This window comes from Somniosus microcephalus, chromosome 9, assembly GCF_052327205.1.
Source record: "Somniosus microcephalus isolate GS21.2 chromosome 9, FLI_Smic_1.0, whole genome shotgun sequence".
Taxonomy (NCBI): Eukaryota; Metazoa; Chordata; class Chondrichthyes; order Squaliformes; family Somniosidae; genus Somniosus; species Somniosus microcephalus.
Genome location: NC_140995.1, coordinates 206618300 through 206723865, shown reverse-complemented (window position 1 = coordinate 206723865; position 105566 = coordinate 206618300). Strand labels below are relative to the sequence as shown.

The following is a 105566-nucleotide window of genomic DNA, read 5'->3' as shown; positions in this document are numbered from 1 at the left end:
TCTCCACACCACTGGGGTTTTTCTCATGACATGTCTGGGTCTGTTGTAGACCGATTGATAGATATTAATTTGCCCTGAGGCAGCCACGACCATCGCGGGCTGCACTCAGGGAAGCCAACCATACAGAATGCCTGCAACTAAGAAGTTAAGTAACTTCTCTAAATGTGGAGCCGAGAGGGCCAAGAGTGCTCTTCCCAATCCCGTATTAAAGGACCCCCCTGATCGCTGCTGCTTCCACCCCACCCCACCCCACGGCCCCACATTCTATCGGCCCTCCATCCCCGAACGGATCCCCGGACCCACTTACTTGAGGGCTGCTGCGGCGCTAGCAGTGGCCTGATTTTCCTTCACTCCTTTCTTCGCTGACAGGCTGCAACGCCCCTCCAGCTCTATAACAATGAAGCCCCAGGCCCAATATCAGGGATGCTCTGGACCTCACCATTCTGCCACAGGGCTTGTAACCATTCCCCCCCCCCCCCCCACCCAAATGCCCGTGAATTTCTAGGCCAGTGACTATAAAAGCACAGCCCGCCACATAAACAATAGGGATAGATGTCACATTCCAATCAAACACAAAGGCTAGCATTGGATTTTCTTTTAAAATTGTGTTTATTAATATAAGGCAGAACAAAATGCAAACACTTCAGTACAATAGATGTAATTTTCCCCTTGATGGTCTTTCATGACTAACCTACCATTGGCACCAGTGGAAAATCCAGCAGCTGTGGAGGCACATTGATTGGCTCTGGCAATTTTGTGGTTTGCATTCAATTGTTTTCAAAATTCCAATTTATACCATTAATCTGCAACATGGCTGGAGTACGATTCCATTGGGTGCTGGATCTCAGCGAATAGTGCAATCAAAACAAAACTACCGCATCAGTACCAACGGTAGATTCCCACTTCTACAAGGGGAAATAGTAGAATCAGAAGTGTAGTAATAAGACCACAGCCAGCTGGAAAACTGAAGGGCAGGTGCTTCCTACTCTAGTGTAATTTCTTCAATTGCATCTGCAAGTTTCTGATACTGCTTCAGTTCATTATAGATGTGTATGGAGATCCGAACATACAGCTTTCCTCCCAATGCCTTGACTGGCACCTGATTAGAAACAAGAAGATCAAAGTGTGTAAAACAAATGTTGTCAGTCAACAAAACAAAAGTAGTTCCAATACAGTGTGGGAAGCAATGATTTTTGAAACATTGCTTGTAAATACCAGATAGATGCAAAATTAATGTATAATATTCTCTATCTCAATTTGTATGAATAAATAGAAAATATACAATGGAATAGCAGCATAAACATTTTTTTTAAATTGAATTCTTTTTCATGTATTTTTCACTCTTTGTGCTACAAATCTAAATCTTGGCTAATGAACTGACTGCTAGAAAGTGCAAAATAAAGGACTAATTTTCCCAACCCGTGCCCCTGGGGAAATTCCATTTTCAAGATACAAAGGTCAGGAAGAAGTGATGCAGAGGGAGGGCTAAAGCTGGGTTTATACCTGCAGAAGGCATAGGCCTGACAGTCCCATTCGAATGAGGCATAAGGTGCTGTTCCTAGCTTTCTATCTCATTTTCTTGCTGCAACACTGGCTGGGCATCCCAGAAGAAGGAATGGTTAGTGAAACATGGCACACTGGCCTTTCCCCAGACTCCTGCCAACCAGAGGGCCCACAGGGATCGGGGGCAGACGAAAACAAGAGGTAAGTGGCCTTTGAACATTTTTAAACCCTTCCGTAGAACTTTCACAAGTAACCAGGACCTTCCTGCTGCCAATGAAGATCAGCAGCCAGAAAGTCCCGATTTCTAAGGCCCAACACGTGGCTGTGCTTCAATTTCCCTTCCTCGCTATAAGGACTTAAACCAATGCTAATACAAAAGCAAAATAATGCAGATGCTGGAAATGTGAAATAAAAACTGAAAATGCTGGAAATACTCAGCAGGTCAGGCAGCATCTGTGGAGAGAGAAACAGAGTTAACGTTTCAGGTCGATGACAAAAGGTCAGGCAGCATATCTCCACAGAAGCTGCATGACCTGCTGAGTATTTCCAGCATTTTCTGTTTTTATTTCTTAAACCAATGCTGCCCCCTAGTGGGAAGGCTGAGACCATATCATTATAGGGAGAACTTCTCTTATCTGGAAGGAGGAAAGCATGCCGGGGATCTCAGAGATGCCGTAATTGTGATCATCTTCAAGAAAGGTGACAAGTCCGATTGCGGTAATTACAGAGGAGTTTCCCTGCTGTCTACCACAGGGAAAGTCATCGCAAGAATCCTCCTCAATCGCCTTCTCCCAGTGGTTGAAGAGCTCCTCCCAGAGTTGCAATGCGGATTCCACCCACTAAGGGGCACAATGGACATGATCTTCACCGCACGTCAATTACAAGAGAAATGCAGGAAACAGCACCAACCACTACATGGCCAACCGTGAGGGATTATGGAGTGTCCTCTTTAAATTCGGCTGCCCTCAAAAGTTTGTCACCATCCTTCGCCTGCTTCACAACGACATGCAAGCCGTGATCCTGACCAACGGTTCCACCACAGACCCAATTCACGTACGAACCGGGGTCAAGCAAGGCTGTGTCATCGCACCAATGCTCTTCTCGATCTTCCTTGCTGCAATGCTCCATCTCACCCTCAGTAAGCTCCCCGCTGGAGTGGAGCTAATTTACAGAAGAAACGGGAAACTGTTCAAACTCCGTCGCCTCCAGGCCAGATCTAAGGTCGTCCCATCCTCTGTCGTCGAATTACAGTATGCAGATGACGCTTGCGTCTGCGCTCACTTGGAGGTCGAACTCCAAACCATCGTCAACACCTTCACCGAAGCGTACGAGAGCATGGGCCTTACACTAAACATCCGTAAGACAAAGGTCCTCTACCAACCTGCCCCCGCCACACAGTACTGCCCCCCAATTATCAAAATCCACGACAAGGCCTTGGACAACGTGGACCACTTTCCGAAACCTCGGGAGCCTACTGTCAACAAGGACAGACGTCGATGACGAAGTCCAACACTGCCTTCAGTGTGCCAGTGCAGCCTTCGGTCGCCTGAGGAAGAGAGTGTTTGAAGACCAGAACCTCAATCCCGGCACTAAGCTCATCGTCTACAGAGCAGCAGTGATACCCGCCCTGCTGTATACCTCAGAGACATGGGCCATGTACAGCAGGCACCTCAAAGCACTGGAGAGGTACCACCAACGCTGCCTCTGCAAGTCACCTGAGAACTCATTTTTAATGTGGAAGCAAGTCATCCGAGGGACTGCCTAAGAAGAAGATAGGGAGAACTTCTGGGTCAAGCCTGTGTCCTTTACTTCAGGTTGGAGGCACTAAAAGAATAAGGGAAGAATTTAGACCGAGATAACTATTGACAAGGTTTAGGCTGGCTTCAGCACAACAGCCGGGATGTTGTCTGGACCCACAGCCTTTGCTGTATCCAGTGCGCTCAGCCGTTTCTTGATATCACATGGAGTGAATCGAATTGGCTGAAGACTGGCTTCTGTGATGGTGGGGATGTCAGGAGGAGGCCGATATGGATTATCCATTCGGCACTTCTGGCTGAAGATTGTTGCAAATGCTTCAGCCTTGCCTTTTGCACTCGCGTACTGGGCTCCGCCGTCATTGAGGATGGGGATATTCATGGAGCCTCCTCCTCCCGTTAGTTGTTTAATGGTCCACCACCATTCACAACTGGATGTAGCAGGACTGCAGAGCTTTGATCTGATCCGTTGATTGTGGGATCGCTTAGCTCTGTCTATAGCGTACTGCTTTTGCTGTTTAGCATCCATGTAGTCCTGTGTTGCAGCTTCCCCAGGTTGGCACCTCATGGTTAGGTACGCCTGGTGCTGCTCCTGGCATGCTCTCCTGCATGCCTCATTGAACCAGGTTTGGTCCCCTGGCTTGACCTCCATCTGGGCGAGGGCCTGGTTGCAGGCTGGCCATTCCCGTTTCTTTTCCTCTCCCGATTATTGTAAGCCAGCTTCTCCTACAGAAAAAGGGGAGAGTTAGTGAGTGGATGTTGAAAAGGGTTGTGCAGATGTGTGGGACAGTTTCCTATAGCATGCATGATAACAGGAAGAAGCAAGAGTGTTACAAGCAGGATGGGGAGGTGGTCATGTGCAAGAAAGTGGTTCCACTGCAAAATGAGAAAGCAGTCAGCAGAGGAGTGAAATGCTTAGCAGTTGCCACCAGTAAAAGCAGAATGCTGTTAGTACCTGTTATGAGAGCAGCAGTAAGAGGTGAGTGTGTGATTGGAATGAGGGGGAGTTGGCACAGTGCCTACTTGTGATTGGTGGAGAAGTATGTGATGCGGTGGGGAAGGTCTGTGCCTATGTGTAATGCAGAGAAAGAGATAGGAAGACATGATGCTCACCCTTGCTGTCTGGGTTAGGACTCCGAAATATCCTGCGGGTGATAGAGTGGGGCGCTAACATTGTCTTCGACCTTCCTCGAGGCCTGCTACAGTATGTGTTTAGGCAGCTTCCTGCCATCTGAGAGGAACAGGACCTATCTGTGTGCCTTCATCTACTCCAGCATTACCTTCACTGCTGAGACATGTTGAATTGCAGAATCCTCCGAATGATACCACTGAATTAAACTGAGTAGAATGATACCTTGTTTTAAGAGATGCAGGCACTTTTTAAATAGGTGGTGGGCCCGCCGGAAAGCCTGTGTGGGATGCCCGCCACCGCTGGAAACGTGGGCAGTTCACCAAAGAAATTTAAATGAGGCGCAACTATTAAAATGGGTGTAGGCCTCAGACTAATAACATCGGGTGGGTGGCCCGATTGATGTGCACACTACTTGCCTGCAGTTAAAAACGGACCTGTTATGTCTGCACACTGTGTTGGTCAACATCTTTCCATTATAAATTCCTATGTTCACATTTATAATGGATTCTGCCAATGTAGACTTGCCATGCTGCAATTACATCTTTCTTCCAGTGGAGGCTCTATTGGGCCACCACTGGCAGGATGGTGTGATTACTGTGTGACATGTTTAGACAGTCAGTTTCCATTAAAAATGTAGACATAGGAATTTATAAAGGAAATATAGAAATAAAGACAGAATGTAAGACTTTAAATTGGGGAATGAAATACATCGGTACAACCTGAAGTAATTATCTTGCGACCTGTGGCCCCACTTCATCTGAAGACTGTGCTTGGTCTTGACTCGCCATGTACAACGCCACAGGAGATCGACTAGTATGTATGTGCTATATGTGTGTGGTAGGAATAAAATTAGAGGACAGCATCTTGGCTGTACTTCTAACCCCTTCCCATCTCAACCAGCCTTTTCCATAGCCTTGACGGTACGCTTTCTGGCGCTCAAGGATAGGGAGGTACATCATATACTCACATCATGGATGTACAATGATTAGCCAGGAATAAATGAAAGGCATCACTCCCACAAATTTCACACCAGATACTGTGATCAGAGTTATGAATTGTTTTTTTCTTACGTGATCAGTATAAGAAAGTCATGTAAGGATCATATTCTGACTCAAAAACAGCCTTCATATTTCAGAAAAAAACCAAAAGTACATGAATGCTTGAAGAAGAGTGTGAGGGTTAAAGGCACAGCACTTATTTCATGGTCAGGAAAGTGTGAGCCACATGCTGTATGTTTTGGACCTGCCGATCTGCCACCCTCAGGCCAAGGATTCATTCCCACATAACTGGAAAGATGCATGTATTCCCACTCCCTACTCACTTGCCCACATAGGTCGTGGTACAGCACACACATTAAACAACTGCTCAACTTCAATTTCCAGATTTTGCATTGCTCCTTTCCCATCTTCCACATTCCCACCCCAGGTATCTGAACTGTCTTGATCAGACTGCATGATCAGCATTTCCCGTAATAGCCTGCTCCACGTTGATATATTGTCTCAGTACTCACAAAGAGCACGTTTATATTCTGCCATTTTGAATCTATCCACGTTAGACTTATCTAATTTACTCATTCACTGTTAACATTTAATAGCTAGTAAAAATTAATAATTTATTCATTACATTTAAATTTCTCAGTACTGTAAATGCCATTATTTATTTATTCACTACACACATAAACAATTTTCCAGCAATCACTTCCACACTAAAAATAAAATTCTATTAATTTATAGCTTCACCATATCTTTTGGTGCAAATCCACCCATTTTATTTGCGGACAACGTCACAGAAGATTAACTGCTAATATATTAAAAATGTTGTCAACACTCCAGATGCTACACATTGTTATAGAGGTAAAACAATATTAAGATACTGTGTGCCTCTCAGTTGCAAACCGAGATTGATGAGCACATTCCAGTCTCTACTGTGCCCTGACCTTTCAAGCTGTGTGTGTCCTTCGTAAAGAGTGGAATAATCCCAGCCTGACCTGTAACCAACTCTAGCATCCATTGCAAGAATGCAGAGCAATTACAGTTTATGATGAGGACACACCTACATTTCAACTACTGAATAGTAAATAGTACATTAAATCATTTAAGGCTTCTGTACTTGGAAAATTTATACTCCAATTTTTGTCATAAATATTAAACATTAAATTAAATGTATTCATTAAATTCTTTTTGCAGTAATGAAAACTGATTAGATTGTAACTTTTAGTGCTCATAAATATCACAAGATAACAAATGCCCCCAATAATTGCTTAAATTGGAATTTTTAGTTCACTTGTGATAAGCATTTACCACTCTGTTAACGCTATAAAGTTCATAATAGCAGTAATACTGTTAAGTGTTCCCTTGCCACCTAAACTGCTATCTTCTGTTATGGAAAATTTATGCAGTATAATCATCAAGTTGGAATATAGGGCTTGATATTGCTGGCCATTTTCACTGTAAATTAATATTTATGTTATTCACAAATGACGCAGACTATGCAAAATGCTTATTAGCACATAAATTTCTGGCCAGCAAATATCCAATTTCAATAAAAATAACAGCACCCTATGCCATTCTAACTATATATGAAATAACATTAGCCTGATGGGTCACCATCACAGCATGTGGAAAAGGACATTACTTTATAGCCTCAATTTTGTGAGGCAGGCGAAAATGATGCTGCACTGGCTCAGTATGCAGACACACCTGTGGTGGTAGTCAAAAGGCCAGGCTGTGCTGAATTATGCGATATAAGACCACCACCTATTTTGAATAGGCTATAGATGCAGGAAAAGCTTGCCCAGAGACCTTAGTTGTGGAACACACTTGGCTGGGGAGCACAGAATCTGGCAAAACAGCAGCTTTTAAAGGACTGTAGCTGGCCATAAAAGAGAAAGTCGTGTGGTGGAAGTAAAGTGGTCTAATTGTTTGCAATAGCACAGCAACATTTATCCCTTTGATGCTGAGGAGTTGGAGGTCCTGCTGCAGGAGGTGCACCAAAAGGTGATGACCCTTTTAGGGGCTGAAGGCCACCCTCCACTAACAGCACAGGTGCCAGCTGTATGGAGGGTGGTTACTGACTCGGTCGATGCAATTATCCAGATCCCTTGTACCTGCCCCGAGAGTCATCGGTCGAAATTTCCAACCTGCACCTAATGCATGTGAGGCTTTGGACCACCAGCAGGACCTTGCAAAATTTACCCCTAGTAAAACTGACCAACAGGTCAATACCATGAAGAATTGCAGGAGCAGGTGGTGATTCTTAAGGTATACCGGCCCTAATTTTCCACAGGACTCTCCCAATCTCCTGATGTAACTTTGGTGGGAGATATGCATAACTCCCCCTCACCTCCCCCCACAAGAAATTATATAAATGGCCTTATTTAGCTGTTTATATAGTTTCTCCAGCAATTCTTCTACTCTACTGCCGGAGAACACCTGTGGAAATTCCAGATGACTGTTTCTACTCTATCATCAAAATGACTGCCCCTCCATCTCCATAAACTAGAGTGTGCATGCCTTGCAGCCACAAATGAGTTAGGTGTCCTGCATTGAGAAATAAGCCACATGGATGGGTGAACAGTGTGTGCAAGGGAGGGAAACTATGTTGTACAGCGTATATGTATATTAAACTTCCCAACAGAGCTTGTAAATTTCAATTCTATCACTAATCTGTACTGTATGTACATGTTGTACAACTGGCAGATATATAACAAAAAAAACTTGTTTAATCAATGAAAAAAATTGGATGTGTACAATAACAGTTTATGGGCTGATTTTCCTCCAACTTGCTTCCAAATAGAGCCTGAAAAAAGGGTGCAATGCAGAGGGAAAATGGGTACTAATCCTTTGATCCCATTCAGCATCTGAATAATATTGCACCTGAACTTCCTCTATGGCTTTTCTGGTGCAGCGACATAAATTACATGCAAATGGTTGTTGCAGGGCTTTGCACACAGAATTCCTCTGACACACTGGGTGAAGATCAGGAATAGACTACCCCTATAAAAAACTTGACCCCACTACAGCCTGAGCTGCTGTTTAGGTGCTCTCTGTCTTAAAGAGACAGGCCGCTATTGGCAAGAAAGATCTTCATTTTTGCTGTTTGGCATTCAAAATGGTATTGTAGCTTCAGAACATGTTCCAGAGTGCTGTTAATCTTTTATATGTAGTGATGGAGGCTGTTTTCAGTTCTGTGCCACCCATTCTTTTGCGATACAGAGTATTTGGAGACAGACATGGAGAAACAACCTTAAGATTTCTTAACAGCTGCTGAAGAAATTTGCGTGGCACTCTCTGAGCCAGTAACACCATTTTCCCAACCACGGAATCCCTCCTCCCCCGACTATACAACTGCTCCATCCCACCTGGAATATAGGGAATTCAGGAGAAACTTCTTTACCTAAAGAGTGGTAAGAACGTGGAATGTATCAGTGGAGTGTTGAGGCAAATAGCATAGATGCATTTAAGGGGAAGCTAGATAAACACATGAGGGAGAATGGAATAGAAGGATATGCTGATTCAGTTAGATGAAGTAGGGTGGGGGGAGGCTCGTGTGGAGCATAATTGCCGGCATAGACCAGTTGGGCCAAATGGCCTGTTTCTGTGCTGTACACTTGATGTAATTCCCGCTATTCTAAGATTGCCAACTCATGTTGGGGGCTTTGCTGGAGGTTTGATCATGTGACATTCTGACCACATGACATCTGACCATGTGATGCCTGATCACATGACTTCAACAAATGTTATTGCATTTACCTTATAAAGGTTGGGTCCCCTGTAGTTGAGTATTCTTGTGGTACATCGCTAGCAGCTGTTGTGCGACAAGTTCCGAGTATCAGGAGGCAACCCTTGAGCAGGCAAAGAGGGGGAAGTGAAGACGGGGAAGGGGAGGAAGGCGAGGGCGGGGAAGGGAGGAAGGCGAGGGCGGGGAAGGGAGGAAGGCGAGGGCGGGGAAGGGAGGAAGGCGAGGGCGGGGAAGGGAGGAAGGCGAGGGCGGGGAAGGGAGGAAGGCGAGGGCGGGGAAGGGAGGAAGGCGAGGGCGGGGAAGGGAGGAAGGCGAGGGCGGGGAAGGGAGGAAGGCGAGGGCGGGGAAGGGAGGAAGGCGAGGGCGGGGAAGGGAGGAAGGCGAGGGCGGGGAAGGGAGGAAGGCGAGGGCGGGGAAGGGAGGAAGGCGAGGGCGGGGAAGGGAGGAAGGCGAGGGCGGGGAAGGGAGGAAGGCGAGGGCGGGGAAGGGAGGAAGGCGAGGGCGGGGAAGGGAGAAAGGCGGGGAAGGGGAAGGGAGGAAGGCGAGGGCGGGGAAGGGAGGAAGGCGAGGGCGGGGAAGGGAGGAAGGCGAGGGCGGGGAAGGGAGGAAGGCGAGGGCGGGGAAGGGAGGAGGGTGGGGTGGGCGGGGAAGGGAGGAGGGCGGGGAAGGGAGGAGGGCGGGGAAGTGAAGAGGGCGGGGAAGGCGAGGGCGGGGAAGGCGAGGGCGGGGAAGGCGAGGGCAGGGAAGGCGAGGGCGGGGAAGGGAGGAAGGCGAGGGCGGGGAAGGCGAGGGCGGGGAAGGGAGGAAGGCGAGGGCGGGGAAGGCGAGGGCGGGGAAGGGAGGAAGGCGAGGGCGGGGAAGGGAGGAAGGCGAGGGCGGGGAAGGGAGGGAGGCGGGGAAGGGAGGGAGGCGAGGGCGGGGAAGGGAGGAAGGCGAGGGCGGGGAAGGGAGGAAGGCGGGGAAGGGAGGAGGGCGGGGAAGGGAGGAAGGCGAGGGCGGGGAAGGGAGGAAGGCGAGGGCGGGGAAGGGAGGGAGGCGAGGGCGGGGAAGGGAGGGAGGCGAGGGCGGGGAAGGGAGGGAGGCGAGGGCGGGGAAGGCGAGGGCGGGGAAGGGAGGGAGGCGAGGGCGGGGAAGGGAGGGAGGCGAGGGCGGGGAAGGGAGGGAGGCGAGGGCGGGGAAGGCGAGGGCGGGGAAGGGAGGAAGGCGAGGGCGGGGAAGGGAGGGAGGCGAGGGCGGGGAAGGCGAGGGCGGGGAAGGCGAGGGCGGGGAAGGGAGGGAGGCGAGGGCGGGGAAGGGAGGAAGGCGAGGGCGGGGAAGGGAGGGAGGCGAGGGCGGGGAAGGCGAGGGCGGGGAAGGGAGGGAGGCGAGGGCGGGGAAGGGAGGGAGGCGAGGGCGGGGGAGGGAGGGAGGCGAGAGCGGGGAAGGGAGGGGGGCGGGGAAGGGAGGGAGGCGAGGGCGGGGAAGGGAGGAAGGCGGGGAAGGGAGGAAGGCGAGGGCGGGGAAGGGAGGAAGCCTTCTTTGGATCTCCTTTCTTAAAGACTTGCTGCTTTGTGTCTGTTCTTTTGCTAGCTTATTTTCTTCTGCTTTTCTTTCACTCTGTGTTGACCTGACCCTCTTGCCTTTTGTAGCAGCAGAAGAATGAACAGCAAAGAAATAGGCAAAGGAAAGTGAGAGAGAGATTGAGCGCAGGAGGGGGCAGCAAAAAGATTGTTGCTTGGTTAACGGCAGTGTGAATGTTGCGAGCAGCCTGTGGTGGCAGCAAAAGCCTACGGCACCTGGTATTCCCAGGCAGTCTGCCATCCAAGTACTAACCAGGCCTGACTCTGCTTAGCTTCCAAGAGCAGGTGTTTTCAGACTAGTGTGGTCATAAGCATTTACTACCTGGCTTTCTCTTTACTTAAAGGCCCACAGTCCAGTCGCTTATTCTTTTTAGGTAGCTTATAGATGTATAGAATCATACCGCACAGATGGATTTATATATTTTTTTGCTTTCCCCCCTTCCCCACCTTACTCTCTGTCTCTCTTGGCGCATTGTCTCCCACAGACACAAACTACAAGCGCTACCCTTCATTGCTTTAAGCTTAAAAATACCTTTGTTTCACCATTCACTCGCTCACTCCCCCAAATCACTCACTCACTCACTTGTGCAAAAACGCTGCTCCTTGATGCCTCAAAGTACAGACAATCGGGGAGCAGCCTTTTCACCCAGGTAGGGTTGCCAACTCTGGTTTGGCGTATTCCTGGAGATTTGATCACATGACATTTGATCACATGGCATTCTATTACGTGACACCACTCGTAATGCGTAATCACGACATAAAAAAATTTAATCTTTTGTTTTAGTTAGATGAATAACAATTTATAAATCGATGAAAGAACACTGAAGTATTTTAAGATTTAAGGATAAGTAAAGTTTAAATAAAAACTACTTCCGTGATGTTTCTACCATATCAATGAGAAGCCCCAAGTAAATACCACTGATTCGACAAAAACATCATCAATATAAGTAACTTCTAACTGAAGATTTTGTACAATATTATGACTTTTTACAATACACAGCAAGTTATAAAAATAATAAATAAAACCAAAACCAACCTAATTCAATGAGAGTCAGTGAATTACTGTGTCCTCTGTAATTCACTGACTCACACACCCCACCACTGAAACCCAGCTTCAGGGAGATGAGGCTCAGTCCTCAGGGAGAAGAACCAAAGTTATCTGACTCCCATAATAAAACATATTATACAATAACACACATCACAGGCCGACATGAACTCTCCCTCCCTACAGTTTGTGTTGCTCTCTCCCTTCCCTCTCCTAGTTTGTATTTCCCTCCCTCCCCAGTTTGTGGTGTTCTCTCCCTCCCCAGTTTGTGTTGTTCTCTCACCCTCCCTCCCCAGTTTGTTTCTCTCAGGCTTAGCAGGCCAATTAAGGGGAAGCCGGTTACAGAGAATGTCAGCGTATGACGTTTCATCCGTCAAAAACTTTTGACAGATGAATTGTCATCGTTTGACAGCTCTGTGAAGCTGTCAAACACTGACATTCTCTGTTGTTTGATGAGTCCTTGTATTCAAGACTCATCAAACCTCTTTCTTTAGCAGAAATTAGATGGTTGTTGCATCGGAGAACGCAGCAGCCATCTGTCATCTCTGCTGGAGAGATGCGAGAGTCTCCGCATTCCCAACTGTTGAAGCCTGCAGGAAGAAACAAAGGTAAGTAAACATTTTCTATCACTTTCCACTCACCTCACATACTTACCTCTCCACACTTGCACCCATCACTTACCTCCGCACTTTTGCACCCCTCCGACCCCCTCCGACCCACTGCTCGCCTCGGTGACCCTGGCGGGATTTCCCGATGTTGGGAAGCCCGCACCTCTCCTGGAAAAATGGGGATAATCCTCTTAACTGCCTGTTAACTATCTGTTAAGTGGCTGTAATCCCCTTCCCGCCTCCAGGAGACGGGAACCGGCGCGGGTCAGGTACTCACCTCCTGGGAAGATGGCATAGAGGCGGGATGGACACCCGCCCCCAGATTCTGCCATTTTCCCGGCAGTCCTGCCTCCATACCCGCCTCCCCAGAGCTGGCAAGATTGCGCCCGTGAGTTCAAATCACACCACGGCAGATGCGGTATTTAAATTCCGTTAATTAAAATAACCTGGAATAAAAAGCTAGTATCATTAATGGTGACCATCACACTACTGGATTGTCGTAAAAACCCATCTGGTTCACTAATGACCTTTAGGGAAGGGAAACCTGCCGTCCTTACCTGGTCTGACCTATATGTGACTCCAGACCCACAGCAATGTGGTTGACTCTTAACTGCCCTCTGAAATGGCCTAGCAAGCCACTCAGTTATAACAAACTGCTACAAGAAACAATACTAAGAATAAAACCAGACGGACCACCTGGCATTGGCCTTGGCACCAGCTTTGGACAGGACAAAGGCACACTCAGCCCAGTCGACCCTGCAAAGTCCTCCTCACTAACATCTGGGGACTTGTGCCAAAATTGGGAGAGCTGTCCCACAGACTAGTAAAGCAACAGCCTGACATAGTCATACTCACAGAATCATACCTTTCAGCTAATGTCCCAGACTCCTCCAGCACCATCCCTGGGTATGTCCTGTCCCACCAGCAGGACAGACCCACCAGAGGTGGCAGAACAGTGGTATACAGTTGGGAGGGAATGGCCCTGAGAGTCCTTAACATTGGCTCCGGACCCCATGAAGTCTCATGGCATCAGGTCAAGCATGCTAAATAGCAGAAGTAGCATGCTATAGACAGAGCTAAACGATCCCACAACCAACGGATCAGATCAAAGCTCTGCAGTCCTGCCACATACAGTTGTGAATGGTGGTGGACCATTAAACAACTAACAGGATGAGGAGGTTCCATGAACATCCCCATCCTCAATGATGGCGGAGCCCAGCATGCGAGTGCAAAAGACAAGGCTGAAGCATTTGCAACCATCTTCAGCCAAAAGTGCCAAGTGGATGATCCATCTCGGCCTCCTCCTGAGATCCCCACCATCACAGAAGCCAGTCTTCAGCTAATTTGATTCACTCCATGTGATATCAAGAAACGGCTGAGTGCACTGGATACAGCAAAGGCTATGGGCCCGACAATATCCCAGCTGTCGTGCAGAAGACTTGTGCTCCAGAACTAGCCGCACCTCTAGCCAAGCTGTTCCAGTGTAGCTACAACACTGGCATCTACCCAACAATGTGGAAAACTGCCCAGGTATGTCCTGTCCACAAAAAGCAGGACAAATCCAATCCGGCCAATTACTGCCCCATCAGTCTACTCTCAATCATCAGCAAAGTGATGGAAGGTGTTGTCGTCAGTGCTATCAAGCGGCACTTACCAATAACCTGCTCACCGATGCTCAGTTTGGGTTCCGCCAGGGCCACTCGGCTCCAGACCTCAATACAACCTTGGTCCAAATAGGGACAAAAGAGCGGAATTCCAGAGGTGAGGTGAGAGTGACTGCTCTTGACATCAAGGCAACATTTGACTGAGTGTGGCATCAAGGAGCCCAAGTAAAATTGAAGTCAATGGGAATCAAGGGAAAACTCTCTTCTGGCTTGTGTCATACCTAGCACAAAAGAAGATGGTTGTGGTTGTTTGAGGCCAATCATCTTAGCCCCAGGACATTGGTGTTCCTCAGGGCAGTGTCCTAGGCCCAACCATCTTATGCTGTTTCATCAATGACCTTTCCTCCGTCAGAAGTGGGGATGTTCACTATGATTGCACAGTGTTCAGTTCCATTTGCAACTCCTCAGGTAATGAAGCAGTCTATGCCCGCATGCAGCAAGACCTGGACAGCATTGAGGCTTGGGCTGATAAGCCCGCTTGATTGGCACCCCATCCACCACTGATGCACCGTGGCTGCAGTGTGTACCATCTGCAAGATACACTGCAGCAACTCGCCAAGGTTTCTTCGACAGCACCTCCCAAACCCGCGACCTCTACCACCTAGAAGGACAAAGGCAGCAGGTGCATGGGAACATCATCACCTCCAGGTTCCCCTCCAAGTCACACACCATCCTGACTTGAAAATATATCGCTGTTCCTTCATTGTCACTGGGTCAAAATCCTGGAACTCCCTCCCTAACAGCACTGTGGGAGCACCTTCATCACACGGACTGCAGCGGTTCAAGGCGGCGGCTCACCACCACCTTCTCAAGGACAATTAGGGATGGGCAATAAATGCTGGCCTTGCCAGCGATGTCCACATCCCAGGAACAAATTTTAAAAAAAAATGATGACCATTGACATCTAAATTACACTTCTGGCAGGCAAAATTAATTTAAACATGATCACTGTTCATCAGAAGCTGTACAGATAAAAATCCTGCACCTGTAAAAGTCAAAGTCCTTCTGGCTCTCCCATGTGGCTTCTATTTTACCTGCCCCTTTACCATTACTGTTGCCTTTAAGACCCAGGCAGTGTCTGTATTTCCTTTTCTCTCTGGCCCTGCACCCAATAATGTGCCTCTATGTGGGCTAAGTGTGTAGCAGTTATATGTAAATTAGGCCCCACAGGAAGTTTGGGTGCTAAGATTGTGCTCCTGGCGCAGTGCGATTCTGTTGTATTTTGCCAAATTGCTCCTGGACAGTGCCAGGTGAGGAATAATGGACCTTATATGTTTTGTTACATGAAAATGGGAGAGCAAAAATATTTTATGCTGGCAATGTGGAAAACACAAACAGTAATTATGTGATAAATATAATCATCTACCATACCTCAATGTTATACTGGCTGTAAAGGACATTCTGGATGATCTCTGCTTGCTCATAATTTGCATATCCATCTTTCAGTAGACATTTTGGGAGTTGAACACATGCCATAGAGCCAAACATTTCTCTTGGGGCCAGCAGTCCAGTTTTCCAGCGGTTTACTAGTAAATCCACTGAGCAAAGACAAAGAGATTACTTGGATATTTTAATATTAAATGCAAATCAGTTCTATTTCTATGTACACAAAAAGAGATAGAAATATAAACAAGCACTTATGCACAATAAACAAAGGGAAAACATACTACAGTATAATATAAATATACACATACACTAGAAGAAAAATCATTACAGATTCCTTGTCATCATTTCCATCCTGAACCTTCCACTACAAAAGAAGGGAAGATTGAACTAAATATGGAGTTTAATTTTACACAATCTGAACATCTGAGCTGCAGGTTTTAATTAGGCTCCACAGGAAGTTTGGGCACCATTGTGCTCAAATTGCTCCTGGACAATGCCAGGGAGGGAATAATGGGGGAGAAATTCGGTATAGTCCTGTCTGGGGCGCTAAAACTTTAAAAGTTGAAAAATTAGCGCCAGGCGCTAATCATTCTCGCCTTCCGCGAAATTCAGTTTTAGCGCTCCAAGAGGGAAGTGGAGCGCTAAATCAAGCGCTAAACACTTCTCTTAGGGCGCTAAAGTCTGAGAGCGGGGCGGTAGCGGCAGAGCGCTAAACAATTTTGAGCGCATTGTGAACGGCACTCTTTCATCACAGAGGCTGCTTCCCTCGCTTAAAGGGAAGGGCCAATGATGCTGCACAAGCTAGTTGTCGTCAGTTCTGTTTTGCAAGGCGACCTGGGCGACTGCCATTGCAGCCCCAAACACACTCACAAAGTGGAGGGCTTGGACATCTTGCACCAATGAAAAATTAAAAACTTTGCACAGGCACCAGACTGGTGCAAATAATAAAGGCTGCATTAGCTGACAAGCATTCCCTTTAATTACCGCTCCCGAAGTGGCCAGCCGAGTTCACAACGCCTCCTCTTGTTGGCGTTGTCGGCGTGAGGCGATAAAGCAAGGGGTACGAGTGAATTTTTCATCCGGGGCGATAACGAGGCGCTGCGCACTTTATGACATCATGATCTGCAAGGCACTAGAGGCCCAGGCGCTAAGAATTAGCGCCAGCGCTAAACCGGCACTGAAGTTTGTGGGCGTCGCTGCATTTGCTGTGCCCCCGCCAGGTGCTAACATACCAAATTTCTAGCCCAATATGTTTTGTTACATGAAAGTGGGAGAGCAGAAACATTTTATGCTGGCAATGTGGAAAACACAAACAGGAATTGTGTGACAAATTATCATCTACCATACCTCAATGTTATAGTGGCTCAATTTATTCACATCTTTAGTAGCTGGTTCAGTATTTCTGTATCAATAATTCAGTGACTGTCAGAAGCTCAGTTGATACAGCAGTGAGCCAACTGCTTAACAAGGTTGCTCACTAATTGACATAGCCATTTTTACTGATGCAAATAATTGTTCTATTGCACAACTTTCACCAGTGATGCAGGTCACCAAATTCCTATCGTGATTAGCCCCATTTTGTAACACAATGACTTGCTACCCAGTTTTCAGTCATAGATGGGTTTCTGAAAAAAAGTGGCGGGCGGTTAAGTACACATGCATTTATTTGTCTATGACTCACTCTTACCAGATGTCAACAGGTGATAAAAAGTTCCAAATAATGCAAGAGCACATGGGCCTGCATTTCATCTGGTTACAAAACAGAAGGAATATTTACAGCAGCGCAAAAAGTGAGTGCTCCTGGCTCAAGGACAAAAGGCAGCATTACCCAGTTTGAATTCATCTGCCATCTGCCCCCCGCAAGAAGTTACAATTCTAGAAAGATGGCATGCAAGACCTTGTCCGGCTGTGCCAAACCCATCAGTTTTCCCTTCTTCAAAGTAAAGCTACAGATTAGCAACACAATAGAGTTTTCTTATTTCAATTGTTTCAGAATTTAAAACATTGTTTCTGACACTGACAAAGCAGTGGCACAATTCTCTGATATGTTAACATGCTGTGCGACAGACTCAAGCTCATGCCTGGAGCTCCCTACATGGTGATTTCTGATTTCAGTCATACTGCTGGGGACACTATCTGAATACTAGCTACCTAGGGCTGCTCTTGTGTACAATCTTCTCATGACAGGGACAAAAGTGGCATTGGCAGCTATTTTGAGCCTATCACTTTTGCAGTCAGCTACTGCTGAAGTGGGTCTCTGGGGTCTGACATGCACCAGGACTGAAGAGGTTAGAAATGCCAGAGGACCGTTAGAAGCCATTTTATTTGTCAAGACAAACCACTATTGTGTGCTAGCATGGCATGTTCTTTATTTTGCATTATTACACAAAAATAAGTTGTACAGTTTGAATTAAGTGAACATGGTCGTAACGGCTATTCTGCATTTTCACCTTACTGTGAAATAAAGCAACTTAATGATTTATATCTCGCTTTTTCATCAAGTGTTTGCTTGGTCCACCTTTAGAGAGAATGTTGCAAAATAAATTAATACTAGGTCAGGCAACAAGATGTACTATTGTATTTTTAATGAATTCTTGGGACATAGATGTCGCTAGCAAGGCCAGCATTTATTGCCCAACCTTAGCTGCTCTTGAGAAGGTGGTAGTGAGCCACCTTCTTGAACTGCAGCAGCTCATGTGGTGAAGGTATTTCTACAGCGCTATTAGGTAAGGAGTTCCATGATTTAGATCCAACTATGATGAAGGAACGATGATATATGTCCAAGAAAGGATGGTGTGTATGACTTGGAGGGGAATTTGGAGGTGACGATGTTTCCATGCGCCTGCTTCCCTTGTCCATCTAGGTGGTAGAAGTCGCCGGTTTGGGAGGTGCTGTCAAAGAAGCCTTGGGGAGTTGCTGCAATTCATCCTGTAGACAGTACACACTGCAGCCACGGTGCGCTGGTGGTGGAGGGAGTGGATGTTTAAGGTGGTGGATGGGCTGCCTATCAATCGGACTGCTTTGTCCTGGATGGTATTGAGGTTCTTAGGTGTTGTTGCAGCTCCTCCCATCCAGGTAAGTGGATGGTATTCCATCACACTCTTGACTTGTGCCTTGTAGGTGGTGGAAAAGCTTTTGGGGAGTCAAGAGAATACACAGCCTCTGACTGCTCTAGGACCCACGGCACTTATATGGCTGGTCCAGTTGAATTTCCGGTCTATTATGACCCCCAGGATGTTGATGGTGGTGGATTCGGCAATGGTAATGCCACTGAATGACTCTTGCTGACACTTGTGTGCCGCGAATGTTACTAGCCACTTATCAGCTTAAGCCTGGATGTTGTCAAGGTCTTGCTGCATGCGGGCATGGACTGCTTCGTTATCCGAGAAATTGTGAATGGAATTGAACACTGTGCAATCATCAGCAAACAGCCCCACTTCTAACTTTATGATGGAGGGAAGGTTATTGATGAAGCAGCTGGTCTATGCTAGGTTGTAAGGTCAGGCTATTATATAAGCAGATTTATGGTAGTGCAGTTACTCCCACAAAAATAAAACGCTCAGACCACTTACAGAAGCGACTGGTGTCACGGTTTTTATGGCAAACCCAGGGCATATTGAAATCACAAAAATGAAGATATATTGCACCTAACACCATTGGGGAGTATGTTACAAAAAACACAAAACAAATAATTTTGTTAGGGAGTTGCGCTAGTATCCATTCTAACTCAGCTGGCCATGCTTCCCTTGAGATAAACTGAAGAGACAGATATGATAGTGAGCTTACCACTTCTCCCTGTTGGGTTCCCATGAACTGGTAGGTGGCAAACACAATTGCATATACACCAAAAAGGTTGTTTCTTTCTGCCATTTTCCCTTTCTGTAACTGCAGCCTTACCTCTCATCGTAGTTTTGTTTCTTTCTCTTGGCTATCTCTTTTCTCCTCTATTGGCAATTCTTTTTCTTTCCTTTTGCCGTCCACCATCCTTTTTCTCTCTTTTTGTTATCTTCTTTTCTCTATCTTTGTCTCTCTCTTTCTCTTTGCTATCTTTCTCTTCTTCCCTCCCCTGTGCCTTGCTGCCCATTAGACGGCAAGCATGCTACTCCCAAGAACCAGCAAGATAGAGAAAAAAATGAAAAAATATCTTTCTATAAAATAAAATCATACCAAGACAAATGGCCAATTATAAAGACATTTAAAAAGGGAAGGTGATATGAGAGCTTAGCAATCTAAAAAGTCATGAATTTTATAATGCTCTTTGAATGATCATCACAAGTTTTTGTGCTCTAGCGGCTGATAATACTGCAGTTTCAGATTGTATTTCTCATGGTTAAACGAGTAATCTCTGGTTGACTCCCTGAAGGACTAAGGAATGCCTAGATACAACCAGCCTAATGTTGCAATGATATCAGTATTTCACAAGGCAGTTACAACTGAGCTTTTCCCCCTGAAGTCCTTTAGTAACTTACAAAATACCTCCCATTGTTAATTTCTTTCCTGATGCTGCACAAATTGTCAAGTATGTGTTTTAAAAGAAAAAAACTTGCATTTATAAAGTGCCTTTCATGACTTCAGAACATCGCAAAGTGCTTCACGGCTAATGAAGTCGTTCTGAAGTGTAGTCACTGTTGTATCTAGGAGAACACAGCAGCCAATTTGTGCAGGGCAGTGTCACGGACAGTAATGATAAAAATAACTAGATAAACTGTTTTAGTAGTGTGGATTAAGGGATAAATGTTGGCCAGGAGACCAAGAGAACACTCTTGTTCTTCTTCAAATACTTCTGTGGGATGTTTCACGTTCACCTTCTTCTTCTTCTTTCGTATGGTATTAGCAAAGCAAATCAAATGTCAATATCTAAGTCAGATATCCAGACCTAAGCTCCCAGTGTAACAGCGTGGATATCATGTAGGCTGTCTGCGAATTTCCTCTGAGGGCAGTGCTCAATGATGTACTCCAGGGTCTGATTAGGAGCTCCACAGTCGCATGATGGGGATGCTATAATCTTCCTGAAAGGTTGGTTTAACATCTCATCTGAAAGACGGCACGTCCAACAGTACTGTACTCCCTCAGTACTCCACTGAAGTATCAGGCTCTATTATTGTGGTAAACCACTGTTATTGTTGTTCACCGTTGTTGTTGTTGTTGCACACTGTTGTATCTAGGCATGCCTCAGCATGCCTCTGCTGGCTCCGCCCCTGGCTCCACCCACAGGCCCGGGTATAAAGGTGACTGCTCTGCAGCCCCCTGCCTTCTTGGAAACCAGTCAACCACAAGAGGCATGCTCTGTTCTTTGTTAATAAAAGCCTTTTAGTTACTCTCCTAACTCTCCGTCTTTTATGAGTAATTGATAGTGCATCAATTTTATTAACAAAAACAAAATGTCGGCACCAAACGCTGAGCAGCAGGAAACGACAGCACCAAACGCTGAGCAGCAGGCGCTGCAGCAAACGATGGCACCAAACGCTGAGCAGCAGGCGCTGCTGCATGCCCTCAGACCAACATGCCTGGACCTAGACCCTCAAGAGGCGGGTTCGTCTACCAAGTTCGCACAATGGCTGCGTTGCTTCGAAGCTTACCTGGAAGCCTCAGCCGTGACACTAGATGGAAACAAACTAAAAATCCTGGCCTCCAAGGTGGGCCACCAAGTCTACACGCTCATCCAGGACGCGACTACCTACACGGCGGCTATCGATCTGCTAAAAGGACAATACACACGCCCGGTAAATACGGTTTATGCCAGACACCTCCTGAGATCCCGCAAACAGCAGTCCGGGGAATCGTTGGAGGCATTCCTACGGGCACTACAGATACTCGGCCGAGCCTGTGATTGTAAAGAGGTATCGGCCGTGACACATGCGGAGGGACTTATCCGAGACGCTTTCGTTGCGGGCCTCAAATCCGACTACTCCCGGCAGAGACTGCTGGAGAAGGGCGAAATCGACCTGAAGAAGGCAGTGTCCCTCGCGCTCTCGCTAGACGCGGCCCACCGGAATATGGACGCATTCTCCCCTAACCGCTCCGCACCGTGGACGCCGCAACCTTGGGTCATGGGACCCCCGGCACCAACTGCTGCAGCGATGTCCAAGGGCCCGAAATGTTACTTTTGTGGCCAGGCAAAACACCCCAGAGCACGCTGCCCGGCGAAAAACGCTACCTGCTCTGGCTGCGGGAAGAAAGGACACTACGTCAGCGCCTGCAAAGGTAAAACCGCTAACGCAAGCAGCGCCGCGTGTGAACCGCGGGGGCAGCCATATTGTCCGCCATCTTGGACACCTCCAGCCGCGTGGGGATCAGGATCATGGGCGCAGCCATTTTGTCCGCCATCTTGGATGCCTCCAACTCCAATCGCGGGTGACCCGGACTCAACCACCGCCTCGTCTGACGACCACAGCGACTCGCTCGACCATACGCTGGCCTCCGTGACGCTGGACCAATCTCTCCCTCACCAACTGTCCAGGTCCATGATGGACATTACGGTAAACGGCCGCGCCACTACCTGCCTTTTCGACAGCGGGAGCACGGAGAGCTTTATCCACCCCGACACGGTGCGCGGTTACTCTCTCCTGGTCCTGCCAACGCGCCATCGGATCTCTATGGCTTCCAAATCCCATTCAGCAGACGTCGGTGGCTACTGTGTAGTGACCCTTTCAGTAAGGGGCACAGAATACAAAAATTTTAAACTTCTTGTCCTGCCCCATCTCTGCGCTGCCGTTCTACTGGGGTTGGATTTTCAGTGCCACCTTAAAAGTGTCACATTAGTGTACGGCGGACCCCTCCCCCCACTCACAGTCTGCAGCCAGCAGCTTTTAAATCACCCGCCGCGCACCATTTGCAGCCTCTCCACGCTTAAAGTCTTCCCCCCCACCTTGTTCGCTGACCTCACCCGCGACTGTAAGCCCATCGCTACCAAAAGCAGGCGGTACAGTGCCGGGGATAGGAGCTTCATTAAATCCGAAGTAGCAAGACTCCTGAAGGAAGGGATTATTGAGGGTAGCACTAGCCCATGGCGAGCACAAGTGGTGGTAGTGAAGACTGGCGAAAAACAGCGCCTAGTTATTGACTACAGCCAGACGATCAATCGCTACACCCAGTTAGATGCATACCCACTCCCCCGCATATCTGACATGGTCAATTAGATAGCACAATACCGGGTGTTCTCGACGATTGATCTGAAGTCGGCATACCACCAGCTCCCCATCAGGGCTGAGGACCGCCAGTACACAGCTTTTGAAGCTGACGGTCGTCTCTACCACTTCCTCCGAGTCCCCTTCGGCGTCACCAACGGGGTTTCGGTCTTCCAAAGGGAGATGGACCGAATGGTTGACCAGAACGCGCTGCAGGCCACCTTCCCCTATCTAGACGTCACCATCTGCGGCCACGACCAGCAGGACCATGACGTTAACCTAGAGAAATTCCTCCGTACGGCCCAGCGGCTGAATCTAACATACAACAAGGACAAATGTATGTTTTGCACCACGCGCCTCGCCATTCTTGGCTGCGTAGTGGAGAACGGAGTCATCGGCCCCGACCCCGACAGAATGCGCCCCCTTATGGAGCTCCCCCTCCCCCACTGCCAAAAAGCACTGAAGAGATGCCCAGGGTTTTTCTCTTACTATGCTCAGTGGGTGCCCAACTATGCGGACAAAGCCAGACCCCTCATCAAGTCCACCTCCTTCCCCCTGACAGCAGAGGCATGTGCAGCCTTCACTCTCATAAAAAAAGATATTGCGAAGGCCACAATGCACGCAGTGGATGAGTCCATCCCTTTCCAAGTGGAGAGCGACGCATCCGACTTCACCCTAGCTGCAACCCTTAACCAGGCGGGGAGACCCGTGGCCTTTTTCTCAAGGACCCTCCAGGGCCCCGAGATTCGACACTCCTCTGTCGAAAAGGAGGCCCAGGCCATTGTGGAAGCGGTGCGACATTGAGTCATAGAGTTTTACAGCACAGAAAGAGGCCCTTCGGCCCATCGTGTCTGCGCCGCCCATCCATCCCTGTCCAGTCTAATCCCATTTTCCAGCATTTGGTCCATAGCCTTGTATGCAATGGCATTTCAAGTGCTCATCCAAATGCTTCTTGAATGTTGTGAGGGTTCCTGCCTCTACCACCCTTTCAGGCATTGAATTCCACATTCCAACCACCCTCTGGGTGAAAAAGTTCCTCCTCAAATCCCCTCTAAATCTCCTGCCCCTTACCCTGAATCTATGCCCCCTTGTTATTGACCCCCCCACTAAGGGGAAAAGTTCCTCTTTATCTACCCTATCTATGCCCCTCATCATTTTGTACACCTCAATCAGGTCCCCCCTCAGCCTTCTCTGCTCCAAGGAAAACAACCCCAGCCTGTCCAGCCTCTCTTCATAGCTGAGGCGCTCCATCCCAGGTAACATCCTGGTGAATCTTCTCTGCACCCTCTCCAAAGCAATCACATCCTTCCTATAGTGAGGCGACCAGAACTGCACACAGTACTCCAGCTGTGGCCTCACCAGCGTTTTGTACAGCTCCATCATAACCTCCCTGCTCTTATATTCTATGCCTCGGCTAATGAAGGCAAGTATCCCATATGCCATTGGAGGCATTACCTGGCCGGAAAACGATTTACCCTACTCACTGACCAGCGTTCAGTAGCTTTTATGTTTAATAATAATCAGAGGGGCAAAATCAAGAACGACAAGATCTTGAGGTGGAGAATTGAACTCTCCACCTACAATTACGATATCTTGTACCGGCCCGGGAAACTCAATGAGCCCCCAGGTGCCCTATCACGTGGTACATGCGCCAACGCGCAGGTTGATAGACTGCAGACCCTCCACAATGACCTCTGCCACCCGGGGGTCACCAGGTTCTTCCACTTCATCAAATCCCGTAACCTGCCCTACTCCATCGAGGTGGTCAGGACCATGACCAGGAACTGCCAAATCTGCGCCGAGTGCAAACCGCATTTTTATAGGCCAGGCAGAGCAAGCCTGATCAAGGCCACTCGCCCCTTCGAGCGCCTGAGCGTCGATTTTAAAGGGCCCCTCCCCTCCTCTGACCGCAACGTGTACTTCCTCAACATAATTGATGAGTACTCCCGTTTCCCGTTTGCCATCCCGTGCCCAGACATGACCAGTACCACGGTCATTAAATGTCTGAATGGCCTTTTCGCCTTGTTCGGCTTCCCTAGCTATATCCATAGCGACCGGGGCTCATCCTTTATGAGCGACGAACTCCGTCAGTACCTGCTCACGAGAGGTATTGCTACAAGCAGAACCACCAGCTACAACCCCCGGGGGAACGGCCAGGTGGAAAGAGAGAACGCGACGGTTTGGAAGGCCGTCCTCTTAAACTTAAAATCTAAGGGCCTTCCGACATCTCGCTGGCAGGAGGTCCTCCCTGCGGTGCTCCACTCCATTCGGTCACTGCTTTGTACGGCCACCAATGCCACCCCCCATGAAAAAATTTTCACTTTCCCCAGGAAGTCCACATCGGGGACCTCGCTACCGACATGGCTGACGTCTCCAGGACCCGTCCTACTGCGGAAGCACGTGAGGTCCCATAAAACGGACCCCCTGGTCGAGAGGGTGAGCCTCCTCCACGCCAACCCCCAGTATGCGTACGTGGCGTACCCGGACGGGCGGGAGGACACAGTCTCCATACGAGACCTCGCACCTTCGGGTGCCCCTGAAACACTACCATTGCGGGAGGACACAGTCTCCATACGAGACCTCGCACCTTCGGGTGCCCCTGAAACACTACCATTGCCATCCACCACTACCCACAACCCAACCCCGGTAGACGGCATGCCGCAGCCCCAGGACCCGTCATTGACCACCCAACCACTCAATGAGACGCCAGATTCAACGTTGGATGCTGCACCATCACCGCCGCCACCACGACGATCAGGACGGCATACAAGGCCACCTGATAGACTTACTTACACGAACCTTTAGTACACTTCACCCCGCCGGACTCAATTTTAAACAAGGGGTGAATGTGGTAAACCACTGTTATTGTTCTTCACCGTTGTTGTTGTTGTTGCACACTGTTGTATCTAGGCATGCCTCAGCATGCCTCTGCTGGCTCCGCCCCTGGCTCCACCCACAGGCCCAGGTATAAAGGTGACTGCTCTGCAGCCCCCTGCCTTCTTGGAAACCAGTCAATCACAAGAGGCATGCTCTGTTCTTTGTTAATAAAAGCCTTTTAGTTACTCTCCTAACTCTCCGTCTTTTATGAGTAATTGATAGCGCATCAATTATGTGCTCAAATTTCTGGAGTGGGGCTTGCCAAATATCATTAGCAATGAACTATTGGATCTTCAGTCTGGAATTTATTGAGATAAGCGGCAGCTTTTCCTCTGATTGAATTCAAACTATTTGAGAAATATTAAGGGGAAAAAAACATTAGTGGGAGTGGTATATAGACCTCCCAACAGTAAGGCGGAGGTTGGGGATGGCATTAAAAGGGAAATTAAAGAAGCGTGCAATAAGGGCACAGCAGTCATCATGGGTGACTTTAATCTACATATAGATTGGGCCAACCAAATTAGTAACAATACTGTGGAGGAGGAATTCCTGGAGTGTTTACGGGATGGTTTCCTGGACCAATATGTCGAGGAACCAACCAGAGCTCAGGCCATCTTAGACTGGGTATTATGTAACGAGAAAGGATTAATTATCAATCTTGTTGTACGAGGCCGCTTGGGTCGGAGCGATCATAATATGATTGAATTCTTCATTAAGATGGAGAATGAAGTAGTTGACTCAGAGACTAGGGTCCTCAATTTAAATAAAGGAAACTACGATGGTCTGAGGAGCGAGTTGGGTAGGATTGACTGGGAAATGGCACTCAAAGGGTTGACGGTGGATAGGCAATGGCAAACATTCAAAGACTGAATGGATGAGCTACAGAATTTGTTCATCCCAGTTTGGCATAAAAATAAAACAAAAAAGGTGACTCAACCGTGGCTAACAAGAGAAATTAGGGATAGCATAAGATCCAAGGAGAGGACATATAAATTGGCCAGAAAAAGCAATAATCCTGAGGATTGGGAGCAGTTTAGGATTCAACAAAGGAGGACAAAGGGATTAATTAAGAAAGGGAAAATAGAATATGAGAGTAAGCTAGCAGGGAACATAAAAACTGACTGTAAAAGCTTTTATAGATATGTGAAGAGAAAAAGATTGGTGAAGTCAAGTGTAGGTCCCTTGCAGTCAGAATCAGGGGAATTTATAATGGGAAACAAAGAAATGGCAGACCAACTAAATTCATACTTTGGTTCTGTCTTCACAAAGGAGGACACAAATAACCTCCCAGAGATGCCGGGGAACATAGGGTCTGATGAAAGGGTGGAACTGAAAGAAATCAGTATTTGTAGGGAAATGGTGTTAGGAAAATTGATGGGACTGAAGGCCGATAAATCCCCAGGGCCTGATAATCTACATCCCAGGGTACTTAAGGAAGTGGCCCTAGAAATAGTAGATGCATTGCTGGTCATCTTCCAGAATTCGATAGACTCTGGAACAGTACCCATGGATTGGAGGGTAGCTAATGTTACCCCACTATTCAAAAAAGGTGGTAGAGAAAAAGCGGGGAATTATAGACCGGTAAGCCTGACATCGGTAGTGGGGAAAATGCTAGAGTCTATTATAAAAGATGTAATAGCAGAGCACTTGGAAAGCAGCGACAGGATCGGACAAAGTCAACATGGATTTACAAAAGGTAAATCATGCTTGACTAATCTACTGGAATTTTTTGAGGATGTAACTGGTAAAATAGATAAGGGAGAACCAGTGGATGTGTATTTGGACTTTCAGAAGGCTTTCGATAAGGTCCCACATAAGAGATTAGCGTGAAAAATTAAGGCACATGGGATTGGGGGCAAGGTATTGACTTGGATAGAGAACTGGATGGCGGACAGAAAGCAAAGAGTTGGAATAAACGGGTCCTTTTCCGAGTGGCAGGCAGTGACTAGTGGGGTACTGCAAGGATCGGTCCTAGGACCCCAGCTGTTCACAAAATATATTAATGATCTGGACGAGGGAATTGGATGTAATATCTCCAAATTTGCAGACGACACAAAGCTGGGTGGGAGGGTAAGCTGTGAGGAGGATGTCGTGAAACTCCAGTACGATTTGGACAGGTTGGGTGATTGGGCAGAAACATGGCAAATGCACTATAATGTGGATAAATGTGAGGTTATCCACTTTGGTGGCAAAAACAGGAAGGCAGATTATTATTTGAATGGCAATAGATTGGGAGAAGGGGAAGTGCAAAGAGACCTGGGTGTTCTTGTGCACCAGTCGCTGAAGGTAAGCATGCAGGAGCAGCAGGCAGTTAAGAAGGCAAATGGTATGTTGGCCTTCGTAGCAAGAGGGTTCGAGTACAGGAACAAGGATGTCTTGCTACAGTTGTACAGGGCCTTGGTGAGACCGCACCTTGAGTATTGTGTGCAGTTTTGGTTGCCTTACCTGAGGAAGGACGTTCTTGCCATGGAAGGAGTGCAGCGAAGATTCACCAGGCTGATACCTGGGATGGCAGGAATGACGTATGAGGAGAGATTGTGTCGATTGGGCTTATACTCACTGGAGTTTAGAAGATTGAGAGGGGATCTCATCGGAACCTATAAAATTCTGTCAGGCCTGGACAGACTAGATGCAGGAAGGATGTTTCTGATGGCCGGGGAGTCCAGAACCAGGGGTCATAGTCTAAGGACAAGTGGTAAGCCATTTAGGACTGAAATGAGGAGGAATTTCTTCACCCAGAGAGTGGTGAACCTGTGGAATTCTCTGCCACAGAGGGCAGTGGAGGCCAGTTCATTAAATATATTCAAGAAAGAGTTGGATATATTTCTTAAGGCTAAAGGGATCAAGGGATATGGGGAGAAGGCAGGGACAGGGTACTGAATTTGGATGATCAGCCATGATCTCATTGAATGGCGGAGCAGGCTCGAAGGGCCGAATGGCCTACTCCTGCTCCTATCTTCTATGTTTCTATGTTTAGTAACAGAACCTGCTGGTTTATTCCTGGAACCTAAACTTTTTATATATTGGCACCAAATTCCTGGAGGTCCATCATTGGCGCAAATGCAGCAGAATTAAACCCTGTCGACCACAACCCCAAGCCAGAGAGTCCATCCCAAATTTGCATGGCCAGGGAGTATGCATCATCAGCGCCCACCTCGATTTGCCAGCTGGATTGTCTGAACGGTGGCATGTCATTCTGGTGGCAGAGAGGAGGCTGCTGAGGCCCTGAAGAAAATTCTTCTATTCAGATCCTCTGCTCCCAATGGAGCAAGCGGCCCTCTTTGGGAAGGTAAGTGATTCCTTCTGGCATTAATTACCCTTCCCTAGTAAAGGTCTGATGACTCCTAAGGTCCTTTATGAGACTGACATCAGCTGTCAGTTGATAGTGTAATAGGTGGAATTCCCGGGATAGCCCAGGAACTCTCCCTGATGCATCATTTTGGTAAGTAGAACACCCACCCACAGCCTACTTGGAATTTAAAAGGTCCAGTGCTAAGGAGTGGAATCGCGGTGTAACCTGGGTTCTGTCCTACATTCCTAGCCACCTCCACCCCCGGAATGGAAATTGGACTTTCTCCCCTATCCAGCTCCCTCACCCCTTAGGACTGCAGAACGTTGCTGGGAAATGTTCAACAACCTCACTAGGGCTGACAATGGGAATTTTCTCTTTTTCTTCCTTACTCACCATGGGAATCAGCAAACTCTTCAACCTCCTAAAAAAAACACTTCCACAACCAACCATTCATACTACATTATGGTTAAGGGCAGCTCTAACTCTGAATTTTGCTCTTTGGCTACTCTCTTAGCACCAAAACAAGCATGCGCAACCTGAAAACCCCCTTTCTCCACTTTAACAACCTCAAACGCCACATCTCTTCCATCACCTCTCCCATGCTGCTTGGTACACAATACTCATCTGCTAGCCTTACTCTCATTTATTTTATCTTTTTACAGGACAAATAGCACACAATAACCTCCAAAGGCAGGCCACCAGAGGGGGCATCCCATATTCTAACTCCTCATCCCCTTCGAGGACAAGCCATAGAGCTTGTGGGCATTCACTCGGCTTTTGAAATGGGAAGGTCAGCGGAACTGGAGGAAGAGTTTAGAATTACAGAATGAATTGGACAAAATATTTAAGTGGGCAGAACAATGGCAGATGAAATGTGATGCAGAAAAGTGTAAAATGTTGTACATGGGAAGGAAAAATAAACATGTACTTCATGAATGGCATTGAAATAGCTATGGATAAAGCTGAAAGCGACATCGGAGTCTTGATGGATTCCGTTTTAAACATGTTCAACCAATGCAGAGCATCAATCAACAAAGCCAATAGGGTAGTGAATGCTATAGCAAAAGCAGTAGAATATTAATCAGAGGAGGTAATGGTCAAACTTTATAGCGCTATGGTCAGATCATACCTTGAATATTGTGACCTGTTCTGGAAGGAAGCAGGAAACTATAGACCAGTTAGCCTAACATCTGTCGTTGGGAAAATGCTGGAGTCCTTCATTAAGGAAGCAGTAGCAGGGCATTTGGAAAATCATAATGCAGTCAAGCAGAGTCAGCATGGTTTTATGAAAGGGAAATCATGTTTAACAAATTTGCTGGAGTTTTTTGAAGATGTAACGAGCAGGGTGGATAAAGGGGAACCAGTGGATGTGGTGTATTTGGATTTCCAGAAGGCATTCAATAAGGTGCCACATAAAAGGTCACTGCATAAGATAAGAGTGCACGGAGTTGGGGGTAATATATTAGCATGGATAGAGAATTGGCTAACTAACAGAAAGTCGGGATAAATGGGTAATTTTCCGGTTGGAAAACGGTAACTAGTGGGGTGCCACAGGGATCAGTGCTGGGGCCTCAACTATTTACAATCTACATTAATGACTTGGATGAAGGGACCGAGTGTGATGTAGCCAAGTTTGCGGATGATACAAAGATGGGTTGGAAAGCAAGTTGTGCAGAGGACTCAAAGAATCTGCAAAGGGATATAGACAGGCTAAGTGAGTGGGCAAACATTTGGCAGATGGAGTATAATGTGGGAAAGTGCGAGGTTACCCACTTTGGCAGGAAAAATAAAAAAGCAAATGATTATTTAAATGGAGAATACAAAATGCTACAGTTCAGAGGGACCTGGGGGCCCTTGTGCACAAAACAGAAAAAGTTAGCATGCAGGTACAACAAGTAATCAAAAAGGCAAATGGAATGTTGGCCTTTATTGCAAGGGGGTTGGAGTATAAAAGCAGGGAAGTCCTGCTACAATTGTACAGGGTATTGGTGAGACCACACCTTGAGTACTGCGTACAGTTTTGGTCTCCTTATTTAAGGAAGGATATACTTGCATTGGAGGCAGTTCAGAGACGATTCACACAGTTGAATCCTAAGATGAGGGGGTTGACTTATGAAGAAAGGTTGAGCAGGTTGGGCTCTGGAATTTAGAAGAATGAGAGGGGATCTTATTGAAACATATAAGATACTGAGGGGGCTCGACAAGGTAGATGCAGAGAGGATGTTTCCCCTCGTGGGGAAATCTAGAACTCGTAAGCATAGTTTCAGAATAAAGGGTCGCCCTTTTAGAACTGAGATGAGGAGGAATTTCTTCTCTCAGAGGGTCGTAAATTTGTGGAATTCTCTGCCCCAGAGAGCTGTGGAGGCTGGGTCATTAAATACATTTAAGGTGGAGATAGACAGATTTTTTCAAGATAAGGGAGTGAAGGGTTATGGGGAGCGGGCAGGGAAGTTGCTTTGAGCCCAAGATCAGCCATGATCTTATTGAATGGTGGAGCAGGCTTGAGGGGCCAAGTGGCCTATTCCTGCTCCTATTTCTTATGTTCTGGTTGCCATGAAATGAAAGATATATTAAATGGCTGGAGTCAGAGGAGAGCACAGCTACCAGCCTTATCTGTAGTATCAGGGTTGTGTTATCAGGAAAGACTAGAGAATCTTGGGCTTCACAGCTTAGATGTGATTTAAGATGTGATCTTAGAGAGATATATAAGATTGTTAAGATTATAGAAGATGCTGACCTGAAGTAGAACTAGGGGACACATGCTCAAACTAGTAAAAGGTAATTTTAGGATCGTTATCGGGAAATTCTTCTTCACACAAAGTGATCAATGTGTGGAATAAATTTCCAGAAAGAACAGTGAAGATAAAGACCCTGGAATCATTCAAGAAACAATTGGATGTTACAATTCGGGATGGGGGGGTTGCTTTGGGTCTCTCTGGATGGAAGAACTAAGATGAGCCACATGGCCTTCCTGTAATTATCATGTGAGCTTTTGAAATGACCAGTTAATCCTTTTGGTGGTATTTGTTGAGGGATAAATGTTGGCCAGGATGTTGGAAGAACTCATCTGTTCTTCTTCACAAAGTTCCACGGGATCTTTTAAACCTCTGGAATCTGGTTTCCACATTAACCACTATTGCTTTTAGAGAACTGAAATGGTTACATTTTCAATAACTGCACAGCCTAATATTGCTTCACGGTATCAAACTTGGCAGTTAATACAGTAAATGCTCATAAGCAAAAAAAACCATCCTGGTCTTGCAAATGCACAGGCCACAATCCTGGCAGTTAGGCTGGGATCATGACCACCGGTACCCTCCCTTGCTGACCCCATTTGGGTTAGTGTGGTCAGTGGGAGGATATCCCATTTGCATGGAGCTAGTGGGTGCCAATGCCCAATTCTGCGCCACCATGGGTGCCTGCCTGCCACATGCTGCTCCCAGGCCCCTCACCAGAGACCCTATACAGCCCCCTCCTTGGCCCCTGCGTAAGGGGCCCAGGAGTAAAACAATTTGGAAAAAAATGACATCTTTGAGTCTCCAAGTCCCTTCTCTGTGGGGCCTACCTTCACCCAATTTCCTCCAGCTAATAATTGGCCCCCATCACAAACTCCGTACCCTTGCTTCTGATTCCACCCCCTCCACGGCTACTGCCTCAGCGCTGTTTGCAATCTTGGCATCCCATTCTACCCCAAGCTGAGCTTCTAATCTAATAGCCTCTCCAACAGAAAGACAGTCTATCTCCGCCACTGTAACATCAGCTGCCTCTGCTCTACCACAGACAATTTGCCACTGAAACCCTCATCCACACATTTGTTACCTCCACACTCGACTACACATAATTTTCCATTTCCATAATTTGCTACAATTTACAGAGGCACAAAGAGGATGTCTTCCAGATTGCAGACAGAAGGGCACTTTTGACAGATTATGACTTTGAGAAATAAAATTTCACCCACCAATCAATGATATTACAGTAACAGTAAATTTTAACAGGTGGAAATAAAAACATTGAATCAGAGTTCACTGACAATCACAATGCTTACAACTGGATGATGCTAAACCAACAAAGGAAAAGAGTTCCACAGGTGAAAGAGTTCTACACCTGCTGGTATAACAATTTACAACCTTACAACATGTATTCCTAGGCAAAAAGATAAAGGCCCTGCAATTCCATGGATGTTCTCCCAGTGACCTGTCATAACTCTGGCAGGAGACAGGAACAGCCCTCCAGGGAAACGACGTAAACAATCATTCTCAGGGGCAAAATGTCCAATTATTGAGGACTGTAAACATGCTTGGAACTTTATTGAGGCAAAGATTTCCTCAAGCAGCTCTGCAAGAACTGTTGAAAGTTGTCAATTTGAGGGTACAGTAGTGTAGTAGTTCTGTTACTGGACCAGTAATCCAGAGGTCTCGACTAATAATCCAGAGAATATAAATTCAAATCCTACCATAGCAGTTTGTGAATTTGAACTCAATTTTAAAAATCTGGAAATAAAAAGCTGGCATCAGTAAAAATAACCATGAAGCTGTCAGACTGTCACAAAAATCCAACTGGTTCACTAATGTCCTTCAGTGAAGGAAACCTGCCATTCTTATCTGGTCTGGCCTATATGTGCCCCCAGTCCTACAGCAACGTGGTTGACTCTTAACTGCCCTCTGAAGTGGCCTAGCAAGACACTCAGTTGTGTCAAACTGCTACAACGAATAACAAGAATAAAACAAATCACTCAGCTGCGACCTAGGCATTGAATCAGGATACGATGAAGGCACACCCAGCCCATTTGGTCCTGCAAAGTCCTTCTCACTAACAACTGGGGAGATACATCCCACAGACTAGTCAAGCAACAGGCAGGCATAGTCATACTCACAGAATCATATCCATCAGACAACATTGCATACTCCTCCATTTCCCAGGCCTCACACTGCCAATGTCTGATTGTTTGCTGTCCACCTTGTCCTACGCCCACATAATCCTTCCCAGGGAGGAGTGCCAGCAGCCCACATTATTCTTGTGGAACCTGGAGCCAGAAAAACAATTTTAAACTTACCTTTTTGGTGCCTCTTCTGCTGTACCACCCAATGCATGGCACACTCTGTGCCCAATTGTCTGTCAAAATTGCAATCGGGGTCCTTTAAACATCATTGGACACAAATTTGTAGATTAGAAGGGCCTACCAACTGAAATTAGTGAGCGCTCTGGACACCCAGAGAAAGCCCCCTTTTGCAGGTGGCAGTGGTCGGAGTGCTGGCATAAACTGGGCGGGCTACCCCCGCCTCATTTATGCCAGGTTGCCCAAGTTAAAATCTACCCCAGGATTTTCAGTAGTGGCGTTCATCCCCCAGTTTAATTTTTCTGGCACTGGTTATGCAGTCTTTTCCTTTGCAGAGAGAGTATGTTAAAGGAATATGAGTGGTATGGCTACTTCTATGAGTGCATGTATCCCACGATGATGAGAGCTGCAGGTGCATTATCCCTTTAAATCAAATGTCCTTCAAGACTTGTAGAAGCCCTTATGTGTGTACATAGAACAATAGTAAGTTAAGATTGTGCTTCACTGTTTCCAGAGGTTTCCCCTTGCATAAATCAGCTTCCCTGGTTCCCATGTTATGACATAGAAAGAACATGAGAAGTAAGGTGAGTGAAGCCTCCATCATTGATATAGAATGTACATTAGGAACAGTGCCTTGACTTACGTTGACTACCCTTGTGAGGTCATTGAACCTCTTCCTTCACTGTGTGGCAGTTTTTGAGGTGATGGAGGTTGCCTGACTGTTTCAGCAACCTCCTTCCATATGACCTGAAACGCCCTCTTACGTATCTGAGAATCTGAGAGCACTTCCTGATGCTGATCCCCTTGAGGCTGCTGCTTTCTCTGTTAGTATCTCCTGCTCTGGAAAAGGTCATGTACCCCTTTAATTAGCTGCTGCATTTTAAACACTTCAGCACCATTCTATTTCCCTCCATCTCAGGAGTGATAACCCAATGAGATGCGATATTATTGCTCATAACCCACTCCGTATAACAGATTAAGAACACCAGAGGAAAATGCAATGGGTTAGCGACGGAGTCATGTTGGTGAGCGGAAGTTCTGTCTCGCTGCTAACCTGTCAATGGAAAGAGAATTCTGGTCCTAATCTCTCCTTTCTTGGCTCAGTGTCCGATTTCCATATGCTTATTTTGTGAAGCACCTTGGGATGTTAAAGGCACAACATGTCCTCGTCTGAGCTCTCGGGAAACGTAAAAGATCTCATCCTATGGCACTATTTCGAAGAAGAGCAGAGGTGTTCTTCCCAGTGTCCTGAGCAATATTTATCCCTCAATCAACACCTAAAAACATATTATCTGGTCATTATCAAATTGCTGTTAGTGGAACCTTGCTGTGCGCAAATTGGCTGCTACATTTCATATATTACAATAGTGACTACACTTCAAAAAAGTACTTCATTGGCTATGAAGTGCTTTAGGATATCCTGAGGTTGTGAAAGGTACTTTATAAATGCAAGTCTTTCTTCTTTCTTTAACATAAATGGAATTTGCTGTTGTTGTACGGAGGTGACCAGATTTAATTTTGGCTCACAATTAGTACAATGTGTCAAAATGCCCAATAGCCTGACTGACAATTATGCTGGTAGATTCTTCAGAAGCACCCCAATAACAACATATCATGGTTTATTTGATTTTGAATGAAAAAAGGCATACCAGGGTGATCATCAGCCAACAAAGCCTAATTGGCTGCACCCACGATGTTACTAACCATTTTTGTAGGCATTGTTGCACTTACTTGGCCATAGTTGTGGGGAAATTTCCTCACAGGATCCAGACCAGCAAAGCCAGATGCACAGAAGTGCCATCTGCTGAAAGGACACCTGCTAGGAACATGCACCATAGGGACTGGCACAAGTGACAGAGCCAGTCACTTGCAGCCTCAAGCCTGCACATGAGGCTTCCGTTCCCTTTACAGTGTCAGCTGTGGCTCAGTGGGTAGCACACTCAGCTCTGAGTCAGAAGGTTGTGGATTCAAGTCCCACTCCAGGGACTTGAGCACATAAAGCTAGGCTGACACTCCAGTGCAGTGCTGAGGGAGCACTGTTGGAGGTGCCGTCTTTCAGATGAGACATTAAACCGAGGCCCCGTCTGCTCTCTCAGGTGAACGTAAAAGATCCCATGGCACTATTTCAAAGAAGAGCAGGGGAGTTATCCCCGGTGTCCTGGCCACTATTTATCCCTCAACCAACATAATAAAAACAGATTATCTGGTCATTATCACATTGCTATTTGTGGGATCTTGCAGTGTGCAAATTGGCTGCCGCATTTCCCACATTACAACAGTGACTCCACTTCAAAAAGTACTTCATTGGCTGTAAAGCACTTTGAAACGTCCGGTGGTCGTGAAAGGTGCTATATAAATGCAAGTCTTTCTTTTTTTCTTACTTTTGCCTGTCACATCTTAATGCCTTGATCCTTCAGCCTTGGCAAAGGCTACTAATGAGTTGAGACATCTTTTGAGCTTTTCTAGAATTACATAGATTTACATAGAATTTACAGCACAAAAGCAGGCCATATGGCTCAAATGTTTATGCTTCACACGAGCCTCCTCCCACCCTACTTCATCTAACCCTTTCTGCATTTCCTTCTATTTCTTTCTCCCTCGTGTACTTATCTAGCTTCCCCTTAAAGGCATCTCTGCCTAGTTTATGACTAGTTTAGCAATTATCGTCCCCCCTGTCAATCTTAAATGTCTCGATATCTTTTCTGATCTCTTCTTCTAATGTCATGTCCACCCTATTAATCTCCCTGGTGAATTCTGAGGCAAAGTAATTATTTAATATTTCTGCCATTTCGCTGTATTACTGTACCTGTGAGCTTATCTAGTGCATCCCTTAGTGGTCCTATCCCTATCCTGATTTTTATTTCCTTACTAGTCTGTAGAATCCTGTAATATTTCTTTTTATATTCCTTGATAATTTAATTTCATAGTTCTTCTTTGTCTTCCTAATTGTTTTTTTTACTTCTTTCCTAACCTCTTTGTATTCACTATTGTCATCCTCTCTTTTATCTTAGGGGGAAAAATTTGGCTGCTTTGCGCCTCCCGTTGGTGCCCTAAGAGGACGCTAACGGGGGGCGCAAAGCAACTAGCGCCGGGGGGCGGCACCGCCAAAACCTCCTGCGAAATTCAGCGGGAGGTTAGCGGCGGTGCTGCGCCACCGGTGATGACATCATCACCGTGCACAGCACCCCGCTCGCGCCCTGGCCGCGATCTTCGGTAGCGCCCCCTGACTTACTGCCAGACGCTATGTCCGACAGGGTCAGGGGGGCCTACCTGCGGGCGGGGCGGCGCTACTTAAAGGCGAGGTGCTAGGTGGCCATTTTTGTTGCTGGCCACCTGCCAGCACCTGCCTCCGCTGCCGTCCCCGGTCTCCTGACCCGCCCATCCGCGGAGTGCCGGCTGCGCTCCATGAGCCCAGCACTTCTCTTCAGTGCCGGGCTCTTTTGCCAGCGCTCCGATCCCCGGTGGCCCAACTGGGCCCCGGGTCACACTGCGCAAGGCCCCTCCCTTTTAAGAAGGGGAGGAAGGCCTGCAATACCACGGTGCGACGTGCTGCGATATTCCCTCGCAGCGTCCCAAGAGGAAGGCAGGGTGCTTTCAGTAGCGCCCTGCTTCCCTCTTGGGGCACTACCACTCAATTTCGGCCGCAGGGGTGCTAATTTCTCCGGGGCACTAAAAGTAGCGCCCCGGTGAAAAGAGCGCCCCCAACTTTTCCCCCTTAATGTATGCCTTTTTCTTTAATTTTGCCCTTATCTCTTTATTAATCCATGGTGTTTCATTATCGGCTAGCTTGTTCTTGTTGTTTAGCGATATAAATTTCTCCTGAACTCTAATGATCACCGTTTTAAAATATTTCCCACTGCTGTTCTATCTCTTTGTCAATATTTTTTTCCAGTTTATCTTTCCTAGTTCCATTCTCATTCCCTCAAAATTTGTTTTTTTTTCAATCTATTACTTTAGTCTTTGTCTTACTTATGTCTTTCTCATATCCTACAATCTGGAGGGCCTCCTGGCTCCTGTGGGTAGAGGGCCTATCTTGCAGTGTTGACTCCCCTGCACAAAGCTGGAGTGCTGCATGCAAGACCCTGGGTGCCCCTTCCCTGGCTTGCTGAGCCATTTGTGTTAGTGCTGGGGCAGTTTTCCCATTTGTTAAAGAAAGGGAAAATGGAATATGAGCACAAACTAGCGAAAAATATAAAAATGGATTGTAAAAGCTTCTATAGGTATGTGAAAAGGAAAAGACTGGCAAAGGTAAATGTAGGTCCTTTACAGTCAGAGATGGGAGAATTTATCATGGGGAATGAGGAAATGGCAGAGAAATTAAATAAATACTTTGTTTCTGTCTTCACGGAGGAAGACACAAAAACTTCCCAGAAATACGAGAAAACCAAGAATGTGGCGAGAATGAGGAACTTAAAGAAATTATTATTAGTAAAAAAAACAGTACTAGCAAAATTAATGGGACTAAAAGTCGATAAATCCCAAGGACCGGATGACCTACATCCTAGGGTTTTGAAAGAGGTGGCCATTGGGATAGTGGACGCATTGGTTGTCATCTTCCAAAATGCTATAGATTCTGGAACGGTGCCTGCAGATTGGAGGATAGCAAATGTAACCCTGCTATTTAAGAAAGGAGGGAGAGAGAAAACGGGGAACTACAGACCTGTTAGCCTCACATCAGTAGTTGGGAAACTGCTGGAATCTATTATAAAGGATGCAACAACTGGGCACTTAGAAACTAATAGTAAGATTGGGCAGAGTCAACATGAATTTATGAAAGGGAAATCCTGTTTAACAAACCTATTGGAGTTCTTTGAGAATGTAACTAGTGGAGTAGACAAAGACAAAGATGTGGTGTATTTGGATGTTCAGAAGGCCTTCGATAAGGTCCCACACAAGAGGTTGGTGAACAAAATTAGGACACATGGAATTGGGGGTAATATACTAGCATGGATTGAGAATTGGTTAACAGACAGAAAACAAAGAGTAGGGATAAACAGGTCTTTTTCAGGATGGCAGGCTCTGACTAGTGGGGTACCACAAGGATCGGTGCTTGGGCCCCAGCTATTCACAATCTATATCAATGATTTGGATGAGGGGACTAAATGTAACATTTCCAAATTTGCTGGTGATACAAAGCTAGGTGGCAGTGTTAGTTGCGAAGAGGATGTAAAGAGGCTTCAAGGGGATCTCGACAGGCTCAGCGAGTGGGCGAGAACATGGCAGATGGAATATAACGTGGATAAATGTGAAGTTATCCACTTTGGTAGAAAAAACAGATAGGCAGAGTATTTCCTAAATGGTGAAAGATTGGGGAATGCAGATGCTCAAAGCGACCTGGGTGTCCTTGTACATGAGTCACTGAAAGTGAATGTGCAGGTGCAGCAAGCCATTAGGAAGGCAAATGGTATGCTTGCCTTCATTACAAGAGGATTTGAGTACAGGAGTAAAGAAGTCTTACTCCAATTATATAGGGCCTTGGTGAGACCACACCTGGAGTACTGTGTACAATTTTGGTCTCCTTACCTAAGGAAGGATATACTTGCCATGGAGGGAGTGCAACGAAGGTTCACAAGATTGATTCCTGGGATGGCGAGACTGTCGTATGAGAAGAGACTGAGTAAACTAGGCCTGTATTCTCTTGAATTCAGAAGAATGAGAGGGGTTCTCATGGAAGCATACAAAATTATTACAGGGCTTGATAGGGTGGATGCTGGGAGAATGTTTCCCTTGGCTGGGGAGTCTAGAACCAGGGGCCACAGCCTCAGGATAAAGGGTAGGCTATTCAGGACTGACATGAGAAGAAATTTCTTCACACAGATGGTGGTGAATCTTTGGAATTCTCTACCCCAGAGGGCTGTGGAGGCTCAGTCATTGGGTATATTCAAAACAGAAGTCGACAGATTTCTGACTAGTAAGGGCATCAAGGGATATGGCGATAGGGCCGGTGAATGGAGTTGAGGCAGATCAGCCATGATCTCGTTGAATGGCGGAGCAGGCTCGAAAGGCCGAATGGCCTACTCCTGCTCCTATTTCTTATGTTCTTATGTTGAGGTTAGTAAGGCAATTCAGCTTTAAAAGCTGAATATTCACATTTGGGACTTCTTCTTAATGTTAAATATTTTTTAAAAGACAGAAAGGGCTGAAAACTGCATTGTTTCACTTCATTTTAATTTGTGTTGCTTCAGTGTGCATGGCCCTTTGTCTTTTATTAATTTCATAGATTTGCTTACATATTTCTTCCTCCATTTCCTTTCCAATATTAGGTGGTCTGTAGACTACCCCTATTAACGTGACTGATCCTTTCTTATCTCAATCCATATGGATTCTGTTTCTATCTTAATGTTAGTCATGTTAGCTAGCCTTTTTTCTACTGCCACTATGTTATCTCTAATTAGTAAAGCTACCCCATCCCCTTCTTCCTTTCATATCCTTTCTAAGTATGTTATAACCTGCAATATTTAATTGCCAGTCCTGTTCTTTATGTGGTCATGTTTCAGTTATCCCTACTACATCTGGTTCCTCGCCACAAATTATTGCCTATGATTCTCCTGTTTTGTTTCAGATACTGTGCACATTATTGTACAGGCAATTTTATTTGTTTTTATTAATCGTTGCTCTCACTTTATTTTTAACAGTCATTTTATACTTATGTGTTCTACAACTGTATCTGTTCCCTGACAGTTTATATTACCCTTATTCCATACCTTTACTCTCATCTCCTATTATGTTATTTCCACCAGCTCCCTCCCCCCTCCATCTTACTAGTTTAAAGTATTGTCCACTGTCCTATTTATCCTTTCCGCTAGGAATTATAAAGGCATTCAGAATTTTTGTCCCACCATTCTGAGACTCCCCTTTGATTATTCCCATCTTTTACATACAAATTTCTTCTCTAGTGTGCTCTCTACACCTGCTCCAGTTTGCATCTGCCGCTTTGAATAAAGATGCAAATCAGCTGACCCAGGAAATGTGAGTACTAGTAACACATTACAGTACCACTGAGACAGAATTAGCAGCATCTTTAAATGTTCACATAAAACTTACCGTACAAGAGCAAAATTGGCCCCTATAAATTTAAGTTTTCACATCAAAAGCAGATAGTCTAATTTTAGCAAATAAATGTTACACTATTATAATACCAGAACCGTTATAGCTCATACTGAAATTTGTTGATTGCTATACCAGATGTATATAAACAGCTCTACTCCTGATTTTCCAGCCTTACACGAGCTAACTAGTTGTACTTTGAATTTAAGGACCACTAAAGTTCACCATTTTTAAATTAGTAGTCTCAATTAGGTGGTTAGAAAGCAGTAATCCTAATCTTGGATTGGGTCGTGATATGGGCACTACAATATGCCTCGGTGCTCCCTTGTTAGCGAACAGAAAATTGACCAAGGTTCCTGCTCCTAACCACTATCCAGTAACCCATTAAAATAAAGAGAAAAATACTGAAAATACTGGAAATCTGAAATTAAAAAAATACTCAAAATACACAGCAGATCTGCCAGCATGTGAAAAAATAAAATGCAGGTTATGCCATTTCAAGTGTATACCCTTCACGGCTACCCTTCATAACCTGTCTTTTCTGCTTTATAAATGCTGGCCTGCTGTGTATTTCCAGTATTTTTAATTTTCATTGCAGTAACCTATATGGGAAGTGCACATGAATGGACATTGCACGAGGTCAGGATCAACGTTCAGCTCTCACATGAATAATGGTGACATGGACAAGATACCTTCAGGAGAGGAGCAGAGAAAACTAGTGAGGACATCTTTTAAAAAGGAGTAGTCAGCAGTGACCTAGCAAAGCCCTGTACATTTAAGCAGATTAATGTTACAGCGTGGGAACCTAAATCTGTATAATTGGATGTCAACAGAGGAGTAACCGGACAACCAGATTTTGATGCTGACAGGGAAACGTAATTATATTTATCACTCTCACCAGCTTGGGACACAAGGTCTTTGATATATCCTCGAATTCTCTGTAAACCCACAGATTCCCAGAAGTCCAACACAGTGTGCAGAGCCAGGAAAGCACTGTAGTCTTTTAAGCCTGAAATAACAGTCAACTGATTTAAAATAGGCTGTGTTAAAGACTGCAAAAATACTGTACAATAACACATTCAGCTCATTAATTTTTGAACCTCAGTTTACGCATTTGTATTGAAATTAAATCTTGTTTGTTGTAAATGAGCTATTTGTCCTTTGAAGCCGGGCACAATATAGTAACAATTGGTCAATTATGAATTAAATAGTTGCCAATTAGACAATACTGAGTAAAATGTGAAGAGAATATATAATAATCTGTATACACTAACATGAGAGACTTATGTACCCATGAGTTAGCAAAATCCTCCACAAAGCAGTCTTAGTTTGCACACAGCCAAGATGTGCTGTCTGCCAAAATGAAAAGGTCAAATGCTAAACGGATTCAAATTCAAAAAGTAATATTATCTCATTGTTCCATGCAGTAAAAGTAGAAACTGAGTCCAGAGCGTGGGATATGGTACTTATCCTACTCATGACCCTGAGTGCAAATTCTGTATCACTCATGGGTTTATCAGAGCTGATCCCTTTTAATAAATCCAGTACCCGAAACACACAAACACATTGGGCTGGATTTTCATTCAGAAGTCGGGAAGCCAATCCACGCGATTCTTGACAGATGAAATATCAGTGTTTCACAGCTGTTTGAAGCTGTCAAACACTGACAGTCTGACTTCTAACCTGAGTCCTTCTACACAGACTCAGTTAGAAGTCTCACCGGCAATGAAAGCTGAAGGCTGTCACTTTTGACAGATCACAGCCATTTTGCTTTCAGTGCCGACTGAATGATGGCCTCCCGAAGCCTAGAGGAAGAAAGGCTGTTAAGGTAAGTACAGGTAATTTAAACTTCTTTACACACTTTAGACACACCAAACACACTTACCTTTGCACTCGTGCACCCATCACTCACCTGAACACCTACATCGCGACCCCTCCAAGTCCTTCAACCCGACGGCCCGACTGCTCTAACCTGGCATGGTTTGGAGCCATCGGGAATCCCACACGACACCCCTCAAAATAGGGATTAGGCTAAAAACTGCCTGTTAACTACCTGTTAACAGGCAGTTAATTGGCACTAATCCCTTCCCGTCTCGGGTCGGCGGGTCCCAGTGCGGGGCGGGTACCCGCCTCCTGTGAAACTGACATGGAGGTGGGTTTTGGGCGGGATGGTGTCGGGACCCCCAAATTCGGGATTTCCCCCCACACGCTTGAAACCCCGCCTGATGGCTCCAGGAAAATCTACCCCACTGAGTCTGTAATATGGGTTAAAATGACCAAGATCAGCCATGATCCAATTGAATGGTGGACAGGCCCAAGAGGCTGAATGGCCTACTCCTGTTCCTAAAAACATGCGTTAATCAGGGCCAATCAGCATGGGTTAATAAAAGAGGAGGTTGACCAACTTATAGAATTTGTTGAAGAAATAACAGAGAGGGTAGATAAAGGAAATGGATTTTCAATGGTAATGGTATTTCTCATGGTAAATTGGATGATGCACTGTTTTTTAAGTGGAGAAGTATTATATAACACAATGGACAATATACTAGTCTGCTGCTAACGTATAGCTGCGTTTCACTTTTCCTATTGTTTTAAGGATAATCATTGCTATTTATACAGAATATCCTGAGGTCAATGAGAGGTTAATGGCAGGTGCTTCTGAATTTTCAGCTCCTGGTCAGACGAAGCCAGCACAAAATACCTCTAATTTTTCTCTTTTTTATACTGCTGACACTTTGAAGTGTGATTACCTGTCCTATTCTGAAGCTAGTGGTTTATTGGAGCATATATGTGCAGGCAATGTCAGCCTTCTGGTGGCTCATTCTAGATGACCATGGGAATGGGCGGGAGAGGAAAAGCAGCACAGCCAAGACCAATCCTATCCTCCTCAAACATCTGACATGCACACTGAAGTGGACTGAACTTTATTTTTTTCTGTGCTGAGCTTGGGGATGCTGAGGTCAACTGTAGCAACCTCTCAGTCATCTGAGATCAGCTAATTCAGCACCAACCAGTGTTCAAACATGGCTGCATGATTCAGTACTACATCATATGATGCATATTTACAAATATAATGACTTCCTGGGCTAATTGGTTGAGAGACTGTTCATATTTATTTGTAAACAACATTTGTAAAAGCATCTTATTGGATATATCTGTTCACAGTAAACATGTTGTTGAATGCCTGCTTTACCTGTCCAGATGTATTCAGAATTAAAGCCATAGCCGAATCCATGTGAAATCACAAGTGGCTGTAAGCAGTTTTGGAGTTCTGGCTTTACATACAAGAAAGCACAACCTTTTGGACTACAGAACCATTTATGGCAATTGGATGTATAGTAATCAGCACCTAGAGAGCTGAGATACAGAATTATTATAGTTAAACATACTTTTAATCATTCAATGGCAATGAAAAGCAGAGTATTTTTTAAATAGTGAGAGATTGGGAAATGTTGGTGTTCAGAGGGACCTGGGTGTCCTTGTACACGAATCACTGAAAGTTAACATGCAGGTACAGCAAGCAATTAGGAAAGCAAATTACAAGAGGATTTGAGTATAAGAGTAAAGATGTCTTACTGCAATTATATAGGGCCTTGGTGAGACCACACCTGGAGTATTGTGTACAGTTTTGGTCTCCTTACCGAAGGAAGGATATACTTGCCATAGAGAGAGTGCAATGAAGGTTCACCAGACTGGTTCCTGAGATTGGGGGGGGGTTGTCCTATGAGGAGAAATTGAGTAGACTAGGCCTATATGCTCTAGAGTTTAGAAGAATGAGAGGTGATCTCATTGAAACATACAACATTTTTACAGGGCTTGACAGGGTAGATGTAGGGCGGATGTTTCCCCTGGCTGGGTAGTCTAGAACCAGGGGTCACAGTCTCAGAATAAGGGGTTGGCCATTTAAGACTGAGATGAGGAGAAAATTCTTCACTCAGAGGGTGGTGAATCTTTGGAATTCTCTACCCCAGAGGGCATTGGAGGCTCAGTCGTTGAGTATATTCAAGACAGAGATCGATAGATTTTTGAATATTAAGGGAATCAGGGGATATGGGGATAGTGCAGGAAAATGGAGATGAGGTAGAAGATCAGCCATGATCTTATTGAATGGTGGAGCAGGCTCGAAGGGCCAAATGGCCTACTCCTGCTCCTATTTCTTATGTTCTTATGTACAATTTTGGTAAGGGTACAGTAGTGTAGCAGGTATGCTAATGCTCTAGCAACCCAGAGGTCATGAGTTCAAATAGCTGCCAGACTGGGCCTGCCTGAGGAGGTCAGGGAACCAACAAGAGTAAATAACCTTGAAGCACAACAACATTCTAATCACTATCAGTTAAAATTAGCAGTGTGGGCTTACTTGCCTGAGTTTCAGATCCATTACACCAAGTGCGTGTGCTCCATCAATTAGTACTTTTGTACCCCTATCAGGTATATAATGGATTTCATTAATTTTAAAAAAGTTGCTAATTATGTCCGAATCATAGATAAATTCACATCTAATTTGCTCAGAAATGTTATATTTTAACAAGGAAACTGTAGAAGAATGGTGCAGTAAAATTGCATACACAGATCACAATTATGGTTGAATTACACAGAATAAGACTTCTTTACAACCTTTGATATAAACACACCATTTATTTTTCTCCTCAAATATAATAATAAAATAATTAAATGATCTATAAAGAACATTCAATTTACAAATTCTCCCATTAACACTTTAACATTTGGTTCTCAGACGCATCATTAAAAGGACTGACATTTCACTAGAGTCAGACAAAACAATTTCTCTGAAGCACATCAGGTATAAATTTCAAAGTAAAAGTATCCGACGTGGTATTTCCTGTCATGTGTCTGTTGGTTTGCTCAAATTTCCTCCCACTGATTTGCTTTAAATAGTAATTAAACTTGTATTATTAATGACATTGTCTAAAATATAATTTAGCATCCTGTCATTGTTTTACTTCCTTCCCCTCTATTATTACTCTGCCTACAGCTTGTAATGCAGTTTGTACCAGGACCATTGCATTTTTTTTTGGAGAGGGGAAGTTGTAACAGACAACTGAAATTCCTGTTCAATCACTTTCTATGTCAGAAAGTCTTGTATTAACTGAAAAAGAACTGACCCAAGACAGACCAATTTAGTATCTTCCTCCAGGTACCCACTGGCCAATGATTAATGCTTCACCCAGCACTTTGTCGCCCTAACTGACCGCTCGTACTCCAATTATGCTATGTGCCCTTTGTATCGTTCTCTTTTCCCTAGATGCCTATCCGAATTGGTAATCAGTATTTTTTTAAAATATCTATTTCTGTGGTTATCCAATAGAGCAGCTGATGAATTTTGAAATAGTGAAGCTAACATTTTTATACATTGTCGGTATTTTTGAACAAAATATTTAGCACACACATTTCCATGAACTGAATTTACACAGTTATGTATTTTCTTTTTTTTTTTGCTGAGGTTATCTTCCCTCAATGTAAGGTCAAATTTCTCTCCAATTTGTCAAGGCCTTGTACCCCTGCTGCCAGGGAGAGGGCAGTCAGCTAATCCCGTTCCACCAATGCTCACTTTTACTATTTACCAGAAGGCATGTGATTACAGGGACTGGTAACCTAATTGTCTCTCCTCCCTATATCGAAATTACACAAATTCTACCCCAATGTGCATATGACTCAAATCAAAAACTGTACAGAGTAGGGGGTGAGAAATGGAATCTTCTACTTTGTAACACTTTGCTTTAATGCTCCAAAGCTCAGTGTTCCACAATCTGGATAGCCATTCTGAGCCTGTGCTTGAAACAAGAGTTTACTTCTACCCAGGTAGAAAGTCAGAATGGGGATTGTGTTGGATCAGCCAAGATACTCAATGGTTGAGCATCAAGTAGCTTGCTGTGAGTTCTATCTGTTGGCTATTGCTCAAACTCAGTTGCCTTGTTGGTGAGGATTTTTTTAAAGCGCTCAGGCACCTAAATGGAGCCACATGCAAAAGTGTTCTGTGTTAGAAGGAATGGAGATAGTAACATTGCCCATCAAGCTCGATTTCAAGTGAGTCTCCTGCTGCTCAATCACTAACTGACATGGATGTATGTCAAGGAGCAGTCTGTGGCCTAGTCATTCCACTCTCTCCTAATGGAGGAGGATATGTGAAGGTGAGAGTCTTGTCAAAGGTAAAAATGGTGGTGGTGGTGGGGTGGGGGTGGTAGGGGAAATAGGGATTTATAAACAAGTTTAAATAAACAACTGGGTAACCAAATTTCAGTTTCAATATATTATTCAGCTGAAGAAAACTAATTTCTAAAAAAAAACCTCAAAATTAAGGGTAAGTCTAAAGATAAGGGGTAAGCTATTCAGGACAGAGATGAGGAGGAATTTCTTCACCCAGAGTGGTGAGCCTGTGGAATTCTCTACCACAGAAGGCAGTTGAGGCCAATTCATTAAATATATTCAAGAAGGAGTTAGATATATTTCTTAAGGCTAAAGGGATCAAGGGATATGGGGAGAAGGCAGGAACAGGGTACTGAATTTGGATGATCAGCCATGATCTCATTGAATGGCGGAGCAGGCTCGAGGGGCCGAATGGCCTACTCCTGCTCCTATCTTCTATGTTTCTATGTTTCTATGTTACTGACTTTTTGGCTGCTGAAAGTTGTAATTTAATTTTAGCTCCTTTAAATAATAGCATAATTTTCCATCATTACTTTAAGTGGAAAGCAAACATTCTTCTAGTTAAATCTGTAAACAAGTCATTAAAGAAACCACAAATTACCATATCTGCAATGCAACACATAAAGCATAATAGGGCATTGTTTATGTTGGTTTAGTTTTCAATTAACATCTCTATCTCTGAACACTACAATGCATTGTTTTATTCACCTTGTGGTAAATTATCTCTGTCAAAACAAAACAATGCAATAAATGTTTGCAAACATTCATGATTTTGCCTCATAATTCTTCCTCCCTAGGGTTGCCAACCGTTCAGGATTGTCAACCCTTCAGGATTGTCTTGGGAGTGTCCAGGAATAGAAGATTAATACCCAGGACACTGCTGCAAATGACTCAGGAGAAGAATCACAGGGACATTTAAAAAAAGTGGGGTTTTTTTTTCATTTTCTTTGAACATTTTAATTTATTTTGTAAAAATATTGGAGATGGGCAATAAAGGGCTGTTTGACAGTCAAGATTAATCCAATTGGGTAACAAAAGAACAAAAGCAAAATACTGCGGATGCTGCAAATCTGAAATAAAATCAGAAAATGTTGGAAACACTCTGCTGGTCAGGCAACATCTGTGGAGAGAGAAACAGTTAATGTTTCAGGTCGATGACCTTTCGGCAGAACTGAAAGGTCATCGACCTGAAACGTTAACTCTGTTGCTCTCTCCACATATGCTGCCTGACCTGCTGAGTATTTCCAGCATTTTCTGTTTTTATTTTGGATAACAGAAGAGTCTGTTTGCTATCTAATTGGCGTGGGAAGGCAATGTCGCCCAGAGGACGGACTAATGGTGGGAGTGTGGGGGTGAGACGGTTCGAGGCAAGAGGTCATGTGATGAAACCTCCAATAATACACCCGACTAGAGTTGGCAACCCTATTCCCCCTCAAAACGAATTATAAAAGTTATTGCATGACTCAATTGGATTTTCTTGTACATTACCTTTGGTGACAGATGTCGATGATTTCTGGCAATGGATTTATAAATGATGCATTGCTGGGAATGTGATCAAACACAGCCAATTTTGTCCCTGGCTGTAAAGACTCTTTCACTTTTGTCATAATCTAAAAACCGAAAAAAAACTGATCAAATCTATTGTACTCTGCAATGTTTCTCTAATTTTCATACCGAATGTTATACAAAATCTTATGCAGAAATCTCTTAGCCAGTCAAGTTCAATTAACAGGAACTTTTACCATAGCTAACAGACAGACACAGGCATAGAAATTGGTCTGCGAACTGCCCGTTTTTTGGGCGCTACTTGGACCACTAAGGCCCCAATATGGTGGGCATTTCCAGTCAGAAATGCACTGTCCGCCATATTGGGTAAGGACAAACAAGAGGTATATCCTTTACTAAAGCAAAATACTGCGGATGCTGGAAATTTGAAATAAAAACAGAAAACGAAGGGTCATCGACCTGAAACGTTAATTCTGTTTCTCTCTCCACAGATGCTGCCTGACCTGCTGAGTATTTCCAGCATTTTCTGTTTTTATTTCAGGCATCCTTTAACTATGCCTGAAGCAGGCTAGACACTTTGCATATGCAAATAAGGGCCCTGTCACCTGTTTGAGGTCCCCTCTCTAAGACTGGTTTGTCCTGAGGCAGCCAGCTCCAACATGGCCTGCACTCAGGAAAATCAGCCCCAGAGATTGCCTGCAGGAGTGCTCCTCCCGACTGACTTCACATTAAAAGAACCGATCTCCGCCGCTCACCTCCCCCATTTCTGTTTCCCGACCCCCAATGGCCCATCAGTCTCAAACCCCTCCTATCGCTGCCACTCACCCCCCCCCCCCCGACCCTCCCAACCCCCCCATCGCCGCAGATCCTGGACTCGACCCCCGCAATCCCCGACCCAGGTCTTGACCCCCAGCCCTGCGATCCCTCATTCCCATGATACTCAGACCCCTGATCCCCAGCTCCAATATCTGGGATGCCTCAGATCTCACCATTCTGGTGCATTAAAAGTACCCTGTGCACCCAAAAGTAATCTAAATTTCTGGGCCAGAATATTTCAGCAGTTGCTTAATCTGGACCAATTTTAACATATACACTGTTAATTTTAGGAATAAGTCAGTACTGTTCTGATAATTACAATAGTGTTTCATTTTGTTGAAAATTACTATTAATATACATTGGCCTAGAAATTCAGTGGGCCTTGCGCCCACTTAGCGCGTAAAGAGGTCTTTTGCGGCGGCGGGGTGGTAGCGCGGAAATTGAGTGCAGCGGTATTGGCGGCGGTAGCCGTTAGCGCGGCGCCGGGACCGATGACGTCATCGGTGTGCGCGGTGGCCCGTAACGCCCCGAAACCGCACCGATCCCCATATTTATTTGCGGCCGCCTCCTCCGAAGCGGGCGCAAACAGCGACCAGAAAACGGGGCCGTCCTGCTGCCATAGTGGGGCGCTTTAAAGCGGAAGGTGCGGCCGGCCGCTTTATCGGCGGCCGCCTGCCCGCACCTCCTTCCCCCGCCTCCTCCACCCCCCCCCCCCCGCGGCATTGCCGGCTGGTTTCCGTGGAGCCCGGCACTTCTCTGTTGTGCCGGGCTCTTTTGCCGGCACTCGCGATCGGGGCTCCGGCCGTTGCAGGCACCTCCCCCTTAAGAGAAGGAGGAGGCCTGCAGTACCGCAGCCTGCCGCACCGCATCGGGTGGCGCTGCGGCAACTAGCGCGCCGCTATTCAGTTGCAGCGCTCCAAACAGAGGCGGGCACACCCTGGTATAGCGCCCGCTTCCGAATTGGGGCGCAGAAGACGAATATACGGCGTGCGCTAATGCCTCCCCGCCCAGCGCTAACTTTTGGGCGCGAGCAAGCTGCCCGCGCCCAAGTGAATTTCTAGGCCATTGTATTTAGCATCCATATTTCCACAAAATATTTATGTTTCTATAGAATCCAATCACTTGGGATCTATTTTCATAGTTTTGTTAATCTTATGCCAATTTACACTCATGTAGAAAATAGCAGACATGACAATATGCTTAATCATAGGATCCTGCAGCACAGAGGAGGTCATTCGGCCTATCGTGCCTATGCCAGCTCTTTGAAAGATCTGTCCAATTTAGTCCCACACCTCAGCTTTTTGCCCATAACCCTGCAAATTGGTCCTCTTCAAGTACATGTCCAATTGCCTTTTGAAAGTTGCTATGGCATCTGATTTCACCACCTTTTCAGCTAGAGCGTTCCAGATCTTAACATGCTCTGTGTGAAGTTTCTCCCTACTTGCTCTAACAAAAGCCCTCATAATTTTGAATAACTCGATTAGGTTTCCCCTTAACCATCTCTGCTCTAACAGAACAATCCCTGCTTCTCCAATTTCTCCACATAACTGCAGTCCCTCATCCTTGGTATCAGCCTGGTAAACCTCCTCTGTATCCTCGCCAAGGCTTTAACATCCTTCTTAAAGTGTGGTGCCCAGAATTTTTTTTTAAATTCATTCATGGAATGTGGGCGTCGCTGGCAAGGCCAGCATTTATTGCCTATCCCTAGTTGCCCTCCAGAGGGTGGTGGTGAGCTGCCTTCTTGAACTGCTGCAGTCCGTGTGGTGAGGGTACTCCCGCAGTGCTGTTAGGGAGGGTGTTCCAGGAATTTGACCCAGCGACAATGAAGGAACGGTGATATACTTCCAAGTGAGGATGGTGTGTGACTTGGAGGGGAACTTGGAGGTACACAATACTCCAGCTGAGGCGTAAGCAATGATTTGTAAAGGTTTAGCATGATTTCCTTGCTTTTGTATTCTATGCCCCTAATTACAAAGCCAAGTATTCCATACGCTTTCTTAATTTCCTTATCAACTTGTCCTGCCACCTTCAAAGATTTGTGAATATGCACCCCCAGGTCCCTCTGCTCTTGCACCCCCACCCCCCCAAAAATAGTACCATCTGCCTCTCCATGTTGTTCCTCCCAAAGTGCATCACTTCACACTTAAATTGCATCTGCCATGTGTCTACAAATTTCATGTCTATGTCCTCCTGAAGTCTGCTACTATCCTCCTCACTATTTACTACATTGCCAAGTTTTGTATCATCCGCAATTTTTGAAATTGTACTCTGTATACCCAACTCCAGGTCATTTATATATAACAAGAAAAACAATGGTCCTAATACTGACCCCTGGGGGACCCCACTGCATACTTCTCTCCAGTCAGAAAAGCATCCATTCACCACTACTCTCTACCTCCTCTCCCTTACATAAGAACATAAGAAATAGAAGCAGGAGTAGGCCAATCGGCCCCTCGAGCCTGCTCCGCCATTTAATAAGATCATGGCTGATCTGATCCTAACCGCCAATCTATTATCACAGAACCATCTCCTGAATCTAACAGAATTAGACACACGAAATAGGAGCAGGATCAGGCTACACGGCCCCTGGGCCCGCTCCGCTACCCACAGGGCCATGTCCGATCCGAACCTAGACTCATGTCCAAATTCCTGCCCGCTCCCCGTAACCCTTAATTCCCTTTACTTCTAGGAAACTGTCTATTTCTGTTTTAAATTTATGTAATGATGTAGCTTCTACAGCTTTTTGGGACAGCATATTCCATGGACCTACCACCCTCTGAGTGAAATAGTTCCTCCTCATCTCAGTTTTGAAAGAGCAGCCCCTTATTCTAAGACTATGCCCCCTAGTTCTAGTTTCACCCATCATCGGGAACATCCTCCCCTTCACAATCTTAGCCAATTAGATGTCTAAGTTACCACCGTATATTTAATCCCATGTGTTTCTATTTTCCAAATAAGTCTCTTATGTGGTACTTTATCAAATGCCTTTTTCAAAGTCCACATATACAACATCTACTGCACTACTTTCATCAACCCTCTCTGTTACTTCATCAAAGAACTCAATCAGGTTAGTTAACACCAAATCATATTTTGTCATGTTGGTTACCTTAGTGTTAAACAATTTCTGCCAGCAGACTAAAAACACCAAGCTAATTGGAAATGGATCAAATCTACTTAAGTGTTAAGGAGGTAGAAATTGGACCTCATTGCGGCCGTAGCAACGTGGGCCAATTTCGGAGAGCAACACCCCACGCCCGATCAGTGCCGGGGTATGGATGCTGCTATTATGGCATAGGTAAATGTGGGGCCGAATATCTGTTTCAGGAACCCTGCACTAAATCGGTGTGCAATGAACAGAGCAGGCTCTGGGTATAGTATTGTTTGTAGCAGAATCAGAAGAGAAACAGAAAAGAATAATGCACGAATGGAGGAAGATTACCCTGCATTACCCCTGAAAAGCATTACAGGTTCTGAATAAATTACATCCTATTGGTTGTTGAAGTTACAACATCGTAAATGTCTTTAATACAGGGTTGTTCTTTATTTTTTGGGAATGATTTTGCTGGTAATAATCAGAGCACCGTCCATCTTTGTGCAGCAGGTGACTGTTCTAGAAGAATAGTGAGTTAATCTATTATCTATGAATCCTGAGGGACAGTTGGCAGACAGCAAAAGTTTAATGCTATTTCTGACTTGCCAGCAACAGAGTGTGGTACGGGTGCACTCATATGGAGGCATGAGTGCTGTCAATCAGACTGATGAAGTATATCAACCATAAGGGTTTCTATTCCTTCAATACTGGAGGTATGAGTCACATTTAAGAGGGGTGGGGGTGAAGGATGCAATTTAGAGTGTGGAGTTTGGGGAGGTATCAATAGCAGCAGGGCATTACAACATGGAATGTGTTGAATCATCTCAAGGGAGGGCTCAATATCTTAAGAGGCCCTGAAACAAGATTTTGCCTGGGCTCTGTGACACCGTATACAGGCTGTGGATTTGGTAATTGTTGACTACATGCACTAAAATTCTGCTGACACTGAATGCTGCCATTAATCTGGTTGAGACCAGATTGAATGTCATCGCTCATTTGTGTAAAACCTTCTCCTATTTCTGTAAACTTTCCATTCAGAGTAAATTGGAGAGTTAAATTTAAAGTTGGTTGCAGTCACAGTGAAAGTGGTTTGTGATACTGTTCTTATTTTGCTGTATTCATTAGTCACTGAGAATTCACTATCCTAGTCACAATGTTGAATGATGGACTCCAGTACAGAAATTTTATTCACTGCATCTCAACAACACTTTACATGTATATAGCACCTTTAATGTAGAAAATGTCCCACAGTTTTTCGGAGGTGTAAGCCTAAAATGGATGCTGAGCCAAAGAAAGAGATTACGAGGGGTGAGCTTGGCCAAAGAGATGGGGTCTAAGGAGGAGAAAGTGCTGGAGAGGCAGATTGGTATAGGAATACAAATTCCAGTGCATGGGGCCTAGGCAGCTGAAGGCATGCTGCCAATGAGTGTTAGTGGCAAATAGGCTGAGGTAGTGGCACAGATGAGCAATACTACAGAGGTGGAAGTAGGCAGTCTTTCTGAGGGAGAGGATATGGGGTCAGACACTCAATTTGGGTTGAACAGGGCACTAAGAATGTGGACAGTCTGGTTCAGCATGAGACTGTGGCCAAGGAATGGGATGCAGTTGGTAATAAGGATACGAATTCTGTGATGTGGCTCAAGACGATGACTTTGGTCTTCCCAATATTTAGCTGGAGGCAACTGTGGCTCATTTAAGACTGAATGTTGGACAAGCAGTCTGACAGCACAAAGGTAGGGGAGAGATCAAGAAAGGCAGAGCTAGGTGTCAGCAGTGTCCGTATGGAAGCCTACCCAATATCTGCAGATGTTGTTGTCAAGGGGCAGATTGTAGACGAGGAAGAGAAGGGGGCCAAAGCTAGGTCTTTGCAGGACTCCCAATATTACAGTGCATGGGGTGGGAAAAGAAGCCATTACGAGAGATGTTCTCGCTATGAATGGAAAGGTAAGAGTGAAAAGAACCAAGTGAGGGCACACCCACAAGGCTGGACAATGAGGAGAGGTATTGGAAGAGGATGGTGTGGTCAGTTGTGCCGAAGGCTGCAAAACGGTCATTAAGGATGAGGAGGAATAATGCACCATGGTCACAGTCACAAAGAATGTCATTCGGAACTTTGGTTAGGGCTGTTTCAGTACAGTGGAAGGAATAGATTGGAGGGATATGCACAGATTGGAGGCGACAACACGTTCAAGGGCCTTGGAAAGGAAAGGGAGGTCGGGGATAGGACACTAGTTTGCAAAGACATTGGGGCTTTTTGGTATTTTGTTAAGGAGGAAAGTGAGGATGGCAGTTTTAAAAAGAGGGACAGTGCCTGAATAGAGGGAACCATTTACTGTCAGCTAGCATAGGGACCATGAATAAGATGAGCTCAGAACTTGGTCTTTGGCACTCAACAACAACAACTTGCATTTATATAGCACCTTTAACGTAGGACAACTTCCCAAGGTGTTCCACAGGAGTGTGATCAAACAAAATTCAATAGGAAAAAAAATCAGGTTGCCGATTCATTATTGCCCACTTTGCACTACCCATTAAAACCCATCTGGTTCACTAATGCTCTTTAGGGAAGGAAATCTGCCGTCCTTACCTGGTCTGGCCTATATGTGACTCCAGACCTACAGCAATGTGGTTGACTCTTAACTGCCCTCTGAAATGGCCCAGCAAGCCACTCAGTGTGACAAAGGTAAACTATCCCTCCTCGTCCTTCTTGACTTGGCTGCAGCCTTTGACACGGTTGACCACTCCATCCTTCTCCAACGCCTCTCCACCGTCGTCCAGCTGGGTGGAACAGCACTCGCCTGGTTCCATTCTTATCTATCTAATCGTAGCCAGGGAATAACCTGCAATGGCTTCTCTTCCCACTCCTGCATTGATCTAAAACTCGGTTGCCCATGTCCTAACTCGCACCAAGTCCCATTCACCCATCACCCCCGTGCTCGCTGACCCACATTGGCTCCCGGTTAAGCAATGCCTTGATTTCAAAATTCTCATCCTTGTTTTTAAATCCTTCCATGGCCTCACCCCTCCCTATCTCTGTGATCTCTTTCAGCCCCACAACACCACCACCCCCCCGACCCGCCCCGAGATATCTGCGCTCCTCTAATTCTGCCCTCTTGAGCATCCCTGATTATAATCGCTCCACCATTGGTGGCCATGCCTTCTGTTGCCTAGGCCCTAAGCTCTGGAATTCCCTGCCTAAACATCTCTGCCTCTCTTTTCTCCTTTATTACACTCCTTAAAACCTACCTCTTTGAGCAAGCTTTTGGTCACCTGCCCTAATTTCTCCTTATGTGGCTCGGTGTCAAACTTTTTGTCTTAGAATACTCCTGTGAAGCGACTTGGGGCTTTTTACTATGTCAAAGGTGCTATATAAATATATAAGTTGTTGTTGTTGTTGTCAGTTGTACTAAAACCACTACAAAGAAGTATAACAGCACTGTTGGAGTACCTTCAAGTGGTTCAAGAATGCGGCTCACCACCACCATCTCGATGGCAATTAATGCTTGCCTTGCCAGCGATGCCCACAGCCCACGAACGAATGTTTAAAAAAACTATCGCTTAAGACCAATTTCACCCCCATATGGAGGGAGAGTTTTAGGGAGACAAGAGGGCAGTGAATTTGGACGAGAGAGTGCAAGGGGAGCCGAGATGAAAATGATGAGTCACTTGATGCAAAAGCTGAGGGAGGAAATAAGAAAGGATGGCCTAGAAATTCTCATATCCCCCACCATGTGAGTGGACCAAACCAATTTCCTGGATGGAGCTGTACCAGTGTCTTAATAAAGTACTGTATTTCTGATTTTGTATTTCACTATCCTAGCTATACATCCCAACACCCTATTCACATTCTCTGTAGCCTCACGACATAGATCATGTGAAGAGCAACCCTCAAGGTCGCTCTCCAATTCCACTGTTAGAAGGTAACACTGCATGGTATTCATATGCCTGGAATTACAGGACTCCAGATGGGTGTTGCCCAATGGTATCTCACAATCTATTTACCCAAGTTATCTCTGGTTCTCACAAATTTAGCTCCCACGAAATCTGGCACTAATATTAACTTTGTAGAATTTGTCTAATCAGCTTAAATCTGTTAACATTATTATCACTATTGAGCAGGTGTTCTCCCACATGGAGGTCCAGGATCACAGCTAAAAATTATTTCTTTACATGATTTACCCTTGTTTTGTGAGGGAGAAGATACAGAAACACCATGTACCATCTTTATCACAATAAGGTCATGCACAGACCTGTTTTGATACAACTAACATTATCGTATTCTGTGTTCGCAAACAAAACACAAATTTGACATAAAGATGTCACTTTAATAAGCTGTAGAATGAAAATTGTCCATTCAGTGCATTAAAGAAACAACTTGCAGTTATATAGCATGTTTCACACCCTCAGGACATTCCAAACTGCTTCACAATGAATTGCTTTTGAAGTGTAGTCACTATTGTTTTTGCAGGTACACATGGCAGCCAATTTGCACATAGCAAGGTCCCACAAAGACTATTAAGATAAATGAGCAGTTAATTTGTTTTTGGTAGTGTTGAGTGAAGGAAAAATGTTGGCCAGAATACTGGGAGAGTCCCATGCTTTTCTTCAAATAGTGTCATGAGATTTTTTGATATCCACCTGAATAGGCAGGCGAGGTCACAGTTTAATATTCAATTCATGTAATAATTTGGGTGTAAAGTGCTTTGGGATGGACTGCTGTCGTGAAAGGTGCCATATAAATGCAAGTTCCTTTTTCTTCCATTAACATCTCATCAAAAGGTTGGTTCAATCTGAATTTTATAAAATGTCAGCACCGAGTTAATATTATTAATATTAAAATAGATGAACATACTGTTTTAAATAGAATTAAGAACCTTAATATAATAGGGCAGCCTGTCCAAATGATATCCACCCAAGAGTTCTCAAGGAAATGGGACAGGTGCTGTGCAAACCCCTTGCCCGTATCTTTAATAGCTCGCTGGTCAGGGGCTGTTCCCTTTGATTGGAAGGAGGTTAATGTACTTCCGATCTTTAAAAAAGGAGTTAAGATGGATCTGGATAACTTTAGGCCCATTAAGCAATAGGGAAGATACTTGAGGGAATCATTAGGGATGCACTATATGACTACTTAGACAGAGAGGACATATCAGGGACACCCAACATGGCTTCAGAAAAAGGAGGCCCTGTCTTACTAATTTGATTGTATTTTTTGAAGAAGTCACCAAGATAGTGGATTAGGGAAACCTGGTAGACATTGGTACCTAGACTTTCAAAAAACTTTTGATAAAGGTATTGCATCAGAGGCTTCTCTGCAAGATTGGAGCCTCAGTATTAGTGGCAAGTGCTGGATTAAGAACTGGCCGAAAGCCTGTAGGCAGAAAATGGTTGTAGATGGATTTAGATCGGATTGGAGAGCAGCCGGCACTCTGCGGGGGAAGGCCTTTATGAGGCTGGGGACAGGAGCGCAGGCAGGTGCTGGCAGGCGACCAGCAACAAAAATGGCTGCCCCGCACCTCGCCTTTAAATAGATCCTCCCCGGCCACAGGTAGGCCCCCCTGACCCCGTCAGTTATAGCGTCCGGTGATAAGTCAGGGGGCGCTCCCGAAGATCACGGCTGGGGCGGAAGCGGGGCACTGTGCACAGCGATGACATCATCGCTGGCGGTGCAGCACCATGGGGCGCTACCGGTTAGCGCCACCGCTAACCTCCCGTTTAATTTCGCGGGAGGTGTGGGCGGCGCCACACCCAGGCACTAGTTGCTTTGCGCCCCGTTAGCGCAAAGCAACCCAATTTTTCCCCCTATATGGCTTCTGGGTGAAGTGGAGAATGTAGGTACTGGGATGCACAAGATATCACAACTGTGCGAGACAGGCTGGATAGACCAGTAGATCTTTTCCTGTCCATTTTTCATACGTTTCGTAGTTAAATATCTCTAAGTAGCATTCAGAATTTTAATAAAATTGTGCTCTCTCAACAACAGCCCCGAATTTCCTCGCGGTTTCCACCAGACTCCTGCCATAAATCAGGTGGGCGTTCGGCAGAACTTACCAGAAAAAGGCAGGAACCCAGGTCCCCACCAATGCCAAGAATTCCCTGTTGCCCTTGTACGGGGCGGAAGCTCCGTGATGTTAAGGGAGCGGAGCCAGCAGTGGGGCATTGGCGGTCAGGATTCGCCGTGTGTGGTCACATACCAACTGTACATTAAGTGAGTGGAATCCTTTGCGGTTACAGAAGATCTCAGGGTGGTCATGAGGTGCCTGCAAAGCGACATGGGTGCAGTCAGTGGCACCCTGCACTTTGGGAAGCTCGTTATCCTGGCAAAGCCACATGCGTGCTCCAGCTGTTTCTCTCTGCTCATGGGAAACGATATGTACTCCCTTCTCCATCTGTACAGAGCATCTGTTACCTGGCAGATGGAGCAATGGACAGCAAACTGCAAGATGTTGTAGATGTCGCCTGTGGAAAACTGGAATGATCCGCCAGCATAGAAGTTTAGCGCGATGGTGACCTTGACAGCCACTGAGAGAGCTATGCTGACACTGCTGTGAGGCTGGAGGTCTGGCTACAGGAGGTTGCAGCTCTCTGTGACCACGTCCTTACTGAAGTGCAGCCTTCTAAGACACTGCTCCTCATTGAGGTTCAAGTATGAGAACTGCTGCCGGTACACTCTGGGTGGGAAAGGGCACCTGATGACAGCCCTGTTGGCCCTCCTACCTCTGGCCACATTTTGTACTCTCTCTCTGTGCCTCAGATGCCTCCTACGGTGACGCAGGAGGGCAAGGTCCAGAGCCAATACAGCCCCATCAAACAATTGAAATATATAAATCTCAAATCACACCCTAATGCAAATGAAGATTTCTTATTCAGCAGCAAACACTGAAATCTCAAAAACGCTTCCAATAAACAAAAGGGCTCTTTGCTTTTGAGCAGCAAAAAGTTTGATGTCCTGGCCGACACAAACAACCGGAGGTGGACGCCTTTAAATAGCGCTCCTCCACAGGCCTCCCAACTGGAAAACGCCTGCTGAACCTGTCGCTAAGAAACAGAGGCGCACAGGCAGGCGAGAAAGGGGAATTTTGCATCAGAAACACTAATGGGGCCATGCGCCCGGAGATGACGTCATGATCTCTGAGCGCAGAAGTTCGGGACGAAAACCAGTAGCGCCCGCCGAATTTCACAGGAGGCGCGATTATCACCTCAAGGGGCGCAAAGCCATTTGCGCCCCGTTAGCGCCTCCCATCGGAGGCGCAAATGATGGGAATTTCGCACCCCTCGAGTTTAAGAGTAGATTCATGGACTGTTATCTTCAGTTGCAAAGGGCCAAAGCTGCCTCAGGATAACTGTGACAGCTGATACAGCAGAAAGTTATGACCTAGGAGGGAAAGCACAGGAGCTACACAATGTACATGCTACTGCTACAATGTTCACTTTTGTGGAGTCTTGTACTTCATTTGTGAATACTAAATAAGATAATTATTCATTTAAAGTTGACAACATGACCAACTATATATATGTGTATTTTTAATCAGACTTGTGGCATTTTTTATAAAGGCAGCATAAATAGCAATCAAAAACGTTATTTTTAAGCACAAGTCAGGAGTATGATGGAATACTCTCCACTTGCCTGGATGAGTGCAGCTCCAACAACACTCAAGAAGCTTGACGCTATCCAGGACAAAGCAGCCCACTTGAATGGTACCCCATCCACCACCTTAAACAGTAAACCTCCACCACCGGCGTACCGTGGCTGCAGTGTGTACCATTTACAAGATGTACTGCAGCAACTTGCCAAGGCTTCTTCAACAGCACCACCCAAGCCCACGACCTCTACCACCTAGAAGGACAAGGGCAGCAGGCGCATGCGAACACCACCACCTCCAAGTTCCCCTCTAAGTCACACATCATCCTGACTTGGAAATATATCGCCAATCCTTCATCGTTGCTGGGTCAAAATCCTGGAACTCCCTCCCTAACAGCACTGTGGAAGTGCCCTTTACCACATGGACTGCAGGTGTTCAAGAAGGTGGCTCACCACCACCTTCTCAAGGGCAATTATGGATGGGCAATAAATGCTGGCCTAGCCGAGCAAGCGAAGGACCTAATCTTGTTGCTGTTTGAAAACTGGGGGTATCGAGACGGCACTGAAGTCGAACTTCAACCATCAAGAACTCGATCACGAACGGGCTCTGGGACAGGAGGTAGACTATTTTCACCATCGACAAACCAAGGCAACGCAGCAGGACTCAGGATAAAAGAACACATACACGTGTGAGCAGTATTTAATTTGATAGGGGGGTATAGCAGATAAAAAGTTATATGGGGGGAAAAATTGGGTGAGTAGCGCCACCTGTTAGCGCCTAAAGAGGCAGTCAGTGGCTGTAGCGCCACTGGCTGCGCCTCTTGCGATATTCAGCAGGGGCGCTAATGGTGGCGCTAGCCTTTTGCGCTGCGCCGCCACCGATGACGTCATCGGTGTGTGCAGCGCCCCATTCGCGCCCCGATCGCGATATTTGGTAGCGAACGCCCCGCGCCCGGTTCACAGGGCCTTGCTGCGCCGGCAGAGGTGCAAGTTAAGGTGGAGGTGCGGGGCGGCCGCTTTTTCGGCGGCGGCCTGCCAGCACCTCCGTCCCCGGCCTCCTGGTCCCCCCCCCCCCCCCCCCGCGCCATTGCCGGCTGTTTCCCGAGAGTCCAGCACTTCTCCTTGGTGCCGGGCTCTTTTGCCGGCACTCGCGATCGGGGCTTGCGCTGTTGCAGGCCCCTCCCCCTTAACAGTGGGAGGAAGGCCTGCAGTACCGCAGCGTGCTGTGCCGCAGCGTGTGGCGCTGCGGCACGTAGCACTGCGAAATTCAGTTTCAGCACCCTAAGAGGGACGCGGAGCGCCTCGAGCCGCGCCCCGTCTCCCTCTAGGGGCACTTCAACTGAATTTGCGGCGACCGCGGCGCAAATTCCAGCGCCCAGGCGAACTTTGCACCGCTTGGACGCCTCAGGCCAATTTCTAGGCCCTGGTGTTTTAACGTGCAAGTAGTATTCAATTTGATAGGGGGGTATAGCAGATAAAAAGTTAAATGGTGTTTTAATGTGACAGTGGCTGAAGGACCTCCGTACTAATCATATAGTCCTCAATCTCTTATAGGCATCATAGAAAGGGGGAGGTTGTTGTAAGTGGGGAAATTGGAGGCTGATCACCTCCAATAAAGGTCGAGTCCAAGGAGAGGGCCGAACAGGGAACAGCTGTAAAAATAAACGATAATAAAGGAATATTATCGTGGATGTTGTGGGCAGAAGGTTATGACCAAAAGCACAATCGGGAAGGACCTTTTGAGGAGGGCAACAGTGACCTTACGATGAAGTGTGATAAAGGCCGAGTCCAAGAAGGAGAGGGCCAAACAGAGAACAGCTGTAAAAATAAAATGTTAAAGAATACTAACGAAGTACCCTCATGGAGGGTGCGGGCAGACGATTATAAAGGCAGGCAGTTGTTATATTGTGCAGCTCACATTTGAACACAACGTGGCGACATAACAACTATCAGAGAGATGAAAGACAGAGGGAAAAAGGACACCAGCAGCTAGAAACCAGGAATGGTAATCTAAGCTGTATGCTAATCTAACTCCAGACAGGGGCTGTGGTAGAAGCAGCACAAGTTCTAGGAACTCAGCAAATGAAAAGAACACTGGCCCGTATTTTCCGATCCCTACGGGTATGTACGAGGTGTGTACACACCCGTAGGGGCCTCACAAATGCCGGTTTCAGGCATGCGAAGCGCATGCGCTGAAAACTGGCATTCCCGATCTGTCAAGAATCCTCTTGACAGATCGGATGCCTGCACTGGAGAAGGGCCTCTGCGGGTGGAGAGTTCTGCTTTCTGCAGAACCTCCGCCTGTTGAAATACCTTAAAAATCTTACGCCTGGTAAAAGCAGCATCAAAACGAGCTGCTGAGTCGACAGTTTAAAAGACGGAAAAAAACCATAAAGTTGAAGCCGTCACTGAAGCTGATGGTACATGCTACCAGCTTCAGTGCCAAGAAAAATAAAACACAAGATTACTGAGTGAAAGGACCCTTAAAGGATGCTGGAATTTCAGTTGTGTGAAAGTGTGTGTTAAAGTGTGCAAGTTTTAAAAGGTACAAAGACTGAGGGGAAAAAATATTAAAAAGATGGCGTTTGGTTTTTTGGGAAAGTTTTCTTAAATTAATGTGAAGTGATGCAATGGCGTCTGACAATGTTTTGCCCCACCTTCTTATAAACCTACAAAGAAGTTAACCCTTTCCGTTGACAGCTGTTTTCTTAATTCAGCAAGGAACCATTTTTGTATTGCTGGATGTAAATTTATATGGGGCATTATTAAATTTATAAGTTTCTTAATTTAAATGGATATTTCCCCAGTGACAGAAGGAAATTATGAATTGTCAAATTAACTTATTGGGCTCTTAAGCAGAGCCACAATGGATTCTCTGTATCTTTTTTTCCTATAAACAGGGGCCACGGTTTCCCGGACCGTATGGAGGTTGATGCATAGCAAGACATCCAGCAGTTTTAAGAATTTATCAGCAGACATCGGCAGACATCGAATGTCGCAGCCTGGTGACAAAATTGGACTTAAAACTTTAACCTATTGGGATCGCTTGATATTTTCCAAGACACATTGCTCGAAGTGGAAGATAAACGACTTGCATCCAAATGCAATTGTTATTTTTGTCTTCTTTGTAAAATCACAAAGTCTGGGCATAATTGGTTTGTAAAATTAAAATTGATTAGATAAATTGATAAGAGTTGCTGTTCAAGCACTCGGGAAAGGAAATTTATCTGAAATTTAAGGGCATAATCAAATTTTATTTTTTAAAAGGACCAGTCTACGTGGTTCCGTCCAAACGATGTATTGAGAAAGAAGTTTTTGGGGGGAGACTGTTGTGTTAAAGGTAACTAACATCCCTCATCTTGCAGACTGAATTGCTCTCTGGTATATTTTGGGGAATAAAAGGTCCAAGAGGAGGTTTGGTTAAGTAAAATTAAACAAACAAAATGTGTTAAAACTTGGACCAAGTGGGAATGTTTGATCTATGTTTTAAAGATATTATGATAATATTGTATTAGACAGTAAAGTTCCTCCGGGGCTCATGAATGAAATGGTGAACACTGTATAAAATTGAATGAGAGGAAGTGAGTGAGGATATAAGATGAAAACAGGAAAATTACCCAACCAAATGGGAATTTTTCTAAAATCATTGTTCTGAGGTGAATTGGCATAAATCACCTGGGTGCAATCTGGTATTAATGTACATTCTTGCAAAAGTCAGGGAAGTGTAGTAAATTGCTAAGCTTTCTCTTGGCGATGTTTGTGTTATTGCCTATACTGAACAATAAGAAAACTGCATTTGATAGCCTGGCCACTACCCGAGACATCAGGACCACGCTGAGGGAGATGAGCAAACATCTCCAGACACCGCATGATCTTTTGATAAGATCACCTGAAAGCCCGAGAAAGGCTTGGATCAGACGTCACGTGCGGCATGATATTGGGATACCGATGTGTGTGTGTGCAAATGTGAACGTGTTACGTATGAAGTAACTAGCTGCGGGAATGCATGATGAATTTGCACTGAAGAACGGGTCTCAGACATGCTCAGTTACCGACAACAGCACAACATGAAATGGCTAATGTGGCTCAGGAAAGTGAGACAACTTTTTAATCCATGAAAGCACTGACACATATTCCATAGAGAAACCAACTCTGAAATAATCAGGATAGAGTTAAACACACTGCTATCTGCCAGATGGGATTGGTGAAAATATCAGGAAAGGTAAGGAGATAGCAAGGGCACTAAGAGGAAGCCAGGATCTTTAAAGACAAAGGAGGATATAAAGCACTTTGCCAAGAGGTAATGTAATCCATAACATTTTTTTCTAAGTAGGACATGTTGGCATATGAAACTCAGTTAATTCAGCTTCTGAAAGGCGTTCATGTTTAGTTCATTCAATATAGGGAAAAAATGTGGTTGGTATCATTAGAGAGAGAGAGAGAGAGCGAGAGATAGGTTTCACTTAGCAACAGCCGGCATTCGCAATCAACCGGCCTTGATTATGTTTATAATAGAATGTTTGGATTAGAAATGTTATGATAACAATGTCTAGGCACTAGAAGGTTTATGCTTGCCACAGCAAGGCCACGGTGTTTTTACGTGCAGCTAATGTTGTTGATGTACTGTATGTTGAAGAAAATGTAGAAATATTTAAATAGGAAGGCCCAGAAATTCGGGTCTCCACGGGTGAGTACGCACGGGGTACTCACCTGTAAGCCCAATGGAAGTGCCGGTTTCTTGCATGCACTGCGCATGCACGGGAAACCGGCACTTCCGTTCCCCTGAAAGAAGGGGTTCAGAGTTCGAACGCGTGTGCAGGAGAGGCTGCGCGTGCGCATCGAACTTATGTTTTTTTTTCAGGTTTTCCCAGGAGGGTAAGTCTCCAGAAGTTACACATTTAAAAAGCAGTCGTAAAGAAAGGTAAGTTTATTTTTTAGCCCCGTTAGAAAATAAAATTCTTTTTTTCAAAAATTTAAATTATTGTTTAAAATAATTATTTCATGTAATTTATAGTTTATTTTAAAAATGTGATTTAAAAAAAAAATTATTTGAAGATTTAGTGATGTTTTGGGGCTTGTAGTATTTATAAGTTTGACAGCCCTTCCTGTCAAACTTATGAATGAAGCATTCCCTGCTACCATTGGCTCTCCATGGCCCACATGATCCCAGGGGACGCTTCGAACTAACTGCGCCCCTGGGATACGCAAGCACTGCGCGCCGGCAGTTGGAGGAGGCCCAGGATCGGAATTCTATGGGGGCCCACAGCTCAACGGCCGGCGCGCAAGGTAAGTGCAGGTCGGGGGCTTACACCCGCGGGAAGCTCTCGACCCGAATTTCTGGGCCATAATATATTTAAAACAGTGTTCAACAGAGTCTGGGTAAAATATATTCTGTCAAAAAGCAAGAACAAGCTAAACACTAATGAGACACCATGGATGAATAAAAACATAAGAGAAAAATTGAGGGTAAACATAGAAGATAGGAGCAGGAGTAGGCCATTTGGCCCTTCGAGCCTGCTCCGCCATTCAATGAGATCATGGCTGATCATCCAAATTCAGTACCCTGTCCCTGCCTTCTCCCCATATCCCTTGATCCCTTTAGCCTCAAGAAATATATCCAACTCTTTCTTGAATATATTTAATGAACTGGCCTCCACTGCCCTCTGTGGCAGAGAATGCCACAGGTTCACCACTCTCTGGGTGAAGAAATTCCTCCTCATTTCAGTCCTAAATGGCTTACCCCTTATCCTTAGACTATGACCCCTGGTTCTGGACTCCCCAGCCATCCGAAACATCCTTCCTGCATCTAGTCTGTCCAGACCTGACAGAATTTTATAGGTTTCGATGAGATCCCCTCTCAATCTTCTAAACTCCAGTGAGTATAAGCCCAATCGACACAATCTCTCCTCATACGTCATTCCTGCCATCCCAGGTATCAGCCTGGTGAATCTTCGCTGCACTCCCTCCATGGCAGGTACATGGACAGCAGGGGAGAGCGTGACAAGAGAGAATACGAAGAGATTAGGAGATAAGTCAAAAAAAACAATTAGAAAGGCAAAAAGGAACTACAAAATTAAATTATCAAGGAACATAAAACAAAATAGTAAAATATTTTACAGGCAGATAAATAATAGTTGGGATGGGAATAGGACCACTAAGGAATGGACAGGATAATATCACAGGCAGCGATAAAGAGATGGCATAAATATTAAATAATTACTTTGCTTCAGTATTTACTAGGGAGACAGAACAGATGGACTTGACATCAGATGATGAGATTAGAAATCAGAAACTGCATTTAAAATAAAAAGAGGAGAACTTTTAAATAAACAAATCAAACTCAGAGGATAAACCCCTGGTCCGGATGGATTACATTGTGCATTTTAAAAGATTCGAGGGAAGAGATAGCAGAGGCATTACTACACATATTTAATAATTCGTTAGAACAAGGTGTAGTGCCAGAGGACTGTTGGATAGCTAACGTAATACCTATATTTAAGAAGGGAGATAGAACATGTCCAGGGAAATATAGACCAGTCAGCTTAACATCGGTGGTAGAAAAAATAATGGAATCCCTACTAAAGGAGAAAATAAAAGAAATCTAGAAACCAAAAATATAATAATGAATAGTCAGCATGGATTACAAAAGGGAAGCTCTTGCTTGACCAACCTTTTTGAATTTTTTGAAAAGGTAACAGAGAGAGTAAACAAGGCTAATGCAGTAGATGTAACTTATCTAGATTTTCAAAAGGCCTTCAATAAGGTAACACATAATAGACTAATGAATAAGGTGACAGCATGCGGAGTCAGGGGACAAGTAGCTAGCTGGCTTCAAGACAGAAAGCAGAGAGTAGTGGTAAAGGGTAGCTATTCAGAGGCTGAAGGTGGGAAGTGGTGTTCCACAAGGATCAGTGCTTGGACCACTGTTGTTGACAATTTATATTAACGATTTAGACTTTGGAATCAAAAACACAATTTCTAAATTTGCAGATGATACCAAATTGGGGGGGAAAGTCAAAACTGAGGAAGACTGCAACAAATTACAAGAAGACATTAATAAACTTGCAGAATGGGCATATAATTGGCAAATGAAATTCAACACAGATAAATGTGAGGTATTACAATTTGGTAAGAAAAATAGGGAGGTCACATCTTACTTGGAAAATACAAATCTAAATGGGGTAGAAGAGCAAAGGGATCTCAGCGTACAAACACACAAGTCACTAAAAGTAGAGACACAGGTTAACAAGGCTATAAAAAAAGCAAACCAGGACCAGGCATTAGGGTTTATTTCTAGAGGGATAGAATTGAAAAGTAGCGAAGTTATGCTAAACTTGTATCGAACCTTGGTTAGACTGCTCTTGGAGTACTGTCTACAATTATGGTCGCCATATTATAAAAAGAATATAGAGGCACTGGAGAGGGTGCAGAGAAGATTTACAAGGATAATACCAGAAATGCTAGGGTATACCTATAAGGAAAGGATGAACAGGCTGGGTCTCTTTTCTCCTGAAAAAAGAGAAGGCTGAGAGGTGACCTAATAGAAATCTTTAAAATTATGAAAGGTTTTGATAGATTAGATATAGGGAGAGTGTTTCCACTTGTGGGGGAAGAACAAAACTAGAAGCCATCAATAAAGACAGTCTCCAAGAAATCAAATAGGGAATTCAGAGGAAACGTCTTTACCCAGAGAGTGGTGAGAATGTGGAACTCGCTACCACAGGGAGTGGTTGAAACGAATAGTATAAATGCATTTAAGGGGAGGCTAGATAAGTATATGAAGAAGAAGGGAACAGAGGGTTATGCTGAGTTAACTGAGGAAAGATGGGAGGAGGCTCGCGTGGAGCCTAAACGCCGGCATGAACTGGTTGGGCCGAATGGCCTGTTTCTGTGCTGTATACCCTATGTAATCCTGTGTAGACTTGTGTCTCTGGACTATGCAGTAGCCTGAGACTACCATATTCAGCAATGCCAGTTCCAGTTTGAGAAGAAAACAGTGTATAAATATAAGCTTTTTCCTTTGTTCAAGCAGCACGAGACAGGACCCATGCCTAGGTTCACGTGCCGTAGCTGTGACTATACGCCGCTTATATATTGCTTTCTATGCAGAAGTTAAAGAATAAATGATTATAACCAGAAGACTGCATTCGTTACTACTCAAATGAACAACAGAAGTCTGTTTAAAACAACAGCCAGCGCCACCCACATCCCACGTACGAATTTTAAAAAATGAATTAAAAAATATTTTGCAGTATTCAAAAATATCATTGTATTATTAGTTAAAACTTTACCAGAGATCAGCATCAATTTGAAACAAATGGCCAGATTGTCACACTTAAAATAAGGGATAAGAAAAGGAACCAATTCTTTGAACTTATTTTTCCCCTCTTGTGTTCTATACCATGTCTGGTAACTCTTGGAAACTGGATGCCAGGGGCTGGATTTTTCCAGCCCCGAGGAGGCGGGTCTGGAGGCGGGACTGCTGGGAAAATCAAAAAAAATGGGAGCAGGTCCCAAACCCGCTCCCAACTCGCCTCCAACCAATCTTCCCGGGAGTCGGGTACCCGATTTGTGCAGGGACCAGACTCCTAGCGGCGGGAAGAGGATTACAGCCACTTAACTGCCTGTTAACAGGTAGTTAACAGGCAGTTAAGAGGCTTTTTCCCATTTTGAGACTTCTGCTGTGGGCTTCCCGACATCGGGGAACCCCGCCAGGGTAAGTGAGGTGGCTGTGGGTCTGTTGTTATGTTTGTGTATAGATGACAGCTGCAGAAGTGGTGTGATGGATGAAATGGGACACTGGTAAGTATCAGAGGTAAGCAAATGTTGGGAAAGTCATTTTTAATGTGTTTAGGTTTTTCTGTAGGTGACAAGCTTTGAAGTGTTTGTTGGGAGAAGTGACAGATCGCTTCTGTAACCTCACCTGCAGCTGCCATCTGTTTTATCCTAAGGAGAGAGTCATTGGAGAGCCTGGGTGCAAGGGCTCACCTTTGTACAGTGATTGTCAGTGTTTGACAGCACCTCAATGCTGTTAAACACTGACAGATCATCTGTCAAAAACAAAAGATTCATGTCACTTTACACTTTAAGAAAGCTGGCAGGTGAAGCGTCATCAACTGACGTCCTCTGACAGCGGCTTTCCCTTAATTCGCCGGCAAGCCCACAGGGCAGGCCAATCAGGGGAAAATAGCATCTGTGCGTCGGACGTCGCTGGGGGCGGGATTAGAACCTGGAAGGCAACAGTCCCACCCCCAACTCGTCTCGGCAGGTAAAATCCAGCCCCAGGTCTCTGACAATGCCACTTTATAACCAGAAACTAAACACACAAGAGTAATATGGAGTTCACTTGCCTGCAATCCTCAGCCCCTTTCTGAAATCTAATATGCTGTTACTAGATTTCTAGGAATTTTGACTCATAGACTACCATGAATGAGAAACATGCATAAGGGTAGGCCATTTTTCCCCCTCAAAACTTTAACCTTTATTACTCTGGATCTGGCCCATAACTGCCATTATGGTGGTACTGTTAGATATAACATTCTCTGTGACATAACATTCTCTGTGACTATGGTGCCTCTTTGCAGCCTTTGACACTGTCAACCACACCATCCTCCCTCAATGCCTCTCCTTACTGTCCAGCTTGGTGGGACTGAACTTATTTGTTTCCATGCTTACCTCTCCAATTGTAGCCAGAGCATCTCTACCAATGGCTTCTCATCCTATCCCGTACCATCACCTTAGGAGTTCCACAAGGATGTATCCTTGGGTGCCTCCTCTTCATTTGCATGTTGCCCTTGATGACATTATCTGCAAACTTGGGGTCAGCTGCCACATGTACGTTGACAACACCCAACTCTACCTCTTGACCCCTCCACTGCCTGTGTGCTGTCAGACTGCTTGTCAGACGATGAGCTCCAGCTAAACACTGGGAAGACCAAAGCCATCATCTTTGGCCCCTGCTACAATACCATCATCAATTATGCCATCCTCCTCCCCGTCCACTGTCCTGGGCTGAACCAGACTGCTTGCAACTTCAGCTTTTTACTGGTCTCCAAGCTGCGCTTCCAACCGCTCTCCATCATAGTGACTGCTTATTTCAGCCTTCCGTAACATGGCCCTAAATCCTCATCTGCTAAAACCTTCAGCAATGCCTTTGTTACCTCCAGATTTGATTACTCCAATATTGTCTTCATCACTCCCACCGCCCCCCCCCCATCATCCTCTATCCCCTTAAATTTAGATGCCTCCATGGCCTAGCGCTGCAACCCTCCTTCAACTCTCTGATCCTTTGACTCCAGCTTCTTGTCATCTCACCTCCCATTGCCCCACCATTGGTGGCCATGCCTTCAGCTACCCCATGGTCTGGAATGTCCTCCCTAAACCCCTCTACATCCCTCTCTTTTTCAAAGACTCTCCTTGAAACCCACCCTCTCTTAATATCTCCATCTATGGCTCAGCATCTATTTTTTTCTTTATTCTTCTATGAAGTGCCTTTGGGATGTTTTGCTACATTAAAGGCGCTTTCTAAATACAAGTTGTTCTTGTTGAACTAAAATGATACACACATAGTGATAAGTTTTTTTTAAAGAAGGAAAAGCATATCAGAACCAAAAAACAATTGAACTGTACCAAAGCTTGGTATCTGGCAAATTAACCCAAATAGATCCAATATCTATCTCTGAGTTTAGCACACATCCAAGAATGCAGGAAGAACAGGACTTGAAATATTGCTTGTGTAAAGTTGTTCTGACAACAGCACCTGACTAGGTCCTAGAAGTGGAAATTCCAGACATTCCTCCTGCAGTGTAGCCCCTCGTTCTTCACAAACTTGTTTAAGAAGCTTCTTCACAGCACCTAAGGAGCCCAAAAAAGATTAGCTAAGTACTCAAAAGAATGAAAATGAGCCACAATTTGCTGTAGCAGAGCAAAAAATGGCGCCCGCCGTAAGTTAGACTTGCGCTTGCCCATTTAATCGTGGTGATATTTTGCGCTGAAAGTTGCTGAAATCAGAGCTAATAATGTCACAGTGAGGGAAACCGGGCATTTGGGACCTGAGTGAACAGGACAAGCAACTGTGTATCTTTTTAACCAATGGAAGGATTGTGAAATTAACAAGTAAATTAGAGTGGGTGAATTCAATGCCAAATCAGAAAAAAGAAATAAAGTGTGAGAAAGAAAGACTGGATTAAGAGAGAGAGGAAAAAAGAGACAGAAAAGAAAAGTTTAAAAAAAAATTATTTTAAATTTTACATTTTTAACATCTCCAACAACAAATAAAACCTGAAGGAATGAGGCTCCAAACTTGTAATAGTTAATTTTCAGTGCCAGAGAGTTTGTTTGGCCGTAGTTAACACTTATTACGTCGTTAAAAGGGTACTTAGACTGAAATGGACAAGACTTAACTTTCTGTAGCGAGTTTAGTTCACAACTTCATGCCAGTCAATGGTGAGGCAGACAGCGAGATGCCGTTTTCGCAAAACTAATGGTGAGCAGCGCATCTCGGACAGCAACGTTTGGATTTCCACGTTTAACTGTGCATTTGCCCTCGCCTGAAGTTGCTGCAGCATTTGTGCATAAATAACGGCGAGTGCCATTAGCCTCAACATTATTTTGAAGTGTTATTTTGGTCCATTGTTTGGAAGACAAATACAAATAGAATTTGCAGTTGATTGAAGCATCCATTTTCCACTCAGAATGCAACTTTAGATTTGCTAGGCAAGTTTGTTTTTACCTGGGCTGCTAGATGGAGCACTTTATGGCTGCAAAGTGATCTTAACATTATAACAATCATAGTAACATAATAATGTATTTTGAACAGGAGAAAACTGTCAGCTTGTTTAGCTTGGCCATATAAATATCCTCTTTTCATTGCAATATACCTCTATGTACATAATTTATAAAATGTAATAATCCTGAATCTTTTTAGATACCAGAAACTTGTCTAATCCTTTTTTAACATCCTTCCACCACTCACTGGTAGTTTGTTCCATATTTGAGCACATTTTTCTGAACAAATTCTGTCTGAATGCCTATTTACGTTAGTTTTCCTCATCTTTATATTTCTCACATTCTGGAATTCTGAATATCACACAAAAACATCTGATTCCAACTTAATGTGCTCCTTCATAATCTGGCCTCAGTCTTCTCTCAAGTAGGCACACAATCACTTTTCATAACTCAGTCCTCAAGATTTTGCTATTAATCTGGTAGCTTCTTGAATCCTCTCCAATCTTGTCATATCCCTTCTGAAAGAGAAACCCCAAAACTGGATTCTGTAGGGAAGAAATTGGTCCCTGTAATGCATGTTTTTTCAGGGTGAAATGCACTTTGGGGTTGGGGAGGTGGACCAATTTCTCGGTGCTATCTCCCGTGTTCGATCCTCCCGGATGTGCACCCATCCAGGGAAATGGAGAGTGTTCCATCACACTCCTGAGAGGCTTTGAAGAGTCAGGAGGTGAATACTCACACAGAATACCCAGCCTCTGACCTGTGGCTGGTCCAGTTGACCCTCTCTCTGGGAGTCTGGACTGCTTGCTTTACCTGGACCCCAACAGTGAGGCTCACAAAAGCACTTCCAAATTCAACCAGAAAATTCCCGGAAATCGGCATAGACCCAGCACAACCAGGTCTCTGCCGTTTTCCTGGGGGTTCTAACGGTCTCCCACCAAATTTACAGCAGGAGATTCATGGAACTCCCAAGGAATTTTGGGATCAATAATTGATTAAAAAAAAGTGTTTTGTTTTTGATGAAATAATGTCAGTTAGAAATTCACCAAAACAGAGTGTACGTACCATAGGTCACATTTAGCATGAATACTGTGTCTCCCTGCTTCAGATCCTGACTTCTTACGACACAGTTCATTGCCATGGTAACATTTGGTACCAGGACTAAATCTGTGGGAGAGCATCCTGAAATGCAGCAAAAACCTCAAATATTTGTAGACAGTTATAGTAAATTGTGTCAAAAATATCAAAATGGTTGTGAGACAGAAACAGAGATACTATGTAATACATGAGAGTGAGAAAAAGAAAAATACAACAGTTCATACCTACAAACTCAGCTAATCGCTTAGTAACAAACACCAGATGTGGAAGCAGCTCTCTGTCATAAAACCGCAGTGGCTGTCGTTCAATATACACTTGCCATTTCTGTAACAGAGTTTAAAATAGTGAAGTGACTTTTGTTCTTCTGAATGCTGTGATCATTTAAAACAAAGATAAATGAAAACCTGTTACGTAGTCAATTGGAAGGCAAGCATACCAATGCACTGTTCTCTGGAGAGGCTGGATTTCCAGTAAACTCACTGCTTTCATAGGCATAGGCATAGGCATGAGTATTGCCACTGCTGCTATGGAGTCCCAAAGCACGTTACAGCCAATTAAGTACTAATGTAGCCCTGTATAAATGACATGATGATACAATTCACAATTCACAATTCACAATTCAAATCGCTTTATTGGCATGATAAGTTACATCTTATGTTGCCAAAGCATCAAAATACATTTATGGTTTAGCACATAAACGCAGTTCTATTCATACAGTGTATAAACAGGTATATCCCTGAGTGTATAAATATACATTCGCATTGTTTATATATATTCTTTTCTTAGTTTACTGGTTGTCCCTCTGTTCATGGCAAGCTGTAACATAGTGTGCCGCCAGTGTTATACAGTTTTATACAGAGCTGCTGGTTACATGAGTGTGAACTAACTGCTCTTGTGCTATTTTGCACATAACATTGGTGGAAGGTGTCTTCTCTTGATAGTCGCTGATATGTAGAATAATCTCAGAATCCCTCCTTCATTTCCATTACAACAGTGATTACACTTCAAAAAAAGGTACTTAATTGGCTGTAAAGTGCTTTGAGATGTCCTGAGGTCGTGAAAGGTGCGAGATAAATGCAAGTTCTTTCTTTCATGGTTGTCTGCAACCATTATCCAAGCCAGTTGAAAGTAGGCAGGACGGCATCTTAGAACTTGGGACTCCAAAGCCTCCATAGCAGCAGTGGCAATACTCATGATTAATGATTCTAGTATGCCTATGGCCTGTCACTATAAAGCACAGGTATTGCCATGTTATCAATGGCAGTCTGCACTCCAGCCAACTGTTGTCTAGCCAAACAATATCAATTTCCAAGGCTGTATTTATGGAAGCAAATAACTGATTAGCATGGGCACAGTATTGTAAGATTATCTGTCGGAAAACAAGTGCTGTAAGATCCTCATACAATTCAGGATGTTGGACCTCTGTCTTAGACCAGATGGTCCGTCATCAGTTCCCATCACTGCAGTGTTTTTTGCCTCACTCTGTACTTCCTTCTCAACTTCACTTTGATTTTCTCCTATAGGGTGCGTATCTGTACTAGTGCCTGCTTCAAGTGGTATTGGTGACATTTGGTGCTCAGATGAGTAGTGCTCTTTAAGCTCTCCTTCCTTTTGGAGAGAGAAATTGAGACATTGTGGGAATGATTTTAACTATGGTCACCCGGCATAAATGGGGTGGTAGTGCCTTTAAAATGGTGTTAAGTCACTCGCTGCCCTGCTTACACTGGCGCTCTTTAGATGGATGGCCAGAATGCCCAACTTTTCAGGTAGGACTCTACGTTTAATATCGGGGTCCAATAATGTGCATTGCAGTTTTGAGGTACAACAGTGACTACACTCCAAAAGTACTTCGTTGGCTGTAAAGCGCTTTGAGACGTCTGGTGGTTGTGAAAGGCGCTTTATAAATGCAAGTCTTTCTTTCTTTTACAAATGGGCAGTGTGTGCACCAGGCACACTCCGCCAATTTGTACCAGTTAAAGGCATCTCAAAAAATGGTCCAAAAAATATTTTCAGCTTTTATTTTGTGGGGCAGGAGGAGTAGGAACACTCCTCCTGGCCCCACAAAAATACTTCGGCCCTCCCTGGGATTGTCTCTCGCCCTCCTCCAGGCATGGACTGTTAGCCATGTAGATGCTGGCTAATTTCCTGCCATCCCCAATTGGCAACTTCCATCAGAGCACCAGTTTGGTATGTGCAGCAAACATGTCTCAGGTCTCAAAATACCTCAGGCGGAAAACGGGCAGAACAGAGCTAAAATGAAAGCATTACACTTACTGCTCCATTCCCGCCCGTCGGCTTTTTTACTTTGCTACTTTCTTGGCCAGTTGAGGTGTCTATCTGGTTCAGGTGGTCGCCTCATAAATATATGCAACTCGGGGTCCTATCACTTAGATAAACCCCCAAAATTATTTTAGTGGCCTTAGGTGTCAATGGTAGCATTCCTGCTTCTGAGTCAGAAGGTCACAACCTGGCTCAAGTCTCACTCCAGAGACGAGAGCACCACATCTAGGCTGACACTCCAGTGCAGAACTGAGGGAGTGTTGCATTGTCAGAGGTGCCGTCTTTCGGATGAGATGTTAAACTCAGGCCTCGTATGCCCTCTCAGATGAACGTAAAAGTTCCCATGGCACTATTTCGAAGAAGAGCAGGAGAGTTCTCCCTGGTGTCCTGGCCAATATTTATCCCTCAACCAACATCACTAAATCAGATTATCTGGTCATTATCACATTACTGTTTGTGGGACCTTGCTGTGTGCAAAATTAGCTGCCGTGTTTCCTACATTACAACAGTAACTAGATTATACTTCACCAAAAAAAAGTACTTAATTGGCTGTAAAGCACTTAGGGACGTCCTGAAGTCATGAAAGGGGCTATATAAGAGCAAGTCTTTCTTTTTATTGAACTTTGTAGCAATTGTTAACAATTGGGTGGTTTACTAGGCCACTTAAGAGAGCATTAAGATTCAAGCTGGTAGTATGACAGCACAGAGGCAGTGAAGTGATCAAGAGAGATGATGGAGTTAAGAGCTGTGTGTACTTGGTGCATTGTGAAAGCTGACCTCATGTTTGCGGATGATGTCGCCAAGAGTCTCGGGACGAAAGTTAGATTGGAGGGATTCAAACAAGATGTTGCAGACAGATCAGCATGGAACTGTGAGGCAACAACCTGCTCAAGGACCTTGGACAGAAAATGGAGTTTGGAGATGGAGCGGTAGTTTTGAAATGGGGGACTAACAGGCTAAAAGTCACATGCCATACCATTAATTGAATTAATAAGACGGTGACTGGCAGTGCCGTACAGGTTGCTGATCGTGTATGGAGGTCTTCATGAAAGAAATGGGTCAGTTGTTTCACAGTTTCAATGCTTAGTCCTAGCTAAAGCTGTGTTCTTCTGTCATTCCAGGTAGCTAGGTCCGAGAAGATAGACCACATGTGATGTGTACCAGCCGGACTTGACATCACAGGCATCCCTTTCTTGTTCTTACGCTCCTCCTTAGCCAATTGGAATGCTAGTGGCGCACTGAATCCAATACTCATAGTAGGCAAAAAGTGTAGGTTTCAACTCATCTATGCAGCAGCTTACCCAAATTGTAGAAATAGCAATTTATAGTACAAGAGTTAGCAACACGGCACACGTGATGTAGTAGCTGTGAAATGCTGTATGTTTTCCACTTAACTACCTACTAGTAGTGATAATTAGCTTAATTGGATTAATGCAAGTCTTCAGCATTGTAGCGATCACAGCTGCTTCTTTCAAACAGCAATTAGACACCAGTCTACAAACAGGTGGGAATTGTGCACTATTCTCCACTCCCAATATTACTTCCCTGTAACCCTCAATTAAAACAGGTATTCTTTGTAATGGCAACAATAGCCTCTAGGCTAATATTGCTGGAATCTCACCTGGGCAACATCCAGAGCATCTTTCAAAGTACCGCCAAAAGCACCGTGATTGATAAATGTTGTCTCCTACACCAAACAGAAACAGTTGATTAACAAAGCATTACTGTAACCCCAATACACATTTTGATTTTGTTATCATAGATTCATAAAATGAAACAGCACAGAAGGAGGCCATTTGGCCCATCATGCCTGTGCTGGCTCTTTGAAAGAGCTAGCCAATGACTGGAGTCCCATTCACCTGCCCTTTCCTCATTGCCATGCAAATTTTTCCCCTTTAAATATTCCAATTCCCTTTTGAAAGTTATTATTGAATCTGCTACCACCACCCTTTTAGGCAGTGCATTCCAGATCATAACAACTCGCTGCGTAAAACAATTCTCTTCCTCTCGCCTCTGGTTCTTTTGCCAATTACCTTAAATTGGTGTCCTCTGGTTACTGACCCTTCTGTCACTGGAAACAGTTTCACAAAGGTCGTTGCTGGCACCAGGTTACTAACTGAGTCCCTATAATGTTGCCCTGGCAGCCCTCTGCAGAACCACATACACTTCCTCATCCTGCGGTTCTCATGCTTACCCATTCTTACATCCTGCCATCCTTTCCTGCCGATCCGTCACAGCAACGGGGGAAGGGGACTCAACTGAAGAAAGATGAGGTTGCGGAGGAGGAGGAAGACCTGGGGTCTTTCCTCCACCTCGCCGCAAAAGGCGAGAATGATTTGAAGGAGGAAAACCAGCTCAGGCCAGACGTCTACTTGATTCAACCTACCCTCAAACTCTGCCCTAAACCCTTCCAGGTATAACTCAAGAGACTTTCACCTGGGGGAATTAGATTGCGATTCAATGAGCATGGGGACCCGGAGGATTGCGAAGTGTGGGAGTGTCCCCATGGAATAATCTTGGCTGTGTTGAGAAGGTAACATAATTCAGGCGGTGGCCTGTTGCTGCGTGATTTCCCACTCCCATCTGTTGGCCATCGTATCATTCCCGCCAGCTTCGGATGAGAATCTGATTTGGAAAAAAATGAGGCCGGAGAATTAAATGGCCCATCCAAGCTTCTTCCTTGCGATGGCCCCCCCATGTCATACTTGCACCCGAGTTGCTGAAAAATGGGGCAAAGCCTAACTCCAAAGGGAAACATTAAGGGCTCGATTTTAATAGCCCTGAGGAGGTGGTTTGGCAGCGAAAATCGGGAAAAATGGCTTCAAACTGCCAAGCCACCTCCATCCCACCCCCCACGCAATTTCTGTGAGTGTCGGGTCAGCCGCTCCCAAACTGACCCGACGGGAACAGGTGGGACAGGTAGTTAAGGCAGTTAAGAGCCTGGTAACTGCCTTGCTAATCCTATTTATATAGTGGTTTCCCATTTTCGTGCTTCTGGCTCCTGCAAGGGGACAAGTTTCTCAAGGACATGATTTGTAGTCATTGGTGCAGCACTTTAAAAGCGCTCCTGTAACATGGCTGACATTCAAATGCAACTTTGTTGTTGGAGGTTTGGGATAAGATTTTGCAAATCTACTGACCTTGTGACTGGTCAAGCTGACACCCATCTGCAGTGTTACCTGAACGGAATAATTTCAGGCCACTTTGAGTGTGCGCTTGCACGCTTCTTGCCTCAACTGAAATCAATAGCATGGGGATGGGAACCATTTACACCCTCTCATCCTGGTCGTCAGATTCGGAGGAAGAGCAGCCGTGGCAGCAGCACAACCAGCCACAACAGCAGCACCAGCTTCAGGAGCGCCAACCTCCTCCTCACCCACCTGATGCTGCACTGGACACATCCCCTGACAAAATTGCTGGCCGGGAGGCCAGCGATGGCATCACCATGGCCGGATTTTCTTCAATTGATGCTGTAAACCCTGGCTGCCACATGATGTGCCAGGTTGACACCATCCCACACCAGCAGAGTGAAGCATCCCTTTAATGTCCAAGCCATTCCATGCACACATATCACTATAGCGGGGGTTATGACAGAACAATCACTGGAACTCAGTAAAACGCTTCTCAATGTGCGTTCAGATCTGTCCAATAAGGCACACCTTTGGAGAAAGATGTTGGGGCAGTAATTCCTCTCCAAACGCGTGAGTACGGAAGGGGTACTCACGCGTCTGGCCGGAGGAAATGCTGGTTTTCAGCATGCACAGCGCATGCGCAGAAAACCGGCATTTCCTCTCCTCTCACCCAAGAGTTGAAGAGGCTAGCGCGTGCGCTGTAGGGGGCAGCGCGTGCGTCTTGGATTTCCTCTGTTTTGGGGGATTTGCGCATGTGTAAAGGCCTCCGGTCTTTACGCTTGTAAAAAGCACACGTAAGTATTTATTATTACAGGTAAGTGGTGTTTTAGTGCAATTTAGAAAAAAAATTTCCACAGGTTTATTATTTTAAAGAATCTACAATAAGGTAAGTTTAGTTTTAGACCCTTTTTATTAAAAAATTATTTTTTTCAAAAAAAAAATTATTGTTTAAATTATTTTTTAAAACTTATTTATACTTAATTTAATAATTGGGATTTTTAAAAAATTTTATTTAAAGTTTAAGTAGTGTTTTGGGGTGCAGTACTTCTCATGAGTTTGACAGTTCTTACTCTCAAACTTATGAATGAAGTTTCCCCTCCCCTGATTGGCTGAACAGTGCTCACCTGATCCCAGCCGGCACATCGCACTAACTACGCCGCTGGATCAGGTTAGCACAGCGCGCCGACATCAGAACCTGGCCACTGAAAGGAAATCCACTGCGGGCCAGGTTTCAGATGTCGGCACGCAGGGTGAGCGCACATCGGGGGCTTGCACGCACGGCAAGCCCCTGACGCCAAGTGCTGGGCCATTACATTGTAGGACAACGCATTACCAGAAACTTCAGATGAACATTGGCTAAACCTCTCAAGTGCCTACCCTTGTGTGTTGTTAGTTGGTATGCTTGCAGTAGGATGAGTTGAGTGTGAGGGATGGCTAGTGAGATGAGGAAGTAATAAAGTAGATAGAGAGGGTTGGGTGGACGTTCAAGGTAAGTTGGTATCCTGGGGAGGTCTCTTCCACTCTTGGAAGGGTAGAGAACCTCCCTGCGTGCTGTGACTCCCTCCATAAGCATGGAGGGAGTCATTGGAGAGCCTGGGTGCAAGTGTTCACCTTTGTGCAGTGCTCGTCAGTGTTTGCAGCACCACAATGCTGTCAAACACTGACAGATCAACTGTCAAAATAAAATTGTGCATGGTCCCTTTAATGACGTCATTAGACCCGCTTCCTGTTAATTGGCCGGTAGGGCTTAACAAGGCCAATCAAGGGAAATCACGTCTGCAGAGCGGAGGCAGCTGGTAGCAGGACCAGAACCCGGAAACCAGATGGCCTGCCCTCATCCCGCCTCCAGAATTAAATTTGCGGCCTAAAGGTCTGTGAGGCAAGGGAGGAGAGTGAAGAGGGGGCATGAAAAAACACTGGCGGGCAAAATAAAGGGAAATCCCAAGGTGTTTTATAAGTATATTAAGGGCAAGAGGATAACCAGGGAAAGAGTAGGGCCCATTAGGGACCAAAGTGGCAATCTGTGTGTAGAGCCGGAAGATGTGGGTGAGGTTTTAAATGAATATTTTGCATCTGTGTTCACTATGGAGAAGGACGATGTAGGCATAGAAATCAGGCAGGGGGATTGTGATATACTTGAACAAATTAGTATTGAGAGGGAGGAGGTACTAGCGGTTTTAGCGGGCATAAAAGTGGATAAATCCCCAGGTCCAGACGAGACATATCCCAGGCTCTGTGTGAGGCAAGGGAGGAGATTGCAGGGGCTCTGACACAAATTTTCAGAACCTCTCTGGCCACAGGGGAGGTGCCAAAGGACTGGAGGACAGCTAATGTAGTACCATTATTCAAAAAGGGTAGTAGGGATAAACCAGGGAATTACAGGCCAGTGAGCCTAACATCAGTGGTAGGGAAATTATTGGAAAAAATTCTGAGGGACAGAATTAGTCTCCACTTAAGAGAGGCAAGGATTAATTAAGGATAGTCAGTATGGCTTTGTCAGGGGGAGATCATGTCTAACCAATTTGATTGAATTTTTCGAGGGAGTGACTAAGTGTGTGGATGAGGGTAGTGCAGTTGATGTAGTCTACATGGACTTCAGTAAGGCTTTTGACAAACTCCCGCATGGGAGACTGGTCAAGAAGGTAAGAGCCCATGGGATCCAGGGCAATTTGGCACATTGGATCCAAAATTGGCTTAGTGGCAGGAGGCAGAGGGTGATGGTCGAAGGTTGTTTTTGTGACTGGAAGCCTGTGTCCAGTGGTATATCGCAAGGATCGGTGCTGAGTCCTTTGCTGTTTGTAGTGTACATTAATGATTTTGATATGAATGTAGGAGGTATGATTCGTAAGTTCACAGATGACACGAAAATTGGTGGAGTGGTAAATAGCGAGGAGGGAAGCCTAAGGCTACAGGACGATATAGATGGGTTGGTTAGCTGGGCAGAACAGTGGCAAATGGAATTTAACCCTGAAAAGTGTGAGGTGATGCATTTTGGGAGGACTAACAAGGCAAAGGAATACACAATGAATGGTAGGACCCTAGGAAGGACAGAGGATCAGAGGGACCTTGGTGTGCATGTACATAGATCCCTGAAGGCAGCAGGACAGGTAGGTGGTTAAAAAGGCATATGGGATACTTGCCTTCATTAGCCGAGGCATAGAATACAAGAGCAGGGAGGTTATGATGGAGCTGTACAAAATGCTAGTTAGGCCACAGCTGGAATACTGTGTGCAGTTCTGGTCGCCACACTATAGGAAGTATATGATTGCATTGGGGAGGGTGCAGAGGTGATTCGCCAGGATATTACCTGGGCTGGAGCGCTTCAGATATGAAGAGAGACTGGACAGGCTGGGGTTGTTTTCCTTAGAGCAGAGAAGGCTGAGGGGGGACCTGATTGAGGTGTACAAAATTATGAGGGGCATAGATATGGTAGATAGAAAGGAACTTTTCCCCTTAGTAGAGGGGTCAATAACCAGGGGGCATAGTTTCAAGGTAAGGGGCAGGAGGTTTAGAGGAAATTTGAGGGAAAACTTTTTCACCCAGAGGGTGGTTGGAATCTGGAACTCACTGCCTGAAAGGGTGGTAGAGGCAGGAACCCTCACAACATTCAAGAAGCATTTAGATGAGCACTTGAAACGCCATAGCATACAAGGCTACGGACCAAGTGCTGGAAAATGGGTTTAGAATAGACAGGGCTTGATGGCCGGCGCGGACACGATGGGCTGAAGGGCCTCTTTCTGTGCTGTATAACTCTATGACTTAAAAAGAGGCCTAAACGAGGAAAGGGTGGCTCATGCAAAATGATTTTTTTTAAAAACTAAGATTAAATTTAAATGGTACAGCAACGGAAACTGAAACAGAAATTTAACATGGTTTCTACCATTCGTGGAAGGCATCCGATCAGCCTTTCGACACCACAGCTGTGGTTTTCCACTTCTGCATTCAGAAGCCTGTACTTTTCCACCAATTCAGTTTTAAAATGAAGAAAACTGCAGAAATGATAATGATTGGTCCTATTTTAAGTAGCGCTGGCAGCTCTCCAATCTTAAATCAAATGAGGCATGAGCGTCGATTTCGCTTGTGCCTCTCCCTCATATGATCAGGTGTGCGTTCCGCTCACGATGCCCATTTCCCACAGAAACCGCCGTGAGTTGAATTTCTACACCCAGGTGTCTTACAATGTTGTGACAATCAGTCAGAGTTAATATCATCTCAAAGTACTAAATCTTGTGCAACAAAATGTTCAGGAGAATTGATTAAAAAAAAGTGAGAGAACAAATAGAACAGACCTGAAAAAATAAATATCTTGTTGTCAATAGTGGAGAAATCTTACCTCCTCCAGAAGAAAATGCTTTTTTCTCATCTCTTGACCAAATGACAGCGTATTTCCATTTCGATACAAAAACTGAGGTAGGTCAAACGGCAATAAAGGGGGGACATAATTTCCTGCCTAAATGGAATAGAAGATTTAAAATTCTTCTACCATTTGCAACCATGGGTACATGCTTCCATATTAATGCATCAGTGCATTTACCAAGTTATTAACGCATTATTAGCCAGAGCTGCCCAATAAACCATCTTTTCTATGGAATCCATGGATCAGCATACCCAAGCATTTAGCTTTTTCCACATGGCTGGGTTCGCTAAGTTTCAGGAAGTGATTGCTGGCCTTTGCGCTTCTCTGTAGAGCTACCTTTAAAGGGTTCTACTGTCAATATCCAGCTCGTGTGTGACCATCGCCACAAGATCATGCAGGAGAATGCAAGATTCCCTGACAGCATTTGATACCTTCATTCTGAGGCAGTCAACAGCGTTGGTTACGGACATCCAACGAGTTAAGGGTTGGCTCCTAAGGGGCTAGGCATACCTGCTGTTGCCTTGGCTCATGACCCTTTTGCACTATTCCCCAACTGCAGCCCAGAATTAGTACAGTGAAGCTTATGTCTCCACCAAAGGCATCTTTGAGTACACAATAGGCATGCTGAAACAGTGGTTCCAGTGCCTGGAGAGGTCATATAGAATCACAGAAATTTATGGCACAGAACGCCATTCGGCCCATTGTGTCTGTGCCGGCCGAAAAAGAGCCATCCAGCCTAATCCCACTGTCCAGCTCTTGGTCCGCAGCCCTGTAGGTTACAGCACTTCAAGTGCATATCCAAGTACTTTTTAAATGCGATGAGGGTTTCTGCCTCCACCACCCTTTCAGGCAGTGAGTTCCAGACCCCCACCACCCTCTGGGTGAAAAAAATTCTCCTCAACTCCCCTCTAATCCTTCTACCAATTACTTTAAATCTACTTCCCCTGGGTATTGACCTCTCTGCTAAGGGAAATTGGTCCTTCCTATCCACTCTATCTAGGCCCCTCATAATTTTATACACCTCAATTAAGTCTCCCTCAGCCTCCTCTGTGCCAAAGAAAACAACCCCAGCCTGTCCAATCTTTCCTTGTAGCTAAAATTCTCCAGTCCTGGCAACATCCTCGTAAATCTCCTCCATACCCACTCTAGTGCAATCACATCTTTCCTGTAACATGGTGACCAGAACTGTACGCAGTACTCTAGCTGTTGCCCAGCTAGTGTTTTATACAGTTCAAACATAACCTCCCTGCTCTTATATTCTATGCCTTGGCTAATAAAGGAAAGCATCCCGAATGCCTTCTTAACCATCTTATCTACCTGTTCTGCTATCTTCAAGGATCTGTGGACAGGCACTCCAAGGTCCCTCTGTTCCTCTATACTTCTCAGTATCCTACCATTTATTGTGTATTCCCTTGCCTTGTTAGCCCTTCCCAAATGCATCACCTCACACTGTGACCAGGGAGCATCCTGCTGTGCCCAGCTACCAAAGTGTCCTTGATCATTGTTGTGTGCTGCATACTGCACACCCTGGCAATTGACATAGGCATGAACTTGGAAGAGCAGCAGCAAGAGTCCTAAAAAGAGGAAATGTAAGAGGAACTTGAGCATCCAGAAGGAGGCCCCACCAGCAGGACTGTTGCAAGCTGCTAGAGCCATTTGGCAAACATTAGTAAATTAAACATTTTCCTGAAAGAACAGTCATACCCACAACCACAACCACCAAATACCTCTCACCATCTTCTCAGACCCATGATTATCTACTGCGGTAACCACAAGCCCACAACAAAGTACACCTGCCCCAGCAAAAACATCCCTTTGCGCAGATGACGTATGCACCAGATGAACAAATTAAAGTGGCTTTAAACCCAAAATGCTATGGGGGAAAAATTGAGTCGCACCCCCTTTCAGGTGCTAACTTCGCCGGGGCATTACTTTTAGCGCCCCGAAAAGATTAGCGCCCCCGTGGCCGAAATTCACCAGTAGTGCGCCAAGAGGGAAGCAGGGCGCTAGTTGAAGCGCCCCTCCTCCCTCTTGGGGCGCTGCGAGGGAATATCGCGGCGCTGCTTGACGCGGTTTTGCAGGCCTTCCTCCCCTTCTTAAAGGGGAGGGGCCTTACGCAGCGCGACCCGGGACCCAGCTGGGCCACCAGGATTGGAGTGCCGGCAAAAGAGCCCGGCACTCAAGAGAAGTGCCGGGCTCATGGAGCGCAGCCAGCACTCCGCGGGGGAGGGGCGGGGGTGCTCAGGAGGCCAGAGAGGGCAACGGAGGCAATGACGTCATCGCCGGCGGCGCAGCGGCGCACTAACAGTTACTGTTGCCGCAAACCTCCCGCTGAATTTCGCAGGAGGCGTTGGCGGTGCCGCGCCCAGGCGCTAGTTGCTTTGCACCCCATTAGCTCCCTCTTAGGGCGCTAACGTGAGGCGCAAAGCAACCGAATTTCTCCCCCTATGTGTTGTAAGATTCGAAAATTTTTCATTATATAATCACACAAGACAACAGGATTAATAATACAGCTTTATTGACCAAAAGAAGCTTGTACAGATAAAACCTTTGATAAAAGGGCATACAAAATGGCCACCGGACCTCGTGATCAGTTTCTTGAACCATTTGATTTCTGTTACTGCAAGCCAGACAGGCTTGTGGATTGAGAGCAGTAAGCCCGCGAAAGCCAGTATCGGGAAACCGAAACTCAGGGAAATGGGCATACATATTCAATTGGATTCTAAGTACAAGACAGTTTCAGGCAACAGGATGGGGCCCATCAAGATATGGGCGGACAATGAATGAACATTTAAACCCATTTAATGTACAAAGGAAAAACCGTTTAACAGCCATCAAGGGAAATCTCCAGACCGATCAATATGCGAACCGAGTTACGGTGACAAAGTAAAAAACATTATCGGCCAGGAAGGCCAGTTAAGCTATCACCGGCTCCGTTACAAGACAAAGCGCCCCTGCAGAGATTTCTGCCCGCCAAAAATATTACAAAGACTGGAATATGATCTGGCGGGAGATAAGGCTGGCCCAAAAGGGTATAACTATGGATTTCGAAAAGTCCATCAGCGCCTCTTCTACCTCGGTAGCTTCGGAATTCGATCAGGACGTTTCTGTAAAGTCTGTGTGTTGTATAGCGAATTAATCCACAGACTACAAGAGTAAACTTTAACAGGACTTTACTATTCGAAGGTCAGGGCGAATCTGCCCAATCACTCATTACACAGCACTTATATACCGGTGTGGTCACCACCGGTATTACAGTATACAGCAGCCAAAATAAAGTAGTGCAAAACCTAAAATAGTTCTCTTAAAGGTGGACAGTTACATACAATAGTTCTCTTAAAGGTAGAACGGTTACATACACAACAATCCTCCCCTTTTAGCTTACAACATACTTATTCCCCATTAAACATAACATATATCCAACTTCATGTAAAACAGTTCACAGATGTAGTCTCTGCGGAAAACAGTTCACAGATTCAGTCTCTGCGGGAAAACAGTTCACAGATTCAGTCTCTGCGGAAACAGTTCACAGATTCAGTCTCTGTGGAGGCGTCTCCTGTGCTTCCTGACTCGGTCCGGATAACGCCTCGGTGTTGTAACAGTTCCCTGTGGTGTAGTCGGTTCACGTTGCTGGAGTGACTCATCCAATAGTCCTTCAATGGACTTAACAGCTTGAACTTCCGTCACTTCTGAACCAGCATTGCTGACTTCTAACAGCTTGAGTACCTTGGAAAGTTTTTCTACTTCCGAACTGATTTGGCTCCGTTCGGAGGGACAACGTGTGTGATCTGGCAGGTGATAATGGTTCAGATGGTCATCTTCTGCTTCGACTTTTCCTTTTCTGCTTCTTGGAGACTCTCTGGGCTCCACTGTCAGCTGCCAGCTGCATGCACATTTCCTCCTTCTCTTCCTCCTTTTTCCGTAGTAGCGCCACCATCTCCCGGTGTTCCTTAGACTTTTTGTGATTCTTCATGGTTTCTGCACTTTGGGAGTTTTCATCACAAGCTGGGCAGAACAGGTCATGGTAATATTCGGTGTCGTCCAACAGGTCATGGTAATATTCGGTGTCGTCCTGAGCTAGGCCAGCGAGAGGGTCTTCTATTTCCTCCATACCCAGCTGGACGTTAGCCAGCTTTTGTTCCAAATCCAGACATTTTTCCTGAAGAGACTTCTTCATGTGTTCAGCTTCATCCAGCTTTTTCTGGGCTTTCTGCAAGTCTTTTACTAATGACCTCATTTGTGATTTCAATACTTCAACTTCATTCGGAGATTGATTGATCGGACTATTCAATCCCTCTACTGGAGCAGCTGTTTCAGCCTTCTGTTGTTCTACATTGACGTGAGTCAGCGTACTTTTGGCATCCACGGGCTGCTCTGCTGCAGTCTTCTCAGTCTGTGTTGTCACCTCAGCTATTTCAATAACTTTTGAGAGCTCCGAAACTCTTTCCTTTGAAGATTGAAGCTCGTGTTCAAGTTTGTCCCATTTCAGAGTCTTGTCCCTCAGCATATGAAGGAGTTGACTGACCGTTAACCCTTCTGACATCAGACGTTTCCCAGTATCGTCATCCTGTGTTTTTGACGGATAGGCTACAGGGCTGTTGGTAACCTTGCACTGGGGTCCCTTTGCTGCTTCTAATTCTCCATCATCTGCAGCCTCCACCATTCGAATTTCAACAAATGAATCGTTCGGTGGTGCTGCACCCAACTTCAGTAGGAGCTCGGAATTCATGGCAACCAAATCAGCCTTTTCTGCCTGCAACCTGCTAACAAGCGCCTTCAGTTGCTGAACATCTTGCTCCACCAGATTAGGGCACGCCCCTTCAGAACCCGAATCAGCTTTGATTCGTTTGGCCTCCTCACGCAGACGGTTTGTGTGCTCCTGCTTCATTTTCTCCATCAGCTGCTTCTGTTGTCTTTCCAGATTCTCCCACTCTGTATCAAAGAACTTTTTCGTTGCATTCATCTCTTGCTCAAGACGGCGAATCATTTGTTCTAATTGTTGTTGTAGTTTGAATTGGAGTTGAGTTCGAGCCCGGTGTCCCTCAGAAGTGTGCATGTCTGTAGGCTGGACAGACTCAGAATTCTCTGTCAAACTATGTTGTTGTTGCTCAGTGGAATTCTGTTCTGAAACTTTGTTCTCCTCTAAAGCATAAGCATTTATGCACTCCTTCGTTTTTCCAACATTAGTCTGCAAGTCCATTTTAGCCTTGTCTTTTGCACATGGGTTGGTCTTACCATCATCAGTTCCAGAGTCTGGGCTGATTATCTTCACCGAGTTCTCACTCTTTATGGTTTTTAGGAAGTGCCAGTCCATATTTATTTTCCTGATCCACTCCCGTCCCAGAAGTGGTGGACCCCCCTCAGGCAGTACATATAAGTCCATTCCTTGGTGTTCTTTGCCCTTGTCTCTCACCTTGACTTTTATCTTTCCGATGGGGTATACTCTTCGCCCCGTGTATGTCTGCAATACAATCTTGGTATCTCTCAAGGGAATATGTGAGAATAGCCTCTTGTAGTCCTTTCGGTTTATGACTGTTAGGGCTGATCCTGTGTCCAATTCCATTTTCACTTGGACTCCGGCTATTTTGAGTGTGACCCAGATAATTTGTAGGTCAACTTCCTTACTCGCATTGTGAATTCTCAGACTATCCAGTTCTTGGCTGTTGGAGTCTGAATCCGAATTCTGTTCATCTGAACTCTTCTCAGTCACCTTGTGTACAATGCTGTGCTTTTCCTGCGGTGACTTTTTTTTGTTGCTGGTCTTCTTTCCTGACCGGCATACTTTAGCTATGTGACCAATCTTGCCACATTTTCTACATTCCTGGTTTTTAAACCAGCATTGGTTCTGGCCGTGTGTTGTCTTCCCACAACGATAACATTTCGTTGTACCCGAAGTCATTTGATCCACGCTGAGTACCGCTGCCTTCAGCTGCATTTCCGCCGTGCCTCTCGCTGCGGCTTCGTGCGATGCTGCAATAAGGACAGCCTTATCAAGTGTAAGATCGTTCTCTTCAAGCAGTTGCTTTTGTGTTCCTTCCTTCGACAACCCACACACGAACTTGTCTCTCAATGCCTCTGTCAGATTTTCCCCAAACTGACAGTATTTCGCTAGTCTACGTAGTTCAACCAAATATTCCGCGTTGCTTTCCTCTTTCCGTTGCGTTCTCGCATAAAATTTGAATCGTTCCGCCAACATCAGTGGTGTGGGGTTCAAATGATCCTTTAGGACAGCAACAATATTAGCGAACGTCTGATCCGCCGGTTTAGCCGGTGATAGAAGATGCTTCAATAGCCCGTATGTCTTCGCCCCCATTGAGTTTAGTAAGGTTATAGCTTTATCATCATCTTCTATTTTATTGGCCTCACAATATATCTCGATGCGTTCTACATACGTGGCCCAATCTTCTACCTCGGAATCGAAATCGTTGATGTTACCACGCTTAGGCATCTTCACAATCTTTCTAAGAAACAACAACGAAGTTTTCCTTTAACTTTTTTTTTTCTAAAATGGCGGTTTCCCGCGCTGATCTTCTTCCCCGCCCACTTTCAAGATGGCGGTTTCGCGCTTGTCTTCTTCCCCGCCTAACTGGCGGCTTCCCGCGTTTCTTCCTCTGGTGGGAGGGGTAAGCTTTGCCCTCGGGCGATGACTGCTGGTTTACGGGGTTTGCAGCCTGCGCGCCGGCTTCAGTTTATTCTGAAGCGCGCGCGAGAACAGCCGATCGCGTTCCCTTTTTCGGCAGGGGCAACCGGCGCTGGGGACAACCAGTTGGCGTCGGACAGCTCCAGCTCCCGGTCCTTCACGGCAGCCGCTGTAAGCCGCTGGCTGGAACCTCGCTCGGCCCCGCTCCCCCCTCGCTCGGGCTCTGTCTCTCCCGCTCGCCGGCACGGTCTCGCTCGCTCTCTCTCTCGGGCTCCGTCTCTCCCGCTCGCTCGGCTCTCCCAGACCTCCCGCAGTCCGGTCCTTTCCTCCCCTGGCTGCGGCCGAGTCCCTCGCGGTTTATTTATTTATTTATTGCCTCCGCGCCTTATGATCCCGGTCACAGCGCCTCGCGGCCTCGGTAGGTGCCCGGCCTTTTACCCGCTGCGTTCCCGCTTGTAGTCCAGTCTCTCACACCGGCTGCGTTCCCTGCACCGCGGCTGCCGTGCCCTACGCTGCCCCAGTCTCAGCGCCTCTGACCCCGACTTCTGTCCGGCTCCTTTCCCCTGGCCGTGGTCGAGTTCACCGCCCTTATCCTCCGTTTCTTTTTTATTTTTCCCCCTACTCACAGTCAACGTGGCTGACTTGCTTCTCGTGGCTGATCGGCTCACTCACTACCGTGACAGAAGGGACGATCACTGCCTGTTGCTGATGGAAGGCCTCGTGTCAGAATTCTTCCTTCTTCCTTGCTCTGCAGACTCGAGTCTTCTCTCAGCAGAACGACGAGGGCGGATGCCTCTTCTCGACGCTTGTTAACTGCTTCGGATGTATCGCTGCCGCAGGGTAAGATCGAACTCGTCGCCACTGTAAAGTCTGTGTGTTGTATAGCGAATTAATCCACAGACTACAAGAGTAAATTTTAACAGGACTTTACGATTCGAAGGTCAGGGCGAATCTGTCCAATCACTCATTACACAGCACTTATATACCGGTGTGGTCACCACCGGTATTACAGTATACAGCAGCCAAAATAAAGTAGTGCAACACCTAAAATAGTTCTCTTAAAGGTGGACGGTTACATACACAACAGTTTCTTCTTTTAAAGACGCTTCGGACGGACATTTCGGAAAAGGACAACGTGGTCGGTGTTCAGCCAGACAAGGCTCGGCCACGGCGGGAAGACGACGAGGGTGGCCCGGGTACCGTTGTCGGGAGATCATCGATGACCCAGGCCGAAGAAGAAGACACCCTCAGGAAAACCGACGATCCAGGCCGGAGGAAAAGGACATTCCGAGCCTAGCACTCCCGTGCCTCAACATCCCATTCTCGGGGTTTTTCCTCACTGGACTCTCCCATGTGCATCCAGTTATTCAACTTCAGAGACTGCTCCATGAATCCAAATCCACAACAGATTTAACTGATCCATCCTTGACGAGCGCTCATCAAGGCTGTGTCCGCTGCCTCATCGCCGGAGAGAGAGAGAGAAAAACAAGCTGCGCCAGAAGTTTCCAAATCCACGTGACGACGGAAAGCTGTGCCGAAAGGCTGCGAACCCCCTCTTTTGCGAATCTGAAAGTGGTGAGCATGATCCCGAGTTCCTCAAGTCGAAACTTAGTTTAGGTATAAGGGGAGGGAGAGGGTAAGGGTAATCGTAATGTGTACCCCCTTTTTCGATGTGCCGTGTGTTTCCCATTTCCATGGAATCAAGTTTATAGATATGTGCATGCTTGTAGTCGCTTTGATTTGTGCTTATGATATGTATTTTGTAATGCTGCAAACTGTTTAATAATAAAAGCATCCATTCCGTGCTATTCAACCTGGCCTATTTAGTCTTTCTCTGCACTACAGTTCCCTGCACCTAAGTCCAAGGTCTAGAACCGTAGGGAAGAGTGGGTCGAACCACTCAAGTGTAATTATTGCACGAAGCCTGGTAGGAGACCAGAACGAGCAAGAGAAACCCCCTACAGTGTCATACTCTTTCTTTCTCCAGATCAAAAGAAATGCCCCTGAACCTCGTACCTGCTCCTATAGTGCTTTCACTTCCTGTCAAATAAGGCTATAATTGAAAATGTTAAACTTGTTGATTTTTAACATTTATTTCTTCACCTTTCAGCTAGTTTCTTTTGAAAAAACTAAATGTTTCAAATATTCACCAGCTTTAACATATGGAGCTATATCAACTATATAAATATATACAAGAAAGAATTGGACATTGTTATTAGGTCAGGAAGCATGTGATAAGAGTCATAGAGTTTTACAGCACAGAAAGAGGCCCTTCGGCCCATCGTGTCTGCGCCGCCCATCCATCCCTGTCCAGTCTAATCCCATTTTCCAGCATTTGGTCCATAGCCTTGTATGCAATGGCATTTCAAGTGCTCATCCAAATGCTTCTTGAATGTTGTGAGGGTTCCTGCCTCCACCACCCTTTCAGGCATTGAGTTCCACATTCCAACCACCCTCTGGGTGAAAAAGTTCCTCCTCAAATCCCCTCTAAATCTCCTGCCCCTTACCCTGAATCTATGCCCCCTTGTTATTGACCCCCCCACTAAGGGGAAAAGTTCCTCTTTATCTACCCTATCTATGCCCCTTATTATTTTGTACACCTCAATCAGGTCCCCCCTCAGCCTTCTCTGCTCCAAGGAAAACAACTCCAGCCTGTCCAGCCTCTCTTCATAGCTGAGGCGCTCCATCCCAGGTAACATCCTGGTGAATCTTCTCTGCACCCTCTCCAAAGCAATCACATCCTTCCTATAGTGAGGCGACCAGAACTGCACACAGTACTCCAGCTGTGGCCTCACCAGCGTTTTGTACAGCTCCATCATAACCTCCCTGCTCTTATATTCTATGCCTCGGCTAATGAAGGCAAGTATCCCATATGCCTTTTTAACCACCTTATCTACCTGCTCCGCTGCCTTCAGGGATCTATGTACATGTACACCAAGGTCCCTCTGACCCTCTGTACTTCCTAGGGTCCTACCACTCATTGTGTATTCCCTTGCCTTATTTGTCCGTCCAAAATGCATCACCTCGCACTTTTCAGGGTTAAATTCCATTTGCCACTTTTCCGCCCATCTGACCAACCCGTTTATATCGTCCTGTAGCCGGAGGCTTTCCTCCTCGCAATTTACCACCCCACCAATTTTCGTGTCATCTGCGAACTTACTGATCATACCTTTTACATTCTCATCCAAATCATTTATGTAGATCACAAACAATAAGGGACCCAGCACCGATCCCTGAGGTACCCCACTGGACACAGGCTTCCAGTCACAAAAGCAACCTTCGACCATCACCCTCTGCCTCCTGCCACTCAGCCAGTTTAGGATCCAACGCGCCAAGGCACCCTGGATCCCATGAGCTCTTACCTTCTTGACCAGTCTCCTATGCGGGACTTTGTCAAACGCTTTACTGAAGTCCATGTAAACCACATCCACAGCATTTCCCTCATCCACCCCACTAGTCACCCCCTCGAAAAATTCGATCAGATTTGTTAGACATGATTTACCCTTGACAAAGCCATGCTGACTATCCCCGATTAATCCTTGCCTCTCCAAGTGGAGATTAATTTTGTCCCTCAGAATTTTTTCCGATAATTTCCCCACCACAGATGTTAGACTCACTGGCCTGTAATTCCCTGGTTTATCCCTGCTACCCTTCTTGAATAATGGTACTACGTTAGCTGTTCTCCAGTCCTCTGGTACATCCCCTGTGGCCAGAGAGGTTCTGAAAATTAGTGTCAGAGCCCCTGCAATCTCCTCCCTTGCCTCCCACAGCAGCCTGGGATACATCTCGTCCGGGCCTGGGGATTTATCCACTTTTTGGCCCGCTAAAACCGCTAGCACCTCCTCCCTCTCGATGCTAATGTGTTCAAGTATGTCACAGTCCCCTTGCCCGATTTCTATGTCTGCATCGTCTTTCTCCATAGTGAACACAGATGCAAAAAATTCATTTAAAACCCCGCCTACATCCTCTGGCTCTACACACAGATTGCCACTTTGGTCCCTAATGGGCCCTACCCTTTCCCTGGTTATCCTCTTGCCCTTAATATACTTATAAAACATCTTAGGATTTTCCTTTATTTTGCTCACCAGTGTTATTTCATGGCCCCTCCTCGCCCTCCTAATTTCTTTTTTAAGTATGCCCCTGCACTTTTTATACTCCTCTAGGGCTTCTTCTGTCTTTAGTCTTTTGTAACTGCCAAAAGCCCCCCTTTTATTTCTAATGCATTTTTGTATATCCCTTGTCATCCAAGGTTCCCTTTGCTTGTTGGTCCCACCCTTGACCTTTACAGGAACATGTTGGCGTTGTACTCTCTCTATTTCCCTTCTGAAAGTCTCCCACTGTTTTGATGTGGATTTTCCTATAAGCAGCTGCTCCCAGTCCACTTTGGCCAGATCCTGCCTTATCATATTAAAATCGGCCTTCCCCCAATTTAGAACCCTTATTTCCGGGCCGTCTTTGTCTTTTTCCATGACCACCTTAAAACTCACCGAATTATGGTCACTGTCGCCAAAATGCTCTCCTAATGACACTTCCACCACTTGCCCAGCTACATTCCCTAGAATTAGGTCCAGTACCGCCCCCTCTCTTGTAGGACTTTCTACATGTTGGCTCAAAAAGCTCTCCTGGATGCACTTTAAGAATTCTGCACCCTCTAAGCCTTTCACACTCTGACTATCCCAATTAGTATTGGGGAAGTTGAAATCCCCCACTATTATTACCCCATTATTTTCGCACTTCTCTGAGATTTGCCTACATATCTGTTCCTCTATCTCCCCCTGACTGTTTGGGGGCCTATAGTACACTCCCAGCAAAGTGCTTGCCCCCTTTTTGTTTTTAAGTTCTACCCATATGGCCTCATTAGAGGAACCCGCTAATATATCATCCCTCCTTACAGCAGTAATTGACTCCTTAATTAATATTGCAACACCCCCTCCCCTTTTACACCCCCCTCTGTCTCGCCTGAAGATTCTATACCCCGGAATATTGAGCTGCCAGTCCTGACCCTCCCTCAACCATGTCTCCGTGATAGCAACAATATCGTACTCCCATGTGTTCAACAACAACTTCAGTTCATCCACCTTATTTGCAAGACTCCTTGCATTAAAATAAATGCCTTCCAGCCCTGCCATATTCTCTTTTGCCTTCACATATTTGCTCTGCCTTCCCAGCTGACTTGTTTTTCCCTCTGTATTTGGCCGTAAATCACCCCCTACTATAGCTCCACTCTGTACCCCAACCCCCTGCCAAGTTAGTTTAAACCCTCCCCAGCAGTGCTAGCAAACCTCCCCGCAAGGATATTGGTTCCCCCCTGGTTCAGGTGTAAACCGTCCGACTTGTACAAGTCCCACCTTTCCCAGAAGCAGACCCAGTGATCCAGGAAACTAAAGCCCTCCCCCCTGCACCATCCCTTTAGCCACGCATTCATCTGTTCTATCTTCCTATTCCTATACTTACTAGCACGTGGCACCGGGAGTAATCCAGAGATTACAACCTTTGAGGTCCTGCTCCTTAATCCTTCACCTAGCTCCCTAAATTCTTGCTGCAGGACCTCATCCCTCTTTTTACCTATGTCGTTGGTACCAATGTGGACCACGACCACTGGCTGTTCTCCCTCCCCCTCCAGAATGCCCTGCAGCCGCTCAGTGACATCCTTGACCCTGGCACCAGGGAGGCAACAAACCATCCTGGATTCACGTCTACGGCCACAGAAACGCCTATCTGTTCCCCTTACTATAGAATCCCCTACCACTATTGCTCTCCCACTCTTTTTCCCCCCTTCCTGGGCAGCAGGAGCACCCCCAGTGCCAGGAAGTTGGCCGCTGCTGCCTTCCCCTGGTGAGTCATCCCCCTCAACAGTATCCAAAGCGGTATACTTGTTTGAAAGGGGGATGTCCGCAGGGGTTCCCTGCACTACCTGCCTGCCTTTGTTGCTCCGCCTGATGGTCACCCCCTGTGCTGCCCTACCCTGAGGCGTGCACAACTCGCTAAACGTGTTATCCACGAGCCTTTCAGCATCGCGCACGCTCCAAAATTCATCCACCCGCAGCTCGAGCGCCGCAATGCGGTCTACAAGTAGCTGCAGCTGGATGCATTTCCCGCACACATGGTCGTCAGGGACACTGGCAGCATCCCTGACTTCCCACATAGAGCAGGAGGAGCAGAGCACGGGTCTGAACTCTCCTGCCATGACTTACCCCTTTAATTACTTAAAAAAATTTATTCAATACCCCAGTTACAGGTATGCTCTAGGGCGCTTTATTTACCAACTATCCCCACTACACCACAGAAATTTAACACCACAGAATTTAAGCTTGTATTGAAAAAAGAGAAATACTCACCAACCAATCACCTACCTGCTCCCTGGTGACGTCACACACTGATTACTTTTTACCTCTCTCCCCGCTGCTGAGTTGGTGGGCCTCGCCTCTCTCCGGTTTTTATACCGGTCTCACCACGCTGCTCCCGATTGGTCTCGGGCCTCGCTGGTCGCCGGGTTTTCTCCCGAGCTCCTCCTCGCTGCTCCCGCTGGTCCCGACTGGTCTCGGGCCTCGCCTCTCTCCGGTTTTTATACCGGTCTCACCACGCTGCTCCCGACTGGTCTCGGGCCTCGCTGGTCGCCGGGTTTTCTCCCGAGCTCCTCCTCGCTGCTCCCGCTGGTCCCGACAACAACTATAACTTGTATTTATATAGCGCCTTTAACGTAGTAAAACATCCCGAGGTGCTGCACAGGAGTATTTTAAGACAAAAAATTTGACACCGATCCACATAAGGATAAATTAGGGCAGATGGCCAAAAGCTTGGTCAAAGAGGTAGGTTTTAAGGAGCGTCTTAAAGGAGGAAAGAGAGGTAGCGAGGTGGAGAGGTTTAGGCAGGGAATTCCAGAGCTTTGGGCCTAGGCAACAGAAGACACGGCTGCCAATGGTTGAGCGATTATATTCAGGGATGCTCAAGAAGGCAGAATTAGAGGAGCGCAGATATCTCAGGGGGGGTTGTGGGGCTGAAGGAGATTACAGAGATAGGAAGGGGCGAGGCCATGGAGGGATTTGAAAACAAGGATGAGAATTTTGAAATCGAGGCGTTGCTTAACTGGGAACCAATGTAGGTCAGCGAGCACAAGGGTGATGGGTGAACGGGACTTGGTGCGAGTTAGGACACAGGCAGCCGAGTTTTGGATGACCTCAAGTTTACGTAGGGTGGAATGTGGGAGGCCAGCCAGGAGTGTGTTGGAATAGTCAAGTCTAGAGGTAACAAAGGCATGGATGAGTGTTTCAGCAGCGCATGAGCTGAGGCAAGGGCGCGGAGACAGGCAATGTTATGTAGGTGGAAGTAGGCGGTCTTTGTTATGCTGCGGATATGTGGTCGGAAGCTCATTTCAGGGTCAAATATGACACCAAGGTTGTGAACAGTGTGGTTCAGCCTCAAACAGATGTTAGGGAGAGGGATGGAGTCAGTGGCTAGGGAATGGAGTTTGTGGCAGGGACCGAAAACAATGGCTTCAGTCTTCCCAACATTTAATTGGAGAAAATGTTTGCTCATCCAGAACTGTATGTCGGACAAGCAGTCTGACAATTTAGACAGCGTGGAGGACCCGAGAGAAGAGGTAGCGAGGTAGAGCTGGGTGTTGTCAGCGTACATGTGGAAACTGACGCTGTGTTTTTGGATGATGTCGCCAAGGGGCAACATGTAGATGAGAAATAGGAGGGGGGCCAAGGATAGATCCTTGGGGGACACCAGAGATAACGATGCGGGAGCGGGAAGAGAAGCCGTTGCAGGTGATTCTCTGGTTACGATTAGATAGATAAGAATGAAACCAGGTGAGTGCAATCTCACCCAGCTGGATGACGGTGGAGAGGCGTTGGAGAAGGATGGAGTGGTCAACCGTGTCAAAGGCTGCAGACAAGCCAAGAAGGGCGAGGAGGGATAGTTTACCTTTGTAGCAGTCATAAAGGATGTAATTTGTGCCTTTGATGAGAGTCGTTTCGGTACTGTGGCAAGGGCGGAAACCTAATTGGAGGAATTCAAACATGGAATTGCGGGAAAGATGGGCACGGATTTGGGAGGCGACAACACGTTCAAGGACTTTGGAGAGGAAAGAGAGGTTGGAGATGGGGCGGTAGTTTGCAAGGATGGCGGGATCAAGGCTTGGTTTTTTGAGGAGAGGTGCGATGACGGCAGATTTGAGGGAGAGGGGACAGTACCTGAGGAGAGAGAACTGTTAACAATATCAGCTAACATGGGAGCCAGAAAAGGAAGTTGGGTGGTCAGCAGTTTGGTGGGAATAGGGTCAAGGGAGCAGGAGGTGGGTCTCAGACAAGATGAGTGGAGAGAGGTCATGAGGGGAGATCAGAGAGAAACTGGAGAAAGATTTGAGTTCAGGGCTAGGGCAGGGGGGAACCTTAGAGGACGTTTAGCCCAGTGGGCTAGGGGAAGGAAGGGAAGTGCCAGAGGCAGCTGAACGGATGGTCTCAATCTTAGAGACAAAGAAGTCCATGAACTCCTCACACTTGTTATCGGCAGTGAGGGTGGAAGGAGACGGGGAAAACCAGTTGTCCGCCATATCCGTTCAAGTCTGCGTCCCTTGCACTTAAGGGAGTGAAGATGAGAGCTGTACCGGGGGAACGGCCAGGGTGAGAGAGGCTAAATGTTTTAGTGGGGACTAGGGCATCAAAGATAGTGGTGAGGGTGTGGTTGAGCAGACCGGTAGCTGCAGTATGATAATGGTAACAGTTTAGAACAGCTTGAGCATTACTGCAATGATTGTATCAGTAGAGCACTTTCCAAATAAATAATCCTTCAGTCTTCACATAAAAATTCCTTTCTAAAGATCATCAAGGGGACTAAAATCGGTTGATTTGTGCCTTACCTACGTGGCGCAAATCAACTAGCGCCTGGGCGCGGCACCGCTAACGCCTCTCATGAAATTCAGCCCCAAAGGGGGCACTACCCAATTTTTACCCCCACAGCTTCTGAAACTCCTGCAGCACAACTCTTTTCTAAATGCTGCAAAGAACTATTCCATCGCTAGCTTAGATTTTCCAAATTGGTTGTATTGTTAGTAGCAAAAATTCCTGGTTTTCAACGCAAATATTCTGTAATAGTGTCCTCTTAATTATTAAGCCTAAACATAACAAACATAATGATTAACCATTTCCCCTGCCAAAAAAGTATATGTAAAAATCAAACCTTTACAGCTCCAAGAAGTTCCTGCACATTTGATGAATGAAATGACCCAAAGTCTCTTCTAGCAGAGGTCACTAGTTCAAAAAAAGAAAGGATTTGCTTATAAAAGCCAATATGGTTTACAGAGGTACAATTAGGTAATATTTGCATTTTTTCAATAGCTAATTTGTTTTATAGTTGGAAAGCGTGCTGTATTTAATTCATCCAATCAAGTAGTCAGATTTCACATGCCTACTTCCTGTAACAGACAGCCAATCCACATGCCAGTTTTATGCCTGGGCAGGAAGTTGCAAATCTACTCATTTGTTTCCAGGTACATGAAACTAATAGCGTACATTTTAAATGCAGCTCCTGCTCTGTAACTATGATAAACAATAGTGAGCTATGGTTAGTACTGAAATGGAGATCTCTGAGTGGCATTAGGTCTCTATAATGCATTTCAAGTTTATATCTACTTTATACCACACTAGCTGGGGGGGCCCGGCATTGCCAGGGCAGTTTAGAGGGCCACGCAGTTGACGGCCGGCCGCTGCCGCTCCCCCGCTGTGTCTTGGGCCGTGCGGTTGACGGCCGCCCGCTGCCGCTCCCCCGCTCTGTGTCTCGGGCCGAGCGGTTGTGAGGCCCGGCCCGAGTGACCCCAACTCACCTCCCGCTCCGGCGGGCCGACGCAGCTGTTGAGGAAAAGCAGGGGAAAAAATGGCGGCGACGTTTCGGCAGGCTGCAGGATTAGGTCCCGCCCGTGACGCACGATTGGTCAACCATCAGGTCACTGAACTGTAGGATTGGTCAACCATCATGTCACTCAACGCTAATGAGCGGTAGGATTGGTCAACCGCTAATGAGCGGATTTTTGAACGTTTTTTGTATACTGTCCGAACAATTTTTGTCTGACCAAAAAGTAAATACACCTATGACACTCCCCTGATCATCAGCTTTCTTTTGATATAACATGTGTAGGTACGCTCTATAACTTTTGAGTGTATAGCGGACAGACAGACATACAGACAGACATACTGCTTTATATATATATAAATAATAGATAGATAGATAGATGTTTCTGGTGCAGTTGAGTAGGCAGCTTCAGCAGTGGCTTTTGAAGGAAACACCACCCAACAGCAACCCAACCCAGAACTAAAGTCTCAGATTTTATCTGTATTACAGATCTGTCATCCTTAGAGACAATGGGGCTGATTTTTAAATGGCCTGTGCGACTTAACCTGCACTGAACCCACTGCATTCCTGTGGGTTGCGATCTTAACTTGCTTGTGAGCAGCCGAAAGGGTCACCCGTCAGGTCTGGCCAGGAGACGCATGGGGCCTATGCAGATTAGGTCCAGGAGTTAAAATCGCCCGGGTCTCACGCAAGGGTGTTGGATTGTTTGCCGTCTGCCTCAGCCCCCGCCCACACAATTTCTGGCCGGGAGTTAAAATCGGGGCTTCTATTTTTGTGCCACAGCCAACCTCAAAGTGTCTCCATGGATGTAGAAGGGCTGGTGAGACAAATATGCACACCACATTTGAAAATCATAATATCCGTCTTCACAGACTTCATTCTAAATATACCCCGAAGAATGAATAATAAATTAACAGTTGTAAAACTTTGAACTTCACTTTTGCTAAACAAACGTTAAAGTTCCTTATAATGTCTTCATAATCATGCACAGCTTTTGGACAAGTTTTTGCTTTACATCACCTCCCAAAAGCATGTTGCAAAAAAGTTACAAAAATTCATGACATTTTGTATATAAATGAAAGTGTTCATATAGCATTAAACCCCTCTCTCACAGGGTACACTTTGTACTCTTGTGAAAATCATGACAATTATGGATAACTCCCAAGGAACAAGTTACTTCATGCATGGTTGGCAACTTTAAAATTGTATTCAAAGAACATTCCATGGCAGGGGTCCATTAAGGCAGCTGGGAATGCATTTCAATGCTATTTGGAATGGAATGGACACAGGACAAAGTGAGACTTTGAGCAAGTACGCTTCAGGTCTCCAAGTCCTATGCACATACTAACTGCAATATTGGCATTAAGCTTACATAGCATTTTGATACAAAAGCAATATATATTGATACCAATACACTATAAAGTCATATTAACTACATTAAAACAGTGACTACGGGGGCACGTTGGAGGCAGGACTGCCACTTGTCGGGCCGATGTCCCAACTCCATCAATTTGTGGCCAACCCACGCTATTTTCCCTTGATTGACCTTGTGGGCTTAGCAGGCCTATTAAGGGAAAGCTGGTTACAGAGAACGTCAGCGTATGACATTTCATCTGTCAAAAAATTGTGAAGCTGTCAAACACTGACCTTCTCTGTAGTTTGATGAGTTCTTGAATTCAAGACTCATCAAACCTCTTTCATTAGCAGAAATTAGATGGTTGTTGCATTGGAGAATGCAGCAGCCATCTGTCATCTCTGCCGCGGAGGTGCAAGACTCTCCGCATACCCAACTCTTGAAGCCTGTAGGAAGAAACAAAGGTAAGTAAACTTTTTCTAACGCTTTTCACTTACCTCAGATACTCACCTCTCCACACTTGCACCCATCACTTACCTTCACAGGGCACTTTGGCACCCCTCCGACCCCCGCAGACCCACTACTCGCCTCAGTGACCCTGGCGGGGTTCGCAGCCTTCAGGAAGCCCACACTTGTGTGGGTAAAATGGGGATAATCCTCTTATCTGCCTGTTAACTACCTGTTAAGTGGCTGTAATCCCCTTCCTGCCTCCAAGGAGACGGGACATGGCGCGGGTTGGCTACCCACCTCCTGGCAAGATGGCACAGGGGCGGGTTGGGCACGCGCCCCCAAATTCTGCCACTTTCCCGGCAGTCCCGCCTCCATACCCGCCTCCCCAGGGCTGGCAAGATCGCGCCCTACACTTAAAAAAAAAAGTACTTAATTGGTTGTAAAGCGCTTTGGGACGTCCTGAGGTTGTGGAAAGTGCTACAGAAACGCAAGTCTTTCTTTCTTTAATACATTTGCATGCATATACCTCTTGTGTGATACGCCAAATTCATCTGAAACTGTTCCCATCACTACCCCTGCCATCATACTTCAATAAAGTTCAGAATGCTCTATCCAGCTAAGTTTAGCAAGACAAAATATATAATTAGTGCAGATGCTTTTCAGTTTTTAATATAGCACAGATAAAGTACAAAAAATCTACATGCCGATCATTACACTTTATTGAAATTCTAGTGACAACATTAAACTGTTTTACAGGTGTCCTACTGTAACTTTACTCATGACACTGGTAAATAAACAGTCAGAAGACAGATTATGACATTTCAGGTGTGTACCCTTCATCAGAACAGAATTCCAGTTGTTAACTTTTTCTCTTATTTATGTCTTCCTGTTGTACCCTTGCCAATGATTTCATTCTCCCTCCCCAGCCACTGTTTCGGGCTGAACCAGACAGTTCAGAACCTCGGTACTCTATTTGACCCTGAGCTTAGCTTCCACCTCACGTTGTCCAATCGCAAGGTCCACCTGCTTCAAGCTCCGTGACATTGCCCGTCTCTGCCCCTACAAGCCCATCTGACATTGAAATCCTTATCCATGCCTTTGTCATCTCCACAATTGATACTCCCCTGACCAGCCTCCCATCTCTACTATCTGTAAACTTGAGCTCATCCAAAACTCTGCTGCCTGTACCCCATCCTGCACATTCCCGCTCATCTATCATCCTGTCCTCGCTGGACTCCCAACACATTCAAATAAATATTCTCATTCTCATGTTTAAATCCCTTCATGACCTCGCTCCTCCAGACGTTGAACCCCCACCCCACCCCGAACTGGAGGCAATGCCATTAGCTGTGAAGGTCCCACGCTCTGGGATTCCGCCGTATACCCCTCCATCTCTCCACTTCCCTGGCCTCTTTTAAGGCTTTCCTTAATAACCATCTCCTTGATCAATCTTTTGGTCATCTGCCCTAATATTTCCTTGTTTGGCTTTTTTGATTTGCAACGGTTAGGTCTGTGCCATTTTTGCCCCAACCATATTAATAGCAGACAATGGATTTTCCCATGGGAATTCTCCTGTACTTATGTTTTCTGGAAGACCAAAGAAGGGATACAAATAGGACAGTCTTCACCAGATGCACTCCGCACCCACATCATTGTGTCCTTGCATTCGCACTTACCTACGCAGATACATATAACTCCAACTGTCTGAGGAACTGTGCTCATGTTGGCTGAAATTCACAGGAACTGCTATTAACTGAGTTGTGCCACATACTGCAAAGTGACTTACAGCCAAACTCATCCACATGCACAGCACTGTCAGTGGCTGTGGTGATCACAACAGCCCTGAACATCTATCCCTTTGGATCATTCCAAGACGACATGAGCCACATTAGGTAATCCACAGTATATAGACTTATAAAGCACAGATGCCTTGTTTGCATGAACAAGCAATTTCATCTCCTTGGACAACGGCAACAGCATGAGAGGGTTGTGTAATTTTACCAAGTGGCAGGGTATCCAAAGGTCATGGGGATTATAGATTGCATCCAGGTGGTTCTAAGCATCTATTATGGCTACAGTAGTGTAGTGGTTCTGTTACTGGATTATTAATCCAGAGGCTTGGACTAATAATCCAGAGAATGGGAGTTCAAATCCTACCATGGCAGTTTGAGAATTAGAATTCAGTTTAGAAAAAAATATGGAAATAAAAAGATACGGTCAATAAACGTGATCACCCAACTGCTTCACTAATGTCCTTTAGGGAGGGAAACCTGCTGTCTATACCTGGTCTGGCCTATATGTGACTCCAGTTCCATGCCAATGTGGTTGACTCTTAACTGCCCTCTGAAGTAGCCTAGCAAGCCACTCAGTTGTATCTGGTGCAAGATGCAGGCCCACCACCACCTACTCAAGGCAACTAGGGAAGGGCAGTAAATACTGGCCTTGCCAGTGATGCCCACATCCCAAGAATGAATTTTTAAAAATATGCACTACTGCATAATGCAATTACCAACATGAATCAGAAAGCATTCGGCAGCCTGTTTTAAAATTGACTTCAATGGAAATGAAAATCAGGATTTATAAAATGGCTGCTAATTCACTACAACTCATTGTACCCTATTGCCCAAGTCAAAATTACCCAATTGTCTTCCTTTCCCACCCTTCTCCAGCCAGTCTCTGGCCTAGCCAGACTTTGCAACCTAGTGTCCTGGGATATTACCATGGCTCCAATGATAGCCTTAATCATCCAGGAGGAGGCACCCAAGACTTGCCTTTGTAGGTCAAATATTGGTGAGACATCTTAGCTAGACTGACCTGGTGCCATTTAACTTTTTACATTGCTCCAGATGCTTGATATTTATATGATATTCATGCTGTTGCCACTTCCTATCATTCTTGTTGGGTAGCTTGCCTGGAGAACCTGGTGTGCTCTGTCACAAAGTAAGCTTCCCTCCTGTGCCTCCACTTTCTCCATCAGAATTTCTATGGCCCCATCAGACACATAGGGTGTTTGGGCACTGCTGAACTGCTTGGAAAAAGTGTGTTGCCTTGTAAACCACAATGCCTGCCACTACAAGGTGCTGGAGGGCATTAAACCCTGCAATATCACACCATTTTCTGACCAACAAAGGGCAGGCTATCAATCACAGACATTTTCCACACTAGGAGTGCTCTAAGATTATGCAAGTAGTGTTAACTTCAAAAATATGCATGGTGCCAGCAGATTACAGGTCCAGTCAGATTGATGTCTAATCAGAATATCTGGGCGACTGTGTCATGTCAATTTTGTTCAATGGTTAATGTGCTCAAGCAGCATTCCATACACATATCTTGAAATCTTTTCAGATGCATGACAACTTTCTCCCATGTTCAGGGAGATTTCTGACCTTATAACACACTATAGTTGCTTGGCTGTTCTGCCTATTCCAAATAACTTGAGCTGACTGCTACCATTGCCTAGTAAAAAATGATTGATTCATGGCACATTTAGAGCTCCCACTCACTGTACCAGAGTGGTAGGATATAGCTTCACATCTTACAATAACATACACTTTAGGTTCCTGACATAAGTTGTACCATTAGGAGAGAAGCTGAGATGTTCCATGAATGATTGGTAACCAGAGAACACAGAGTTAAGGTCATTGGCAAAAGAACCAGATAGATGAGGAGAATTTTTTTTACACAGTGAGTTGTTATGATCTGGAATGGTAAATTGTAACTTTCAAAAAGGGAATTGGATATATATTTGAAAAGGAAAAATTTGCAGCGCTATGGAGAAAGAGCAGGGGAGAACCGGCACAGGCACGATGGGCTGAATGGCTTCCTTCTGTGCTGTATGATTCTTATGAATTAAGGGAGGAGAGTAAAATTCACTAAGTTACTCTCATGACCTAACAGCAGGGCAGTCATTTACAAAGTGGCACTGGCAGCAGCCTGGAAGCCTGCCTTCCCATCCAGTGTACAACTCAGTAAGTGTCCTAAAAGAGAGGTAGAGGAAATAATGGAACTTACCAAGTCCACAGCACAAAACTCCCAACAACAATACACTGTCTCTTAGAGAAGTCACAAAATAACATATCTGGGAAATGGAAAAGCTCAGTAAATTGACTCAATTAGTACTGAGAGCTCAGGAGAATCTGGAAGAATTACATAAGGGTATCAAACAGCAGATTTCTCAACACCCATTGTTTGGTCCAACAAGTAAGTTTCAGTAAGAGATAGCTAACTATGCACTTAAAAGACAGTCAATATCACTCTCTGGGAAAGAGTCCCTCAGGCATCAGTGAATGTGTGAAACTTCCCCATTGACATTCCATGCAGACTTTTTGGATTGATACAAATGCCACGGTGTAGCTGAACAGCCTCTAGCATGAAAATGGAGGACTTACTCAAGTGCGACAGAAGTTCTTATGCAGCTACTCCAATCACAATCTTGCAATCAACAGCCCAGCTAGGTCTCTGACTAAGTGCAGGATGGACTCTGGTGTGGTGTAACTCATCTTTAGCCAGTACATTGATGAGCATCAATGGACATGTATGGACTTTTCAGCATATAGAAGCTGCTTGTAGCGATAAATAGGTCTAAACAAATTTGAGGAGCCCCACCTTTTCCAACCAGCTTTGCCATTTGTTTGCCTTAAATTATAGATATGATTCTAAAGTAAGGATCTAAAGGTTTGTAAGTGAAAAAGGGTTTGCAACTCTTACAGAAGAGAGATACTTTAACAATA

The 105566-nt window shown here is 45.5% G+C and overlaps 1 protein-coding gene across 5 annotated transcripts; it reads right to left on the bottom strand.

The window, feature by feature from the left end:
• Positions 1 to 590: 590 nt before the first annotated feature.
• LOC147112978 (uncharacterized) lies at positions 591 to 98562 on the bottom strand. Of its 5 annotated transcripts, none has more exons than XM_085997813.1 (12): positions 98364 to 98537; positions 82517 to 82633; positions 76674 to 76739; positions 72997 to 73096; positions 72740 to 72856; positions 70707 to 70801; positions 48444 to 48565; positions 45152 to 45211; positions 43984 to 44147; positions 41689 to 41799; positions 15377 to 15543; positions 591 to 1099 (listed from the first exon to the last, which is right to left on the bottom strand). In XM_085997813.1, exons 1-12 carry the CDS (start codon positions 98508 to 98510, stop codon positions 983 to 985), a joined length of 1383 nt encoding a protein of 460 aa, XP_085853939.1. In that variant the 5' UTR covers positions 98511 to 98537; the 3' UTR covers positions 591 to 982. The 5 variants fall into 5 exon arrangements, 3 of the variants coding, with proteins under 3 accessions (XP_085853939.1, XP_085853941.1, XP_085853940.1); XR_015079607.1 differs by lacking the exon at positions 591 to 1099 and adding an exon at positions 19289 to 19490 and having other exon boundaries at positions 15455 to 15543; positions 98364 to 98562; XR_015079608.1 differs by lacking the exon at positions 591 to 1099 and adding an exon at positions 34798 to 35020 and having other exon boundaries at positions 15459 to 15543; positions 98364 to 98560.
• Positions 98563 to 105566: the final 7004 nt, after the last annotated feature.

Excerpts from the sequence above, each read along its gene's own strand:
- LOC147112978 (XM_085997813.1), bottom strand. The coding sequence starts at position 98,510 with ATGCAAATATTACCTAATTGTACCTCTGTAAACCATATTGGCTTTTAT. Across the intron at positions 70,802-72,739 it reads CATGCTAAATGTGACCTATG|GTGCTGTGAAGAAGCTTCTT; the intron begins GTACGTACACTC and ends TGGGCTCCTTAG. Across the intron at positions 1,100-15,376 it reads ACAGCCAGTATAACATTGAG|GTGCCAGTCAAGGCATTGGG; the intron begins GTATGGTAGATG and ends GTTTCTAATCAG.